This window comes from Procambarus clarkii, chromosome 92, assembly GCF_040958095.1.
Source record: "Procambarus clarkii isolate CNS0578487 chromosome 92, FALCON_Pclarkii_2.0, whole genome shotgun sequence".
Lineage (NCBI taxonomy): Eukaryota > Metazoa > Arthropoda > Malacostraca > Decapoda > Cambaridae > Procambarus > Procambarus clarkii.
Window position 1 is genome coordinate 5,078,442 of NC_091241.1, and position 105,000 is coordinate 5,183,441.

Below are 105,000 nucleotides of genomic sequence, written 5' to 3' on the forward strand. Positions count from 1 at the left end.
TCATCCATTGTATTATCCTCCAGCCATTCTAGTATTCTTCTATTTATTCCATGTGCCTGTACTTTCCTTGCCAGTCTTTTATGTGGTACCTTGTCAAAAGCTTTAGCAAAGTCCATGCAAATCACATCTAGTGGAAGTCTTTTGTCTGAGTAGCGTTGGGTTGATTTAACAAGATTGTTCACTGTGAAATGGTGAATGATTCCCTCCCTTAGGATTCTCCCCGTAAGCATGCAGATGTGTCATGTCAAGCTGATTGGCCGGAAGTTTGCTGTTGAGGTCTTTCTGCTTTTTTCAAAATAGGGGCGACATTTGCATATTTCCAATCTATGGGGGTCTACCCCCTGGTCCAGACATTTTCTGAAAAAGTTTCAATTTTAGGAATAATTCATCTCAAAGTTCCTTTACGACTTTAGATTGGATTTCATCCACATCTGGGGCTTTTGAGTCTTAGTTTATCACTGTTCTTCCTGATAATGTCTCATGTTATGGTCATATATCACTTAATGCCTTCTCTTCTCCTTCAAGCATTAGTGTGGATAATGGGATGTGATCTAATGTTTCTAATGTGAACACTCGTGTAAAGTGTTCACTCACATTGTTTGGTGGCCTTTTATCGTCCATTATAACTTGTTTAGTCTCACCTTCTAAGGGTACCACACAGCCTGTGTTTTGGTTTTACTTCTTATATAGACACAGAACAACTCTGGATCTTTCTTTATATTTTGGCCAAGTTTTCTTTCGTAGTTTCTTTTGCCTGATCTGATTTCCTGAGTGACTGATTTTATATATATATATATATATATATATATATATATATATATATATATATATATATATATATATATATATATATATATATATATATATATATATATATATATATATATATATATATATATCTTAATCAAAGATGTTCACTCTTCTCTGATGGTCATCACAACCTGCGATGTTCATAATATCACAATCTTATAATGTTCACTAATGAGAGAGAGAGAGAGAACTCCGTCATAGTGACTACAAGAATGTATAGTGACAGCCCCGTCATAGTGACTACAAGAATGTATAGTGACAGCCCCGTCATAGTGACTACAAGAATGTATAGTGACAGCCCCGTCATAGTGACTACAAGAATGTATAGTGACAGCCCCGTCATAGTGACCACAAGAATGTATAGTGACAGCCCCGTCATAGTGACCACAAGAATGTATAGTGAAAGCCCCGTCATAGTGACCACAAGAATGTATAGTGACAGCCCCGTCATAGTGACCACAAGAATGTATAGTGACAGCCCCGTCATAGTGACTACAAGAATGTATAGTGAAAGCCCCGTCATAGTGACCACAAGAATGTATAGTGACAGCCCCGTCATAGTGACCACAAGAATGTATAGTGACAGCCCCGTCATAGTGACTACAAGAATGTATAGTGAAAGCCCCGTCATAGTGACCACAAGAATGTATAGTGACAGCCCCGTCATAGTGACCACAAGAATGTATAGTGACAGCCCCGTCATAGTGACTACAAGAATGTATAGTGACACCCCCGTCATAGTGACTACAAGAATGTATAGTGACACCCCCGTCATAGTGACTACAAGAATGTATAGTGACAGCCCCGTCATGGTGACCACAAGAACGTATAGTGACAGCCCCGTCATAGTGACCACAAGAATGTATAGTGACAGCCCCCGTCATAGTGACCACAAGAATGTATAGTGACAGCCCCGTCATAGTGACTACAAGAATGTATAGTGACAGCCCCGTCATGGTGACCACAAGAACGTATAGTGACAGCCCCGTCATAGTGACCACAAGAATGTATAGTGACAGCCCCGTCATAGTGACCACAAGAATGTATAGTGACAGCCCCCATCATAGTGACCACAAGAATGTATAGTGACAGCCCCGTCATAGTGACCACAAGAATGTATAGTGACAGCCCCGTCATAGTGACCACAAGAATGTATAGTGACAGCCCCCGTCATGGTGACCACAAGAATGTATAGTGACAGCCCCGTCATAGTGACCACAAGAATGTATAGTGACAGCCCCGTCATAGTGACTACAAGAATGTATAGTGACAGCCCCGTCATAGTGACCACAAGAATGTATAGTGACAGCCCCCGTCATGGTGACCACAAGAATGTATAGTGACAGCCCCGTCATAGTGACCACAAGAATGTATAGTGACAGCCCCGTCATAGTGACTACAAGAATGTATAGTGAAAGCCCCGTCATAGTGACCACAAGAATGTATAGTGACAGCCCCGTCATAGTGACCACAAGAATGTATAGTGACAGCCCCGTCATAGTGACTACAAGAATGTATAGTGAAAGCCCCGTCATAGTGACCACAAGAATGTATAGTGACAGCCCCGTCATAGTGACCACAAGAATGTATAGTGACAGCCCCGTCATAGTGACTACAAGAATGTATAGTGACACCCCCGTCATAGTGACTACAAGAATGTATAGTGACAGCCCCGTCATGGTGACCACAAGAACGTATAGTGACAGCCCCGTCATAGTGACCACAAGAACGTATAGTGACAGCCCCCGTCATAGTGACCACAAGAATGTATAGTGACAGCCCCGTCATAGTGACCACAAGAACGTATAGTGACAGCCCCATCATAGTGACCACAAGAATGTATAGTGACAGCCCCGTCATAGTGACCACAAGAATGTATAGTGACAGCCCCGTCATAGTGACCACAAGAATGTATAGTGAGAGCCCCCGTCATAGTGACCACAAGAATGTATAGTGACAGCCCCGTCATAGTGACTACAAGAATGTATAGTGACAGCCCCGTCATAGTGACCACAAGAACGTATAGTGACAGCCCCGTCATAGTGACCACAAGAATGTATAGTGACAGCCCCCGTCATAGTGACCACAAGAATGTATAGTGACAGCCCCGTCATAGTGACCACAAGAATGTATAGTGACAGCCCCCATCATAGTGACCACAAGAATGTATAGTGACAGCCCCGTCATAGTGACCACAAGAATGTATAGTGACAGCCCCGTCATAGTGACCACAAGAACGGCCGCCATATTTGTTTCCAATAAAAGAGAGAAATAACCATTGACGGATTTTCTAAAGATTTAGCGCAAGGTGAAAGTGAAGGACAAACCTAATTCTCCAGAAACATGAGGAAGATGAACACTATCACCTTGATGGTGATGGCTACCCGGGGAGGTCACCACAGCCACACACCTGCAGGTACTGGAGGTCAACACAGCCACACACCTGCAGGTACTGGAGGTCACCACAGCCACACACCTGCAGGTACTGGAGGTCACCACAGCCACACACCTGCAGGTACTGGAGGTCACCACAGCCACACACCTGCAGGTACTGGAGGTCACCACAGCCACACACCTGCAGGTACTGGAGGTCAATACAGCCACACACCTGCAGGTACTGGAGGTCACCACAGCCACACACCTGCAGGTACTGGAGGTCACCACAGCCACACACCTGCAGGTACTGGAGGTCAACACAGCCACACACCTGCAGGTACTGGAGGTCACCACAGCCACACACCTGCAGGTACTGGAGGTCACCACAGCCACACACCTGCAGGTACTGGAGGTCAACACAGCCACACACCTGCAGGTACTGGAGGTCACCACAGCCACACACCTGCAGGTACTGGAGGTCACCACAGCCACACACCTGCAGGTACTGGAGGTCAACACAGCCACACACCTGCAGGTACTGGAGGTCACCACAGCCACACACCTGCAGGTACTGGAGGTCACCACAGCCACACACCTGCAGGTACTGGAGGTCAACACAGCCACACACCTGCAGGTACTGGAGGTCACCACAGCCACACACCTGCAGGTACTGGAGGTCACCACAGCCACACACCTGCAGGTACTGGAGGTCAACACAGCCACACACCTGCAGGTACTGGAGGTCACCACAGCCACACACCTGCAGGTACTGGAGGTCAACACAGCCACACACCTGCAGGTACTGGAGGTCACCACAGCCACACACCTGCAGGTACTGGAGGTCACCACAGCCAAGCCTGCAGGTACTGGAGGTCACCACAGCCACACACCTGCAGGTACTGGAGGTCAACGCAGCCACACACCTGCAGGTACTGGAGGTCACCACAGCCACACACCTGCAGGTACTGGAGGTCAACACAGCCACACACCTGCAGGTACTGGAGGTCACCAAAGCCACACACCTGCAGGTACTGGAGGTCACCACAGCCACACACCTGCAGGTACTGGAGGTCACCACAGCCACACACCTGCAGGTACTGGAGGTCACCACAGCCACACACCTGCAGGTACTGGAGGTCAACACAGCCACACACCTGCAGGTACTGGAGGTCAACACAGCCACACACCTGCAGGTACTGGAGGTCAACACAGCCACACACCTGCAGGCACTGGAGGTCACACAGCCACACACCTGCAGGTACTGGAGGTCACCACAGCCACACACCTGCAGGTACTGGAGGCCAACACAGCCACACACCTGGAGGTACTGGAGGTCAACACAGCCACACACCTGCAGGTACTGGAGGTCACAGCCACACACCTGCAGGTACTGGAGGTCACCACAGCCACACACCTGCAGGTACTGGAGGTCACCACAGCCACACACCTGCAGGTACTGGAGGTCACCACAGCCACACACCTGCAGGTACTGGAGGTCACCACAGCCACACACCTGTAGGTACTGGAGGTCACCACAGCCACACACCTGCAGGTACTGGAGGTCACCACAGCCACACACCTGCAGGTACTGGAGGTCAACACAGCCACACACCTGCAGGTACTGGAGGTCACCAGAGCCACACACCTGCAGGTACTGGAGGTCACCACAGCCACACACCTGCAGGTACTAGAGGCCAACACAGCCACACACCTGCAGGTACTGGAGGCCAACACAGCCACACACCTGCAGGTACTGGAGGTCACCACAGCCACACACCTGCAGGTATTGGAGGTCAACACAGCCACACACCTGCTGGTACTGGAGGCCAACACAGCCACACACCTGCAGGTACTGGAGGTCAACACAGACACACACCTGCAGGTACTGGAGGCCAACACAACCACACACCTGCTGGTACTGGAGGCCAACAAAGCCACACACCTGCAGGTACTGGAGGCCAACACAGACACACACCTGCAGGTACTGGAGGCCAACAAAGCCACACACCTGCAGGTACTGGAGACCAACACAGCCACACACCTGCAGGTACTGGAGGCCAACACATCCACACACCTGCAGGTACTGGAGGTCAACACAGCCACACACCTGCAGGTACTGGAGACCAACACAGTCACACACCTGCAGTTACTGGAGGTCACCACAGCCACACACCTGCAGGTACTGGAGGTTACCACAGCCACACACCTGCAGGTACTGGAGGCCAACACAGCCACACACCTGCAGGTACTGGAGGTCAACACAGCCATACACCTGCAGATACTGGAGGTCACCACAGCCACACCTGCAGGTACTGGAGGCTAACACAGCCACACATCTGCAGGTACAGAGGGCCAACACAGCCACACACCTGCAGGTACTGAAGGCCAACACAGCCACACACCTGCAGGTACTGAAGGTCACCACAGCCACACACCTGTAGGTACTGGAGGCCAACACAGTCACACACCTGTAGGTACTGGAGGCCAACACAGCCACACACCTGCAGGTACTGGAGGCCAACACAGCCACACACCTGCAGGTACTGGAGGCCAACACAGCCACACACCTGCAGGTACTGGAGGTCCCCACAGCCACACCTGCAGGTACTGGAGGCCAAAACAGCCACACACCTGCAGGTACTGGAGGCCAACACAGCCACACACCTGCAGGTACTGGAGGCCAACACAGCCACACACCTGCAGGTACTGGAGGTCCCCACAGCCACACCTGCAGGTACTGGAAGCCAACACAGCCACACACCTGCAGGTACTGAAGGCCAACACAACCACACACCTGCAGGTACTGAAGGCCAACACAACCACACACCTGCAGGACACTAGCAACTGTCCAGGTGATGGACTGGTCAACGAGACGCCGGTGAAGGCGTGACCTCAACTCTTGAGTAATGACAAAGTTGAGCCTCAGTGGGCGTGGTGAGTGAGCACGCCTGCCACTATATATAAGGCCTCCTCCGCTCACTACTGCACAAGACTCAGTCATGACCACTAAGGTGAGCACTGCTCACCACACTCTTGTGGCTGGCACAGCAAGATAATATTAATTGTGTTAGCTAGAGTTTTTCTTTCCGTGAGTATAGTGTTGCGTCTTTTACCCCCTACAGGTTTGTTTGATGTTGTGCGTGGTGGGTGTGGTGCTGGCTCACCCAGAGCCCCCGCCCTCTGATGGCTACGGGTACTCTGCCCCAACCCACCCCCCACCCTACAAGCCTCCACAGCCTTCTTATCCGGCTCCTGCCCCAGCCTACAAGCCCCCACAGCCTTCTTATCCGGCTCCTGCCCCAGCCTACAAGCCCCCACAGCCTTCTTATCCGGCTCCTGCCCCAGCCTACAAGCCCCCTCAACCTTCTTATCCGGCTCCTGCCCCAGCCTACAAGACACCACAGCCTACTTACGGTGCCCCGACCCAAGAAGTAAGTGAATTAATTTCTCTAAAACGAGAAAAAAACTAAAAACGAAAAAAATTGTAAATATTATTTGACATCTAAACATTAATCTTTTTAAAGAAAATCGAGTCTTTCGAAAGTTTTCAGTAAGACAAATGTACATTATAAATTATTACGTGATTTCCATACAATTTGACATTGACTTTAGTTTCGTCACGAAGAATAAGACTGAAATATGTTGTGTGATCACTGGACTGTTCCACGTGACTGCTGGTTCGTCTTCATGGTGCCTCTATGAGGAAACTGCAACGATTCTAGCTTCATCCGTTTGATAATACAATTATTGGTGTTGACCAGACCACACACTAGAAGGTGAAGGAACGACGACGTTTCGGTCCGTCCTGGACCATTCCCAAGTCGATTATTGACTTGATACCACAATCGACTTGAGACTGGTCCAGGACGGACCGAAACGTCGTCGTCCCTTCACCTTCTAGTGTGTGGTCTGGTCAACATTCTTCAGCCACGTTATTGTGACTCATCGCCTGCACAAATATTGGTTACTGTTGCATCGTGCAGAATCGTTGACTGCAACACATTACTAAAATGTAACACTTTCCAGAAGGGAATGCCGTTCGACTTCACGTACAGCGTGGTGGAGCCGTACAGCGGCAACGACTTCGGCCACAACGCCAACTCCGACGGTAATGTTGAGACCGGCGAGTACCGAGTCGTTCTGCCCGATGGTCGTACTCAGGTCGTCTCCTACACGGCCGATGACTACAATGGCTACGTGGCCGATGTCCAGTATCAGGGAGAAGCCCAGTACCCCGAGCCCAAGCCCTATCAGCCTGCCCCAGCCTACGACAAGCCTGCCCCAGTGTATGGCACACCTGCACCTACTTATGGCGCACCATCTCCAACATATAAGACACCTGCTCCGACCTATGGCACGCCTTCCCCAACCTACGGCACTCCACCGACCTACAAAACAACTAAGGCTACCTACAAGAAACCTTCTCCAACTTACGGACCCCCATCTCCAAAATACGGTACTCCTTCCCCGACCTATGGAACACCTTCCCCAAAATATGGAACACCCTCCCCAACCTATGGAACACCTTCCCCAAAATATGGAACACCCTCCCCAACCTATGGAACACCCTCCCCAAAATATGGAACACCTTCCCCAACCTATGGAACACCTTCCCCAAAATATGGAACACCCTCCCCAACCTATGGAACACCCTCCCCAAAATATGGAACACCTTCCCCAACCTATGGAACACCTTCCCCAAAATATGGAACACCCTCCCCAACCTATGGAACACCCTCCCCAACCTATGGAACACCTTCCCCAAAATATGGAACACCCTCCCCAAAATATGGAACACCTTCCCCAACCTATGGAACACCTTCCCCAAAATATGGAACACCTTCCCCAACCTATGGAACACCCTCCCCAAAATATGGAACACCTTCCCCAACCTATGAAACACCCTCCCCAAGCTACGGCGCCCCTTCACAGGCCCACAACAATCCCGACCAATATTATGATGAACAATCAGTCTATGGTCCACCAAGCTATGACTATTAACTTGGAATCCTGTGAGCGTTGTGTACCACTTTATCTCCATATTTAATTCAGCACATCCTCTAATAAAAACTTGGAATCATAATCTCGTGTGTATTTGATTGAAATATTTGATTTGATTGTTGAACCTCAACAACACACCCACAACAATATAGCCACAACAATTTACCCACAACTACAACATGGCCACAGCAACATGGCCACAACAACAACACTCACAACATGGCCACAATATACCCACAACTACAACATGGCCACAGCAACAACATACAACAACAACAACACACTCACAACAACATGGTCACAACAATATACCCACAACTACAACAACATGGCCACAGCAACAACATACAACAACAACAACACACTCACAACAACATGGTCACAACAATATACCCACAACTACAACAACATGGCCACAGCAACAACATACAACATCGCCATAACAATATACCCACAACTACTACAACAACATACCCACAACAACAACGCACCAACAACAACATACCCATAACAACAACATGGCAAACCACCCACAAACCACCAGTTGATTGACAGTTGAGAGGCGGGACCAAAGAGACAAAGCTCAACCCCCGCAAGCACAAATAGGTGAATACAACAAATAAAGGCACGCCCTCACCAACACTAAAACACACCCACACCCCACCAAACCATCCACAACACCAAACCACCCACAACAAACAACAAAGGCACGCCCCCAACAAACAACAAAGGCACGCCTACAACAGGAGGACTCACTATCAGGCGGTGATAGTGAGCAGCCACAATCACAGGGAATCGCAACATGTCCCGTGACTCACTGAGGCGCCGCTAGAGGCGCCACGGGTCGCTTCCCAGGTGTTGGCTGGTCTGTTGTGTTATCATCTGATACAACACCTGCTGACTGTGTGTCGCAGTTCTTGAATAACACACATCCTACCCCAGTAATTGGACAATCATATACAGTATACGAACAATGGAAACTGAAGGTCTTCTGGACTATGTAAGGCGGCTGCTGCCTATCCTCAGGCTAGGCATGTCCACTTGGTGGTCGACGCTTAAGACACATTCGTCAATTTTCACGTACTGTGTATTCAAAATTTGTACTCTCTCAAATATAAATACATACATCAGGTCATCACCAAAGGTCAAATGCTCTTTAATCCATCCGCCAAACCCCGTTTATGAATGAAAAACGGTTTACACACGACTCAAATGATGACGTTCGTATGGGGTAATCCTGGCAGGCAGTTATTTGTTTTTATTCTTTGTGAATATTTAATTTGTATTCTTCAGTTACTTCAATACTGATTTATGATTCTAAGTGGACTGTAAGTAAATTTAGCCTGCCAAGCTTTACCTACACATAGTTGGGTGTAAATGTTCACAGTTTATCCCACATTGGTGGAGATAAATTAAACCATAAACACTTTCTATTAAATTTAAATTATACCACATATGGTGGTTTATAACTAGCCACAGTAAGGTTAGTACTACAAATGTTATGATAAACATAGGTTAATATAAACAAATTCTTATCAGAGTAGGTAGATATGGCCTGATTAGGCAGTGTGACTACATCAAATTAGGGAGTGGCACATGTAGCCTAGTTGCTATGTAATGGCGGCTAGCACTGTGGCGTCTGTGGAGCAGCTAAGGTATGCAAGAAGCGTCACAGGTTATGTTGGCCAGCTCATCTTCTAATATCTCCAGTCACAAGTTTACCTGCCAAATAATCGGTATTAATAATGGCTCCATTAACATATAAAGTACAGGTGTGACATGAAATATTCGTGTAGTAAAGAGATTTAAAGAGATGTAGTAAAGAGCCGGGGAGGATTTACTGGGCGCAATTCCTTAACTGTAGCCTCTGTTTAACGCAACAGTAAAATGTGTACTTGGATGAAAAAACGATTCTTCGCGGCAGGGGATCGTATTCCAGGGACCATAGGATTAAGGACTTGCCCGAAACGCTACGCGTACTAGTGGCTGTACAAGAATGTAACAACTCTTGTATATATCTCAAAAAAAAAAAAAAAAAAAAAAAAAAGATAAAACTCACTTTGTTGGGGTTGAAGCCCCAGAGTATAACCGAAATTATATTTATCCTTGATTAATAATGGCCACTATTACATGGATATTACACAAATCGGACACTATGGTACTCCCGTTATTGTAGAGGTTGTTGTGGCAAGTCACTAGGATAGAATAGTCCATCGTGTGTGAAACATGTTGTAAAATCTCTCAGGAGCACTGACTGTCTCGTGGGTGTGTTTACATTTTTTCTGAGACAAAGACTGCCCGGCTCCAGGGCTGCCAGATCTAAATTGCTAAAAGTAGCGAGCTGACGGTCTAAAAGTAGCGAATTTGTAATAAGAGTAGCCCATTTTTTTTTTTTAAATTTGAAAAATTTCCAATTTTGAAAATTTGGGACTTGAACAGAGGGGCTGTGAAATAGGTTCTTTTAATTGCCTTATAAAATTTAACGAATAAAAAGGTTTTCGTGCCTTACCATCTTTGTAGTATGATAATCACGACATATCTGCATTAAAAATCAGTGAGCAATTCCGGTTTTGGCCTCCACCGCCTTCTCACTTGTTCCCTTGTAACTTGTAACACTTATATGCTGGGCTTCCTATTTTAACCTGCTATGTTAGATGGGAATCTTGTATTGTGATTTGTGTATTTGTACTCACTGAATTTGTGCGCCCCTTGAGGGACTTGAAGTAGAGGGGGGGGGGGCTAGAAATAGCCTAAGCTACTCTATCCCTTTGAGATGTATTTTTTTATTGTCTCAATAAACATACTTGAACTTGAAGTGGACTTTAATGTTTTATCGGCAGCTTTATTTCCTTAGTTTCCGAGCTGTTTTCTTTACCGTGTATGTTGTAATAAACTATTCCTATATTTACAGTTGTTTCTCCCTGTGAAGATTATTAAACAATGGTGATTATAAGGGCGCGGAAGTTCAGCCTGGCCAGGGCCGCCAGCAGCCCTTGGGCCCGCCCCGGCAGCACCCAGTCTTTAATTTGGCACCTTTGTGGCACCTTGGTATAAGCCTAACATGTATATATACACTGGCTGCCTGTCCCCCCTACACAATGATTTATTATTACCTAATATTTTATCATTTAATTTAAATATTAAATAAAATAATTTACTTAATGATTATAGTAAGTACTTAATAATTTAATAATAAGTAGTAAGTACATAAAAGTGATTAAAAAATACAGTTTAGTCATAGGAGATTCCTAGATTGGAATTCACTACCAAATTTCAATATATCCAAGTATTTTTAGTGTGAAATGCTGTTATTATATGCATAAATTGTTGGTTTAATAATATTACGCTTAACCACTTGGGCTGGACGGTAGAGCGACGGTCTCGTTTCCTACAGGTCCGCGTTCAATCCCCGACCGCCCAAGAGGTTGGGCACCATTCCTTTCGCCCGTTCCATCCCAAATCCGTATCCTGACCCCTTCCGAGTGCTATATAGTCGTAATGGCTTGGCGCTTTCACTTGATAGTTCCCCCACCCCACTGAATAATATTACGAGAGCAGTATTTACGGGCTATTCATGCCCGTGCCACCTCTTGGGTGGCTTAATCTTCATCAATCGAGAGCAGTACGTCCTAACCAGACGTTATATGATGATATCCTGAACAGTTGATAAATAAAAGTAATTGCGGAACTCCAGTTATCTAATACTTATCATAAATGGTATAAAATCTTATCATAAGCCAAGGGATTTGTAGATCAGTGTTTAAAGGGAATTTGGAAGTAATAATAAGACAGCTGATGCCATCTGTCTTAGAGAAAAGAGAACACTATCAACTGGCTGGTCAATAGTGGCCAAAAGATACAGCTTACGCCATCTGTTGACATCAAATTACACTTATAACAAATTACCCCACAAAATACAACTAACGCCATCTCTTTTTTTTTCCAACGCACTATAAATAGCCAAACAGCAACCCATAAGGCGGGTTGTTGTGCTCGGGTAGGAGGTTCCAAGCTCCGCCCACAAGTGGTATGGGGTGCATAATAAATGGCATATCATTGGTAGATATTCTTTGTTGACATTCACACAACAGCCAATCACAGGAAGGGATCAGCTAAAGGCTCCATCCACTTAATAAATCATCTTTATTCAGCACACCATCCTTGCTTATGACATTCTGCTTCAACTTTAATCTACCTAAAAAGTGAAATGTTAAGTATTTAAAGTGTTAATATAGTGATAATTAAATACTGCAGGATGTAACAGGTGTTACAGAAACATTGGCTGGCTACCTAACTTGTGACGTTATTATTGGGGGTTGCCTTGACACAAATAATGATACACTGCTCTGCCCTCTTATTCGAGTAAATTATTCAGTTAGATGGAGATTTCTGTCAGATGCAAAACAGAAATTGTTGTTCTTTTTCACAACAACCTTGTTGTTGTTCACAAGGACCTATTTCTTAGTTTAAATTTTATTCATAAAAGAGTGTTGGTATTCCCCGCAACAGCCAATCACAGGAAGGTATTTCTGGAAGCTCGGCCTCCACATCGCTCTAGCTCATGGCTCTCTGTTTCATCTCTTGTATATACAAATTATGACTTTTTTCGATTACTGTTATAATTAATAATATGAGATATAAAAGTTTTTACACAAAATGGCTAAATTCTGCCATTAAATGGACTTTGTCTGGTATACATACAAACATATACCAATTTATTACCATTCAACCATTATTAATTTCAAATGTAATGTATACTGTCTAGTTTTTTCCTCTCGCCATTACTTGGTGCAATATTTGAAAGTTGTCTATTTATTTATCGATCTATTATCTTGTATTTATATTTACAAGTTTCTGTGCTTGGAAGAAAACTCTGCATTGAATTGGGACTAATTTATTAAATAATATTATTTAGTATTAATTAATATTTACAATTATTATTAATTACAATTATTTATAGCTTAGCTACTTTCATGTAACTCGCAATCGTACATTCTTAACATTAATAGCCCAAATTAGCACATTTTGCTTTTAAATTAGCCCAAAAAAGTAGCAAGTAGCGAAATTAAAAATTTGGGAGCGCGGGGCTCTCTAAAGTAGCCCAATTCTCTATTTGTAGCCCAATCTGGCAACACTGCCCGGCTCCCTTCCCTGAGCTGGCGTTTCATCAATATTCTATTGGTTCCAACTCTGATTTATAGATTTAGGGAGTCAAGCTATATTTTTCTGGTGTACTTATTTATATTCAGTCCTAGTGAATACTATTTTATTAAGTTTAAACACTAGATTGTGGCTTTAAAAGAAATGAGATGTGTACATAGATGTCTTGTTGTGATGACGTCATGAAATCTCTCCTTTTCCTTTAATGTTTGGTAATGGCTAACTATAGAATGTTAACATTGTCGGATTTCCGACAGATCGAACATTTCTCGAACAGTGCTTCACTGACGACCTCTGTTCGAATCGCAACTCTGTAAATGCTTCACCCACGTACTTCAAATACAAATACTCGCCAACAGAACCTAAACACCTAACCTAACCGAACCTATGCCTAACTATACACATAATTTTAATATATAATAATATTAATGTATAAATGAAAACTTATTTTAATGTACAATATGTTAACATTTATGAATGCACAATGGGCATGGAGAATGCACAAATTCTCAAAGGGTGCCTGACAGCTGGGTGGACAGCGCTTCGGATTCGTAGTCCTGAGGTTCCGCAGCCCGTCCTCCAAACAAAGATCCAAAAGTGATTCCAAGCACCCGCCAAACCCCTTGTTTATGAATGAAAAGCGGTTTACACACGACTCACAACTGCTGACATTCGAACATATCCGGAACAAGTGCTTCACTGACGAATTTTGTTCGAATCACAACGCTATAAATGCTTCATCCACGTACTACATATACAAATAACCGCCAACAGAACCTAAACACCTAACCTAACCTATCCTATGCCTATATATACACAATATGCTAATATATTATAATATTAATTTATACTTGAGAAAATTCCCGTTTTGAGTGAACAGTCTGTTAAAATTTATGAATGCGTCTGTGGGGTTGACCGCTGAATGTAATGGACTTGAGTCGAGGACGGGTTGGGTTCCTGGTACGATCCCCGGTGGAGGAAGAGACAAATGGGCAAAATGTTTCTTTCACCCTGATGCCCCTGTTACCTAACAGTAAATAGGTACCTGAGAGTTAGACAACTGCTACGGGCTGCTTCCTGGGGGTGGAGGCCTGGTCGAGGACCGGGCCGCGGGGACACTAGGCCCCAAAATCATCTCAAGATAAAGCTGCGGCCTTGGAGGACGGCCGCAGCTTTAACAAGCCTGGCCTGAGGACTGGTTACATCAGTTGTGAGTCATGTGTTAACTGTTTTTCGTTCATAAACAGGGGGGTTTAGTTGGTTGATTAATGAACATTTGACCTATGTTGATGAGAACGGATTGATACCAGCCACAACTCGACCCGTACTCAGACCAAGTCCATTCCATCCAGCAGCCCGTCCTCATAAACAAAGGCCCAAAGTCCATTCCATGCACCCGCCAAACCCCTAGTGTCTGTCCGACGTTGGACAGACTATTTTATACATATAATTTACCTTACCTACTATGTAACCACTTTAGTATGTCCTTTTTAAACTGTATGAATAAAATAATATTATTATTTTTATTATTAATATTATTATTATTATTCGATATGCTTGGGAATATCCAGTGTGCAGGTTCGAATCCTCATCATGACCTGGTGATTTGTTCATTATTATTATTATTATTGCATGATGAAATTACATTCACCTGATGTATCAATGAGAAAATCAGTTAGTCAAGAGCAGGATTCGAACCCACGTTCTTGGTACTCCCAAGCACAAGCGTATACTGGTCTAGGGGTTGGGAGTTCCAAGTGTCTGGGTTCGAATCCTCCTTATGATTCCTCCTAATTTTCTCATTAATTTTATAATTATTATTATTATAATTAGCATTATTAATATTGTTATCATTATCCACTTTGTTATATCCTCTCATCCATGTGAATACTTGAGTCATGTCCACCCTTATTCTTTGTCTCGCGTGAGGGAGGCTCCTAATTCCTGGGATTACCTTGGTCGTCTTTATCTGTACAAGTTGGTGAACATATCAATTGTATAGCGGGGCGCCCACACTCAAGTCCATAATCTGAAGTAGGTGCTATATTGATAACAACAAAACTAAATATTTTTACCTTTCCAACATGATATTGGATAAAATATTATCATAACACGCTGATAAAAAAAAATGCATTCTTTACCAAAGTTTTAGCTGGGTGGTATTGGCTTAAGGTTATTCATTATCCTTAAGATACAGCAAGTTCAAGTACATTTATTGAGACAAATAAAATACATCTCAAAGGGATAGAGTAGCTTAGGCTATTTCTACCTAGCTAAAAAGATAAAAGATGTATAAAAGATACAGCTTTTGTCAGTAAAGTTACCTGACACTTCCCCCCCCCCACCCTTGAGCATCTTGAGGTTATCTTGAGATGATTTCGGGGCTTTAGTGTCCCCGCGGCCCGGTCCTCGACCAGGCCTCCACCCCCAGGAAGCAGCCCGTGACAGCTGACTAACACCCAGGTACCTATTTTACTGCTAGGTAACAGGGGCATAGGGTGAAAGAAACTCGGCCCATTGTTTCTCGCCGGCGCCTGGGATCGAACCCAGGACCACAGGATCACAAGTCCCGCGTGCTGTCCGCTCGGCCGACCGGCTCCCATAAACACACTAGAGGGGCGGTGCCTTCAGTAAGTTGTTTTTATTATTATTTTCTACCACAGACGTGGCCACACATTTACAATGCTAACCAGCATATATACATTTTCTTCTGTCCTCCATGGACAGGGTGAGAGATTTGTCAAACATACAGTTCAGGAATTTATTGACCAATCAACTACAGAAGGTGACTGTAGTGCTTTTAAAATGCCTTCAGTAAGTGAGTGGATCACACAAACTTTAGTAACAAGACAAAACATTGGCTGGTGGAGAGTGGCGTTGTAACTCGTTACAGTAGTGGAGCTCCCAACACCTGGTTCCAGTAGTGGCCTTCATCCATAGCAACGTCATTATCGGAAATATATATATATTGACTAACAAGTGTTATCATTAAGAAAATATCGATATCAAATAAACAGGTGCGACACAGATAGCGAAGCATATATAGGCTTGGTGGGGAGTGGTGCCTAACATTCAGCAGCTTACAGTAGCAGTGACTACTGCTATTGTCCTTAGAACCTGTTACCATAACCACTGCTGAGGTAAGTATAAACCACTTAATCCTTTGATTTGGTGTCGGACTTGAGGCCTTTGAAGCTACTCTGAAATGTATTTACTATACTACTTTACTATCCCTTTGAGATGTATTTTATTGTCTCAATAAACGTACTTGAACTTGCACCTCTGGAGGGTTATTAGATTAGGTTATGTTACGTTAGAATAGATTGGGTTAAAGATTACGTGGTAAAAATTACGTGTTTCAGCGAGGATGACTGACCCAGGGGTGCAGGCGAGCCTCCACAAGGACGTCACCACCACACTACCACGTATCTACAATTACTTCGCGGCCACCCGCTTCAGGGAGGTCAACCTCATCGACCGTCTTTATCCGGACATCCGTTCCGTGGGTCAGTCACAGTACCTGCCTGTCCGTACGGGAGGTGAACCCCTTTCTCAATCACTAAACTCATCCAGCTTGGTCATCTCATTTTATACATCATATACTCCGTGTAAACTGTAATCTGTATCTCCTTGTGCTCTCTCTCTCCGTGCAAATTAGATTATATATTACAAACCTTGTGAGCACACGGTCCCTTCCTTCAATATTTTCTATTAACATAAGTACTCATCACAACCTGTCACCAAGACCTCTTATCACAACCTGTCACCAAGACCTCTTATCACAACCTGTCATCAAAACATCTTATCACAACCTGTCATCATGAGCTCTTATTATAACCTTATCAAGACATCTTTTCACAACCTGTCAAAACCTGTTATTACAACTTATCAAGACCTCTTTTCAAGACCTCTTATCAGAACCTTTATTATTATTATTTATTATTATTATTATTATATTATTATTTATTATTATTGAAGATGTTAATTATTACATTTTGGCATGTAATAATTAACATTTAGAAGCAGTAGTAAATCATATGATAGCCTCATCACATACCACAAAGATATCAATGGGCTAAAAACTAAAGAAATTCAACTAATCCACTGTCAGAATTTTATGGCACATAAATTAATGATATATTAAACTCACTACGTACGTAGGGTTGAAGTTAAACCTGGCTTCTTAACCAGAGTTTTTCTGTGGAATAAATGGTGACTGGCATATATATATATATATATATATATATATATATATATATATATATATATATATATATATATATATATATATATATATATATATATATATTAATTTGGTACCAAAAATGATAAAACACAAGCAGCCACAAACCGTCCATTGACACTGTTGGAGACCGGGTGCCAGAGACCACTTCTAGTCGACACAATTAACAAGGTGTAGAGCTGGGCACAATATTTTCACATCATCAACTGAGAGGGACATGTTGGCGTCGCTGCCAGTTGATTGTTCAGTCTTGAATTTCTCCTATTTATGTCTTTTCATTCAGTATTAGTTTATTTAGTTTGCCACACACACTTCTTAAACTCCCGCACAAATCTCAACATGCCTGTAAGCAACAGTTGTTGTTCATACGACCAAACACAAGGTGTATGAGAGGTAGTGAGTCCGGGCGCTCTGGGGCGCCTCCACCACCGTGGTCACAACAGGCATGGAGCCGCCCGCCTCACACAGCACACGCTGGGTAATTGATTTTAATTTCTAATATATATATATGTATATAAACAATGTGCTTATTTATTATGATTAACACCTTAACACTAAATTATGGCGTATTTTATAAGTAATAATCAATATTAATGAGATCAAATTTAATTAGTATCATTAGTTTTGGTGTCATGATGCTGTATGTTGGTGCGTCTGTAAGCTGGCCGGCGTTATGAAGCCTATAATTATTATTATTATTGACACAATCTTTATTGACAAAATTGAATTACAATTTTGCCTAATCTGAGGAATTCAATTAGGTCTTATTAGAGTCAGGATAATGCTGGTATTCATTGTCACAGGACAGAGGGGTCATACACATACACAAGACTATAGGTCTAAACTGTAGGCTGAAGCATATATATATATATATATATATATATATATATATATATATATATATATATATATATATATATATATATATATATATATATATATATATATATATATATATTATGGTTACAATCAATGTTTCAATGTTCGAATATGTAATTACAACTTTCTATTGTGCACTGCCACACATGGGCCGGGATGGGTTCGTAAGAAATGCAGCTTAAAAATAATATAAATAAAATTGCTCTTCATTCTTTCAAATGGAAAAGCAAATTTAGGATAAATTATTAGGATGTCGTCCAGTATACCAGATTCAATGAAATAGTTACACAGTTGATGGTACAATAGGCCAGGAGATCTAAATTCTTTTACGGTTTCACTTTTAATAATATAGTGTTCTAGTGAATGCATTAAAGGTTTATCACAGAGTTTACAATCTGAGTACTGTATTCTGATAGTGGCTCAGCTTTACTAACCTGCCAGATGTGCCTATAGCCAAGGCGAATTCGCGCAATGACTACATCACATTGCCTGGTCCGGTTACTGTGCTGACCATACAAATACCTATTATTACAAAACTTGTCATAACTTTCAGTACTGCAGCTTTCAGGTCTCTGGGCATATTTTAGCTCTTTTAAATTTGAAGTAATTTCTTTAATTTCTATGTTTCTAATAATTGCATTAGATAGTCCAAAGTCATAATCAGTGTTTTCTTTCCTGCAAGCCTCATTGGCCAATCGATCTACGAAGTCATGTTTTCCAACTCCAACATGGGATGGGATCCACACAAATTTTATACTATAGTTATTATCATTCGCAAAAATTATTCCATTTAATATTACAATCTACTTCCGACATACATTGTGATGGGTTATTTAAAGACTGCAGAGCACTTTTAGAGTCACAGAATATCACTCCACCACCATTGAGCTTAAGGGGGCATATCGGTGTAAAATTAAAAGTGGTTCAATTTGCTTATAAATTTTTTTATGAAATGGTTATAGAAAGGGCTGCAGCTGGTCCAAATTTCATTATCACACCCTAAACAGAAAAGGAGAAAAAAAATAAACAACGAATTATGCAACGAATTTTCAAATTGTTTCAGGGAACACATGTGTCAACTAAAATCATTTCTATAACACTCAAATATTAAATTAAGCACATAATAAAGGATTGTAGTGATCAGTTTTATCAAAAAAGTGTTTAGTGCAATAATATAATTTTTCAAAGTTACCCTACTAAAAAAAATATGCAATATATGATATTTATAAATTTTTATAAAATCAACAAATAGACTTTGGACTAAAATGTCTACTAGAGTCTGTAGAAGCACAAACGCTACATATAAGGTGTAATTTGCATGTAAATTGATTAATAAATAAAAGCTCTGAAGTAATTTGAAGGTGTAAATTACTTTCCAGAGTAAAATAAAGATCCAAGTTCGGCCACCTGTAGCTGAGCTTGACTTCGACAGATTTCGTTCATAATTGGCACCCTTGCAGATAGGCATCCATTGAGCAAGGTGTGCAAGTTTCATGCAAATCCCTTGATAACAAACGAGAAAAAAAAATTGGCAAAAAAATAAATAAAAAAAAAATAAAAATAAAAAAAAAAATTTAAATATAAATATAATGAACATACATATTACAATGATTACAAGAGTTTGTGCTTCTACAGCACATAGTAGACATTTTAGTTGACACGTGTTCCCTGAGATTATTTGAGAATGTTGAACATTCGTTGCATAATACGTTGTGTATTTTTTTTCTCCTTTTCTGTTTAGGGTGTGATGGTGAAACTTGGACCAGTTGCAGCCCTTTCTATAACCATTTCATAAAAAAATTATAAGCAAATTGAACAATTTTAATTAATAACGATATTTTTCGATATGCCCCCTTAAGGTACTCAGTGGCTAGATAGATACCCAATAGCTCAGTCTGTGTCGTGCTTGCCCAGTCGTTCAGTCTCTGTGTACTAGACATGATCATTTCATTCCCTTTATGTACTGCACATGCACAACCTGTTCTACAAGTGCCTAATTGCACAGAACCATCAGTAAAGGCATAGGATTCAGTTGGTTTGAGATTTTGAAGATGACTGTCAATAGCTTCCAATGTTATAAGAGATGCTTGGCGGGGCGGGAGTTTACTCTTGGTAAACTCCATATAAATTGGTAATAAAATTAAACTGTAAATATTTTCCACACCTCTTATCACTGTGTCATCAAGACCCATTATCAGAGCCTGTCATCAACACCTCTTATCATACACTGTTATCGAAACCTGTTACACTGCTCTACAACAAAATGTTTCTGAAACAAATTTAGTCAATTCTTGACTAAATTGAGTCACTGAGATCTAAAATGATGTTTATAATTGTTGGTTAGTTCTAGTTTTCATCCAAAACGAGTCAAAGCTATTTTGCTGCTTAATTGGACTGTTTTGCCATCAATTCCATTGGGTTATGCAGCCCATATGAAGGAATCTTTTGACGACATGAAGAAGCTGTTGAGGTGTATAAAGTATGACGAACATGAGTGGCAGCTGTGTAGCGACTTGAAGGTTGTTGCTCTTGTGATGGGTCTGCAGAGTGGGTACACAAAGTGTTCTTGGTGAGTGGGAGAGTCGTGCGAGAGACTCCCACTGTCGTAACAGACCAGCCCCTCCCTCCATCATAGGAGCCGTTCCTCACAGCATGTTCTCAAGCTCATATTAAGGGGGATCTCGATAAATATAACAGGCTTCCGTTCCCCGACAACTTGAAACTAATATAACCTCCTTTCCCGGGCTTCCATTTGACTAACCTGAGGCTTCTCTCTACAGAGCTGTCACACTGGAGCGTCCCTGGGGGTGCCGGAGCATGGCAAGACTGGACCTTCCAGGAGATAGTGGCGCAGGAGTTCGCCCCCACCACTGTCGGGGAGAAGTTCGGCCCCACCTGGAGCACCCACTGGTTCAAGGTCACCTTCCAGGTCCCGGACGAGTGGGCGGGAGCTGAAGTGAGGCTTCGCTGGGGTTCCAACTCTGAGGCCGCCGTCTGGAGCCCTGAAGGTAGTATTCTCCAGGTGAGTGTCTGGAGCCCTGAAGGTAGTATTCTCCAGGTGAGTGTCTGGAGCCCTGAGGCACAGTGAGAAACACTGAGGCACATTGTGACTCAATGAGGCACACTAAGACACAATGAGGCACGGTGAGATAAAGGAAAGCTTTTGTAATAGCTAGAGAAATTTCGGTATCATTCTTCCCTTCTCTTCCTTTTTTTTCTCCTTTATTTTCCCTTCTCCCTCTCCCTCTCCTTCTGTTCCCACCCTCCTCATGTCACATAGGACGTGAGCTATATTTCTTGTTGAAGTTTTTATAAGTTCCTGGAGTTCAAAGGCTTTACTTTCCTCCACGTGAGTCAAGGATGAATGTCTTTGTATACATCCTACAGTGATCCTTTCAAGTAATTATCCTTTGGTGATACAACATTCAGTCGCTGTAGTATGGCGTCCTTAACTCTCACTCCTGTAGAGTTTATGTGATTATCGCTGTCAGGGCGAGCGCATTTTATTCCATAGTGGTTAACATCATGAACGTTATAAAGGGTTGTAAGGTAAGCGCTATAAATGGTAACAGCGGCGTCTGGTTCATTACACTTTGTGTTGCAGGGACTGTCTACAGGGGACGAGGACGCTCTCCGCACAGACTACACCATAACACAGTCCTATGAGGCCGGGTCGCCCCCCTACACCTTCTACGTGGAGATGGCCGCCAACCGCATTATGGGGGCCTCCTCTGGCGACCTTATAGGTCAGTCAACTCCCCCATGTCCATATAATCAACTCCCCCATGTTCAGCGTCAACTCCCTCGTCTCCATAGTCAAATGATATGAAATACCAACTTTTTATGTCAGGTACAATTCAATTAATCTGCAACTTTAATCCATGGCCAATAAGTTGTTATCTCATCTCCAGACACAAGGTCCATTCCACACTAAAGAACACTGATTTAAGATTATGCCCAGTCTGGTAGGAAGCTCTGCACACTGTGTCCCTAATCCCCACCTCTAGGCCTCCCCTGGCCAATGGCAAAACTAGGCCTACCTCTGGGGCACCCCAAAATCCAATCAACTGACTAGGGATTGATTGACCAGATGACTGGCACGCAAGAGCTAATCAAGGCTTAAGGCCAAACTCAAAGTGAAGGAAGACGTGACTTTCTCATAGCCTTCCAAGTGCTGAACAATATCCATAACATGACAATTTCTCGACTGTCTAACCATGTCGTACACATAGGAGAACAAGGAGAAGGAAAGAGGAGGTGGGCCTGAAGGACCAAACTGTTCTCCAGGGAGGGAAAGCGGGCGTCAAACCGCAAAAACTGACCCACTGAGAACTAAGTCTGAGAACAGAGAGGGAAGAATCAGGGGAGGAGAGAAGGGTGAAGGCAGAAAAGATAGGGGGAAATACAGGATAATAATATAGGTTCATATAGGTTGGCCAAGCTGTTACAACTCCCCTTGACACGCCCTCCCCAGACCCGCCTGACCCAGCGCTGTTCTTCACACTGAGCCGGGCTGAGATCGCGCGCCTCGACACCCGGGTGTACAAGCTGACGCGAGACCTCGAAGTCCTTCACCAGCTGGCTCAACAGCTGATCCCGGACCAGCGGGGGTATCAGGCTCTCTACACAGCCAACCAGATGGTTAATTCCATCACAGCTGGTGATGACAGGTGGGTCATTGGAGCCTCGAGCCCTCTCATGCTCTTACTGCCTTAGTACTATTTATTCAGTTGTCGTCCTTTACTTTCCATTCTTACCTGTTTCTCCTTCTCTTGAAACAATGTGTCTAAGCCTTGAAACTAAGGCTTGTGTCTCAGTCCCCTGCTGGAGAGGCCAGACCTAATGATCTGAACATAGTTACAACCACTCATCCTCCTGTTTAGATATTAGTTTCTGTAACTATGTGCATCATAGTACGAATATTGATGTACTAAGCAATTAGATAGTATAATTTTGCACTATTCACCTTATAGAGTCCGAAAAATGAAGCTAAACAAACAAATATTCCTAGGCCTAGTATAGCACACATACGTACTATATTAGGCCTCAAATAGCGTGTATTAGGCCTAGGGAGGTTAAGCTAGTTTAGTTTGTCTTTACCACATATAGAAAATCTTTTCCGGTTTGTCCAAATTCAATAGCACCAATTTCTACTTTCTAATTGCGTTGTAGGTCGGTATATGTACTATGTTCCTCAGGGTTACTATAAGTACTACGAAACACAGGAGGAAGGGCTGGATACACCTACAACCTTTGCTTCATGTACACATGGTGAAGGCAGCGCTCCCTCACACCATCACTACACGCCCAGCTCTTTTTGTGAGCCTCACCATCAGTGCTGCCTGATAGCCAGTCGTCTCCATCTTGCTTGACACAAACATGTTAATATCTCCAACCATATATAATTTCCAGTTAATCAGAAGGCTATCATCTTGTCCTTATATCCCAGCCCTTAATCTGTCCTCATATCCCAGCCTTTATAGTCTGTCCTCATATCCCAGCCCTTAATCTGTCCTCATATCCCAGCCCTTAGTCTGTCCTCATATCTCAGCTCATACTCCTTGTATCCCAGCTCCTAGTAAGTCGCCACATCACTTCCTAGTTTTACAGTCATACTAGTTAAGTGTTTACTTCTGATAACTGCCTTACCTTCTCACCCAACATGGCGATCTTCTGTGTGGATGGCTCAGCGGGGCTAGCGATCTAGCCGACCAATACCTGGCCAAGGGTAACGGGGCGCGGGCCCACACCTTGGCCGCGATAGGCAACTGTCACATCGACTCGGCATGGCTCTGGCCTTACTCTGAGACCAAGAGGAAGGTCGCTCGAAGCTTCTCCTCTCAGCTCAAACTCATGGACGACTACCCAGAGTTCATCTTCGTGGCTTCACAGGTGAGTGGGACGCCAGGCAAGTGTCTGTGAGACCGGGCAGGTGCCCGCGAGGTCAGGCAGGCGCCCGCGAGGCCAGGCAGGCGCCCACGAGGCCAGCCAGGCGCTCGCGAGGCCAGGCAGGCGCCCGCGAGGCCAGGCAGGCGCCCGCGAGGCCAGCCAGGCGCCCGCGAGGCCAGGCAGGCGCCCGCGTGGCCAGGCAGACGCCCGCGAGGTCAGGCATTCGCCCGCGAGGCCAGGCAGGCGCCCGCGAGGCCAGGCAGGCGCCCGCGAGGCCAGGCAGGCGCCCGCGAGGCCAGGCAGGCGCCCGCGAGGCCAGCCAGGCGCCCGCGAGGCCAGGCAGACCTCGTAGAGGTGAGGTTAGGCAGAGGTGAGGTTAGGCAGAGGTGAGGTTAGGGAGAAGTGAAATTAGACAGAGGTTAGATTAGGTAGACAAAAAAAATAGTTATGACAAATCCCAAATGTTGAGTGGTATAACTGCAGCAGAAAACAAGGTCAGGATTCAGCAAGCATTTACACAACCACTCACGAAACATGTACATCTTCCCCTCAATCACAGCGGCTTTGTATACACATTAAACAACTTATGAACGAAGCACTACAAAGTTGTCAATAACACAATAACATTAGGTTGTGAAGCTTCCAAGCCCGTAAACTATTTAATAAATGTAAACAAAACCGCAAATGACTGTTGCATGATGTACAGGTTTCGTAAATGTTTGATGACTCGTAGCCCGGGGTAAGGTAGGCAGAGAGTACAGAAAAATACTACTCGTACAGGCCCAGCAGTGGGCGTGGTGCAAGCAGTACTATCCCGAGTTGTTCGAGAGGGTGAAGGCGAGAGTGGCGGAGGGAAGGTTCCTGCCTGTGGGCAGCACCTGGGTGGAGATGGATGGCAACATCCCCAGCGGCGAGTCCTTCGTCAGGCAGTTCCTCCACGGCCAGCGCTTCTACCAGCAGGAACTCGGCATCACCTGTAAGGAGTTTTGGCTTCCTGATACCTTCGGCTACTCTGCTCAGATCCCAGCTCTCATGAAGGTCAGTGCTACAACTTGGGTATGAGAACGTCCACACCTTTCATGTTGCCTTAGATATACAGTGTGACGGTGCTGGCGTGAGTGTGACGGTGCTGGCGTGAGTGTGACGGTGCTGGCGTGAGTGTGACGGTGCTGGCGTGAGTGTGACGGTGCTGGCGTGAGTGTGACGGTGCTGGCGTGAGTGTGACGGTGCTGGCGTGAGTGTGACGGTGCTGGCGTGAGTGTGACGGTGCTGGCGTGAGTGTGACGGTGCTGGCGTGAGTGTGACGGTGCTGGCGTGAGTGTGACGGTGCTGGCGTGAGTGTGACGGTGCTGGCGTGAGTGTGACGGTGCTGACGTGAGTGTGACGGTGCTGGCGTGAGTGTGACGGTGCTGGCGTGAGTGTGACGGTGCTGGCGTGAGTGTGACGGTGCTGACGTGAGTGTGACGGTGCTGGCGTGAGTGTGACGGTGCTGGCGTGAGTGTAACGGTGCTGACGTGAGTGTGACGGTGCTGGCGTGAGTGTGACGGTGCTGGCGTGAGTGTGACGGTGCTGGCGTGAGTGTGACGGTGCTGGCGTGAGTGTGACGGTGCTGGCGTGAGTGTGACGGTGCTGACGTGAGTGTGACGGTGCTGGCGTGAGTGTGACGGTGCTGGCGTGAGTGTGACTGTCCCACATAACATCTACGGTATGAAATCGTTCAGTAACTTTAATTACATACAACAGTTTGAAAATCTAATTGACGAGTAGACGATAAGATAGTCAGTATAAGGGGAGACAGAGAAGGGAGACAGGGAGAGGGAGATGTTAGACAGAACGGCTGACAGACCGTAAAATAACATAATGTGTGGTAGACATGAAGCCACAACAAGCAGCAGGGAAGCAAGGTCGTGATTTGTGGTTGATTCAGAGAGGTGAAATTGAACGGAGTGGTTGAGGGGGTGGTAGAGGAAGGTTGTGTAATATGTGGATGTGTTGTTGCAGCACGTGGGGCTGACCAGGTTCCTCACCCAGAAGCTCAGCTGGAACACCGTCAACAAGTTCCCTCACCACAACTTCGTGTGGGAGGGTATTGACGGCACGCCCGTCCTCGCTCACTTCCCTCCCGGTGAATCCTACGGCATGTCTGTCAAGTGAGTCCCTCCGTCATGCCTGGTAACACTGACCCCGTGTCCTAGTCCTCTACACCACACCTGGTAACATTGTCCCCGTGTCCTACCCCTGCATGTCACACCTGGTAACACTGTCCCCGTGTCACAGGGTGGAGGAGGCGGCGCACACCGTGGACAACTTGCAGGACAAGGGACGTGTCTCCATCTCAGCATTCCTCTTCGGCTACGGGGACGGGGGCGGCGGCCCCACCCAAGATATGCTGGAAAGGACACGCCGACTCAAGGACACGGACGGCTGCCCCAAGTATGTCCAAACTTCGGATACTTTGCGGAAAAGTTCTTTGGAACCTCATGTTATGTCATTAGAACTTGCGGAAGGAAGGTGTGGGTAGTAAATAAAAGGCAGGGTTGTCTGATGGGAAAGTGGAGGAGAAATAGATGGGAGAGGGAGCAGTGAGAAGAACAGAAAGAAGGGGGGAAGGGAAGGGCGAGGTATGGAGGGAGAGAGTGATAGATAGGGGGGAAAGAGGTAAAGGGAGGAGAGAGGGTGTTATAAGGGAAGAGAGTGGGAGACTGGAAGAAAATGAGACCTGCCAGGTACCCCATATATTGTTTTATATAATAGTTACCACTTTAAAACTTGGTTATTAAGGTTTTTGGCTGAACACACTCAAAGTTATATCTAAACCATTCCACACCAAGTGCTCAAGCTCCAGCCTCCGTTATCCCAGGATGCAAATGATGACCCCGGACGAGTTCTTCGGCCAGTTGGAGAAAGAGCAGCACAACCTGTGCAGGTGGGTCGGCGAGCTCTTCCTGGAGCGCCACAACGGCACCTACACCACACAGGCGGCCATGAAGAGGCTGTGTCGTCAAGCAGAGTTTCGTCTGAGAGATGCCGAGTTCCTCCTGACGCAGGCCGTGGCGGTCCTGGGCATCAGCACCACCTCTCTACTCCTGAAGCAGTACGTGTAGACTTGGAGAGTTGTATAGCGATGAGGGGGCGTTGATGTAGTGCAGGGGTGGTTGATGTAGTGCAGGGGGGGTTGATGTAGTGAGCTGGGGTATTGATGTAGTGCAGGGGTGGGTGATGTAGTACAGGGGTGGTTGATGTAGAGAACTGGGGCGTTGATTTAGTGCAGGGGTGCTTGATGTAGAGAATTGGGGCGTTGATGTAGTGCAAGGGTGGTTGATGTAGAGCTGGGGCGTTGATTTAGTGCAGGGGTGGTTGATATAGAGAGCTGGGGCGTTGTTGTAGTGCAGGGGTAGTTAATGTAGAGCTGGGGGCGTTGATTTAGTGCAGGGAATGATGATGTATAGAGCTGTAGAGAGCTCTACATCAGAGCGTTGATGTAGAGAGCACATGGAGCACACGTCAGCAGGGAGGGTGTAGATGCGTTAGTCGTCAACATAGGAGAGTGTAGATGCATCAGACGTCAAGGCAGAAGGGTGTAGTTACTGCTGACCACCGGCAGGAGAGAGAGAGAGAGAGAGAGAGAGAGAGCGAGTGAGAGGCAGGTCTCAGTGTAATACCTGCCGCCACAGGAGCCTGGAGACGCTGGAGGGGGCCTGGAAGAAGGTGATGCTCAACCAGTTCCACGACGTCCTCCCAGGCTCGGGAATTGCTCTCATCTACCCGGAAGCGGAGAGGCTGTACCAGGAGGCCATGGAGGCCGCCCTCGCCGTCTGGAACGCTGCCGCTGACGCCATCTTCGGTGAGTGCGTTCTGCGGCCATGTTATATTGTGGCCATGTTGTACTGTGACCATGCTATACTATGTCCATGTTAATGTGGCCAAGTTATACTGTGGCCATGTCACCACGGAGAGAGGAGGTGACTCAACCCATGTGTGTGGCCATGACAGGCAGTGACGGGGAGAAGACGCAGGTGGCCCTCAACACGCTGCAGTGGGCCCGGACGGAGGTGGTGAAGGTGGCGTCGTCGACGGCGCAGAAGGGGGCACAGCGAGCGGAGGACGGCCTCCAGTATGCCCTGGTGGCGGCCCCGCCCATGGGTAGTGCCCCTGCCCAAGCCATCGTGCCCTCCACTCCAGTCACTGTAGGTCAGTACCTGTCACACAGTACACATAGTACCATTACAACCCATGACTTATATATGTCTACTTCGATGTTCAATAAGTTCAACGGTGGTGTTCATAGTTCAAGAGAAATCATCGTTGAACGCTGCCTTGGGAAAATCTACGATATGAAGCCACACAGGTTACGTAAAATAGAACATGGGCTACTGCCAGGATAGTATAGTAATAGACCACACTAGCAGAGAGAACACTGATAGACCACACTAGCAGAGAGAACACTGATAGACCACACTAGCAGAGGGAACACTGATAGACCACACTAGCAGAGAGAACACTGATAGACCACACTAGCAGAGAGAACACTGATAGACCACACTAGCAGAGAGAACACTGACAGACCACACTAGCAGAGAGAACACTGATAGACCACACTAGCAGAGAGAACACTGATAGACCACACTAGCAGAGAGAACACTGATAGACCACACTAGCAGAGAGAACACTGACAGACCACACTAGCAGAGAGAACACTGATAGACCACACTAGCAGAGGGAACACTGATAGACCAAACTAGCAGAGGGAACACTGATAGACCACACTAGCAGAGGGAACACTGATAGACCACACTAGCAGAGAGAACACTGATAGACCACACTAGCAGAGAGAACACTGACAGACCACACTAGCAGAGGGAACACTGATAGACCACACTAGCAGAGGGAACACTGATAGACCACACTAGCAGAGAGAACACTGATAGACCACACTAGCAGAGAGAACACTGACAGACCACACTAGCAGAGGGAACACTGATAGACCACACTAGCAGAGGGAACACTGATAGACCACACTAGCAGAGAGAACACTGATAGACCACACTAGCAGAGAGAACACTGATAGACCACACTAGCAGAGAGAGAACACTGATAGACCACACTAGCAGAGGGAACACTGATAGACCACACTAGCAGAGAGAACACTGATAGACCACACTAGCAGAGAGAACACTGATAGACCACACTAGCAGAGAGAACACTGATAGACCACACTAGCAGAGGGAACACTGATAGACCACACTAGCAGAGAGAACACTGATAGACCACACTAGCAGAGAGAGAACACTGATAGACCACACTAGCAGAGGGAACACTGATAGACCACACTAGCAGAGGGAACACTGATAGACCACACTAGCAGAGAGAACACTGATAGACCACACTAGCAGAGAGAGAACACTGATAGACCACACTAGCAGAGAGAGAGAACACGGAGAACAACTGGACTGTGATCGACGGTGTTCAACACCTGGCCGGCCGCTGTGAGAGGAGGCGAGTGACTATGGTCATGGGAAGCGTCACAACCTTCGCTTCCTTCGCTGTAAACAAAACAATATAACAGTATTATACAGGAAGAATAAATGACCTTAAATGACGAAACCTGTACATCTATCCTCAATCATGGTGGGTTTGTTAACATCTGTTAAACAGTTAATGGGCTGCGAAGTACCTCGAGACTGTTTATAACAATATCAAACTAGAGTTGTGAAATTTCAAGGCTATAAAACATTGAGACAAATGTAAAGAAAACCGCCATGAGTCAAGAAAGATATGCAGGTTTCGTAATTGGCTGCGTAAATGCTTGGTGTATGGTGGCCCAGGTAATATGACTTGTCTCTCTCCCCCTTGATGTGGCGTGACAGAGGTGGTGGACGGGGTGGTGGTGGTGGACAACGGCCTCCTGAGGGCCGAGATCAACTCCTGGGGTCAGGTCATCAGCCTCGTGGTCGCTGGCGACGATAGGGACGTCTTCAGGAAAGCGGACGGTACCCAGCTGGCGGGGAACCAGTTGGTGCTCTTTGACGACCAACCCATCTACTGGGACGCTTGGGACGTTATGGACTACCACCTGGAGACACCCACAGTTCTTAATGTTGAGGGGGTATGTCTTGTACACCCACAGTTCTTAATGTTGAGGGGGTATGTCTTGTACACCCACAGTTCTTAATGTTGAGGGGGTATGTCTTGTACACCCACAGTTCTTAATGTTGAGGGGGTATGTCTTGTACACCCACAGTTCTTAATGTTGAGGGGGTATGTCTTGTACACCCACAGTTCTTAATGTTGAGGGGATATGTCTTGTACACCCACAGTTCTTAATGTTGAGGGGGTATGTCTTGTACACCCACAGTTCTTAATGTTGAGGGGATATGTCTTGTACACCCACAGTTCTTAATGTTGAGGGGGTATGTCTTGTACACCCACAGTTCTTAATGTTGAGGGGGTATGTCTTGTACACCCACAGTTCTTAATGTTGAGGGGGTATGTCTTGTACACCCACAGTTCTTAATGTTGAGGGGGTATGTCTTGTACACCCACAGTTCTTAATGTTGAGGGGGTATGTCTTGTACACCCACAGTTCTTAATGTTGAGGGGGTATGTCTTGTACACCCACAGTTCTTAATGTTGAGGGGATATGTCTTGTACACCCACAGTTCTTAATGTTGAGGGGGTATGTCTTGTACACCCACAGTTCTTAATGTTGAGGGGGTATGTCTTGTACACCCACAGTTCTTAATGTTGAGGGGGTATGTCTTGTACACCCACAGTTCTTAATGTTGAGGGGGTATGTCTTGTACACCCACAGTTCTTAATGTTGAGGGGATATGTCTTGTACACCCACAGTTCTTAATGTTGAGGGGGTATGTCTTGTACACCCACAGTTCTTAATGTTGAGGGGATATGTCTTGTACACCCACAGTTCTTAATGTTGAGGGGGTATGTCTTGTACACCCACAGTTCTTAATGTTGAGGGGGTATGTCTTGTACACCCACAGTTCTTAATGTTGAGGGGGTATGTCTTGTACACCCACAGTTCTTAATGTTCAGTTGAGAAAGATACGAACCGCTTCCCGTCTCTCCCACAGTCAGGATACGCAGTGACGCCAGTGACAGTGGTGGAGTCTGGTCCTGTGATGGCGAGGCTTCGTTGGGGGATCACCATCAGTCCAAACTCCTCCCTCACCCAGGACATTGAGCTTGCCGCCGCCTCCCCCTACCTCACCTGCAGTACCTCCGTCACCTGGGGCGAGAACAGAAAGTTCCTGAAAGCCGTCTTCGACACCAACATTCGCGCGCAAAACGCCAGCTTCGACATCCAGTTCGGTCACCTGCAGCGCCCCACACACGTCAACACATCCTGGGACTCCGCCAGATATGAAGTCTGCGGACACAAGTGAGTTGCCTTCAGCGCCCTCTCCCTCAGCTCCCGTGCTTCTCTCTCTCTCTTCAGCTCGCACGTACATCGAGGCTGCTCGTCATCAAAGATGAGTTGGTTACTCATCCACACTCAGGCTTCAAGACGGTTGTATGTTTTAAATTCACGTATATAATTTTTAATTTTCACACCTGGTATACGAATCAACATCACACAGGAAGAATGTTCACCACACCAGGTAGATGGTTCATTACAATCTCCCAGCGGATATCAAGGGTTGTGTTATAACCCCTCCCACCTCCCTCCTCTTGTTTGTTTTACTCTGAGAGAATTTGTATCAACCTGTTATCCTGGTAGGTTTATTACTGGTTGTGTGTGTTTGTGCAGATGGGCGGATCTGTCTGAGCCAGACTGGGGGATGGCTCTCCTCAACGACAGCAAGTATGGCTGGATGGCTCGCGGCCACCAGCTCTCCCTCTCTCTGCTCCGCTCACCCAAGGCTCCGGATGACACTGCAGACATGCGCCACCATACCTTCCAGTACGCCATCCTGCCCCACACAGGTGAGCAACCATGCCTTCCAGTAGGTGATTTAGAAATGTTAAACATTCTCAATAATTTGCATGAAGTACTGAGTGTATTCGGGCCGTAAAAGATCGTTGCACTTTCTCCAAGTCAGGCATCATTCCAGCTTTGAACGAGGCTGTTATTGTTTAAGAATATTCAACCCGAAAGAGAACCACTATCTTATTATTACTCTTCCTTCTGCTGGGGTCGTACTTGCCCTTGATGGGGTGGTTCTTCACCTGCCCCGACCACGGCGGTCTACGGGTTTGGGGTCCCTGTGCCTTCTTTTACCAGCTTCTAGGTAAACTCCGGAGCTGGAGCCCCCTGGGGCAGTTCGTTGTTGCCTTCAATCTCGTTCTGATTGAAGGTAACTCATTGCCTTCAATCTCATTCAGAGACTGAGTTGCTCGAAGGCAACTCATTGCCTTCAATCATCTCCGGCCCCGACCACGGCGGTCTCCGGGGTTGGAGGTCCTTGTGCCCTTTTTCACCAACTTCGAGGTCATCCCAGGAACTCACAGTTCCTATGACGGCGCTGGAACCAGTCGTATTGGCGTTTGCCTTTCCATTGGAGCCTTTCGGCGCCGTGGAAAGGGTGGACTTGCTGCTTGGGTAACAGCTTCTTCCCTGTATCAACCTACCCTGGCTTTGCGCCCTGGAGAAGCCACTCCAGACGGACAACCAGAGCGCAACTCCATAGTCTCCTGAGACTGATGGATGCCTATTACTACCACTACTCTCAAATATTGTATATTGTTTTTCTTTGTATAGTGTTTTGACTATTTGATATGTGGTTACATTTTTATATTTTCGTTTTTACCATAGTGCAGACGCTGGAACTTTTCGTTGAACATTGTATTATTTTCTGTGGCCCATCTGAAGGCATGATTTACGTCAGTTCGAAGGTTTGCTGTGTCCTCTATATTGTTTACCTCATCAAGATCCTAGTGTCATCTGCAGACGATGATGCGGTACTCTAGTTTGTGTCCTTGTCTATGTACAATATGAGAATGAGAAAAGGTACTGGAGCAAGCATAGTACCCTGGGGGGAACTGAGCATTACAAGGAGGATCATTCGGATTTTATTTGTTGACTATTACTCTTTGGGTTCTGTCGTTAGGAAATTACAGATCTTTTATTGTACTTCCAGGAATACGGGGCCGTTGCGCAGTGCGCGGGCATTTTGTCTAGGGCTACTTCATAGTCCAGGTGGGGAAGGGGGGAGGGTCGTATGCGGTTAAGACAGTGACAAATTATCCTTTAATATAATATATTATCATTTTGTATCATACTGCTCCTCTTCCCTGCCATACTGACTTTGTTATCAATGTGCATTGTTCCGATCTATCATTCGCCATCACAACATTATTCGAGCCGCCTTCTTATCCTTAATGATACTTCGTCTTCACTATTCTACCCTTTATTCTTACCGTTCCATCTCCCTCCATCCCGCTAGTCTTCCTCTCTCAGCTCCTCTATCCTCTCCCCTGCAACACTGTACCAACCATCCTATTCTCCATCCCGGACAGGAACGCTGCAGGAGGCTGAGGTGGTCAGGCGAGGGTACGAATTCAACAACCCTCTGACTCTGCTCCAGGTGCCCCAGGACAGGTGAGTCCCCCCCCTCTGACTCTGCTCCAGGTGCCCCAGGACAGGTGAGTCCCCCGCCCTGACTCTCCTACAGGTGCCCCAGGACAGGTGAGTCCCCCCCCTCTGACTCTGCTCCAGGTGCCTCAGGACAGGTGAGTCCCCCCCCCTTGACTCTCCTACAGGTGCCCCAGGACAGGTGAGTCCCCCCCCTCTGACTCTGCTCCAGGTGCCTCAGGACAGGTGAGTCCCCCCCCCTGACTCTCCTACAGGTGCCTCAGGTCAGGTGAGTCCCCCCCCTGACTCTGCTCCAGGTGCCCCAGGACAGGTGAGTCCCCCCCCCCCCGACTCTCCTACAGGTGCCTCAGGTCAGGTAAGGTTAGGCCTGATAAAGACAGGTAAGGTGGCGCCTGATAAAGACAGGTAAGGTGGCGCCTGATAAAGACAGGTAAGGTGGCGCCTGATAAAGACAGGTAAGGTGGCGCCTGATAAAGACAGGTAAGGTGGCGCCTGATAAATAACCATTCCCCAATTGTATATTACCGCCCATTATGTGTTCACGGCTCTTATTCACCTCATAATAAACCATTATGGGTCCCTGTGGCACAGTAGTGTACGTCCTCGGCTCGCAACCGAGAGACCCGGGGTTCAGTTCCCGGGCGGGACAGAAACGGTTGGGCACGTTTTCTTCCTCCTGATGCCTTTGTTCACCTAGCAGTAAATACGTACCCCGGGAATCAGTAATTGGCTGTCCCCCGACAACGGGAATTATTATCACAATAAAAATAATAATTATTATTTATTACTATTATCATCATTGTTATTATATAACATGGTTCTAATATGGTTCTTAAACACTGGCACCTCAATGTGTACCACTGATCACTACCCCGCGTTGGCTGGTGCGGTGTACCGTTGTACCGCCAGGGCGGAGTGGTCTGCGGTGAGCGTGGAGGGTACCGGGGCCGTGGTACACACCGTCAAGCCCGCCGAGGACGGTACAGGTGATGTCATCCTGCGCCTCTATGAGAGCAACGGGGCGAAGACCAAGATAACGTGAGTACTGCTTTCTCTCTCTCACTATGGTACCTCCCTGTGTCTCATCTCTCACTGGTACCTCCTTGTGTCTCATCTCTCACTGCTACCTCCCTGTGTCTCATCTCTCACTGCTACCTCCCTGTGTCTCATCTCTCACTGCTACCTCCCTGTGTCTCATCTCTCACTGGTACCTCCCTGTGTCTCATCTCTCACTGCTACCTCCCTGTGTTTCATCTCTCACTGGTACCTCCCTGTGTCTCATCTCTCACTGCTACCTCCCTGTGTTTCATCTCTCACTGGTACCTCCTTGTGTCTCATCTCTCACTGCTACCTCCCTGTGTCTCATCTCTCACTGCTACCTCCCTGTGTCTCATCCTTCTCTCAGTAGTACCTCATTGTCTCATCTCTGTACTACCACTAAATCCATGTCTCACATCAGCGCCTCCATTCCGTATCTCTTAAATTATATAATTTCTTTGCTGCTGCTTCCCTGTATTCTGTCCACATGTTAAGAATAATTTTAAACAAATGTCAACTATTAATAACTAGTTCAAAATGTAATTGTTTAGCTTAAAGATCGTTGTAGAGCAGCTGGTGAGCCCATTATGTGACAGTCAGGCCCCGCCCACACGCGCAGTACGGCAGCCAAAATATAATCATTAAACTGACCTCAGTTACTAAGATTGTTAATATAACGCGAAATTTAGTATTAGCGTATATTTCTTCATACATAATGATATGCAACCCAGAATCTTAGCCAAGTGTCTCAGGTTGGTGATGCTGTAGGTGGTGGTGGGTGCACGTGACCTAGTGGCTACGTTCTTCAAAAAATATATATATATTTCGTAATGAATGGTGGTGTGTTTCTGCCCACAGGCTGAAGTTGTGGTGGCGGGTGTCGTCAGTGGCGGAGTGTGACGGGCTGGAGGTGGGCGGGGCAGCCCTGCCCTTCACCCTGTCTGACGGAGTGACCACCATTCCTCTCTCCCTGGCTCCCTTCACCATTCGCGCCCTCAGGCTCTCCCTGCTGGCCTAGTCCTCAGGCTCTCCCTGCTGGCCTAGTGCTGGCCCCAGGGCCCTAGTCTGGTGCTAAAGATAGGGCGGACCCACCACATAAAAAAATCACCGGACGACACTACTTAATCCTTTTACATTTGTATTCTGATTTAAAATTAAAACACAATGAACATAGTTTTAAAAGAAGGGCATACCTGCTATTTTGTATGTCAAATCAGAACTCAATAACAAAATTTTACACTAGGCTAATAAATCTATATTATATTTAAAATCAAACATATTATGAATTATGTATATGTGTGTTATTTACTTATTTGTTAATTTTAAACGTAAAATAACAAGAAAATGCAGCAATGTGAAGATGTATGAAGCGACTACAACAGTCTCTGGTGTTGGCTTCATTCTTGTAAAGTAATTAATCACTTCATTATAATCGGTAACAACGGTGAGGGACGGTAGCCCCGGACGACCTGTCGTCTCCCACTGTAGACGGACGGCAGCACTGTGTGTTACCGTCTCCCACTGTAGACGGACGGCAGCACTGTGTGTTACCGTCTCCCACTGTAGACGGACGGCAGCACTGTGTGTTACCGTCTCCCACTGTAGACGGACGGCAGCACTGTGTGTTACCGTCTCCCAATGTAGACGGACGGCAGCACTGTGTGTTACCGTCTCCCACTGTAGACGGACGGCTGCACTGTGTGTGTTACCGTCTCCCACTGTAGACGGACGGCAGCACTGTGTGTGTCTGTCTTCCACTGTAGACGGACGGCAGCACTGTGTGTGTTACCGTCTCCCACTGTAGACGGACGGCAGCACTGTGTGTTACCGTCTCCCACTGTAGACGGACGGCTGCACTGTGTGTGTTACCGTCTCCCACTGTAGACGGACGGCAGCACTGTGTGTTACCGTCTCCCACTGTAGACGGACGGCTGCACTGTGTGTGTTACCGTCTCCCACTGTAGACGGACGGCAGCACTGTGTGTGTCTGTCTCCCACTGTAGACGGACGGCAGCACTGTGTGTGTTACCGTCTCCCACTGTAGACGGACGGCAGCACTGTGTGTGTGTCCGTCAACATCAATTTGATATTCAAAATTTTTTTTTCTCAAATATAAGATAACATTTTTTCCTACCAGAAGGTACTGAATAGTTATGCCAAACTTAGGTTAGATAGTTAGGGTTTGTTGTCTGTTTTGCATTTGCAGTTCGAGGATGGAGCATTGAGAGACGTGCGATTCGAGCTGAGGACGTGATCGAAGTACTGCTCGAGAAAAGTACATGAGTCATCCAGCCCGTCCTCAGACCAAAACCATTACTATGAGAAACCGCACCCCCCTCAAACCGATGGTCTGAAAGTCTATTACGTTTCAAGTAATAATTTACATGTAAACTGGCAAATGAATCTTTCTCGTAAAGAGATTATTCAAAAGTTATAACTTTAACTCTTACAACAATGTAAGAACTCTTTTATATATAAATAAATACAAAATTTAATGATATAAAACGTTAGTTTAAAATATAAAAGTGTATGCTGAAAACTTTTTCTTTAAAGCATTTTCTGTAAACGGGATTTTCGGGTACACTGAAACAGTTTTCAATTGCCATATTTCACATTATAGTCAATAATACATAATTTTAACGTAACGAATCGTGATGAAACTTAACCTAACTAAATCTAGCCATGGATAGTAAGTAGATAATAGCACAAATTATGCAGTCATTCTCAATCCATTCCCTTGAGGGGATCTCCCTGAGTACAGGTTATCATCAGTCAGCACACCCTCATCAACAAACGCCAAATGCTCGTTAATCCATCCGCCAAACCACATTCATGAACGATCAACGGTTTACACACGACTCACAACTGATGACGTCCGATCACTTCTCGAACTGTGCTTCACTGATTACCCGCGCCACTGTAATGCTTCACCCACGTACAGATAATAATAAATAATCACCAGAAACCAATATAATTTTTGTTAAGATATTTGGCAAAACAGAAACCAAAAAGCAACCGGTTTCCTGCTCCAGCGCCTCGGTGTCGCGGTCCAGGGGGAAATACCTCAGGTGAATTGTGTACACACTTCCCAAGATGTTTTTGAACCTCTTGATTCAAAGAGGTTCACATATCAATGATTTACATGTATTTTTATGTGTGTGTGTGTGTATTTTGTAAGGTGCAAAAAACTGTAAAATTAAAAAAAAATGGAGTGTTGAAGGATAAATTCAAGGGGGGGGGGAGACCACAAGGTTTTGCCTGAAAACCTTCTCTTCTCTTCTCTGAGACTATGGGTCCTTATGACATTATGTTATTATATAATAACACGGTACATGTTATTATAATGTGGACACTGTCAGTGAAGCTACCTACTTATGGCCAAATGCTGAAAGTCATTATCGAAGCAGATACATTGTATACACAAATTAATGATTAAAAAAATAATATTACATTCAAAATTTATTTTACTGAACCTATATTGACATAAATTCTGTTGAACGAAAATAATGAGCATTATAATAACAATAGATCTTTGGTAGAGTTAGAGTTTACTAAGAACTCTATGGCATGAGGTTCTGAGAACTCTAAGGTATGAGGTTCTGAGAGCTCTAAGATATGAGGTCATAGGTCATCATAACAGACTTACCGTTGTTAAGATACACTTCCACTACGCGGAGAGGCACTTATAAGAGTTAGCAAGGAACCGGTAGAGAAGTTGAGACGTACAGTCACCATGCAGCCTAGTCTCCTCCACCTTTGTGATTGTAGGCTGACTCTCACAGGGATGAGTATGAGCCTGGGGCAGTTGTCAGGACAATCAATGATGCTCGTATTTTGAATAAGAGTCCATAAAACAACTGAGCCTATATTCTTAATTTTATATTAAGCTGTTAGTCATATATATTTCTCGAGTTGAGAGATTCATTACCTGCAGTTATCTGCCATATTACGGTACTCTATGATGGTTATTTCATGCTGTCTGTACATATATGTTTCTCAGTTCTAAACATACACTAGTGCTTTCTGGCCTTTGAGTGTCAGTAATTGCTTGTCAGTTCCCCTAGTTTCTTAAAATAAGTTGTGTGGTTTGACAATAGAGATTGGCAGGCTCAGATGACATCACAATCATCCATGCCTAAATGATCGGCAAAGCATGATGACCAATAAACTACCACGTAAGATGAGTATGGGGTGCACAATAAACAACCATTCACAGGATGATGAGCATATAGGGTGCACAATGAACTAACACCCACACGATGAGTATGGGGCGAACAATGAACTACCGCTCACACGATGAGTATGCAGTGAATAATGAACTACAGCTCACAGATAGTAATTTTCACTAAATAAACAAAAGGAATATAATTCTGTAAAAAAAATCACAGCAGATATCATCAGTTTTACAAGTTTAGTCAATAATGTTCAATAATAGCAAGACATAGGTTGACATTTAGGAGGCAAAGTAGGTTACATGGAGTTTTTTTTTTTTTTTTTTTTTTTTTTTGAGATATATACAAGAGTTGTTACATTCTTGTACAGCCACTAGTACGCGTAGCGTTTCGGGCAAGTCCTTAATCCTATGGTCCCTGGAATACGATCCCCTGCCGCGAAGAATCGTTTTTTCATCCAAGTACACATTTTACTGTTGCGTTAAACAGAGGCTACAGTTAAGGAATTGCGCCCAGTAAATCCTCCCCGGCCAGGATACGAACCCATGACATAGCGCTCGCGGAACGCCAGGCGAGTGTCTTACCACTACACCACGGAGACTGCTATATCTCTTAAACTGATTGTGAGAGAGACAGTCTTTGACGTGATTGGGAAGGTCATTCCACATTTTGGGAACCTTATGGGCAGAACATTTCTACTTTTGTAAGTCACACTCTTATAATATTTCAAATAGATATTCCTGCCCGAAGCGCTATGCGTGTTAGTGGCATTGTAAGGATGTAAAAACATCAATGTTATGTACTCTCACTAACCCAATTTACCTTCTTGTATATATATATTAATAAATTAGATAAATAAATATAAATCGGGTATAAGAGGGTCTTAGTTTACGCGAGTTCCGCCGTCAGACCGACTGCGGGTGTCTGCTGGGTTGAGTGTCCGTCGTGGGACCTGAGCCACTCTCGAGATTGGGCTACAAATAGCGAATTGGGCTACTTTTGAGAGTCCGCGCTCCCAAATTTTTAATTTCGCTACTTGCTACTTTTTGGGCTAATTTAAAAGCCAGCAGATGTGCTAATTTGGGCTATTAAAGTTAAGAATGTACGATTGCGAGTTACACGAAAGTAACTAAGCTATAAATAATTGTAATTAATAATAATTGTAAATAATAATTAATACTAAATAACATTATGTAATAAATTAGTCCCAATTCAATGCAGAGTTTTCTTCCAAGCACATAAACTTGTAAATATAAATACAAGATAATAGATTTTTTTTTTGAGATATATACAAGAGTTGTTACATTCTTGTACAACCACTAGTACGCGTAGCGTTTCGGGCAATTCCCCTGCCGCGAAGAATCGTTTAATATATTTATTTATTTATTTATGCATATACAAGAATGTACATAAGGAATGTGAGGATACAAATATGGTAATTACAGTCTTGTAAAGCCACTAGCACGCGCAGCGTTTCGGGCAGAATATAAATATTTATTTATTTATTTATATGTTTGTATTATTATTTATTTATATGTTGTTATATGTTTGTAAGTATACCAGACAAAGTCCATTTAATGGCAGAATTTAGCCATTTTGTGTAAAAACTTTTATATCTCATATTATTAATTATAACAGTAATCGAAAAAAGTCATAGTTTGTATATACAAGAGATGAAACAGAGAGCCATGAGCTAGAGCGATGTGCTGAGTCCATAAGGAGGCCGAGCTTCCAGAAATACCTTCCTGTGATTGGCTGTTGCGGGGAATACCAACACTCTTTTATGAATAAAATTTAAACTAAGAAATAGGTCCTTGTGCACAACAACAAGGTTGTTGTGAAAAAGAACAACAATTTCTGTTTTGCACCTGACAGAAATCTCCATCTAACTGAATAATTTACTCGAATAAGAGGGCAGAGCCGTGTATCATTATTTGTGTCAAGGCAACCCCCAATAATAACGTCTCAAGTTAGGTAGCCAGCCCATTTTTATATGGCATCTGTTATATCCTGCAATATTTAATTATCACTTTATTAACACTTTAAATAATTAACACTTCACTTTTTAGGTAGATTAAAGTTGAAGCAGAATGTCATAAGCAAGGATGGTGTGCTGAATAAAGATGATTTATTAAGTGGATGGAGCCTTTAGCTGATCCCTTCCTGTGATTGGCTGTTGTGTGAATGTCAACAAAGAATATCTACCAATGATATGCCATTTATTATGTACCCCATACCTTTTGTGGGCGGAGCTTGGAACCTCCTACCCGAGCACAACAACCCACCTTATGGGTTGCTGTTTGGCTATTTATAGTGCGTTGGAAAAAAAACAGATGGCGTTAGTTGTATTTTGTGGGGTAATTTGTTATAAGTGTAATTTGATGTCAACAGATGGCGTAAGCTGTATCTTATGGCCACTGTTGACCAGCAAGTTGATAGTGTTCTCTTCTGCCGACAGATGGCATCAGCTGTGTTATTATTACTTCCAAATTCCCTTTAAACACTGATCTACAAATCCCTTGGCTTATGATAAGATTTTATACCATTTATGATAAGTATTAGATAACTGGAGTTCCGCAATAACTTTTATTTATCAACTGTTCAGGATATCATCATATAACGTCTGGTTAGGACGTACTGCTCTCGATTGATGAAGATTAAGCCACCCAAGAGGTGGCACGGGCATGAATAGCCCGTAAATACTGCTCTCGTAATATTATTCAGGGGTGGGGGAACTATCAAGTGAAAGCGCCAAGCCATTACGACTATATAGCACTCGGAAGGGGTCAGGATACGGATTTGGGATGGGACGGTGGAAAGGAATGGTGCCCAACCTCTTGGGCGGTCGGGGATTGAACGCAGACCTGTAGGAAACGAGACCGTCGCTCTACCGTCCAACCCAAGTGGTTATAAGCGTAATATTATTAAACCAACAATTTATGCATATAATAACAGCATTTCACACTAAAAATACTTGGATATATTGAAATTTGGTAGTGAATTCCAATCTAGGAATCTCCTATGACTAAACTGTACTTTTTAATCATTTTTATGTACTTACTACTTATTATTAAATTATTAAGTACTTACTATAATAATTAAATAAATTATTTTATTTAATATTTAAGTTAAATGATAAAATAATTGGTAATAATAAATCATTGTGTAGGGGGACAGGCAGCCAGTGTATATATACATGTAATGCTTATACCAAGGTGCCACAAAGGTGCCAAATTAAAGACTGGGTGCTGCCGGGGCGGGCCCAAGGGCTGCTGGCGGCCCTGGCCAGGCTGAACTTCCACGCCCTTATAATCACCATTGTTTAATAATCTTCACAGAGAGAAACAACTGTAAATATAGGAATAGTTTATTACAACATACACGGTAAAGAAAACAGCTCGGAAACTAAGGAAATAAAGCTGCTGAAAAAACATTAAAGTCCACTTCAAGTTCAAGTATGTTTATTGAGACAATAAAAAATACATCTCAAGTTCAAGTATGTTTATTGAGATAAGCAAGAAATACATCTCAAAGGGATAGAGTAGCTTAGGCTATTTCTACCCCCCCCCCCCTCTACTTCAAGTCCCTCAAGGGGTGCACAAATTCAGTGAGTACAAATAGACAAATAACATTACAAGAATCCCATTTAACATTGCAGGTTAATATAGTAAGTACAGCATATAATTGTTACACTCTTGGGGCAAAATTCTTGTAGCTCCTAAGTATACTGTCTATCATACCATTATCACACATCCAAACAATTGGATGCGGTACACTATTTATTTCCTTATTTCTATAGTTATCAATAAGTTGACACTCTAATACATAATGTTCTAAGGTGTGGGCGTGCGGCATACTACATAATTTACACTCCTTATCTTTTTCACTGACATCAACACCGTATTGCCAGATATATTTGTATCCTAATCTTAATCTCATGTAAATTGAATCCTTCCAAGTAGACTTTCCTTTACCATAAGTGAAGGACGAATTTGTATTTATTATTGAATAATTCTTAAGTGTGTTACTACTGTCCACCATTGCCATTCTCTTTATCATTTCTTCACCCCTCTTGGATCATCTTGATTCTTGTTTTTATTTGTTTCAAGGTTAACTGACATACAACATCAACAAGAGTTTTTCAGTGGTTCTCTTCGCTATGTCATCAACTACCTCATTCAACAGTATTCCCACATGTGAAGCGATCCACATGAATCTTACTTTATACCCAGTTTTTTTATAATTTCTTAACATTCTCTTTACACTCTATCACAATATTCTGATATACTGGGCGTCTGCTATTTAAAGACTCTAACGCTCCTCTGCTGTCAATAAAGAAGCAAGCATTTTTACCACATTTGACTACTTCCTGTACAATACATCTCAAAGGGATAGAGTAGCTTAGGCTATTTCTACCCCCCCCCCCCTCTACGTCAAGTCCCTCAAGGGGCGCACAAATTCAGTGAGTACAAATACACAAATCACAATACAAGATTCCCATTTAACATAGCAGGTTAAAATAGGAAGCCCAGCATATAAGTGTTACAAGTGAGTTACAAGTTACAAGGGATATATATATATATATATATATATATATATATATATATATATATATATATATATATATATATATATATTATTGAATAATTATATGTTCCATTAAGGAACATATAATCTCTTCCCATAACCAAACCATCGCCAGAGAAATCCTAGTAAACAACACAGAAATCATCGATAGATACAGCGATAGCAGGCGGCTTGACGTTTGCGAGGCACTACACATCAAGAAGTCAACACCAGCAATCAACAGCCAATTATTGCACAACTATATTCTACCCACCTCAAGACTCCGCTCCAATATAGAAGCATCAAGAAATATGGACCAATAGGCTTTCTACAAACACTTCTATTCAATACCCATTGTTTCTGTTCTGTCTTGTGTTGATACTTTTAATACCCTATTAATATCCCCTGTTCTGTCTTGTGTTAATGCCACATCATCCTTCCCACCTCACTCAAATGTAGATATAATATCAGAGAGACGTAAGTTCTAATCAGTTGTGTATTTGTGAAGTCTTTGAAAATGTAATAAGTTTTACGAAACGCGCCCGTGTTGCGTCAGACTAGAAATAAAAATGAATTTTGGAGAAGTGATTTTTGATTTACCTCCAACAGTGAAGCGTAATGTACGAAAGATTGAGAAAATTCGTGTTAGAATTATTAATCTTACTTTTTCGGTCATATTTAATAATATATATATATATATATATATATATATATATATATATATATATATATATATATATATATATATATATATATATGCAAACAAGCCTGAATGGTCCCCAGGACTATATACAACTGAAAACTCACACCCCAGAAGTGACTCGAACCCATACTCCCACAACTGGTATGTACAGGGACGCCTTAATCCGCTAGAGCATAATTGATATGCTCTAGCGGATTAAGGCGTCCCTGTACATACCAGTTGTGGGAGTATGGGTTCGAGTCACTTCTGGGGTGTGAGTTTTCAGTTGTATATAGTCCTGGGGACCATTCAGGCTTGTTTGCATTTGTGTTCCTCACGTGTGCCCCAAAGAATGAGGTGATTTGATAAAATGCTATGCCCAAGATTACCATCCGAGTGCCGGCGGGGAAGTGGTTCATATAGCCTCGGCTATCACTTCCTTATGTCCGGTCGTGATGGTCATGCGGATTAAGGCGTCCCTGTACATACCAGTTGTGGGAGTATGGGTTCGAGTCACTTCTGGGGTGTGAGTTTTCAGTTATATATATATATATATATATATATATATATATATATATATATATATATATATATATATATATATATATATATATATATATATATATATACACATCGTGTAGTGTACTCTATATATCAAAATATATTACTTTGAAACCCATATCATTCACTAAAAAAGATTGGGCTACTTTTATTACAAATCCGCTACTTTTAGAGCGTCAGCTCGCTACTTTCCGCAACTTAGATCTGGCAACCCTGGTGCTCTGCACAACAACACCGGTGAGAGATGTACAGGGTGGGTGTTGTAGCTGTGTGGGGGTACAAGGTGGGTGTTGTAGCTGTGTGGGGGTACAAGGTGGGTGTTGTAGCTGTGTGGGGGTACAAGGTGGGTGTTGTAGCTGTGTGGAGGTACAAGGTGGGTGTTGTAGCTGTGTGGAGGTACAAGGTGGGTGTTGTAGCTGTGTGGAGGTACAAGGTGGGTGTTGTAGCTGTGTGGAGGTACAAGGTGGGTGTTGTAGCTGTGTGGGGGTACAAGGTGGGTGTTGTAGCTGTGTGGAGGTACAAGGTGGGTGTTGTAGCTGTGTGGGGGTACAAGGTGGGTGTTGTAGCTGTGTGGAGGTACAAGGTGGGTGTTGTAGCTGTGTGGAGGTACAAGGTGGGTGTTGTAGCTGTGTGGAGGTACAAGGTGGGTGTTGTAGCTGTGTGGAGGTACAAGGTGGGTGTTGTAGCTGTGTGGGGGTACAAGGTGGGTGTTGTAGCTGTGTGGAGGTACAAGGTGGGTGTTGTAGCTGTGTGGAGGTACAAGGTGGGTGTTGTAGCTGTGTGGAGGTACAAGGTGGGTGTTGTAGCTGTGTGGAGGTACAAGGTGGGTGTTGTAGCTGTGTGGAGGTACAAGGTGGGTGTTGTAGCTGTGTGGGGGTACAAGGTGGGTGTTGTAGGTGTGTGGGGGAACACGGTGGGTGTTTTAGCTGTGTGGAGGTACAAGGTGGGTGTTGTAACTGTGTGGGGGTACAAGGTGGGTGTTGTAGCTGTGTGGGGGTACAAGGTGGGTGTTGTAGCTGTGTGGGGGTACAAGGTGGGTGTTGTAGCTGTGTGGGGGTACAAGGTGGGTGTTGTAGCTGTGTGGGGGTACAAGGTGGGTGTTGTAGCTCTGTGGGGGTACAAGGTGGGTGTTGTAGCTGTGTGGAGGTACAAGGTGGGTGTTGTAGCTGTGTGGGGGTACAAGGTGGGTGTTGTAGCTGTGTGGGGGTACAAGGTGGGTGTTGTAGCTGTGTGGGGGTACAAGGTGGGTGTTGTAGCTGTGTGGGGGTACAAGGTGGGTGTTGTAGCTGTGTGGGGGTACAAGGTGGGTGTTGTAGCTGTGTGGGGGTACAAGGTGGGTGTTGTAGCTGTGTTGGGGTACAAGGTGGGTGTTGTAGCTGTGTGGGGGAACACGGTGGGTGTTGTAGCTGTGTGGGGGTACAAGGTGGGTGTTGTAGCTGTGTGGGGGTACAAGGTGGGTGTTGTAGCTGTGTGGGGGTACAAGGTGGGTGTTGTAGCTGTGTGGAGGTACAAGGTGGGTGTTGTAGCTGTGTGGAGGTACAAGGTGGGTGTTGTAGCTGTGTGGGGGTACAAGGTGGGTGTTGTAGCTGTGTGAGGGGTTGTTCCCTAGCACCAGGTGGGTATTACTGGGATAGTCTCAAAGCCCTCCAAATGTACTCACTAGAAAGACGACAGGAGAGATCAAATAATATACACGTGGAAAATACTGGAGAGCCAGGTCCCAAAACTGCACAGTAAAATAACAACGTACTGGAGTGAACGATATTTAAGAAAATGCAGAATAGAACCAGTGAAGAGCAGAGGTGCCATGGGCACAATCAGAGAACACTGCATAAACATCAGAGGTCCACAGTTGTTCAACATCCTCCCAGCGAGCATAAGAAATATTGCCGGAACAAATGTGGACATCTTCAAAAGAAAACTGGATCGTTTTCTAAAAGAAGTGCCGGACCAACTGGGGTGTGGTGGGTATGTGAGCCTGCAGTCCGCAACAAGCAACAGCCTGGTGGACCAAGCTCTTACAAGTCAAGCCTGGCCTCGGTCCAGGCTTGGGGAGTAGAAGAACTCCCAGAACCTCATCAAGCAGGTTAATTAAGTTGGGTTGGGTAAAATGAAGTAAGGTTAGGTTAGATTGGGTTAGGTAAGGTTAGATTAGGTAAGGTTAGGTAGCTTTTAAAATCCATTGGTTACCCATCATATTTACAATTTGACGGGTATCCGTTCCCTGGCTGGAGGAGGCCGAATACTTCCAGTACCCAGTGTTTGGTTGCTCGTATCTTGGGAACTACTGAGTGTTATGGTCTGATATTAATAACAAGGTAGCAAGGCGTGTGTGTCATGAATTAGTGATATTTTTCAATTTGGAGATTGTATTTTTTTTTTTTTTGTCGAATACTAGCAACAAGCAATTGTGGTGTGGGTATCTGACAACATTTTTATAGCCATAATTTGCCTTTCCGTGTCTACCCCCCTGCATGATCTTTGACTCTTGAGAACCATACATTCCTCTTGAAAAATAAAACAGATTACTGTAAATAAATTTTGTCTCCTAGATTTGCAGATAAAAAGTGACATGACATGTGCATTGAATCATGGAAACAGAACAGCATATTTATTCCTAGCAGTTTCCTATTGGATAAAGTTTCATCTTTCAGTGTCTTGTGGAGGACAGTATGTTTGAAGCATTTCTTGTCTTTTTATGTTATGGTGCAGGCTTTAGAATTTTGTCGGCATCTTTGTCTGGAGATCAGTACCAGTGTCTGGACACTGGTGGCTTTACCTTATTCAATTTTGAATTGTGTGGTTTTGAGAAAACCATGCAATTGAACATCATATAATTTTGTGGTATTAACTGATGTAATGGGGGCTTTGTTTATCTGATTATACAGTATATGACCCAGTTAAATGTGTCGGGATAGATATTTAGTACCGAGTCATTATACAATATATTGTTATAATATAGAAAATGCAATACCCTTAAATGTTCATTTAATTTTCAGGCATGTCGTTGAGGATATACAATAAAGGTTTTCGGCGGCTTCTGAACAAGTGGCCAGGGAAGAGAACACTTGGTGTCTACAGGTTCTTGCCCATCTTCTTTGGCTTAGGGGCAGCACTGGAGTTCTCCATGATAAACTGGCATGTTGGAGAAGTCAATTTCTGTGAGTTATCAGGAATATTGATACAGTATTGTGCTACAGTATTATGGGAAACCCCCAGGTCCTCTCACTGTTGCATCTCCATTTTGGACCCATACTTTTGTTTGAATGTAGCTAAAAAAAAAAAATATATATATTTTTATCTTTTTTGAAACCTCAATTAATTTTTACTTCATGAACAAAAAAAAAATTAGTAAATATTCTAATAAAAAAATGTTTAGTTAATATCAGGTTGTAATTGTTCCTAAGACAGAATGTCATTCTAAGTATAATCAGTAACAATAATTACCATAAAAATAATTAAGACTTTTTTTTATGCACTATTAAAAGTATAATACTGTAGTTTGAGTTCTACAAAATGACTCTAGTACCTCATTAAGAGGCAGTATATATTGTAAATATATAGAATATCATCGCCAACATAATAAGTCAGTCTACTTTCTAAAGAATTTTATGTATTTTAGTAGCTATATGGAACTAATATGAATTCTGCTCCATTTTTCTTACATTCAATCGAGTGGATACTATAATATTCATTAATGTGTTAACAACTTGTGGTCATGAACCCTAAACTAATTAATTACAAATAAATGTGATGATATACTGTTCATGTTTAAGATCAACTTAGCCTAAAACCCTATGCTGGAGATGGGCTTTTTTGTGTCATTTTACTTTGATACAGAAATGGTGGTTTTTAATTTAATAGGTGATTTCAGGAGACTAATGCTGCCAGGATATGAGTAACTTTACCAAAATTGCCAATTTTTGTCATTACTGGATTGGTTCATATTTGAATAGGATGCCAACCCTAATCAGGTTTCATCAGATCCAGTAGATACAAGTTGATCATTGTGTTTCATGTATATTTTTCACGAACCAACTACTATTGCCTTGCAGAGGTAAAGAGTTATCACTGGTGGTGCTGTAATCAGTTTTTATTTGCCTCAAATTTGTAATGAAGTGACAAGGTAGCAATATACTGTAATTACATTACTTTAGCCAACTTTATGGTATGTACATCATAATAAGATGGGCAAGTAAGGGGGGAAGGAATTATCAGGGTAAAGTGCCAAACCATTATGACTATATAGCACTTGGAAGGGGTCAGGATAAGGATTTAGAATAGGATGGGGGAAAGGAATGCTGTCCAATGGTGGGGGTTGAACAGCGACCTGCATGAAGTGAGACCGTCACTCTACCATCCAGGCTGGACAATTATATGCAAATAAGAGACATGCAGGTAGAAGTTACTACTGCAAATGTAAGGGTCCCATTAGTAGTCGTGTTTGTTCTCGACTCGGTTGAGAATTCTGGTCAGGACAGAAATGGTTGGACACGTTTCCCATCACCTAATGCCCCTGTCCACGTAGTAAATAGGTACCCAGGAGTTAGTCAACTTGTTGTGGGTTTGCATCCTGGGAAGGGATCTTGATATAAGCCTAACATGTAGTATATGTATAAATTGCCTGCCTGACACCAGTGCAATGAATTATGATAAATTATTATTATTATTTATAAAATGACACCATACACTAATGTGTAGACGCAACATTTACCTACATATGATTTACATTGTGGCTGAACCTGAGGGATGAACCTCAATCATTGGTATTCACCAGGTAGTCATATCTGTCTGTAAAGGAATTTTGTTGCTTGAATTTTTTATAGAATAGTTGGAACTTCCCAACTTGGGATTGTGACCCCTTCATCCGCCATTGATCAGAGGACCAGGAAAATTTTAATCGTCTATGAAAAATGAGTGATGAAGAGGTTGGCTTTGTCAGGCAGTTGACTCGCCTCCTCCAAGTGTTATTGTTGTGTTCGTGCTTTGGTAGCCTTCGTCTTCCATGTTTTCTGAGTTATAGTGCTGCAGATGAGGACTTCACTAATGTAATGGCAATTCCAAAAATTCTGAAAAATAATTATAAAATAAATTTCAGTCTTTTAGCTCTTCAAGGTGTGGATATATATGATTGGTTGATTGGTGTTGATATGTAAAATTTACCAAGTGAAAAAATAAATGATTATATACCTTGGCATAGGAAAATTTAGGACATAAAACTAGATCTGGAGATGGATGATCAGGGGATGAAATGTCCTTCGATCTGCAAAGTTTTTTGTCATTGGCAGAGTTAGCAGATAGGTGTTGCAACAGTGATATGTGGAGCAGGTTCTCTTCATAGCACAATGTGTGAGGTTAGGGACACATGAAAGGACTATAGATTTAGTGGGTCCGTCTAATTACCACAAGCTACACAAGCTTCACAAAGCTTCAGAAAGCTTCCTGGCAATACGTTAGTAATGAATAAATATGATATGTTAGGTTAGGCTGACCTAACCTAAACTAACCTAACCTAACCTAACCTAACCTAACTTAACCAAACCAAACCTAACCAAACCTAACCTAACCTAACCTAACCGACGCTTGGATCGTCGACTTTATTTGGCGTCACCAGTTCTTTATTTTCGTCTAATTTCTTAATAAAAATATACTTTTTCAGATTAAAATTATGTTTTCTCGTGTTGTACATTCAGCACCAACATTATAATGAGTAAATATATCATATTTATTCATTACTAACATAAGCTTTCTGAAGCTTTGTGAAGCTTGTGTAGCTTGTGGTAATTAGACGGACCGGATTTAGTATTTTGTCATGCCTTCTTAATTGGATACAGGTAATTAGCCCTCAGTTCTCTGCAAATAATAAGTGTTTTTTCCCCAGTTCATTACAGTTATTCTTTCCTTATCTGAGTGAGCACAGTAGTTGCAGAAAACTTTGAGACTGTTTATAGTTTGTGTATTATCTATACTGGGGGGCTTCCTAAACTATTCCCTGGTGTCCCTGTAGTCTTTGTCAGATTTGGCTGTTCTTAGGCTTAACATGCTTTTTGGTGAGCTATGTTATACAGTAATAAAATATGCTGCATTATGCAGTTATGACTTGCATGGAAATTTTGTATGTTTACAATGGGGGATTTATTTGATATGTCATCACAAAGTAAGGCAACTTCTCTGTTTTCATATACTGTAGTTGATATTTTTTGCACTTCATAGACTTTTGTAAAGATAATTAACTTCAGCATAGTATATATAATCAATTGCAGTTTAATTATCTATTTGCATTTGTTTTGCCAGATCGTACGTACAAAAAGCGACAAGCGGAAAAACTGGCTGTTGAGGAACTTCGAAACATTGAACTAAGGACCTAAGATCAATACTGTGTATGTGCAAGTTATTTATTCAAGTATTAGAAACATTGATTTTTCTACAAACTGTGAAAGACAGTACTCTTCAAAAATTATTTATACAGTACAATAGGATACTGTACATTAAGTGCAGATTGGCATAAATTCAGGAAACCAAAATGCCAGCAGGAGTGTCATGGGGTATGTACCTACGTTTCAGCTGTGCAGCTCTACTCTCAATGATGGCCGGAGCTCAGGTTGTCCATAGCCTGTACCACCCTTTAGCAGACCTGGATGACCTAGTCAAAGTACAGAAAGACAAGTTAATTGCTGAAATGAAGAGTGACCAGGAATCTTGTAAAGAGTTATTAAACGAGGGACCCAACGTTGGCACATGATGGGAGAGCAGTGTTAACTGTGTGTGTGTGTGTGTGTGTGTGTACAGTATGTATATATATGTATACATATGTTGCCCCTAATAGCCAGAACCACAGTGCTAGATCTGGTAAGCAATGACTGACTTAACAACCAGAGTAATGTTTGTATATTTTCAAATTTATTATTTAAAATTAGTTCACCCCTAATAATATTGATATTGACTTCATGAATTACTTACTCTTTTTAATGTATAGTTTTATCTATGTCAGGCAATATTGAGGAATAATGCTCATATTTAGTATATCAGGTTGCCAAGTTCTTTAAAATTTAAACATTTGCTTTTTGTTCATTAAATTAAATGTTTATTAATTCACAAGTAAAATCCAAAATAAAATAAAATTAAAAAAAAAAATATATATATATATATATATATATATATATATATATATATATATATATATATATATATATATATATATATATATATATATAATGTGTTGTTAATAATGGAGTACAGTACTCTGATAAAATGTTAGATATCTTGATTTTCATTTTATTTACCAAACTCTACAATCCTCTAATTACAATTTAAAGTTGGAGTATCCATTACGCTGAACATGCAACTGCTAACTGATAATAAATTCTGCAATTCTGCATTCATTAATGAGGGGAATGATAAATTGTCATATGAATAAAATAAACCTGAATTTCCAAAATATCGAATTTAGAAGAAAGTAGCCATCATGAAATTTTTTATCAGCATAATAGTAACTGTTTCAAGCTCGAAAATCATAAAATTCAAATGGCCAGCTGGGACTTGTGTGTTACATGATACTGACAGACTAATATAAGTAGCATGTATGTTCAATATGAAATTTAATACTGGGTTAGGCCTCGCCCTCTACCCTGGGCCCGTACGCTGAAACCGGCGTCCTCTCTCTACATGATCATAGTGATCGTTACTGTCAATGCTACCTTGCACAGTCCCTACAACACTCACTCTTATGTCATGCTTTAACCATTACCCTTCATGTGGACCCTCTTCCCTTTCACCACCTCCCTTTTTCTGTACAGATGTCTTACTTGCAAGATTCCCTCTGAATTCATGTTACCAATATCTCTCGTCATGTTGTTTCATCTTTGCCTCCATGGAGGGGGTCCCACTTGCAAAGTTTTTCAAGGCCTTAACCAACATGGTAAAGGCTTCTAGCCTTTTAATGGTTATGAAACACCTTTTTCTAACTTATTCACACTCACGTTCCACTGCCCTCTTTACAGATGGGTATAAATCTGGCGATGGTGTAGGCTACTCCATTGTCTTTCCTGACAAACCTGTCTTTGGTCAAAAGCATTGCAACCTAAGACTTAGACTGAATCCTCTAGGGTTCTGAGACTTCCATTGCAGCCTCAAGGAGCATTGTGTAATTACCTAAGTGTAGTTACAAGATGAGAGCTACTCTCGTGGTGTCCCATCTTCCCAGCACTCTTTGTCATATAACGTTTTGAAACTACTGACGGTCTTGGCCTCCACCACCACCTCACCTAACTTGTTCCAACCGTCTACCACTCTGTTTGCGAAAGTGAATTTTCTTATATTTCTTTGGCATGTGTGTTTAGCTAGTTTAAATCTATGACCTCGTGTTCTTAAAGTTCCAGGTCTCGGGAAATCTTCCCTATCGATTTTATCGATTCCTGTTACTATTTTGTATGTAGTGATCATATCACCTCTTTTTCTTCTGTCTTCTAGTTTTGGCATATTTAATGCCTCTAACCTCTCCTCGTAGCTCTTGCCCTTCAGTTCTGGGAGCCACTTAGTAGCGTGTCTTTGCACCTTTTCTAGTTTGTTGATGTGCTTCTTAAGATATGGGCACCTTACAACCACTGCATATTCTAGCTTTGGCCTAACAAAAGTCGTGAACAATTTCTTTAGTATATCGCCATCCATGTATTTAAAAGCAATTCTGAAGTTAGAAAGCGTGGCATAGGCTCCTCGCACAATATTCTTTATGTGGTCCTCAGGTGATAGTTTTCTATCTAGTACCACCCCTAGATCTCTTTCTTTATCAGAATTCTTTAAAGATTTCTCACATAATATATAGGTTGTGTTGGGTCTATGATCTCCTATTCCACAACTTGGCATTTATTAACATTAAAATCCATTTGCCAAGTGGTGCTCCATATACTTGTTTTGTCCAGGTCATCTTGAAGGGCATGACAATCATCTAAGTTTCTTATCCTTCCTATTATCTTAGCATAATCAGCAAACATGTATATATAATACTGTATACCAACTGGTAGATCATTTATGTAGACAATAAACATCACTGGTGCAAGGACTGAACCCTGTGGTACTCCACTTGTGACATTTCTCCAGTCCGATACATTGCCTCTGATCACTGCCCTCATTTTTCTGTGTCAGAAAATTTTTCATCCATGTTAGAAGCTTACCTGTCACCCCTCCAATATTTTCCAGTGTCCAGAACAACCTCTTATGTGGAACTCTGTCGAAAGCCTTTTTTAGGTCCAGATAGATGCAGTCAACCCAACCATCTTTTTCCTGTAATATCTCTGTTGCTCGATCATAGAAACTGAGTAAATTCGATACACAGGATCTTCCAGATCGAAAGCCATACTGTCTGTCTGATATTATATCATTTCTCTTCAGGTGTTCTACCCATTTAGTTTTAATTATTTTTTTCCAATATTTTGACTATTACACTTGTCAATGATACAGGTCTATTATTAAGGGGGTCTTCCCTGCTTCCACTTTTGTAGATTGGAACTATGTTAGCCTTTTTCCACACATCAGCTACAACTCCTATAAACAGGGATGCCTGAAAAATCAGTTGAAGTGGAATGTTGAGCTCAGGTGCACATTTTCTCAGAACCCATGGTGAAACTCCATCTGGATCAACTGCTTTGTTCTTATTTAGCTCCTTGAGCATTTTTTCCACTTCGTCTCTAGACACCTCTATGTGCTCTATGTTGTTCTCTGGAATTCTTATTGTGTCTGGTTCCCTGAAGATTTCATTTTGTACAAACACACTTTGGAACTTTTTGTTTAATGTTTCACACATTTTCTTTTCATTTTCCGTGAATCTATTTCCCATTTTCAACCTCTGAATATTTCCTTTACCTGCAATTTGTTGTTTATGAATTTATAGAATAAACCTAGTTGTGTTTTACATTTGTCTGCAATCCCCTTTTCAAAATTTCTTTCTGCCTCTCTCCTCACTGCCGCGTAGTTGTTTCTTGCATCTTTGTACCGCTGGTATGTTTGGGGGGTTTGGCCTCTTCCTGTAGTGAAACCCTGATTAAGTTTAGTTTTATAAGTGTACAAGAAAATATTCTCTTCCCCATTATTTTATTTATCCAAGCACTTGAATTGGACGGTAGAGCGACGGCCTCGCTTCATGCAGGTCGGCGTTCAATCTCCGACTGTCCAAGTGGTTGGACACCATTCCTTTTCCCCAATCCCAAATCCTTATCCTGATCCCTTACAAATGCTAGTCATAATGGCTTGGCGTTTTCTCCTGATAGTTCCCTTCCCCACTATTTACATTTCAAGATTAGAAAGAGTTTGGGTGTAAGGAAATAACTCATTTCACTATAAATGCGGTAGCACCTAATTATTAAGGGAGCGTCTGGGATGCTCTCGAACGCAGGTTCGAATCCTCGTCACGGCCCTTGTGGATTTGTTCATTTGATAGCACCTAGTGAGCCGCTCCGTCCATCTCGTTACGTCCGCCCAATGATGGACTCGCCTTTGTTGACATGGCGGCGGCGAGGTCGAGGCGGCCGGTCATGGCTGGGTGTCCTTCCTTCACAACCCGTACTGTGCTCCTGTACAGTCTACCATTTCAAGTTCAAGACTCATTTTACTACAGTGGTCACTTGAAGCACGTACCGTCAGCATCTGGCGCGCTCCAATCCATATTCTACTGTCACATTTGTCAAGAGTGATTCTGGTGCTGCCTTGACCTAATGGGTGATCTATGTTTAGCCATTCTACCTTTAACTAGCAAGACTCGCCTTAGGAATGACGAGTCTACAGTTGCATCGTGATGATATCAGACCATGTATTTAACTATGTCAGTGTTGATGAGGCTTGAAGAAGAAGAGCCAGGAGGACCAGAAGCGTCACCTCCATACCATAATGTGGATAGACATTCCACAGCCTCAACACTTCTCGCGTTCAAGGTATGTACTCGTCATGTTTATTATTTTTATTATTTGATAATGTTTATTTAGGGAAAAGTACATACATACAGAATGCGTTGCAAGCAGAATGTTGGATTTAAAGATAGAGCGAGTATATACTCTACCTAAAGTTACTAATACACACAGTCTCGGGCATGATGTGGAAAAATAAACGTAATAACTAGACTTAAAACTTGCTGAGATCAAAACTGGAAATTAACCCTATTTCAAAAGGCTGTAATAATCGATTGCAAAATGTGTAAAGTGTGGTATTTGCCTCACAGTTTTCCAATTGATAAGTGCTATGGAGACTGGACTAAACTATATTTAGATATGCATGGTATGGTAGATACCAACCAATTAAACGGACTACACTATGTAAAGGTAAGATAGACGGTGGAATAGGGTTACTAAACGTGCATCTTAAGTCATTGACTATATTATGTGTTACCTTTAGAAAGGAAATAATGCAAAGGAATAGTGTAAATGCTTTGGGACATTATTTTTGTAAAATACGTGTTAGCTACTTGATACATATGCTACAGTATTAAACAAAAATCAAACTCAAGTATTCAACTGAGGTTTAAAAAATCAACAATTACACGTTGAATGGAACAACAGAAATTGCAATAGAACAGTAAACGAATTCCTTCTATTTAACTAAACAAGGAATACAATTGTCTTTAAAAATTTTACACGGCAGTTTTACATGTTCAGTCATTAATCCTTAATGTTCAATATTAGCAAGACATAGGATGACATTTAGGAGACAAAGTAGGTTACATGGAGTTGATTAGGTAATACTTAGTTTCGATTGTGAGAGATAGTCTTTGACGTGATTGGGAAGATTATTCCACATTTTGGGACCCTAAATGGACAGAACATTTCTGGTTTGGTTAAGACGTACTATATTAATCAAATGTCAAATATATACATGTATGTATATAATGTATATATGTATGTTTCTAGTGTGGTGCCAATAGGTTCTGTTACAGCCCTCTAGGAAGCATTAAAGGTTAGAATTAGCATTACAGTTCAGAGTTGTATATACATATAGAGTACACTTGAGAGGATGTGCAGTGAATTAATACGTAACATATTCAAAGATTTAAGTGGTCGAATGCTGTCTGGGGCCAGAGTTTGTTATTGTTCTAATTGCTGATTTGAGTGTTAAGTAATTAGAGGTCGTAGATGATTTTGGGTAGTAGACCCTAACACGGTATTAGGATGTTAGGACAGTCAACCTCCACCACACACTACCTCCAGGCATCCACACACCACCACACACTACCTCCAGGCGTCCACACACCACCACACACTACCTCCAGGCGTCCACACACTACCTCCAGGCGTCCACACACCACCACACACTACCTCCAGGCGTCCACACACCACCACACACTACCTCCAGGCGTCCACACACCACCACACACTACCTCCAGGCGTCCACACACCACCACACACTACCTCCAGGCGTCCACACACTACCTCCAGGCGTCCACACACTACCTCCAGGCGTCCACGCACCACCACACACTACCTCCAGGCGTCCACACACCACCACACACTACCTCCAGGCGTCCACACACTACCTCCAGGCGTCCACACACTACCTCCAGGCGTCCACACACTACCTCCAGGCGTCCACGCACCACCACACACTACCTCCAGGCGTCCACACACCACCACACACACTATCTCCCTGCGAACCCGTAAAGGGATGATCGCGAAGCCAAGTGGCAGATGTTTGGTGATCGCCAGGAGTCCACCAGGGGACAAGCACCGTTCCCGCCCCACACTGAGAACACCGGGTAGCAAAACTAAATACTCGGTCCCCAGCTAAGACGCAAAAGTCATCCAGTGCCCTCCGGCAAAGCAGAAGCCAGCCACCCACCACGCCTGAGGGCACGCCAAGAGCCCACCAACACCCACTAACTCCCGGCACCTCTCGGCCAAGCCGGACACCGTCACACCCCGCCGGGAGAACCAGCCAGAAAACGCGAAACAAAAAAATATCTCAACAATCTTCTAACCCAAGGCGGTATGTGCGCCAGGCGTCGTACAAACCGGACCGTGTGTGAGTGTGTGTGTGTGTGTGTATATATATATATATATATATATATATATATATTAGTATATTTTGGTAGCAGTCTTTCCTGTAGACATATATTATTAAATATGACCGAAAAAGTAAGATTAATAATTCTAACACGAATTTTCTCAATCTTTCGTACATTACGCTTCACTGTTGGAGGTAAATCAAAAATCACTTCTCCAAAATTCATTTTGGTCCTAGTCCTAGTCAATAACGGTCCTAGTCAATAACGGCTTCTCCAATGGTTTCATCGAAGACATCATAAGAAGGAAAGTGAAAAGCCATGCAACCTCTGAAGAGACAACTAACACAACACCTATACCCCCTATTAGACTATTTTACAGGAACTTCTTTTCCACAGCTCATAAAACGGAGGAACGGGTCCTGAAAGATATTGTTAATAGAAACGTTATCCCTACAGACAAAAATCAGAGGATACAACTGACGATTTACTATAAAACCAGAAAAACGGCCAGCCTACTCATGAGAAACTCTCCAGACACAGAACAGAACGCTTTAAAAGAGACTAACGTCGTCTATGCCTTCAAATGCCCACTTGGGGACTGTAAGCTCCAAAAAACCCAGTATATAGGCAAGACAACAACATCTCTTTCTAGGCGTTTAACGATGCATAAGCAACAGGGCTCCATTAAGGAACATATAATCTCTTCCCATAACCAAACCATCGCCAGAGAAATCCTAGTAAACAACACAGAAATCATCGATAGATACAGCGATAGCAGGCGGCTTGACGTTTGCGAGGCACTACACATCAAGAAGTCAACACCAGCAATCAACAGCCAATTATTGCACAACTATATTCTACCCACCTCAAGACTCCGCTCCAATATAGAAGCATCAAGAAATATGGACCAATAGGCTTTCTACAAACACTTCTATTCAATACCCATTGTTTCTGTTCTGTCTTGTGTTGATACTTTTAATACCCTATTAATATCCCCCTCCTGTTCTGTCTTGTGTTAATGCCACATCACCCTTCCCACCTCACTCAAATGTAGATATAATATCAGAGAGACGTAAGTTCTAATCAGTTGTGTATTTGTGAAGTCTTTGAAAATGTAATAAGTTTTACGAAACGCGCCCGTGTCGCGTCAGACTAGAAATAAAAATGAATTTTGGAGAAGTGATTTTTGATTTACCTCCAACAGTGAAGCGTAATGTACGAAAGATTGAGAAAATTCGTGTTAGAATTATTAATCTTACTTTTTCGGTCATATTTAATAATATATATATATATATATATATATATATATATATATATATATATATATATATATATATATATATATATATATATAAAAGTTTGTGAGGGTACCACCTCTGGTGCCAATGTGGGGACCCATAGCCTCGGAGAAGAAAATAAAAAGTTTTCAGAGGAGACCTTGTGGTTTCTCACTGAACACTAATATTGGTAGCAGTCTTTCCTGTAGACATATATTATTAAATATGACCGAAAAAGTAAGATTAATAATTCTAACACGAATTTTCTTAATCTTTCGTACATTTCTTTTCACTGTTGGAGGTAATTCAAAAATCAATTCTCCAAAATTCATTTTTATTTGATTAATAATTGATTAATATTAATCAGTAAGTAATTAGTAAGATTAATAATTCTAACACGAATTTTCTTAATCTTTCGTACATTTCTTTTCACTGTTGGAGGTAATTCAAAAATCAATTCTCCAAAATTCATTTTTATTTTATTATTCATAACATGAATATTCATGCCGATAAGTTTAATTTTAGGAAAGACTTGGGTAAGTACTGGTTCGGTAACAGGGTTGTTGATTTGTGGAACCAATTGCCGCGTAATGTGGTAGAGGTGGGATCCCTCGATTGTTTCAAGCGAGGGTTGGACATGTATATGTCCATGAATATGGTATGAATATTCATGTTATGAATAATAAAATAAAAATGAATTTTGGAGAATTGATTTTTGAATTACCTCCAACAGTGAAAAGAAATGTACGAAAGATTGAGAAAATTCGTGTTAGAATTATTAATCTTACTTTTTCGGTCATATTTAATAATATATATATATATATATATATATATATATATATATATATATATATATAATATATTTTATTAATACATTAGGCACATCTGCATTTGTGCAGCTACCCTAGACTATATGAAGGGGAGTACAGTGTGTCAAAAAGCTAGCTACGTGGTGCTAAAAACTCCCCATCACACAGGATTGTTAGTCATACAGAGGCATGTGATAAGTAGTCTGCACTGGCAGATTCTGGGTGTATTATGAGGATATCATCATCAATACAAGGGTGAATAAGGCAGCAGTGATACTAAAAGTCCCCATCACGCAGGATGGTTAGTCATACAGGGCCATATGTTTAGTAGCCTGCACTGGCAAATTCTGGGTGCAATATGAGGATATCTTCAAGAACACGAGAATGAATAAAGTAATTTCAAAGTTCCATGTATCTGATGCCAACGGGTCTAAATAGTCTAATAACTGGGCATTCGGTGATGTAGTGTGGGAGATCATGACACAGTTCCTGCTCAGAATTTACATCTGGAGTGCTCAGGATTGGGAGATCCGTCACCTGTAGCCACCTGCCACAGGTAAAATAACCCAACCTGATCCTGGCAACCACTGTGTCGCACAGTCTGTTCGACGTTTTGTGCTGCCATAAACATAGGTTTCAGATCTAAAAAAATCATAGCTTTTTATACTGGTGCTTTCAGGTCGTTACGATTCAGTAATTTTTCTCCTATCAGACCTGAGTGTTAGAAACAATATAGTTTTGTCAGCAGAGATGGGGATACCTAGATCTAATTCAACTTCATCTTTGTTACACGCTAATTTGGCTGCAATGTCTGTGTCACGATGATGGGTTATATTTATGTGTGATGGTATCCATACAAAGGAGATTCGGCCCGTAGAATAGGGGTGCCAAACGGCAGTATCACATCCAAAATCGCAAAACAACGTGATCCGGCGGCTCCCAGGCGGAGGTGGTGTCCAGAGGTCCGCTGGTCGTCAAGGCTGAACTTATCGCGTAGACACATTTACACTTTCCCCCACCAACACATCAGGAACAATAACCACGGTAAACACCGACCAACACCTGTCTATAAAGGCACTACAGGCTCACCATAGCCCGTGTTGCTGGGAACTTTTTGTTCCAGGTAGCGAATCTTTAACAACAACAACATCCTGTCCATAACACACTATGACCCTCCTGCTTTGTACTCCCGGCACAGTCCAGGATCTGCTCTACTCATCCGGCTTTCATATCATACTCGGCCACACCCCCTGGCCACACCACTTAACCACACCACAACACCCTGAGCCCAAAGACAAGGGTGGTGTGTCACAACACTGTACCACAAGGGTGGTGTAGCACAACACTGTACCACAAGGGTGGTGTGTCACAACACTGTACCACAAGGGTGGTGTGTCACAACACTGTACCACAAGGGTGGTGTGTCACAACACTGTACCACAAGGGTGGTGTGTCACAACACTGTACCACAAGGGTGGTGTGTCACAACACTGTACCACAAGGGTGGTGTGTCACAACACTGTACCACAAGGGTGGTGTGTCACAACACTGTACCACAATGGTGGTGTGTCACAACACTATACCACAAGGGTGGTGTGTCACAACACTTTTTCTAGAAGGCAGCGCACCTAAGTGTAATCACCTAAGTGTAGTTACAGGATGAGAGCTACGCTCGTGGTGTCCCGTCTTTCCAGCACTCTTTGTCATATAACTCTTTGAAACTACTGACGGTCTTGGCCTCCACCACCTTCTCCCCTAACTTGTTCCAACCGTCTACCACTCTGTTTGCGAAAGTAAATTTTCTTATATTTCTTCGGCATCTGTGTTTAGCTAGTTTATATCTATGACCTCTTGTTCTTAAAGTTCCAGGGCTCAGGAAATCTTCCCTATCGATTTTATCAATTCCTGTTACTATTTTGTATGTAGTGATCATATCACCTCTTTTTCTTCTGTCTTCCAGTTTTGGCATATTTAATGCCTCTAACCTCTCCTCGTAGCTCTTGCCCTTCAGTTCTGGGAGCCACTTAGTAGCATGTCTTTGCACCTTTTCCAGTTTGTTGATGTGCTTCTTAAGATATGGACACCACACAACTGCTGCATATTCTAGCTTTGGCCTAACAAAAGTCGTGAACAATTTCTTTAGTATATCGCCATCCATGTATTTAAAAGCAATTCTGAAGTTAGAAAGCGTGGCATAGGCTCCTCGCACAATATTCTTTATGTGGTCCTCAGGTGATAGTTTTCTATCTAGAACCACCCCAAGATCTCTTTCTTTATCAGAATTCTTTAAAGATTTCTCACATAATATATAGGTTGTGTGGGGTCTATGTTCTCCTATTCCACATTCCATAACATGGCATTTACTAACATTAAATTCCATTTGCCAAGTGGCGCTCCATGTACTTATTTTGTCCAGGTCTTCTTGAAGGGCATGACAATCATCTAAATTTCTTATCCTTCCTATTATCTTAGCATCATCATCAACACTGTACCACAAGGGTGGTGTGTCACAACACTGTACCACAAGGGTGGTGTGTCACAACACTGTACCACAAGGGTGGTGTGTCACAACATTGTACCACAAGGGTGGTGTGTCACAACACTGTACCACAAGGGTGGTGTGTCACAACACTGTACCACAAGGGTGGTGTAGCACAACACTTTACCACAAGGGTGGTGTAGCACAACACTGTACCACAAGGGTGGTGTGTCACAACATTGTACCACAAGGGTGGTGTGTCACAACACTGTACCACAAGGGTGGTGTAGCACAACACTGTACCACAAGGGTGGTGTAGCACAACACTGTACCACAAGGGTGGTGTGTCACAACACTGTACCACAAGGGTGGTGTGTCACAACACTGTACCACAAGGGTGGTGTGTCACAACACTGTACCACAAGGGTGATGTGTCACAACACTGTACCACAAGGGTGGTGTCACAACACTGTACCACAAGGGTGGTGTGTCACAACACTGTACCACAAGGGTGGTGTGTCACAACACTGTACCACAAGGGTGGTGTGTCACAACACTGTACCACAAGGGTGGTGTGTCACAACACTGTACCACAAGGGTGGTGTGTCACAACACTGTACCACAAAGGTGGTGTAGCACAACACTGTACCACAAAGGTGGTGTAGCACAACACTGTACCACAAGGGTGGTGTAGCACAACACTGTACCACAAGGGTGGTGTGTCACAACACTGTACCACAAAGGTGGTGTAGCACAACACTGTACCACAAGGGTGGTGTAGCACAACACTGTACCACAAGGTTGGTGTAGCACAACACTGTACCACAAGGGTGGTGTAGCACAACACTGTACCACAAGGGTGGTGTAGCACAACACTGTACCACAAGGGTGGTGTGTCACAACACTGTATCACAAAGGTGGTGTAGCACAACACTGTACCACAAGGGTGGTGTAGCACAACACTGTACCACAAGGGTGGTGTAGCACAACACTGTACCACAAGGGTGGTGTAGCACAACACTGTACCACAAGGGTGGTGTGTCACAACACTGTACCACAAAGGTGGTGTAGCACAACACTGTACCACAAGGGTGGTGTGTCACAACACTGTACCACAAAGGTGGTGTGTCACAACACTGTACCACAAAGGTGGTGTAGCACAACACTGTACCACAAGGTTGGTGTAGCACAACACTGTACCACAAGGATGGTGTAGCACAACACTGTACCACAAGGGTGGTGTGTCACAACACTGTACCACAAGGGTGGTGTAGCACAACACTGTACCACAAGGGTGGTGTAGCACAACACTGTACCACAAGGGTGGTGTAGCACAACACTGTACCACAAGGGTGGTGTGTCACAACACTGTACCACAAAGGTGGTGTGTCACAACACTGTACCACAAGGGTGGTGTGTCACAACACTGTACCACAAAGGTGGTGTGTCACAACACTGTACCACAAAGGTGGTGTAGCACAACACTGTACCACAAGGTTGGTGTAGCACAACACTGTACCACAAGGATGGTGTAGCACAACACTGTACCACAAGGGTGGTGTAGCACAACACTGTACCACAAAGGTGGTGTAGCACAACACTGTACCACAAGGGTGGTGTAGCACAACACTGTACCACAAGGGTGGTGTAGCACAACACTTTAAAACAAGGATGGTGTAGCACAACACTGTACCGGGGGGCAACATTAAGGCGGCGGCTGGCAGCAATAAGCTGTCTGAGGAGAATCGTTCCGCACCTAAATGGCTAGTTTGTCTCAGGACGAGACCTTGGCATGACAGCCAATCAGGTTTTTCATATTTGGCCTACAGCCTCCCACATGATTTAGACTCGTCTTGATGGACTCCCAGGCTCAAGTTGATGGACTCCTGGGCTCATGTTGATGGGCTAGCTCCCAGGCTCATTTTGATGGACTCCTAGGCTCATGTTGATGGACTCCTAGGCTTATTTTGATGGACTCCATGGCAGATTACTACTACCAGTTTATTACTAGACATGTTAAACAGTGGGGAATCAATATGTTCCAATCTGCAGGTGGCTACTTACTGACAGGTACACTTTTAAACCAGAAGAAGCCTATGGCTGCCAGCAATAACAGAAATTAATCAGTAGTAAATTAATTCTCCAGTAACAAGCTAAAAGAGAAACCAAGCTTAGTAATAAATACAGATTGAGTATAGTACAATTAATATTTACCGAGATGTTTTATGACTCTCAGTGGGGAAAATCAGTGGTCAATAGCCTAAACAGGTACATGTCACAGAGACCAAGCCATTGAACCTACTGTACTCAGAATTATTCTCGACAGTAATAATTAACCACTCTCAGTGTCCCTATGTAATTAATAATATTAGGCTAGAGATTCTAGCACCCAATGCATCCCGCATTTCATGAATTTAGCAGTAACACGAAGTCATCAAGCAACTTATACATCAGCAAATTCACCAGGATCGAGGTTCAAAATAGCCAGCGCTTAAGGTCTGCCCAAAAAAACTTAAATTAGTCTTAACCAGACTACTAATCTTAACTAGACTACAACATTTATTCAACATTTTCTGCACTAGGAGCTAGTGATTTATTTGCATTAATTTTTGTTTGAGCTGTTTTATTTTGCTTCTGCTCTTAACCTTTGTAGGAGCGCAGCATGAGCAAGATTGCAAACTTGCAAATTTGTAAGTGAACATACCGCAGAGAACTATTAAACCGTGAAACGTATAGGTTGGGAAAAAACCGTTACAAATTATCTTGTAAGCAAGTTTAGTCATAGTAACTATTAATTTCCAGCAACCTTAGGTTTCCCATCGTTTAATATATTATCATTAAACCTTAAGCATTGTAACCCAACATGCTTAACACGAGCAGACTCAACTCGCTCACCTATGAATCTTTAATAGATTCTGTGCTCAGCTATCCCTCCAGAAGGATCTTGCACTATTTAAAACGAGCAGACTCAACTCGCTCACCTCTGAATTAACATGATAATCTGCAGCTATTGTTGCTCACCATGATATAAAGCGAGTAGAATCTACTACTTATAAATAATTTAGTTAGACTATGTGTTTGTTCAGTCTCTAGAGGGCTATAGCACTGTAGCCTAATGTATTCACACCCCGAGCAGATCCAATGCTCACCATTCAGATAGAGTGACAACACCAATAGTGAGTTGTCACAATTAGCTTAGCCCTCTACTTAGGTAGATTTGGGAAAATTCAACCATCTATTTAGGAAGGCATTAGGGACATTATTTTTTGTCAACTGAGTATTAGCCTAATCTGTACTCATAATTATTTAGTTAGGTTAGACACTTAGTTATTCTAGTAGCCTGAAACGACTACTGCACCATAGTGCATATTAAACTAAATTTAATTCTGCTTAAGAGCAGACAATTCCACATTCGAGTTTGAGGTGATCATGCTGCTCAGTAATGTGTTATTGTTTCAAAACATGATACAGTTACAAGTGACAGTTACAAGTCACAGTGACCTCATTGTAGTATCGAAGTCTCCTTGATCTTGAATGATACACAGTGATTAATATTCCTTAATTAATGTATAATAATTTTGATTACAATTTATACAGTATTTCATTTTGCCTCATTGCAGACCATATCCATCTGTTCTTAAGAACATTATCTGAGTATGCAGAACATTTCAGCGACTAAGTAATTCAACCAATACACGTCACAGCGACATTAGTCATTGATTCTGCTGTAGGCTTTAGAGATTTCTTGATTATCGATGACTTAATAATTTAATATTTTCAATATTCAATTTATGTTCCCATAATGACTTAGGGTCACATCTGTGCTACAGATTCGGGACATCCGTTAGGGGCGTACTAACGTACTAACGTACTAACCCATGAATATAACTTCAGGATAGAGAGATAGGAGCACGTTAGTACCAAGACCTGAACTGCGACCCGAGTTCTCTCCCCACGGAGTAATGTTGGAAATAACCATTCATCATTTGTATTTTAATACATCTTTATATTAACAAGTAGTTACTAAAATTACTAGCTTGTAAAATTAACCATAATAATATCTTCATACTGTGCAACATTTTACCAAATCCTCCCTATTACGTGGTGTAGCATCAGCCCGCCACAGGAAATATCTCCACATATTGTCGGATCTAACAAGAGTCCAGTTATTTACTTTCCTTTACTTAGGAAATTCGTTATTAATGAGTTTATTCATTTAGTATATTACTGCTTACTGGAACTCGCTTATTTAGTTAGATTAACAACTCCAGTGGAAAATATTACAATGTAAAATAATTCTACTTCATATTCCTCTCGTTCATTTGACGCAGTCTTGATAAACTGAATTGCACTACGAGAAATTATATTACAACATAATACATTTATTTATGAAGTAAATATTCGTCATAACTACTTCCTTCCCTAATTAACTTCAAATAAATAAATTAATTTACGCTCGAGGTTCTTACTGAGAGCTACGCGCATGCGTACCACGAGGAGGGAGATGGGAGAAGCGACGGCAGCCATATTGCTCAAAGTTACTGTGTTGAGGAGCTCACATTTACATCGACTCATAATTACGTCAGCCTTGCAGCAGCAGATGCCAGAGATCGAGAGGGACTCCGCCCACATCCAACACATGTCCCGGCGAGTGTAATGTAGACAATTTCCTACTGATGTTTTATTTATTGGTGCACCTATAAATGAGTAGTTCCTCCTTGATTGGGTGATTGTTGGTTGCCCTGACGGGTGGTTGTTTGCCACTGCAGGGTGACTGTTTTTCTGTTTTTCAGTCTCAGTATGGGGACTTACGTGTCGCCATAAGGAGGAAGGACTCGGCTGGGCTGACATTTACCTGTCGGGTGGATATTGGCGTCGTCAGCAACACTGTTTGCGGTTATGGGTGCGAAAGTGGAAGATCTCGTCGGTCTAAAGGTTGTTCGTGACGTCAGAGTAGTTGTGAAGTTCGCCGAGAGTGACTTGTTCCGGAGGTTTCTCGACCAGTATGAGGACAAGGTGGTGGGGCTGAGCAACGAACGGTCTTGGCTCTGTGACTCTGACGAATTTGAGTGTGGAGTACACATACGTGTCTATTAAGAATACGCCATTTGAAATGTCTGAGGATCTCCGTCGGGCTCTTGCCAGGTATGGGCGTGTAGACTCTATTCGTGCCTGTAGATACACAACCGGGGACGTCAAGGGGCTTGGTAATGGTTACAGAACGGCTAAGATGGTTCTTCATGGGAATGTGCCTTCTCCTCACGCGCTTGCTGGCTTTACGGTCTGCTTCTACCGTGGGCAGACTCGGACGTGTTATAAATGTGGCCACGTTGGACATTTGGTGCAGGCTATTAAACACATGGCTCTGTATGACTAACCATCCTGCGAAATGGGGACTTGTATTACCACTGCTACCTTATTCAATCTTGTGTTGTTGATATCCTCAAAATGCATCCGGAGTCTGCCAGTGCAGACCGCTAATCACATGCCTCTGTATGACTAACCATCCTGTGTGATGGGGATTTTATAGCATCACCTAGTTAGCTTTTTTGACACACTGTACTCCACTTCATATAGTCTAGGGTAGCTGCACTAATGCAGATGTACCTCATAACTTAATAAAAAAAAAAAAAAAAAAAATTGGCTGCTGCCTGCGACACTCAGATGTATGATCGGGTAAATGTGTTTCATGAAGCGGATTTTTCTCCCTTGCCCGAGCGTGAGGATGTATCGGTTGTGGATGGTACCCCTTGTGAGAGGACAGTTACGGTGATGGGTGCCGCTCCAGTTAGTGCGGTTGGTGGTGTGGGTGTCGGGGTGGTGGGTTGTGTATTGTATTTTTTTTAACTTTGTACCTTTGCTTCTAAATGTTTAATTTTTCACCATTGTGTGGTTTTTAATGTATGTACTTGGCGCGCCTCGTCTGGGTTGTGCAGTTTATTATTGTGTTTTCAAATGAATTTTGCTTGTTCCATGGATTATCATTTACGTTTTGCACTATGAAAATTGTCCACTGTGTTTTTATTGTGTTCACGGATGTTCGGCTTTGGTGTCTCATCTGTATTGTATTTGTTGTGTGTTGCTTGCATGTCATTTGGTGTTATGTTGTTGGGTGGTGTGTGCTGGTGTAAGGTTTTTCTTTTGGTGCTTCGGTGCCGTAATGTTGTAATGTTTTCCTTGTGTATTTTATAAATAAAAAATAGACAAAAAAAATTGGTGCACTTATAATGGAAACGGGTAGGTTGCTCGTTGTCGGGACACGAGATTATAACATCACTAAAGTTAGTCTTATTTTCGCTTATGTTCCACTTTTCAGTCAAAAGTAGTGGTATATTAACTTTAGCCAAGACACGTTTTACATTTTAATCGTGATTTCAGCTGGAGCTTTACTGACAAGAAGAGGAATAAACTTGGCTTCCACGCGCGTGCCCGGACACTTGTGTTACAAGAAACGTGACGCCGTGACTAACCGACACATTCACAACTATTTCAACTTAACAGCTAAGTTGTTCTAATACTTACGTAGTCATTGATAAACCTTAGTAGATGATTAATCTTCCATAATGGATTAATTTTATTTTACAAACCCTTTATCATTATGCTATATGAATTTCATGTATAAATTTATATTTTGTTCTACTCTTATGATGAACCAGCATCGGACGATTGTGCTAATAATGGAATATTTCCTTAACGTCTGTACCCCCCATTTTGTGAGAGGGAATTTGACTCTTATTCCATGATAATATACAGTCTTATTAAGATCCATAGGAACTAGTTCGTGGAGTTAATTTCACTACACTTGCTCTCCTTAGTTCTCATTTTTCACAAAAAGTGGTGGTTCTTCACAGCTATCGAATGTAATAATTATTTCTATTAATATTTTGAGTCAAGATTTTTCCACGCCAGGCTCATGATGGAGTCCTTGGCTCATGTTGATAGACTCCGGGGCTCATGTTGATAGACTTGCTTGACCAATATGACCTTTGGTGTCATAGAAGTCAAGTAAAACTAGACCATCTTGACATCCCTTGTTGATGGCAAGATTTTGATGAGAGTAGACATTGTAGAGAAGACAGAAACCAGGCCACGGGGATATTGATTCCCGGAAGCATCTTAAGGTTGGTAGGTAGCAGGTCTTGAACACAATATAAATGGCATGGGTTCATAATATAGCGGCATGTTGAGGCAGCAGGTTGTGGCAGCAGGTTGTGGCAGCAGGTTGTGACAGCAGGTTGTGGCAGCAGGTTGTGGCAGCAGGTTGTGGCAGCAGATTGAGGCAGCAGGTTGTGGCAGCAGGTTGAGGCAACACGTGGAGGCAGCACAGATGAAGATCTTGGGTATATGACTTGTATGATTTATAGTTCTCCTGGTGTTTTACAGCTTTACTTATAGTTTACTGCTGCGGGTGTTGGCTGTTTACTGCCGTAGGTGTTGGGGGTATTTACTTAATCAGGTTTTGGGTGTTTACACATGCAGTTGTTGTGTGTATACTTCTGTTGGTGTTGAATGCTTATCCTGCAGGTGTTTTTTTTATTGCAGGTGTGCGTTGTTCCTCCCCCCCCCCCCTGCAGTTATTCGGTGTTTTCTTCTGTTGTTAATTGTTTGCTTCTGCAGGTAATGAACATTAACTCCAGCAGGTATTGTCTACTGCAGCAGGTTTTCGGTGTTTACACATGTAGGTGTTTGGTGTTTACTCTTGTATGTTTCAACAGGTATTCATGACTTATCCCTGTAGGTGTTGATTCTTTTCTCCTGCAAATGTTGGGTAAAGTTTGTCCATGCAGTTGCTTCTTGTTCCCTGTTGCAGGAGGTAATAGTCGGGTAGACCAGACCAAGGCGTCTTGGGGGGTGTGATGTGTCCTTGACCTGACCCCTTAGTTTCGGGCCCTCACACACGTGTGGGTCCGCGGTTCGAGTTTGCTAGTGTCCTGGGGCCAGATTCACGAAAGCACTTACGCAAACACTTACGAACCTGTACGTCTTTTCTCAATCTTTGGCAGTTTTGTTTACAATTATTAAACAGTTAATGAACTCCGAAGCACCAGGAGGCTGTTTATAACAATAACAACAGAGGAATGGGAAGTTTTCATGCTTGTAAACTGTTTAATAAATGTAACCAAAGCCGTCAAAGATTGAGGAAAGATGTACACGTTCGTAAGTGCTTGCGTAAGTGCTTTCGTGAATCTGGCCCCCGGTGAATGGTAACATGCTTATCGCTCCTGTCTATCTCGGCTCTATCCATCGCTCTTACCCCCCCCCCTCCCTGGCACTTTCTTGCTCTACATACATGTCTTTTTCTGTCTCTAGCTCTGTCGTTAGTGGGTTGGGATACATCAGGTATGCTAAGTTAGGTTAGGTTGAGTTGGGGTATGTTAGGTATGCTCAGTTAGCTCCGGAGAAAGCTGTGTTATCTATCACAACAAAAATATTGTACTTACACATTTCCTGTATATAATTGTCTAAGCTCACTGTGACGAAACGTGACTTGGGTCGATCCTTTGAGCTTTTTAAACTGTTATCAGTTGGAAACTGGGGCAGATTTATGGTGGAAATAGACAAGGGTAAAGCTTCTATCAATATAATCAATATTCTCTTGATTGGTGAAGATTAAGCCACCCAAGAAGTGGGACGGGCATGAATAAGTGGAATAATCTACCCTGTAAGTGGTAGATTATTATATTTTGGAGGGAATATGATCTTTGGTGGTGAATTTGGTTATATCTTATATCTTTGGTTATATCTTATTATATTCGTTATATCGTTATATCTTTGGTTATATCTTGCCCGAAACGCATTGCGTAATAGTGGCTTTAGGCATTGTATGTACTAGCTCTATCTATATATCAATCCATTAATGTAACATCACTTGTATGTATATACCTTACCTGAATAAACATCTGAATCTGAATCTGAATATTCTCTCTCCTAGGGAGATGGTTATATATATCCATGATGGTGGTACCCGGGTGTGTCTACCTCTCTTCTCTCTTTCCTTGTCCATCTCTCCTCTCATCTCGCCTCTCTCCTCCCCTCGTCATCTTTCCCCACCACCCTTCCTTTCCTTTCCATATCTTTGCCCTCCCCCCTTTTCTTTCTCACCTCTACCATCTTAATTCCCTTCCCCCTTCTCTCTTACCTCTCCATCTTTCTCTTCTCTCCTCTTCCCCAATATTCGCCTCTCCTTCCCTGTACCTTCTCTCAGAAAACTAATTATTATGAAGCATTGAAAAACTGCTAAAACCTCTATGGAAAACAAGTCCGCAATTTTTTTACCATGAAAATTGCATGGGGGGTTGACAAAGATGCCACTATTTTTTTAAAGAGTGGCATTGGGGCAGACCTCGACTGGCCTATGACTGCAATACATGTGTCATCTTAGAGAGTTGGATAAGGACGCTGAAGAGTTGTGAAGGTGTTGAGAGGCTGTGTTCCATTAAGATTATATACACACCGCAGCCTGGCGCGCAGCAGTCAACCCAGCTTCCATGTCGTGTGATAATGACTCGTGCTAAATGCCGAGCTAACATTTAATTTAAAAAATATATATTTAATTGCCTTAACCCTTGGAGTGCGCCATAACTCTAAAGATAAGCTTTCTTGACTGCATGCGCAATTTATTTTGGCGTTTGTCTTACAGCCCGTCCAGCCCCGGCGGGTTATTAAGCCTACTACAATGGCCTATTGACCAACCAGCAAGCATAGTTTATAACTCGACATTGACCAAGACTAAAGTTACCCGCCGTCATCTACACGGAGACGCCCGCTACACCTCTCTTTACACCCGCCAGTCTTCACACATTTTATTAGTCAGGGAAAAAACATATTTTATTTGTTTTTCTTTGGAAATTCTAGTTTAAAAGATGAAACAAATGATTATCTCTCTCTCTCTCTCATTATATATATATATATATATATATATATATATATATATATATATATATATATATATATATATATATATATATATATAATATGTCGTACCTAATAGCCAGAACTCACTTCTTGGCCTACTATGCAAGGCCCGATTTGCCTAATAAGCCAAGTTTTCATGAATTAATGTTTTTTAGACTACCTAACCTACCTAACCTAACCTAACCTAACTTTTTCCGCTACCTAACCCAACCTAACCTATAAAGATAGGTTAGGTTAGGTTAGGTAGGGTTGGTTAGGTTCGGTCATATATCTACGTTAATTTTAACTCTAATAAAAAAAAATTGACCTCATACATAATGAAATGGGTAGCTTTATCATTTCATAAGAAAAAAAATAGAGAAAATATATTAATTCAGGAAAACTTGGCTTATTAGGCAAATCGGGCCTTGCATAGTAGGCTGAGAAGTGCGTTCTGGCTACTAGGTACGATATATATATATATTATATATATATATATATATGTCGTACCTAATAGCCAGAACGTACTTATCAGCCTACTATTCAAGGCCCGATTTGCCTAATAAGCCAAGTTTTCATGAATTAATGTTTTTTCGACTACCTAACCTACCTAACCTAACCTAACCTAACTTTTTCTGCTACCTAACCGAACCTAACCTATGAAGATAGGTTAGGTTAGGTTAGGTAGGGTTGGTTAGGTTCGGTCATATATCTACGTTAATTTTAACTCCATTAAAAAAAATTGACCTCAAACATAATGAAATGGGTAGCTTTATCATTTCGTAAGAAAAAAACTAGAGAAAACATATTAATTCATGAAAACTTGGCTTATTAGGCAAATCGGGCCTTGCATTGTAGGCTGATAAGTGCGTTCTGGCTACTAGGTACGACATATATATATATATAATATATATATATATATAATATATATATATATCGTACCTAGTAGCCAGAACGCACTTCTCAGCCTACTATGCAAGGCCCGATTTGCCTAATAAGCCAAGTTTTCCTGAATTAATATATTTTCTCTATTTTTTTTCTTATGAAATGATAAAGCTACCCATTTCATTATGTATGAGGTCAATTTTTTTTTATTAGAGTTAAAATTAACGTAGATATATGACCGAACCTAACCAACCCTACCTAACCTAACCTAACCTATCTTTATAGGTTAGGTTGGGTTAGGTAGCGGAAAAAGTTAGGTTAGGTTAGGTTAGGTAGGTTAGGTAGTCTAAAAAACATTAATTCATGAAAACTTGGCTTATTAGGCAAATCGGGCCTTGCATAGTAGGCCAAGAAGTGAGTTCTGGCTATTAGGTACGACATATTATATATATATATATATATATATATATATATATATATATATATATATATATATATATATATACACAGAAGACAATGTCCAACATAATAGGCTAATTACACTGGATTAATCTTTGTGTTTAGATAGGAGATGCCTCGTATGGGCCAATAAGCCTTCTGCAGCCTCTGTTTCACCTCACATTTATCCCTTATGTATCCCCTCATATATATATATATATATATATATATATATATATATATATATATATATATATGTCGTACCTAGTAGCCAGAACGCACTTCTCAGCCTACTATGAAAGGCCCGATTTGCCTAATAAGCCAAGTTTTCCTGAATTAATATATTTTCTCTAATTTTTTTCTTATGAAATGATAAAGCTACCCATTTCATTATGTATGAGGTCAATTTTTTTTTATTGGAGTTAAAATTAACGTAGATACATGACCGAACCTAACCAACCCTACCTAACCTAACCTAACCTATCTTAATAGGTTAGGTTAGGTTAGGTGGCAGAAAAAGTTAGGTTAGGTTAGGTTAGGTAGGTTAGGTAGTCGAAAAACAATTAATTCATGAAAACTTGGCTTATTAGGCAAATCGGGCCCTGCATAGTAGGCTGAGAAGTGCGTTCTGGCTACTAGGTACGACATATATATATATATGAGAGGTGGAGCGCGTGGACGGGGCTGAGCGGGGCCCTGGCCGGCTTGGTCATAATTGTACACCAGTTGAGTCAGGCTGATGCTCGGGTAATTGGCGGCTTGCTTCTTAATGTCATGGGTTCTGTGAGGTTATGGTGATTGTGATGGTGCTTTGTGGGGGGGGAGGTGCTTTGTGGGGGGGGGAGGTGCTTTGTGGGGGGGGGGGTGCTTTGTGGGGGGAGGTGCTTTGTGGGGGGAGGTGCTTTGTGGGGGAAAGGTGGTTTGTGGGGAAAGTGCTTTGAGATGGTGTCTTCCTATCTCAATTTATCCATCCATCTATCCCACCATCATTCTGTCGGTCGGTCTATCCATCTATCTGTCCAGTTATCTATGAAACTATCGATTCGTCTATAAATCTATTCATCTGTCCGTCCATCTCTCTCTCCATCCATTCATCTGTGCAGCCATCTATCCATCAGTCTGAATATCCATCTAACTTTCTATCTATCCATCTATCCACCAATTCAACTGTCCATACATATATCCACGAATTCATCTGTCCATCCATCTAGTTATCTACCTATCCCTGTATTTGTCCATCTATCCACCTGCCCATCCGTCTGTCTATCTCTGTCCATCAATCCATATATCTCTATTCTTCAATCTTTCTATCCATTAATCTATATATATATCCATCTTTCTATCAATGTATCCGTCCATCTATCTACCAATCTATCCATCAATCTGTCTACTGTCTTTGACTCTCTCTGTCTCCCATGTACAACTGTCCACCGATTGTGTGGGAGTTGTACTGAGCGGCGTCTGTCTCTGATGAGAGGAGTAGGGGGCGACCGTGGTCCGCCCATGTTGGGCACATACCCCTCTTTACTCATCCTGCAAAGTCGAATGAAGTCGAGCTCCCAAGTTTCACGACTCCATCTTTGGACAGACGTTGACGTTCTGTCCATACCTGTCTTCCAGGCCCTCGTCACAGACCTGTCTGGCTGTGTCTAGACCTGTCTGGCTGTGTCTAGACCTGTCTGGCTGTGTCTAGACCTGTCTGGCTGTGTCTAGACCTGTCTGGCTGTGTCTAGACCTGTCTGGCTGTGTCTGGACCTGTCTGGCGGTGTCTGGACCTGTCTGGCTGTGTCTGGACCTGTCTGGCTGTGTCTGGACCTGCCTGGCTGTGTCTGGACCTGCCTGGCTGTGTCTGGACCTGTCTGGCTGTGTCTAGACCAAACAGGTCTAGACACATCTGCCTAACCACATGCATGCTTGGCTACCTGTCATCTTGCCTGCATGTATACCGGCTTTCGTGTCTGCATACCTGCCTACTTTCATGCCTACACACCTGCATGTATACCTTGATGCCTGCTTGTCTGCCTTTATGGCTACCTGCCTGTCTGCTGTCTGGTGGGTTGGAGTATTATCGTTAAGCTGGGGTAATATTCCGGGCTGCGGGTGAAGCAGCCGCTGCTCTAAATTATGGTGTTTGTCGTCAGGGGGGTCCCCGAGGCCTTTGTTAATGTGTGTGTGTGTGCGCGCGTGCGCTCTCGCCTCGTTGGGCTGGCGGGGGTTGAGCTCTGGCTCCTTGGGCCCGCCTCTCAACTGTCAGTTAACTTATTTTTTTTACACACACACACACACACACACACACACACACACACACACACACACACACACACACAAACAAACGGTGGGCGCTGGTGGCTGAGTGGACAGAACGCTAGATACGTAATCGTATGGACCAAGGTTCGATTCCTGGCGCCGGCGAGAAACAAAATGGGCAGAGTTTTTCACACTGATGCCCCTGTTACCTCGCACTAAATAGGTACCTGGGAGTTACAGCTGTTACGGGCTGCTGCCTGTGTGTGTGTGTGTGTGTGTGTGTGTGTGTGTGTGTGTGTGTGTGTGTGTGTGTGTGTGTGTGTGTGTGTGTGTGTGTGTGTGTGTGGAAAAAAAGGAAAAAAAAACTTAGTTACAGTTGACTGATTGACAATTGAGAGGCGGGCCGAAAGAGCAGAGCTCAACCCCCGCAAGCACAACTATGTGAATACACCCCCTGGAAGCAACCCGTAGCAGCTGTCTAACTCCCAGGTACCCATTTACTGCTAGGTGAACAAGGCATCAGGTGAAAGAAACTGTCCATTTGTTTCCGCCCATCGCCGCGGATCGATCCCCGGACCCTAGGATTATGAATCCCGAGTGCTGACCACTGAGCCGTCAGGCCCCTATGTGTGTGTGCGCGTGAGTACTCAACTAGTTGTACTAACATTGTTGTACTTGCAGTGTTAGGCATCTGTTCTTAAGCCCCGCCTTTCCACCACCGGTAGTTTAATACAGCCACTTTTCCCTCTTTTTTTTTTCCTTTCATATTTACGTATATAACTGGGTAAGGAATTGTATCCGACGACCTTCTCCCCCCGTCCCCTAGCCTCTTCCATTCTTTACACAGACAAACTTTCTGCCGTCTATGGCTCGTGTGTGCTTCTGGTCTCCATTGATGTACCCTCGTGCTACCCTTCCCCACTTTGAACATTGCCTCTATATCTGCATTATCAATCTTGTATCTTGTATGTCGTTATCACGTCTGCCTTAATTATTCCTTTTCTCCAATGTTGTGAGGTTCAAGTCCATCAGTCTTTCATCGTAGAGGAGCCCCCTTAGCTCAGGAACGAGTCTGGCTGCATAGTTTCCGTTTATGTTGACAGCGGGTTCCATTCCGGGACAGCACACTCGAGGATAGGTGTCACAAAGGATGCGTAGAGTGCTCAGAAGGACTAATGTGTCCACGTTGGTGAAGGAAAGCCGGACGGTTGTCAGTAGGGCGTAGGCTGCCTTGGTACCTCTGGTCTTGTGTGACGCTGGCAGCCCGTCCTCCAAAAATGGGGTGGTAAATGTAAGGAGACAAATAAGTGCAATTATGTACTATTCATAGCAGTTCGGAATTGTACTTATTTTCACTTAGTATTAAATCGTACTGTCAGATATATTGTGAATATTTGAGTTTACCTGAAAAACTGAATAGAAAACCACGACCTCACCTAACCGTCTTAGTTTTTGAAGATAATAATTTTATTGCTTCTTAATTACAATTAGTACTTAATTGAAATTGAAAACTTCATCCTAAAATTCTGAGTGTCTTAACAGAAAACGAGGAGAATTAAATCGGGGGAGGGAGTTGAGTAAATGTAACAGCCACATAAGTGCAATTATGCACTGTTTATGACAGTAAGAAAGTGTACTTATTACACTTAGTATTAAATCGTACTGTCAATTCGGAGGATGGGTTGGACGCTGGTGTTACATCTCCACTTATATCCACTACTAAGTCTCTTTCCAGAAGTGAACAGTTGCCTTCTGTTCATCCTGTACTGTATTAGACTTTCCCGCTCCATCTTGGGTCATCTCTGGAGATTTGATTAGTTCATCTTGTAATGCAGAGCTCGTCAGTTCTGATTCGCCTCATGTGTTTAGCATTGTCATCAGCCATTGACAAGAATGAGGTTGTTTTCATTGTTAATTTCTACCATTTACTCATGGTAGTAAGAGGATGGGCCCTAGTAGTGAGCCTTAAGGTATTCCTCTCATGACCGCTATAGTCTGGGAGCGCTCTTCCTGTTATGACGTTCTACCTACTTTCTCAGAGGTAGTCATTCATTCACTCTACTATTCTTCCCAGTGCACCAGTCTGTCTTCTTGTTTGCATACGAGTCACTTGTGACGAGGGGTGTCGAAAGCTTTCTGGCAGTCTTGTAAAATGCAGTCTATCCAGCCCACCTCCCCCCCCATCTCTCTCTTTCTTTCTTTCTCTTTCTTTCTCTTTCTTTCTCTTTCTTTCTCTTTCTTTCTCTTTCTTTCTCTTTCTTTCTCTTTCTTTCTCTTTCTTTTTCTCTCTTTCTCTCTCTCTCTCTCTTTCTCTTTCTCTCTTTCTCTTTCTCTGTGTGTTTGTGATTAATTGCTGTCACCTTGTCATAGAACTTTCATAAGCTCATAAGTTGCAAGCTTTTCCTTTACTGAATCCATGTTGATTAGTCTCTGATATCTTGGCAGGAATACTTAGTGATAGCGGTCAGTGGCTCGCATCTTCCTTCTTTCTTGTATATAGGTACCAAAGTTGCCACTTTCTAAACGTCAGGAAGTGCCCCTGTTTCTAGTGAGGAGTTGAAGTCTCCGTGGATCCATTAATTCCCAGTCAATTTGCCCAAGATTGAAACCTGTGATTACTAGTAGCGTGAAGATCAAACCACACACCAGAAGATGACGAGACGACGACGTTTAGGTCCGTCCTGGACCATCATCTTGTCGAATCGGCTCCGGTACACAACATACCCAATATGAACCTTAGTCTTGGCTTTGTTGCTGTTGACTCTACCTTTTGACAATACATATCTAAATGCTCCAACCTTCATAACAAACGTGACCTGACATAAGCATACCCACCCTTTTTGTTCCTTTCTTTCTCCTCATATTCTTAACTTCCTTTTCTTCCGTCACCCTATTATTACTCCCATCCCATCCGTACCTCTTTTGGTTTCTTGTTCTTACCTTTTCGCCTTGCTCTTTCCCTCTATGAATTACCTCCTCTCACCCTGAGCCGGTCGGCCGAGCGGACAGCACGCTGGACTTGTGATCCTGTGGTCCCGGGTTCGATCCCGAGCGCCGGCGAGAAACAATGGGCAGAGTTTCTTTCACCCTATGCCCCTGTTACCTAGCAGTAAAATAGGTACCTGGGTGTTAGTCAGCTGTCACGGGCTGCTTCCTGGGGGTGGAGGCCTGGTCGAGGACCGGGCCGCGGGGACACTAAAGCCCCGAAATCATCTCAAGATTACCTCAAGATTTAGAAGATTACCCTATTCTTGCCTTACTTATGCCCGTGCCTCCCTCGCTCCCGTCATCATATCATCATATCTGGTCATCATATGGTTTGGTCATCATATCTTCAGTCACGTTATTGTGGCTCGTCTGTGTACCAGTAGCGTCCTCTTAATCAAAGAAATATGTCAGCCACATTTTGTAAGATATTTAAAATGCAAAAGTAAAAATGTCAAGAACATTATTTAAGATTTGGGTTCAAGACTCATGGGAAACAGAGACTCAAGAGTGGTTAGCTTCCAACTACGGGCTCACCATAGCCCGTGCTACTTGGAACTTTTTGTTCCAGGTAGTAAATCTTGAACAACAACAACATTCCTTTAACAAGGCATTAGCCGTGCAATCCAGATGGTATATGCCCACTGCATTCCTCTTAACTACCCGACCTCACGGCAACTCTACAACTTGTAATGTACTGTGTTCCATTTTCATAACTAATTGCTTTTGCATAATGAAACATTGCAAAATATGATGATAGGAGAAGACAATATACTGGAGCACGCGCGGGCGCTCACATGGTTGACAAATTTTATGACAGATAAATGAGGGCAGTGATCAGAGGCAATGTATCGGACTGAAGAAATGTCACCAGTGGAGTGCCACAGGGTTCAGTTCTTGCACCGGTAATGTTTCATTGTCTACATGAACGACCTAACAGATGGAATATGATGTTATATGTAACATGTTTGCCGATGATAACATACTAGAGAAGATAATAAACTTAAATGATTGGCATACCCTTTAAGAAGATCTGGAAAAAATAAATATTTGGAATACCACCTGGCTAATAGAATTTAATGTGGATAAATCCCACGTTATGGAATGTGGAATAGGACAAATAGACCACACACAAACTACAAATTATGTGAAAAAGCATTACAAAATTCTGATAAATCTAGGGATGGTTCTAGACAGAAAACCTGAGGAACCTGAGGAACCTGAGGAACCTGAGTCACCTGAGGAACACAAAGAAGACTGTGTGAGGAGCCTTGGCTATGCTTTCTAACTTCAGAATTACTCTGCAATTCACAACTATTTAATTAAATCTGGTGTACTGGACGACATCCTAACAATTTATCCTAAATTTGCTTGTCCATTTTTAAGAATGAAGAACAATTTTATTTATATTATTTTTAAGCTGCATCTCTTACGAACCCATCCCTGCCCTTGTGTGGCAGTGCACAATATAAAGTTGTATTTACATACTCGTACATTAAAACATTGATTGTAACCATGATATATATGTGCTTCAGCCTACAGTTCAGACCTATTGTCTTGTGTATGACCCTCTGTCCTGTGTGACAATGACTATCACCATTATCCTCACTTTAATTTGACTTAATTGGATTCCTCAAATTAGGCAAAATTGTAATTAAGTTTTGTCAATAAAGATGTTAATAATAAATAACAAGAGGTCATAGACTAAAGCTAACTAAACAAAGCTGCTGAAGAAATATAAGAAAATTCATTTTCGCAAACAGAGTGATAGATGGTTGGAACAAGTTAGGTGAGAAGGTGGTGGAGGCCAAGACCGTCATTAGTTTCAAAGCTTATATGACAGAGTGCTGGGGAGACGGGACACTACCAGCGTTGTTGTTGTTGTTGTTTTAGATTCAGTTACAGGAACATGTCCAAGTAGCACGGGTTATGGTGAGCCCGTAAGATACTGATAATGGCTCTTTGGAGTCATTATCAGTATCAATAACTGATACTGGTGTGGAGACCATGAGCATTAGCTCTCATCGTGTAACTACACTCAGGTGGTTACAACAAGGTTCCCTCGAGTGGTGTCTGGGGCTGTGGGTCTTCACTAATTCAGTGCTGCCCGTCACATGTTTGTCCTGCTTGCTCCTCCGCCTAAATTGTATAGTTATTAACAAATTAAGTAACCTGGCTAATCGCCGCCATTACCTCCATCATTACTGAACACGAATTTCAATTAAATCAATCTCAATTCGTTGTAAATTTATATCCGTCTTAATCAGTGTCTGACGAGGAAAAATTAGCTTGTTAATTTGTAGCGTGTAGGCCCGAGACCGAAGCATCTTGCAAGACAGGTTTTAAACAAGATCTTCATATCTGGCGAGGCTCGCATTTCACCCAGACGTTATACTTGGACAATGAGTTTCCCAGCGGGAGGAAAATGTAAAGATAGAGCTTAGCTTTTGTTGTGGTAGCTGGGGCTTGAAGGCGAAATTATGGCGGCCATGTTTTTACGCAGCCCAGCGTAGAGTGATTGTGGCAGTCATGGGTTACGCCGGCCTAGTGGAGAGTGAGTGAATGTGACACTCAGAGTTAAATTGGCCATTTCCAAATTTAATTATATACAGTATATATATAAAATATATATATATATATATAAACTAAGGTGTCCTGTACGCCAGATGCAGTGTGTTCCTGGCAGTATGGGTTCGAGTCACTTCTGGGGTGTGAGTTTTCAGTTGCATATATGCCTGGAGACCGTTCAGGCTTGTTCCCATGCATATTATATATATATATATATATATATATATATATATATATATATATATATATATATATATATATATATATATATATATATATATATGTGTCGTACCTAGTAGCCAGAACTCACTTCTCAGCCTACTATTCAAGGCCCGATTTGCCTAATTAGCCAAGTTTTCCTGAATTAATATATTTACTATAATTGTTTTCTTATGAAATGATAAAGCAACCCTTTTCTCTATGTATGAGGTCAATTTTTTTTTATTGGAGTTAAAATTAACGTAGATATATGACCGAACCTAACCAACCCTACCTAACCTAACCTAACCTATATTTATAGGTAAGGTTAGGTTAGGTAGCCAAAAAAAGCTAGGTTAGGTTAGGTTAGGTAGGTTAGGTAGACGAAAAAACATTAATTCATGAAAACTTGGCTTATTAGGCAAATCGGGTCTTGAATAGTAGGCTGAGAAGTGCGTTCTGGCTATTAGGTACGACATATATATATATATATATATATATATATATATATATATATATATATATATATATATATATATATATATAAATGTCGTACCTAGTAGCCAGAACTCACTTTTTGGCCTACTATGCAAGGCCCGATTTGCCTAATAAGCCAAGTTTTCCTGAATTAATATATTTTTTCTAATTTTTTTCTTATGAAATGATAAAGCTACTCATTTCATTATGTATGGGGTCAATTTTTTTTTATTGGAGTTAAAATTAACGTAGAGATATGACCGAACCTAACCAACCCTACCTAACCTAACCTAACCTATCTTTATAGGTTAGGTTTGGTTAGGTAGCCGAAAAAGTTAGGTTAGGTTAGGTTAGGTAGGTTAGGTAGTCGAAAAACAATTAATTCATGAAAACTTGGCTTATTAGGCAAATCGGACCTTGCATAGTAGGCTGAGAAGTGCGTTCTGGCTACTAGGTACGACATAAATATATATATATATATATATAATGTGTGTGTGTGGAAAATCCACAGAGAAATGGAAAAAGGGAGATGAACGTTTCTGCCGATCAAGGTCGTTGTCATCACCAGACAAAGAGAAAAACACAAAGGGAGGATGGAGGCCACCACTGGAACCTGACCACACATCCCCTGGGAAAGAATTAACCAGAAACGGGTATAGATTAGCTTAGAATGCAGAAGGATTAAGCGGTAGGAGAATAGGTATAAACGATAAAAGATTCTCTTACCGCTTAATCCTTCTGACCATTCTAAGTTAATCTGTATCTGCTTCTGGTTAATTCCAGAAACAGTTGATTCCAGTTCCAGTGGTGGCCTCCATCCTCCCTTTGTGTTTTTCTCTTAGTCAGGTGATGACAACGACCTTGATAGGCAGAAACGTTCATCTCCCTTTTTCCATTTCTCTGTGGAGTTCTACATATATATATGTAATGGAGAAGATTTCTCCAAATGTCATTTTTGTTCGATGTGAAAACAAAGAAATAATTAACGGTAGAATATATTACTTATTATAAATTTACACAACGTTTCGAACCTACATGGTTCATCCTCAAGTGAAGGGACAGTGTTATTGTTGTTTTAGATTCAGCTACTCAGAACAAAAAGTTCCAAGTAGCATGGGCTATGGTGAACCGTAAATGGAGGCTCTTGAGCTATCTGTATCAATAGCTGATACTGGAGATCTGGGGATGGGGCTGGCTGTACCAGTTATGGAGCTGGTGGGTTAGTGTAGACCTCTAGGTCTTCCGTTTTTTTTTTATGAGACTTTCCCTCGAGTTGACATGTTCGTGCTGTCGTCGGAGTTTGGTGAGGTAGCTTCCATGAAGAGGTCTTGTACCGAGTAGGTGTCATGTTTATGCTGCGGCGGCGGAGTTCCTACTAAGATTTCCTCGTCTGAGGAGTCCGTAACATCCATAATTGGTGGATTTTGTCTTGCAGCCTTAGGTAGGCTCAGGTGTTGGGGGATTAGTGGTTGAAGCTATTTCAGGAACGTTGGTGGTGCTGTTAGTATTTGTAGACAGCACGTCTGTTAGCGCGGCTGCTAAGATGGTGATGGTAGGAGTGTTGAGAGCTGGAGAGGGAATTACCTCTGTACCGCCCGGGTCATGGGTGGTTCTGGAGTTTGTGTTGAGATCGACCTGGTGGTCGTCCTGGTGGTAGTCTCCGGAGTGGTAGTGGGGGACACTGAGACTTGCGCCAGGGGGGCTATGATGGGGTCCAGGCCACTGGCCAGGTATAATGTGTTCAGTTCACTGACAAGACGGTGGTTGTCTGGTCCGGCAAGCTCTCCGCTAGTCTAATAAGACCAGGGATAATGCCTGCACGTGATGCAGGGAGCTGTGAAGGTGCCTGTGGGGCCTTGGGTCCCCATTGTGATGGCTGGGTCGCCTGGTGGGAGAAGCCACTCCTTGGTAAGGCTGGAAAGTCTTCTGGTCGGTTGGTGGGAGCTGAGGTGGTGGGTTGAGCACCTGGGGCTCTGGTCGTGGAGGTAGAAGGGTTGAGCACCTGGGGCTCTGGTCGTGGAGGTAGAAGGGTTGAGCACCTGGGGCTCTGGTCGTGGAGGTAGAAGGGTTGAGCACCTGGGGCTCTGGTCGTGGAGGTAGAAGGGTTGAGCACCCGGGGCTCTGGTCGCGGAGGTAGAAGGGTTGAGCACCTGGGGCTCTGGTCGCGGAGGTAGAAGGGTTGCTTCTCTTGGCTTCAACCTGGGCCTTGAGGTTTTCCTGTCTGCAGGGGAAGCGGTAGGAAATTGCGGGATGATTGTCATCACAGAGCAAGCAGCGATGGGTTGTTGCCTTACATATGGAGTAGTGATGGTCCAGTGCGGACAGCCTGCACTTGTGGACGGGGTGCTGACACTTGTTGGTCGGGTGGGAGAGCTCGTAGCACTTGAAGCACTGCTCGAGCTAGAACATAAGAATGAAGATAACTGCAGAAGGCCTAGTGGCCCATGCGAGACAGCTTCTATATATACCCACCCAATCTTATTAAAATGTCTAACCTACGCTTGAAACAGCCAAGGGACCCCTGCTTCTATTATGTTATGCTGTAATTGGTTCCACAAATCAACAACCTTATTACTGGACCAATATTTACCCAGATCTTTCCTAAATCTAAACATATTATATTTATACCCATTGTTTCGTGTTCTATCGTGTTGATACTTTTAATACCCCTATTAATATCCTCTTTGTTATGTCCATTTCTCCACTTAAGAACATGGTATACAACACTTAAAGAGCTCATGGTATCGTTCCTTTTTTATTTCTTGGGGGGGTGGGTTGTATTTGTAAGCCGAAGCAGTAGAAGCCTTGTGTGGCAGCCTGGATGGCCGCGGCTCTGGTGGTGAAAGTAATTGATGGCTCGTCGGTGGTGCAGAACTCTTGGTTGAATACAACCAGGTTCGGGTTTTCGTCCTCAATATTGTCCATGATGTTATGTTGGGGTCAGTGAGCGATATACTGGCTGGTCCTGCTGGTAACAACAGTAATTCCGGCCAGGAACTGACGAGGGAAGTGAGGATGTAGGTGGTGATCCTTGTAAGTATGGCATCGTTGGTCAAGAGTTTGTCTGGCTCTTCCTCACATGAACACAAGAGCACGATATCATCACCTTCCTGACTAATATTAACAGGTGTGACGTCCTTCAGAACCTTCAGAATATTGCTTCTCCCGAAAGCATGACCGTCAAAGGGGGGCGGGGGGGGGGGGGTTGCTCTAACCTTTAGACGTTTGGGTCGCATTGTGTCAACACCCTCAACGGGTAGCAGTGTGTGTGGGGGACAGTGCTGGGCATATTGGATTTATACCATTAGGGAGGTCGGCAACCTCCAACTATATATCCAACAACATACATACATTATATATATATATATATATAGTGTTGGATATGACCAAAAGGGTAATATTAATGATTCTAACACGAATTTTCTCTATTTCTTATTTTTTCTTCACTGTAGAGGGAAGTTGAAAACTTAAGTGTCCAGAGTTCATTTTCACAATTTATTAAGGTCTGACGCCTAGGGATGCATTTCGCAATGCACTCCTTACATTTTCAAACACAAATTTACAATGCAAGAGCTTATATTCTCTTGGGGTGAGGTGGTACAAGACGTGATTGAGATGACTAAGTGGATGAAACATAATTAATATTAATAGATTATTACATGCAGGAACATCAGTAGTTTTTTAGGGTATGTGTTCTTGCTCTTCTATCTCTGTGTTGGCTCGGGGTCTTGAAGTGGGTAGAATGTTATGTGTTAACTGGTTGCTGATTGCTGGTCTTGACTTTTTGATGTGTAGTGCCTCGCTGATGTCAGTCTTCTGTTGTCGTTATACCTGTTGATTATTTCAGTGTTGCTTGTTAAGATGTCTCTGGTAATGGTCTGGTTGTGGGAGGAGATTATACGCTCCTTGATGGAGCCCTCTTGGTTGTGCATTGTTAATCGCCTAGAGACGTTGTTGTCTTGTCTAAGTGCTTAGATCTTTTGGGGCTGACGGTTCCCAAGTGGGCATGTGAAGGCATAGACGACGTTGGTTTCTTTTAAGACGTTCTGTTTGGTGTCTGGGAGAGTTCTTTACAAGTAGAACTTCTTATTTCGTCCTTTTTCTACTTCTTCATACGCAGAAGTTCTTCATAAGTAGCTCGTTTTGTCTTTGTAGTAAACTGTTAATTGTATCTTGTGATTGGTGTCTGTGGGGATAACGTTCCCATCAATAATATCTATCAGAACTCTTTCCTCTGTTTATGAACCGTGGAAAAGAAGTTCCTGTAAAATATACTAATAGGAGATACAGGTGTTGTGTTGGTTGTTTCTTCAGAACTTGTATGGTGTCACCTTCCTTTTAATGACGTCTTCAACATAACCGTTAAAGAGGCCATTATTGACTAGGACCTGCTTTACTCAACAGAGTAAGGTGTGTGTATATATATATATATATATATATATATATATATATATATATATATATATATATATTGTGACGGTAACGCGTTGGTGTTCGGCTGTTTAAGGCTAGGGGTATGGCCTCGTCACATAGTTATAAAAAAAAATAGAAAAACTGGAACTTCGTCTGTGGTAAGGTAAGGAGAAGACACACAAAACACAAGTAAAACTTTAACAATGAAATTTTAATTACGTTAAATAAATCAAAACATGAAAATAATGCACAAACAAATATGTATAATAAAATCAATCAATCAAAATAATAAGAATACTTAAATGACACAATGAAAAGTTACGTTAAGGCAAAATAACAAGAAGTGCAACACAAAAGTTAAGTGGGAGGTGCTGGAATATTGGCTTAAAGCCACCACCTCTCTCAGTACACGCTAACGTCTAGCTGGGAGGAGTGCTGGCTACGAAAGCACGGAACATTCTGAGGACTGATGTTGGGGCGACCCCAGACATCAGGTAGTATTGGGGGCGAGTGCAGGTGCAGCCAGACCGGCGACCAATCAGCGGAGCCGTAGCGATCAACGGGTAGTTTGGTGGTTGGAGTTCGAACAGGTGGCTGGTTGCATACGTTTCTGCTCACCCTGGCAAGCCTTGCTGGTGCTGGTGTTGTTGTCGTTGTTGGACATTTCTTCCATAGTCTTTTTATATAATTGTGAAGACGTAATTTTGGAGGGAAGAGCAGGCTCAATCTCTTGAAGGAGATTATCGTCACAACTCTCCCCCGAAGCCTGCGGTTCTGGAAGAAGTACGTCGTTATGTGGTGGAGTAATGGATGGAGTCGCTTCTACTTCATAAACTCTGGAGAGGGCATCGGCTATGGTGTTGTCAGAACCCTTGATATAGCGGATCTCCAGGTTGAAGTCTTGTAAATACAGAGCCCATCGTAGAAGACGCTGGTTGGTGAATTGGGCTTGATGTAGGAAGCGGAGAGGGTTGTGGTCTGAGAAGATGGTGGTAGACCTGGCGCCTTGTAGGTACGGAGCGAAGTGTTGGAGGTTCAGGACGATGGATAGTAGCTCCTTTTCAATAGTGCTGTAGTTCCTCTGGTGTGGTTTCAGTTTGTAGCTGTAGTAGCTGACAGGTAGAACCTCCTCGCCTCGTTGTTGCATCAGGACACCACCAACGCCGGTACCACTGGCGTCGACATGAAGGACGAAAGGCTTGGTGATATCTGGAGAGGCGAGAATGGGGTTAGAACAGAGGAGGAATTTGAGTTGTTCGAAAGCAACGGTTTGCTGCATGGTCCAATTATACCGTTGCTTGGGACTGGTTAATAGAATTAGAGGTGTGGCGACTGTACTGAAATTCCTCACAAACCTACGGTAGTAAGAGGCAAGACCAAGGAAGCGCAGGAGCTGCTTCCTGGTGGTAGGCTGTGGATACTGTAGGATGGCTTGAGTGTGTGAGTCTAACGGAGCTATGCTGCCACTCCCAATAACATGACCCAGATAACGCACTTTACCTTTCGCGAAAGTGGACTTGCCCAGGTTGATGGTGAGGCCGGCTGTCAGGAGCTTGGAGAACAGACGTCGCAGCTGGAGCAGATGTTCACTCCAGGAGTTGGAGGCTACGACGATATCGTCCAGGTAGGCGTATGTGTTATCCAAGCCCTGGATGACACGGTTGACAGCTCTTTGAAAGGTGGCCGGGGCATTACATAGTCCGAAAGGAAGGCGTTCATATCTGAAAAGTCCAAAAGGAGTGATGAAGGCAGATATCTCTTTAGCGCGCTCCGTTAGACACACTTGATAGTACCCCTTAAGCAAGTCCACTTGGGACAAGTACTGGGCACTACCAATGGCATCAAGGATGTCATCTATCCTTGGCAAGGGGTAAGCATCCTTGACAGTGACAGAGTTCAGTTTTCGATAGTCAGTGCACAACCGCACCTTACCTTGGGGTTTGGGCACCAAGATACAAGGTGAGGCCCAGGGGGACTCACAAGGTGTAGCCAGTCCATGATCCAAGAGGTATTGCACCTCAGCACGCATGACTTCCTTCTTGCTCGGGCTGATTCGGTAGAAGGGTTGACGAATCGGCCGGGTGTCGGGGAGCAGTTGGATGTCGTGCTGGGTAACATTACACTCTTGGGGATCATCTCTGAACAACTCTTGATGTTCTCTGAAGATCTTGACGAGAGGTGCACTATGATTATCCTGAAAGTATTTGGGAAGATCATTAAGGATTTCGGAATTAGAAAGCGCTGACTCCTTGTCAGTGCTTTCGGGAGGAGAAGCTGGGAAGGTCTCACTGTGGATGTAGGGTTCTGTGAATGTGGAATAATTAGTCAAGACAGTGGGAGGAGTACCATTATATTGCTTCAGGAGGTTGACGTGGCACAGCTGGGTCTTCCGCCGCCTATCTGGAGTCTCTATCACATAATTATTATTATTCCTGCACTCTTTGACGCAGTAGGGTCCTGAAAATCTGTTTTGTAAAGGTGAACCTGGGATAGGGAAATAAGCAAGGACGAAGTCTCCCGGCTTGAATTTTCTTACTTTGCTGGTCTGGTCGTAATGAGTCTTCATTCTCACCTGGGCTTTCAATAGATTATCATGGGCAAAGCGGTGGACTCTCTCTAGAATGTGCTGAAGGTTTTGAAGAAACTGGGGCACATTCTGATGCTCACTGAAGGTGGCATCTCTGAGAGAGTCTTTGAAAGCCTTAAGGGGAGTACGGCACTTACGGCCGTAGAGCATCTCATAAGGAGATACTCCTAGGGACTCATTGGGGAGACTTCTGAAAATACACATTATTAGGTCAATCTGCTTATCCCAATCCTTTGAGGTTTCACTACAAAACTTTTTCAAGAGTGCTTTGATGGTCTGATGACTACGTTCAAGAGAACCCTGTGAAGCAGGATGATAGGGGCTGGACAATACCTGTTTGATGTTGAACTCCTCCAGTGTCCTTTTGAAGAGATCACTGGTGAAGTTGGTGCCACAGTCACTTTGAATCTCCCTGGGAAATCCGTATTGAGTGAAGATCTTCAATAGATGTTTGATAACCGTAGCAGCCGTGATGTTCTTCACTGGAACTGCTATGGGAAATCTGGTGGTAGGACACAGGATGGTTAGGATGTAGGCGTTACCTGAACTGGTCCGAGGTAAAGGACCAACACAGTCTATTATGAGTCTGTGGAAAGGTTCCGCAGGCACCTGTATGGGAATCAGTGGTGCTCTGGGAATGGAGACGTTCGGTTTGCCTGCCATCTGACATGTATGACACTGTTTTACGTACTGTTTGACGTTGTTTACCATACCTGGCCAGTAGTAGTCTTGACGAATCCCATGGTAAGTCTTGTTGAAGCCGTAGTGGGAGAATGCTCCGTGGGCCAGGTGTAGAATAGTGGGCCGCAGGCTGGTGGGAATCACAAGTTGTTCGGTGTTGGCCCAATCGTCCTCCTCCTTCAGTTTACTGGGTCTATATCTGCGGTAGAGCAAGTCGTTCTCTAGGAAGAACCCAGGAATACTGTCGGGTTGAGTCTCAGCCTGGAAAAACAATGGTGTTAAAGTAAGATCTTCCCTCTGCAACTTACGGAACTCCAACTTGGTCAGATGCGGGGGTAGTTTCTGAGGGTCTTGAGGGACAGCGGTAGCAGTAGAGTCAGCTGGCTGTGGACGTGCGGCTTGTGCACGGGTGGTCACGAGAACCGGAGGAGAAACTTCATCACTCTCTTGAACCTCTGCTGGAACATACTCAAGAATAGGGTTACTTGGCACAGAGTTACACACCTGGGGTTTGTCCATGACGATCAGGTTGGTTGGTTGCAGGTCTTCTGCCAAGTCGTTGCCTAGGAGAAGTTGCACTCCAGGCATGGGAAAAGGCTTTTCCCTGACGGCGACTTGGACTTCCCCGTTCACGTAGGGACAATCCAGGTGGACTCTGGCGAGAGGGTATGGAGTAGTAGCAGTGAGGTCAGTGATGAAGACTGTTTCCCCGGTGTAGACTATGTTGGGCACAGCCGACTTCAAGATGATCGATTGTAGAGCCGCTGTGTCCCTCAAGATCTTCAATTTGAAACGTCCCTCCGGATTTGAACCGTTGGCAGAGACAGTTCCAGTATACAGGTGGTTACTGAAAAGAGAAAGATCATTAACATCAACACCAACATTCATCACAGGCTTACCGGACTTAGGAGGAGTTGGTTTGGGTCGTTGTTGGTCAGTGGTTCCCTTGTATTGAGACTTACCACACTTGTCTATGGTATGTCCATAGAGTCTACAATACTTGCAGTACAGTTGTGAACCAGCTTGATCGGGGCTCACCTTCTCGTAACTGTACCACGACTTCTTACTGGAGGATGGTTCAGGTGTCAGCCGGTGGATGAGGCTGTAAGTGTCAGCCGACTTAGCACACTTCAGGTAGTCGGTTTCTTCTTTATCTGCTAAGTAGAGGCGGACAGGAGGCGGCACACGTCTCAAGAATTCTTCAACAAGCATCAGGTTGACGAGTTCTGTAAAAGTGGAGACATGTGCTGCTTCCAGCCATTTCATGAAATACCTCCGTTTCGTGTTAGCAAACTCGAGGAAGGTAGTGGTACTTGCCTTCAGGTGGTCACGGAATTTCCTTCTATAACTTTCAGTAGAGAGGAGGTAGGCGTCCAACACTGCTTGTTTCAGAGTGTAGTAGTCATTCTCAGACGCCAAAGTACTGAGTGTGACTGCAGCTCTACCTGTAAGATGGACTCTGAGAAGTGTGGCCCATTGGTCGACAGGCCAACTGAGTTGATTAGCAAGGGTTTCAAAGGTGGTAAAGAACACATCAACTTCTGCTTCTACAAAGGATGGCATTAACTTACTTGCATGTGATATATTAAAACTGACGGGAAGATTGGCAGTAGCTTGCTGGCGTTGAGTGAAGTGTGAAGTTTCCAAGGCGATTTCGCGTTGACGACACTCTAGAGCCAGAGTCGCTTGTTGCTTGTCATGTTCGCGTTGTATTTCCAACTCGCGTTGTTTGGTTTCAAGCTGTACTCGTTCACGTTCACGGAGTAATGCGACCTCGCGTTCGTGTTCTTCTCTCCTCAAAGCAGCTTCACGTTCTCGTTCGTCTCTCCTCATAGCAGCTTCGCGTTCTTGTTCTTCCCTCCGTATGGCAGCTGTTCGTTCTTCAATCTTGGCCAGCTCTAGTTTGAGTTTCAGCGTTGCCAAATCAGTTTTATCTGCAATATAGTAAGTTTCATGAGTTTCAGAGTCTATCTTACCTTGCTCTAAATAGTAATCCAGCAACAGGTTGTGTAGGTCATTTTTGTTGGCTTGGTAGGGAACTTCTAGTTGATACTCATGTGCAAGAGTTTGTAATTCAGTCCTCTTGGCACGACTTAAAGTCCCTATTTCACCTGCTGGATTTGCACGGAAAGTTTGGAGACGAAACATGGTGAAATTAGCAAATAAAGGTACACGAATGTTTAATAATGAAATGTCAGAAACAGGACAACGTGGCAACTGGTACCTATCCTGTGTGATCTTTAACAATTAACGTTAAGTGAAAGATATTAAATCAAGGGCGCAGGAAATCTTGTACCCGGTACTCATGTAAGAGAATAAGGGCAAGAAAATCCTACTAACAAATGAAACAAAGTTTCGAAAACAAATGAAACAGTTAAATGCTTCAAAAGTAAAATTGGTAGTCCAAGGATGTAGGCATACCTTGCCAAGTCTCTAAAGGACATAAAGCAAGTTTTTCCCACTGAATTTAATATGATACTTACAGAATTAGCGAACTTTTGTGCTCTGAAAAAATAAGCTAATTCCCTACCGTTGTATGTATCATCATCTCTGACTGACGTGTAGGGGTGCGAGGTGTCAACTGGTGACGAGAACTGCTGCTGAGGTCCCAATTCAGCAACTAAAGTTCGAGCTAGAGGAACTATGGCCCTCTTTGTCCTCCTACAGTCAGATTGCAGAAGATTGGGTACTCTTGACCCGGGGCAGACCACAGTACCAGGGTACCAATATGATGATCTGTCAGAATGAGAAATATTCAAGGGACATAGATGGTAAATACGAGTAATAACATGGAGGGAGAGATGACCAATTAAGAGTATGACTGAGGCCTACAGTCACCACGTAATCCAAAGTTGTCTCACCTTCACTATATGTTACTCTCGTAATGCACAATACACCGCACCTTATAAAAAATGAAATTGAATGAAAAATAGTAAAGCTACGTTAACAAAGTTAAATACGCTTACCATAAATTACCACTTATCACCAGTACCTGAGTGAAGCTCCTAGGACAGGCCCCCATAAAACTTGTGACGGTAACGCGTTGGTGTTCGGCTGTTTAAGGCTAGGGGTATGGCCTCGTCACATAGTTATAAAAAAAAATAGAAAAACTGGAACTTCGTCTGTGGTAAGGTAAGGAGAAGACACACAAAACACAAGTAAAACTTTAACAATGAAATTTTAATTACGTTAAATAAATCAAAACATGAAAATAATGCACAAACAAATATGTATAATAAAATCAATCAATCAAAATAATAAGAATACTTAAATGACACAATGAAAAGTTACGTTAAGGCAAAATAACAAGAAGTGCAACACAAAAGTTAAGTGGGAGGTGCTGGAATATTGGCTTAAAGCCACCACCTCTCTCAGTACACGCTAACGTCTAGCTGGGAGGAGTGCTGGCTACGAAAGCACGGAACATTCTGAGGACTGATGTTGGGGCGACCCCAGACATCAGGTAGTATTGGGGGCGAGTGCAGGTGCAGCCAGACCGGCGACCAATCAGCGGAGCCGTAGCGATCAACGGGTAGTTTGGTGGTTGGAGTTCGAACAGGTGGCTGGTTGCATACGTTTCTGCTCACCCTGGCAAGCCTTGCTGGTGCTGGTGTTGTTGTCGTTGTTGGACATTTCTTCCATAGTCTTTTTATATAATTGTGAAGACGTAATTTTGGAGGGAAGAGCAGGCTCAATCTCTTGAAGGAGATTATCGTCACAAATATATATATATATATATATATATATATATATATATATATATATATGTCGTACCTAATAGCCAGAACGCACTTCTCAGCCTACTATGCAAGGCCCGATTTGCCTAATAAGCCAAGTTTTCATGAATTAATTGTTTTTCGACTATCTAACCTACCTAACCTAACCTAACTTTTTCGGCTACCTAACCTAACCTAACCTATAAAGATAGGTTAGGTTAGGTTAGGTAGGGTTGGTTAGGTTTGGTCATATATCTACGTTAATTTTAACTCCAATAAAGAAAATTGACTTCATACATAATGAAATGGGTAGCTTTATCATTTCATAAGAAAAAAATTAGAGAAAATATATTAATTCAGGAAAACTTGGCTTATTAGGCAAATCGGGCCTTGCATAGTAGGCTGAGAAGTGCGTTCTGGCTACTAGGTACGACATATATATATATATATATATATATATATATATATATATATATATATATATATATATATATATATATTATTAATGTTTTTGGGTGCGGTGACAGGAAACAAATCAATGGGAAAAGACAAAACACTAAACTATGGGTATAAAGTGGGTATATAACTATGCGTATACATATTTTTTCTACTAGCTTTTGTGCTGGTTCCGGGGTCTTGAAGTTGGTAGAATGTAATTGTGTCAATTGGCTGTTGATTGCTGGTTTTGACTTTTTGATGTGTGACTTTTCTACATATTATATATATATATTATATATATATATATATGTTTAGGAGAGTTGTGCCTTAAGCATAGACACTGTGTCTTCCCATATTAACAGGGACTTGATGAAATTAACGTCTAAATGACCCCTCACTTGCTCTAGTGCTCTTGGGAGCTGGTGATCTTTGTGGTATTTAAATACTCCGAAATTACCATCTCTTTTAAGGGTCTGAGCAGGTGGTGAAGAGGGTTAAGGCGTACCTGTTATGCCAGTTGCTGGAAGGCTTCTGTGCTGGCTAGGGTTCGAGTCTCCTGGTGGGAAAGTGTTCTAAAGTTGTATATATATATATATATATATATATATATATATATATATATATATATATATATATATAATATATACTGTATATAATTGGCCAAGTTGCCTAAGAAGTCGAGGTTTCCCGAAATAATATATTTTGCCAGTAGAATGATAAAGGTTTCCCTTATCTAATCCATATTATATATAAATCATATTCGATAAAATATGATTTATATATGATTTAAATTGTTTAATTTGCTAAAAGGTACATAGCAATGATAAAATCTAACATACCTATCCTAACCTTGCATAAATAAGTTGATAATTCATAGTTGTGGGTATAATGAGTGGGTGTGGGGTATAATGAGTGGGTGTGGGGTATAATGAGTGGGCGTGGTGTATAATGAGTGGGTGTGGGGTATAATGAGTGGGTGTGGAGTATAATGAGTGGGCGTGGTGTATAATGAGTGGGCGTGGTGTATAATGAGTGGGCGTGGTGTATAATGAGTGGGCGTGGTGTATAATGAGTGGGCGTGGTGTATAATGAGTGGGCGTGGTGTATAATGAGTGGGCGTGGTGTATAATGAGTGGGCGTGGTGTATAATGAGTGGGCGTGGTGTATAATGAGTGGGCGTGGTGTATAATGAGTGGGCGTGGGGTATAATGCGTGGGTGTGGGGTATAATGCGTAGGTGTGGGGTATAATGCGTAGGCGTGGGGTATAATGAGTGGGCGTGGGGTATAATGAGTGGGCGTGGGGTATAATGAGTGGGCGTGGGGTATAATGCGTGGGTGTGGGGTATAATGCGTGGGTGTGGGGTATAATGCGTGGGTGTGGGGTATAATGAGTGGGTGTGGGGTATAATGAGTAGGCGTGGGTATAACTTCAAGGAAGATAACATGTTCAACTGTGTATCACATTTGATAATATCTTTTGTGAGTAATATAAATTTTATAGCTCAATAACCTAACCTTGACGATTTGCATTGGCATTCTGGAGGCATGTTGAACACATGCGCGCGCGCGCGCACACACACACACACACACACACACACACACACACACACACACACACACACACACACACACACACAACTAGAGGGAAGACAGTGCAAGATATGATGAATCTAGTCATATGGAAATGCAAGGAGGCCGAAGAGAGATTTATACCAACAGTTAAGGAAAAAAGTAAGAGGGAATATAATAACCCATGGTTTAATAAAGTGTCAGGAAGCAATAATGAGCAGCAGGCGGGAGTGGAGGAAGAACAGAAGACACAGGACAGAGGACAATAGGATCAGATGCAACAGAGCTAGGAACGATTGCATTAACATAAGAAGAACATCGGAAAGAAACTATGAGAACGATATGGCGATTAAAGCGAAAAAGCAACCTAAATTACTACATAGCCATATAAGAAGAAAAATGTCGGTGAACGACCAAGTGACAAGACTAAGGAAAACAGAGGGGGGCATATACAGAAAGTGACAAGGAAATCTGCGAGGCACTGAATGTCAGTTTCCATCGAGTGTTCACAACCGAGCCTGAGTAGCTCCCATTGTTAGAAGAGATTATCGTAGATGAAAGATTATTAGATATAGAGGTGACAGCAGAGGAGGTAATGAAACGGTTGACAACACTGGATGCAACTAAAGCGGTTGGACCAGACAAAGTATCACCGTGGATTCTAAAAGAGGCAGCGTAGGCCTACCTGTGACGATTCGAGAAAGAGACTTGGAGGTGACGTAACACCGAATCTAACTCCTGAGGCACATATAAATAGGATAACGACAGCAGCGTACTCTACACTGGTCAAAGTTAGAACATCATTCAGAAAACTAAGTGAGGAGGCATTTAGGGCGTTTTATACTGCCTACGTGAGACCAGTCTTAGAGTATGCCGCGCCATCATGGAGTCCCTATCTGAAGAAACACATAAGGAAACTGGAAAAGGTTCAGAAGTTTGCGACGAGGCTCATCCCTGAGTTACGAGGGATGGGATATGAAGAGCGCCTGAAGGAACTGACTCTTATGACACTAGACAAAAGAAGGGAGAGGGCGGGGATATGATAGAAACGTATAAAATACTCAGGGGGATTGACAGAGTGGACATAGACGAAATGTTCACACGGAATAGTAACAGAACGAGGGGACATGGGTGGAAGCTGGAAACTCAGATGAGTCACAGAGATGTTAGGAAGTTTTCTTTTAGCATGAGAGTAGTGGAAAAATTGAATGCACATAAGGAGCAGGTTGTGGAAGCAAACTCTATCCATAATTGTAAAACTTAGATATAGGGAAATGGGACAGGAGTCATTGCTGTAAACAAACTATGGCTGGAAAGGCGGGATCCAAGAGTCAATGCTCGAACCTGCAGGCTCAAATAGGTGAGAACACACACGGCTCCAGCCTGGAGTCCACATCTAGTCAAACACAAAACGAAGTTAGAAAAGGTTCAGAGGTATGCCACCAGGCTAGTCTCCGAGCTGAGAGCAATGAGTTATGAGGAAAGATTACAGGAACTAAACCTCACGACACTGGAAGACAGAGTTAGGAGAGACATCATCACTACCTATACAATTCTCAGAGGAATTGACTGAGCAGATAAAGGTAAACTGTTTAACACGGGTGGTATGCGAACAAGGGGACACAGGTGGAAACAGAGTACTCAGATGAGCCACAGGGACGTTAAAAAGAACTTTTTTCAGTGTCAGAGTAGTTAACAGATGTAATGCATTAAGTAGTGATGTGGTGGAGCCTGACTCCATACAAAGTTTCAAATGTAGATATGATAGAGCCAGGTAGGCTCAGGAACCTGTACACCAGTTGATTGACAGTTCAGAGGCGGGACCAAAGAGACCAAAGCTCAACCCCCGCATGCACAACTAGATGAGTACAAGTAGGTGAGTACACACATCGGAAAATCCGACACCATTTAATAATAATATCATACAGACAGATAATAATTTCTGCTGTATTACCAACAAGTTACCCATAGAAAACGTAACTTGTAGTGGAATTACCGTCTAAGAAAACGGGATATCATCACCACATACTATTATAATTCACCAGCTATTCTGCTGGGAATTGTTCTTAAATACATAAGTCTTTGGACTTTACCATCATAAAAACATCTTATATAAATTAACTTAATTATCAATATTAAAGTAGAGTAAATGTGACCCTTCTATCACTTTCTGAAATCTGGACAAAGTAGGCCAGGCGTCAGAGTGGGGAAGGAGGGCAGCCATTGTTGTTTATATTGAGACCAGAGGCTCACACGGGAGCAAATTCGGCTCCTGTTAAATTTACTTGGACGTAGTGTTATGGAACCCAAAGGTGTACCATTGTCAACACGCTGTCTACAAATTCAAGTTAAGTGTCTATCCGAAACCCGTTTATCATTCATTTATGGCCATTAATGTCAGGATATAGGGTTAGCCGGTTAGATCGCGAAATCGCCTCAAACTAAAGGTAATTAAGCCAGGTCTTTAATGTTCCATGTACTGTATAGTGTTTTCTCTGATATAGCTTGTCATATATAGGATTCTGGCTTCACAGCTAGCGCACTTTTGACAGGTCAAGACGAGGATGCAAGATTATGTGCACCAGTTACTGGGTGATATGGAAGCTACCTCAAAGAGGATAATTTGGTGTCTACACCCTAGTTATACCTGGTGGACTAACCTGCTGTACTATAAGATAAGGAACCTCTTCAATGTATGTAGTTACTGTAGTTTGATTGGCTGCATATATATAAACTAATAAACCCCCCTTAATGTGTAGAGGATCGATTTGTGAGATTGAGATTATTGCAGAAATACAGTCCACTTATCATTATACAAATTGCTATCGAAGTATATAAATTAACGTAAATATAAATTCATATAAATTAAATAAATATAAATCTCACAGGTCGGTTCCCACAGGTGGTATGCGAACAAGGGGACACAGGTGGAAACAGAGTACTCAGATGAGCCACAGGGACGTTAAAAAGAACTTTTTTCAGTGTCAGAGTAGTTAACAGATGTAATGCATTAAGTAGTGATGTGGTGGAGCCTGACTCCATACAAAGTTTCAAATGTAGATATGATAGAGCCAGGTAGGCTCAGGAACCTGTACACCAGTTGATTGACAGTTCAGAGGCGGGACCAAAGAGACCAAAGCTCAACCCCCGCATGCACAACTAGATGAGTACAAGTAGGTGAGTACACACACACACACACGTATAGGTATAATAGGTTGGAAGTCGGCATATTAGACAACCGCCAGCTAGTAAGGCGGGGCCCAAGAGCTAACTACTGGATCCTACAGGCATAAACAATAAATGCGCGCGCGCGCACACAAACAAACAGCAGGCGACAGTGGGTTGCAGGCGATAATTGTGTTTATGGTGTAGTGAGCCGCCATCTTGCTTCCCAACTTGCCCCAGCACCGTGCTCGACCCTCTTGTATAGTCTCCAGATTTTTGCTGACAGTTGGCGTCTAGTACCTAACCTAACCTAACCTAACCTAACCTAACCTAATTGTTCTAGTCAGTGTTAGCGCTGATTTAGGCGCTGGTCATCTACAGCTTCAGGCTTTTTTAGCGACCCAGGCTGGGGGCCACCCATACACACACACACACACACACACAAACACACACACACACACACACACACACACACACACACACACACACACACACACACACACACACACACACACACACACACACATATATATAATATATATATTTAATATAAACACAACACTTTACACTCTCCACAATCATATATAACTGGTTATACAATTCCGTGTTTGCGTCGTTACCACATCTACAAACTGCCAAAGAGCCATCGTAAGCAAGTTGTAACCTCCAAACCTGTCCTGGGATACGACTAGTTCCTCATCTAGCCTTCTAAGACACACTGACTCGCTAACATGCAGAGGATTACTGCCTAAAACGTATCTAAGTTTCCGATCCACCTGTCGAAATATATATATATATATTATTTAAATATTAAAACTATGCGGTTCTAGACACATTCTTTTAAGTAGAGAGAGAATGAGTGAGATTAGGTCATTTAAGACAATTAGCAGTCGGGTAATTAAGATAAGGACAAGACACATTTGTCTCGTACTCTTTGCGCCGTACAACCGGCGCAAAGAGCCGGTTGTACGGCGCCGGTTGAGCTCTGGCTCTTTGGTCCCGCCTCTTGGGTCATGTCATCCCATACTCGGTATCTAAGCGTGCTGTGATACTGTCATCCGCCAGAGTCCCATCGCTAGGCTTGTCATCTTCCAAAAGCCGCGTGTTTTAAATAAATGGATATTTGGAAATAATTTAGCATGTCCAAACACACACACACACACACACACATATATATATATATATATATATATATATATATATATATATATATATATATATATATATATATATATATATATATATATATATATATATATGTCGTACCTAGTAGCCAGAACGCACTTCTCGGCCTACTATGCAAGGCCCGATTTGCCTAATAAGCCAAGTTTTCATGAATTAATTGTTTTTCGACTACCTAACCTACCTAACCTAACCTAACTTTTTCGGCTACCTAACCTAACCTAACCTATAAAGATAGGTTAGGTTAGGTTAGGTAGGGTTGGTTAGGTTCGGTCATATATCTACGTTAATTATACCTCTAATAAGAAAAAATTGACCTCATACATAATGAAATGGGTAGCTTTATCATTTCATAAGAAAAAAAATAAAGTATAATAATTCAGGAAAACTTGGCTTATTAGGCAAATCGGGCCTTGCAAAGTAGGCCGAGAAGTGCATTCTGGCTACTAGGTACGACATACATATATATATATATATATATATATATATATATATATATATATATATATATATATATATATATATATATATATATATATATATATAATATGTAATTGTGTAAATCACGAAAAATGAACACGTGATTAAAAGTGTGACAGTGTCAGACCACGGAGGAAAATTGAAACAGGAGTTTCCTTAAGTACTTTCGTACATTAATACATCTGTAAAATCACTCCTGAAGGTCAAGTATTGGACATATATAGGCAGGAGAAAATGGTGGAGTGAGGCGAGGCACAATAACAAATGAATGGTAATTAGGTGGACACAAATATGAGCCGCACAAGAACTGCAGAAGGCCTATTGGCCCATACGATGCAGCTCCTATCCATACCCACCAATAGGCCCACACATGGATAATCATAGCATAACATAGTAAATATTTACAATGAATTAGTGAGACAAATGTGTTCCAATGATCCTACTCAAATCGCCCTTTAATTGATCTATCAAAAATGGAACTAAGTTATATAAACCACTGCTAATATTCAAATTACTTTCTTTTGTAATCTGTATCAAAGCAGATTCAATTATGTTTGTTATAAGTGCTTTTACAATTCGTTATTGAAGAAGCCATCTCCCGCTCAATTGGTGAGCATCTTCTGACAGATGAACAAACAAAGCATTAGACAATTGGTTATGTCTTAGAGTATATATGTTGCGAAATTCTACATTTCAAATCTTTAGATGTTTGCCCAACATAGAACTTTGTTATATTCCTAATTCCCATTCATTTGTTATTGTACCTCACCTCACTGCTCCATTTTTGCCTGCCTATATATGTCCAATACTTGACCTGTAAAATCACTCCTTCTGATGATGTATTAATATACGAAAGTACTTAAGGAAACTCCTGTTTCAATTTTCCTCCGTGGTTTGACACCGTCATATATATATATATATATATATATGTCGTACCTAGTAGCCAGAACGCACTTCTCGGCCTACTATTCAAGGCCCGATTTGCCTAATAAGCCAAGTTTTCCTGAATTAATATATTTTCTCTAATTTTTTTCTTATGAAATGATAAAGCTACCCATTTCATTATGTATGAGGTCAATTTTTTTTATTGGAGTTAAAATTAACGTAGATATATGACCGAACCTAACCAACCGCACCTAACCTAACCTAACCTATCTTTATAGGTTAGGTTGGGTTAGGTAGCTGAAAAAGTTAGGTTAGGTTAGGTTAGGTAGGTTAGATAGTTGAAAAACAATTAATTCATGAAAACTTAGCTTATTAGGCAAATCGGGCCTTGCATAGTAGGCTGAGAAGTGAGTTCTGGCTACTAGGTACGACATATATATATATATATATATATATATATATATATATATATATATATATATATATATATATATATATATGTCGTACCTAGTAGCCAGAACTCACTTCTCAGCCTACTATGCAAGGCCCGATTTGCCTAATAAGCCAAGTTTTCACGAATTAATGTTTTTTCGTCTACCTAACCTACCTAACCTAACCTAACCTAGCTTTTTTTGGCTACCAAACCTAACCTTACCTATAAATATAGGTTAGGTTAGGTTAGGTAGGGTTGGTTAGGTTCGGTCATATATCTACGTTAATTTTAACTCCAATAAAAAAAAATTGACCTCATACATAGAGAAAAGGGTTGCTTTATCATTTCATAAGAAAAAAATTATAGTAAATATATTAATTCAGGAAAACTTGGCTTATTAGGCAAATCGGGCCTTGAATAGTAGGCTGAGAAGTGAGTTCTGGCTATTAGGTACGACATATATATATATATATATATATATATATATATATATATATATATATAATATATATATATATATATATATATATATATATATATATATATATATATATATATATATATATATATATATATATAATGTGTGTGTAGGATGACGGAGCGGAAACCAGCCAGGCGGAACACAGTAAGGAAAGTGACTAACCCTAGTGAAGGCGCGCCAGGAATGGGAGGAGGCAGAAGGCGGGCTGGGGGAAGCGCCCATCACGTCAGCACATCATCAACCATCACCACCAGGTAACCCCGTCACCCGCTGGCTACACCCACCCCTCTCCACCCAACACCAAATATTGATTACAAGTGATGGTATAATGGGTTTAGGCCTACATCAACCTACTGAAGCTTTGATAATAGCTCGCTGACCAACTATAGCAAGTATACTAAAGTCCTGATCAGAGTATAAACATTCAGTGTACACCAAATATACATCCCTGGCCGATTTAAGACAGGCTGTTCACATTAACTTATACATCTCAGCAAATTCCTACTGTAAAACCTCAACATGCTTGTTAGGGGCAAGACATACAAGCACCGCGAGTGTAAGCGGCTTTGTCAGCTGCCAAAAGCAGACTATCATCTCTGGATCAGATATTCTATTGTTCCTCCTCGTATGGAAATACAAGTCGTAAGAAAACGGCATTAAACGCAAAAATAGAAGCGCAAACTCTTGCATTCTTCTTTAAAGTGCGACCATCCCGGTGTCTGCTGGAATATTATCTAGGTGTCTGCTGGAACACCATTCTGGGGCCAGGGATGACGGCTCGGCCCAGCCGTCATCCCTGGTCCACTCGTCACTTGCCGGCCCAGCCGTCACTTGCCGGCCCAGCCGTCACTTGCCGGCCCAGCCGTCACTTGCCGGCCCAGCCGTCACTTGCCGGCCCAGCCGTCACTTGCCGGCCCAGCCGTCACTTGCCGGCCCAGCCGTCACTTGCCGGCCCAGCCGTCACTTGCCGGCCCAGCCGTCACTTGCCGGCCCAGCCGTCACTTGCCGGCCCAGCCGTCACTTGCCGGCCCAGCCGTCACTGCCGGCCCAGCCGTCACTGCCGGCCCATCAGGAACACCGAGAGAAGCAAGAATGAACGCTCTACCTTAAACAGATTATGAGGATGTTTAGACCACGTGGTGATGGACATTGGACGTGTCGCTATGTCTACCTGCGGATGTCTTTGACCTCATGAGTATGTTTAATGAGACTCACGCGCGCAGAGGGACACAGGGGGACACCTGTCAGACATAGTGGCTGCCAGCAAGAGAGTGTCTTCAACAACTGGAGAAAGCAGCGTTGGGAGACAATGATAGACGGAGACGAACATTGGGAGGCATTGAGTGGTAAACAGTGGTATAAAATTAGTGGTGGATAATCGGAGATAGTGGTGGATAATGGGAGATAGTGGGAGAAAGCGAGGGACATTGTGAAACACAGACAGCGATAGACAGTGGGGAGATAGTAAGACACACAGAGGGAGATAGTTCAGACAGAGGGAGTTAGTGAGACACAGAGGAAGACAGAGACAGTGGGAGATAGTTCAGACAGAGGGAGTTAGTGAGACACAGAGGAAGACAGAGACAGTGGGAGATAGTTCAGACAGAGGGAGTTAGTGAGACACAGAGGAAGACAGAGACAGTGGGAGATAGTTCAGACAGAGGGAGTTAGTGAGACACAGAGGAAGACAGAGACAGTGGGAGATAGTTCAGACAGAGGGAGTTAGTGAGACACAGAGGAAGACAGAGACAGTGGGAGATAGTTCAGACAGAGGGAGTTAGTGAGACACAGAGGAAGACAGAGACAGTGGGAGATAGTGAGAGACAGGGGGAGATGGTGAGACACAGAGAGACAGTGGTAAACAATGGTTAACAGGCAGGGACAGTAAGCGACAATAAGGGAGTGAGAGACATTAAAAAATAATGAGAGGCAATAGGAGATATTAAGAGACAGTGGTTAGCTTGAGATGATTTCCGGGCTTAGTGTCCCCGCGGTCCGGTCCTCGACCAGGTCTCCAACCCTAGGAAGCAGCCCGTGACAGCTGACTAACTCCCAGGTACCTATTTACAGCTAGGTAACAGGAGCATCAGGGTGAAAGAAACTCTGCCCATTGTTTCTCGCTGGCGCCCAGGATCGAACTTGGGAACACAGGATCACGCGTGCAGTGTTCTGTCCGCTCAGCCACCGGCTCCTTAATGACAGTGACAGTAAGATAGTGTGAAACAGTAAGAGGGAGTGAGAGAGAGAGAGAGAGAGAGAGAGAGAGAGAGAGAGAGAGAGAGAGAGAGAGAGAGAGAGAGAGAGAGAGAGAGCAGACAGCCATACAGACCAACACATACTAAGAAACGCTAAATCATTACCTGATATCAGTAGATAATATACACAAATCTCTGAGTGAGTGAGTGAGGTTAAGCCACGTTGTGTCTGGCCAGAGCCGGATGGGTGACCGGGCACTATACAATAGCCCCAACAGGCTGCTGGTACTAAGACAATGCCTACTTGTATGTCACACGCATATAGTTAAGACAGGCGTAATTAATGCGGCAGACATAGTAAGCCTCGAACCCTTGACCCCCGTCCCTCAGAACACCAGTCCACGGTGTACACTCTCCCTCCCACTCCCTCACACACGTCTAACACCCGCTACTAAGCACCGGCACCCAACAAAAACTGTGAATTGTATCGCAAGTTGAAAATAAATTAATTACCAGATGGTACGTCAAGAGGCAACAGCAGCAGGCGATGGCTGCCAGACATCGCCAAGCCTCCAGTACTGCTTATCTGCCGCTGCTACTGTGCC

The 105,000-nt window shown here is 42.9% G+C and overlaps 3 protein-coding genes across 8 annotated transcripts in view; all 3 read left to right on the forward strand.

Moving 5' to 3' along the window:
* Positions 1 to 16,354: 16,354 nt before the first annotated feature.
* Positions 16,355 to 38,407, forward strand: LOC123775125 (alpha-mannosidase 2C1). Of its 2 annotated transcripts, XM_069319186.1 has the most exons (18): positions 16,355 to 16,487; positions 16,710 to 16,853; positions 21,250 to 21,491; positions 22,074 to 22,215; positions 22,944 to 23,139; positions 24,160 to 24,361; positions 25,139 to 25,396; positions 26,360 to 26,508; positions 26,636 to 26,791; positions 27,219 to 27,452; positions 28,033 to 28,202; positions 28,352 to 28,549; positions 30,226 to 30,464; positions 31,450 to 31,757; positions 32,127 to 32,302; positions 33,836 to 33,917; positions 34,821 to 34,949; positions 35,808 to 38,407. In XM_069319186.1, exons 2-18 carry the CDS (start codon positions 16,715 to 16,717, stop codon positions 35,965 to 35,967), a joined length of 3,180 nt encoding a protein of 1,059 aa, XP_069175287.1. In that variant the 5' UTR covers positions 16,355 to 16,487; positions 16,710 to 16,714; the 3' UTR covers positions 35,968 to 38,407. The 2 variants fall into 2 exon arrangements, with proteins under 2 accessions (XP_069175287.1, XP_045625976.2); XM_045770020.2 differs by lacking the exons at positions 16,355 to 16,487; positions 16,710 to 16,853; positions 21,250 to 21,491 and adding an exon at positions 21,504 to 21,527.
* Positions 38,408 to 45,082: 6,675 nt separating this feature from the next.
* Positions 45,083 to 51,458, forward strand: sloth1 (sloth 1). 4 transcript variants are annotated; one of them, XM_069319187.1, is made up of 3 exons: positions 45,083 to 45,167; positions 47,930 to 48,091; positions 51,225 to 51,458. In XM_069319187.1, the coding sequence occupies exons 2-3, from the start codon at positions 47,932 to 47,934 to the stop codon at positions 51,296 to 51,298; spliced, it is 234 nt and encodes a 77-aa protein (XP_069175288.1). In that variant the 5' UTR covers positions 45,083 to 45,167; positions 47,930 to 47,931; the 3' UTR covers positions 51,299 to 51,458. The 4 variants fall into 4 exon arrangements, with proteins under 4 accessions (XP_069175288.1, XP_069175290.1, XP_069175291.1 ...); XM_069319189.1 differs by having other exon boundaries at positions 45,134 to 45,183; XM_069319190.1 differs by having other exon boundaries at positions 45,150 to 45,213.
* A 53,540-nt stretch (positions 51,459 to 104,998) lies between these two features.
* The window catches only part of LOC123775122 (uncharacterized), a 110,689-nt gene continuing 110,687 nt past the window's right edge, over positions 104,999 to 105,000 (forward strand). For both annotated transcript variants that reach the window (XM_045770014.2, XM_045770015.2), the window contains exon 1: positions 104,999 to 105,000. This exon is cut by the window's right edge and continues 212 nt beyond it. The gene's annotated coding sequence lies outside the window, so the exon portion shown is untranslated.

Bases quoted from the DNA above. Each gene is read 5' to 3' on its own strand.
- LOC123775125 (XM_069319186.1), top strand. From the start codon at position 16,715: ATGACTGACCCAGGGGTGCAGGCGAGCCTCCACAAGGACGTCACCACC. The intron at 28,550-30,225 runs GTCAGTACCTGT...GTGGCGTGACAG, and splicing joins CTCCACTCCAGTCACTGTAG to AGGTGGTGGACGGGGTGGTG. The intron at 33,918-34,820 runs GTGAGTCCCCCC...TTGTACCGCCAG, and splicing joins CTCCAGGTGCCCCAGGACAG to GGCGGAGTGGTCTGCGGTGA.
- sloth1 (XM_069319187.1), top strand. From the start codon at position 47,932: ATGTCGTTGAGGATATACAATAAAGGTTTTCGGCGGCTTCTGAACAAG. The intron at 48,092-51,224 runs GTGAGTTATCAG...TTGTTTTGCCAG, and splicing joins TGTTGGAGAAGTCAATTTCT to ATCGTACGTACAAAAAGCGA.